The sequence below is a fragment of the Notamacropus eugenii genome, chromosome X (assembly GCF_028372415.1).
Source record: "Notamacropus eugenii isolate mMacEug1 chromosome X, mMacEug1.pri_v2, whole genome shotgun sequence".
Lineage (NCBI taxonomy): Eukaryota > Metazoa > Chordata > Mammalia > Diprotodontia > Macropodidae > Notamacropus > Notamacropus eugenii.
The window spans coordinates 97,023,888-97,165,822 of NC_092879.1; the positions used below are offsets into that span (position 1 = coordinate 97,023,888).

The 141,935-nt window shown below is 48.8% G+C and overlaps 2 protein-coding genes across 5 annotated transcripts in view; both read left to right on the plus strand.

The window, feature by feature from the left end:
• The first annotated feature begins 6,749 nt into the window (after positions 1 to 6,749).
• On the plus strand, positions 6,750 to 59,985 carry AMOT (angiomotin). Of its 3 annotated transcripts, none has more exons than XM_072626574.1 (13): positions 6,750 to 6,858; positions 15,581 to 15,757; positions 17,325 to 18,321; positions 24,462 to 24,906; positions 27,494 to 27,638; positions 29,365 to 29,457; positions 33,070 to 33,215; positions 47,077 to 47,226; positions 47,974 to 48,164; positions 53,953 to 54,075; positions 54,527 to 54,747; positions 57,263 to 57,757; positions 58,226 to 59,985. In XM_072626574.1, exons 3-13 carry the CDS (start codon positions 17,384 to 17,386, stop codon positions 58,324 to 58,326), a joined length of 3,048 nt encoding a protein of 1,015 aa, XP_072482675.1. In that variant the 5' UTR covers positions 6,750 to 6,858; positions 15,581 to 15,757; positions 17,325 to 17,383; the 3' UTR covers positions 58,327 to 59,985. The 3 variants fall into 3 exon arrangements, with proteins under 3 accessions (XP_072482675.1, XP_072482674.1, XP_072482673.1); XM_072626573.1 differs by having other exon boundaries at positions 6,843 to 6,858; positions 54,527 to 54,675; XM_072626572.1 differs by having other exon boundaries at positions 6,843 to 6,858; positions 17,325 to 18,288.
• A 52,468-nt stretch (positions 59,986 to 112,453) lies between these two features.
• The window catches only part of LHFPL1 (LHFPL tetraspan subfamily member 1), a 29,941-nt gene continuing 459 nt past the window's right edge, over positions 112,454 to 141,935 (plus strand). The window contains exons 1-4 of one of the 2 annotated variants that reach the window (XM_072626988.1): positions 112,455 to 112,671; positions 119,300 to 119,854; positions 126,538 to 126,636; positions 139,248 to 141,935. The exon at positions 139,248 to 141,935 is cut by the window's right edge and continues 459 nt beyond it. In XM_072626988.1, coding sequence (XP_072483089.1) covers positions 119,473 to 119,854; positions 126,538 to 126,636; positions 139,248 to 139,402 — 636 coding nt within the window. In that variant the 5' untranslated portion in view covers positions 112,455 to 112,671; positions 119,300 to 119,472 and the 3' untranslated portion in view covers positions 139,403 to 141,935. Of the gene's footprint in view, positions 112,672 to 119,299; positions 119,855 to 126,537; positions 126,637 to 139,247 lie in introns of both variants that reach the window. The other variant, XM_072626989.1, reaches the window with a different exon arrangement.

Below are 141,935 nucleotides of genomic sequence, written 5' to 3' on the forward strand. Positions count from 1 at the left end.
TGACTGATTTTGAGATTCCTTCATCTATGATCTTTGGAATCAACCTTGCACCTATTCCCCAAGAATGACCCTTTGCCTTTCTGTGCCTCAGTTTGCCCAATCCTTAGAATATAGCCAGGTTTCCTTTGCAAGGATGGGTTGGCCTCAATGGGTTCGAGGTTCTTGTTACACAGATTTAGGACTGGAAGAAATCATCTGCACCAACCATCCCTAAATACAGATGAGGAAACTGAGGCTAGACTGTTTGTCCTTCTCCGTGCACGCTTGAGCAGGGCACCAGAAGTCCAACTCTCTCGTTTTTCGCAGCTCCTCTATGGGATGCCCCCACCCGGTGCTGAGCGAAGGAGGGAAGAAGGGAGGGCGGGCGGCCAGGGAGTTGCCGCCTTGGTCAGGCCTTAAGGGAACTGCGGCCATGCTACTGTCACACCTCGACCGCCAGCCCCAGGAGCCCGGGCCAGGCTTCCCTCCTCGGGCGCCGAGCTCCGGGAGAAAGACAATAGCCTCTTGTTTGCCTTTATTAATTTGGAGGTAGGTTGGGGCGAGGGGGGGGGGGGGGAGGGGGATGATGGACGGCCCCGCGGGCCAATGGGCCGCGACGCCCGGGAGAAACCTTACCAACGGGCAGCGACAACGGGCGAGTAGGCGGGGTTTCCTCCCTCCCGCCCGCCCCCAGCCCCCGTCCCTGGTCCCCCGCGGCCCCCTCCCCCTCCCTGCCCCCTCGGATCATCGGCGGCTGCCCCGCCGGGTGGCTTACTGGCCCGGGCCGGGCCGGGCCGGGATCTGGCCCGCCTGGGAGGTGGGCACTGGGCGGCGCTCCGCCTTCACTGCCCTGCGGGGGCTGCCCGAGGAGGAGCGCGGCGGGGCCGGGGCCGCCGGCCGGAGCCCAGCGCCGCAGCACCGGCCGCGACAGCGCCGCGACCGGCCAAGGAGCACGCCGGGCGGGGGGCCCGGAGAGCGGCACGGCACGGCTGCCCGCTCCACTCCTTTCTTCCTCTCCCCCACCCCCTCTTCCTCCTCTTCCTCCGCCTCCCCTTCGGCCCCCGGGGCTGCTGCTGGCCTCCGTCCCGGGTGCCCACCCGGTGGATGGCACCGAGGCTCGCAGCACCTCAAGCTGCCACGTTTCTGGGTGCGTCGGGACCCCCCCCCCCCCCAGGCCTGCCGGCCCCCGCCCTCCTCCCTCCGCCCTCTCCCGGTCCCCGGGACCCCGCCGCTCAATTGTTTGAAACTTCCCCGCCCCTCGGCCCCTCCCCCTTCCCTCCTCTCCGCCCCCCCCCCCCCCCAGCGGCCGTTCGGGCCGGACTGGGTCCCTTTTCTCCCCTCCCCCTCCCTCCTCCTCCTCCTCCTGCCCCCTGCCGCCCCCTGCCCCACCCCCCGCCCGGGGGCGGGCCGAGCCGTTCCCCAGCACAATAATAGCCAGACCCGCAGTGGTCCGCGGCCGCTCCGTCCATCCGTCCGTGGCCAGGTCCGCTCCGTCGGTGCCTTTGCCCGCTGGCAGCAGGCACGCCCCTTCTCTCCTCCAGGGCATCTCCGGCCGCCACCGCTGCCCCCACCACCCGCGCCCAGCAGAGACCACAAGGGCGGCTCAGCGCTGCGGCGCCCAGCCCCCGGCTCGGACCACCTGAGCCCGAGGTAAGGCAGCCTGGCAGGCTGGCAGGCAGCCGGCCCGGGGAGCGGGGGGAGCGGGGGGGGGGGGGGGGGGGGGCACTTGGGACGGCGCGAGCGGCCGGGCGAGAGCACACGCGTGCCCCTGGTAGAAGGCAGCCCGTGAGGAGCCCCGCGGAGCTGCCTCTGGCCCCGTGGCCATCTGGGGCTGGAGCCCCTTGGCCCCCCGACCCCCCACCCCGCGTCGTGGTCCGTGGGTGCCCCAGCCGAGCAACGGTCTCGAACTCTCTCCCCTAACTGTCTGTGCAGAAGCCTGCTGTGCATGTGGCCCAGGCGCCCAGTTATGGACTCGACGACTGAATTTGTGAGGAGCCAGGGGTGCTGATTCCAGTGACAATCGGCATAGACTGGCAACAGATAATGAACTTAGAGCCAAGGGCAACCCGGGTCAAAAGAGACGGGGAAGAAAGGGACCCGGGCTGTTTGGCACTTTCTCCTCTTAGCAGACACTTTCAACTTTTAGATTTATCCAGTGCATTTGGAGTGAGGGTGGGGGGAAAAAAGGAGGAATAGAATGTTATAGTTGTTCCAGATGTTCATGGACTGATCGCCCTCCCCCCCCCCCCCCCACCTCCCATCCATAAATCAGTCATTCTTCAAGGCTGGGTGAGAGGTGCCCAGTGTGGTAGAGTGAAGGGCTCTGGGTGGAAGGGGCGTCTAGAGCCATGAGTTTGAATCCCACCAGGTACTTCCTTGCTGTGGGACATTGGACAAGTCATCCACCCACCTTATGCCTCAGTTTCCTCATCCTGTACCCTGGGAATGTTTCATACTTCTCACATTTGCCTTCAAGGAGTTGTGCTGGGAGGTTTAAACTAGCCAGTGCCCAAGCTGTGAGTGTCCAGCCCTGACTAACCAGGCAGCCTCCCTCATTCCAGAAGCTAGGACCACATCAGGTTAGGCTTGTGGCACCCATTTAGGGGACACACATTTGGAAGGCTCAGCTATGCTCTTGTCCAGTCTCCTCGAACAGCACCCTCATCAGGTTGCTATAAAGTAGTTTGAAATTGGATTTGGGGCAAAGGAGAGGTGGGGAGGGGCTCTTCACCTCTCTGTTATTTTTAGGACATCACTAAGACCATGACCATGGTTGTGGTCCCAGCCCAGCTCTGAGCCTCTGAGCCTGTTTCCCTCCCCCCACCCCCCCCTCCACCCCTCCACCCCCCGGCCCCAAGATATGTCCGATTGCCTTTTAGAGTTTTTCTTTGCTTGACTTGGGGGAGGGGAGGGGGAAGGGGAGGGCTGGCACACAAGCAGGCAGGGGAAAGGGGAGGTTATTGGGTGCCAATTTTAAAGGGTATAGCATTTCAGATCAGCTGGAAGAGAAGAGTTGGACTGACCAAATTGTGCATTTTCTAGGCAGCCTGGGACTCATTAATGGCCAGGTGCTTCTATGGAGTGGTTCCTTCCATTTCCAGCTGCTAACTCCTATTTTCAGCCCAAATCCAGAGCCTTGTATTCCATGCCTGTTGGGTGACCTCAACTACCATTTTCTGTACCTCTACTTTCCACAGACCTCTTTCTTTGGAGAAGTTACAGTATCAGTGGGAAGGTTCCTAGATTGGGGAGGGGGGGAGGGCATGGAAAGAATGCTAGGAGGGCATTTAATATGATTTCCTCATTTTACAGAGAAAAATACTGAGGCCCACAAACAGGGCAAGACTTAACCAAGGTCACACTTCAGTGAATGACGATTCTTGGTTACATGATCCAAATATGACATTCGAAGCCCCAGTGGAGAAAGTAACTGTTTTCTTTGAAGTGCATTCTCCGTATTGCTCAAACATGCTCTGGGCATGAGCCCATGAGAGCAGGGGTGTGAACACACACACACACGTGCACACACACATATATATACACACACACACACTTAAAAGAGCTCTGATTTAATACACAGGAAGGCACTGATTCCAACCCTTCATGCAGTTTTTTGTCTTTGTTTAAAAAAAACCAAAACCTGTCCTTTAGTGTAGAGACTAGTGTAGATACTCAGAGCATTGCCTGAGAGGTAGGAAAAAAAAGTGACCTGAGTGTGTCAGTGTGAGGACTAGAACCCAGGACTGAAGGACTCTAAGGAAATCTCTCCATCCATTAGGAAACACGGTCGTTTTTCCCACCTTCATTTCCTTAAATCTTTTGAAGACTTTCTACCTAACAGGTTGAAAATATCCCTTGTACCCTTTGAGTGTTGGGAGTATCTTGTGTTGCCCAGGTCTGTGGGATGACGCATGGAACTATTTCAACTTTTGACATCTTGTTTTTCTATTCTGCAGAGTTGAAGTTTTTTAAACAAAACCTAGTTGAAAATTTGGCGGGGAATGCTGTCTTTGAGGTTGGGGACTTTTTAAAGACTAAGATAGAAAATTCTTTTTTCTAGAATGGGATGAGCCCTCCCTGAGCCCAAAGGCAGGGGCATGGCCTAGCTGACCTCTTGATCCCGGACACATCAGCCTCTGTGCTTCCTTGCAGGGTCTGCTCATCCTTTAAAAGGGTGGCTTTATAATTCCTCAGCCCTTTCTTTCTGTCATTCCTCCACTTAGGAATGAGGCTTAGGGAAAAGTCCAGCTTTTGAAGGCATTCCCCCTGCCCCACCCCAATTTGGATGCAAGATGAGTTTCTCACATTTTTCCTTCCCCTTGGGTCTCTTCAGTTTCTCCCCAAGATCTGCAGTTCTGTGTCAAGGAGGGGGAGGCCGATCTTGAGGAGATGCAGAGAAATGCTTGCAGCCAGGTACCTTCCTCCATGGCGACTGAGCATTTGGAATGCACCCATCGAACCCAGTTGAAACCCATGGGAGTGATGGGGGGGGGGAGGTCTTTTAGAATGGTGACTGGGCAAATGTACCCAGGCTGCTGGGGCTGAGCATCTTCCCTCCCCCCCCTCATTCAGCTGCTGCCAAACAAGTGACTTGCTAAGTTACAAGGAGTTCCTGTCTGTTCTGAATGGAGGGTTCTCCCCCTTCTAACTGGTGTGTGTGTGTGTTTGTGTGTGTTTGTGTGTGTATGTGTGTGTGTGTGTGTGTGTGTGTGTGTTCCACCTTTGGCTCCGTTTCTTTTGCTTTCTGAATGTCTCTGAAATCAAGGGCTTCTTTCTCCACTCAGAGGTGCACGTTTCTCCCCCAAGGTCATCATGATGACCAAGTGAGAGGGTCTGGGTGAAAAGCGTTTGACAAACTTCTGAGTGCCTCTATATGTAGAGGGTTCTGTTATTGTTGGAAGAGTCAAATAACCAGGGTGGCCACAGGGTCAATGACCAGAGCAGCTGGATGTCCTAGGTTTGAATCCCACCTCAGGTGCTTAACTCAGTCTCAGTTTCCTCATCTGTAAAATGGAGATCTATCTCCCTGGGCTGTCCTAAGGGTCAGATGAGGCAATGTCAACTTTCTAGTCCTACTATTGAGGCCTCGAAGCAGTCCCCTCCCCCACCCATTCCTATTGATTCCTCTGTACCCTGAGAGAGGAGGAGAGCCATCTCCCTTGTCTGCTTCCCTCCCCCTTATGTTTTGGTGAAGATGAATACTGTAGACAGGCTAAAGTGAAGCCCATAGTACACTAGTGGGAGTGGGCCTTTGTGTGGAGGGGCCCTCGAGATGCCCCAACTCACCATTGAGGGGCCCCTGGCTTTGGGGAAGAATACACTGGGGCTTTGTCTAAAATAACCAGCTCCCTTTGAAAGAGCCTTGCTTTACACCAATTCAATTAAGCAGCAGCAGCAGCAGCCGCTGCCGCCACCGCCGCCAAAATGCTGCCTTTTCAGGGCCACATCTGGTATTGGGGGCCTACTTGGCAAAATTAGCAGCAGCCTAAAGGCTCTGGTCTAGGTGACCCAGCAAGATCCTGAGGCAAGCCTGCCACTCCCAAGTCAGGAACAAATGACCTTTGCTCCAGGGGTTCCCTGTGAGGGGAAACTGTGATGGCTCCCTGACCTTTTCTGGGAAGAAAAGAGACTCCATAGGTTGAGTGATTGAGAGCTGGGAGAAGCAGGGGAGGCTGTGAGGGAGGGGGGCACATGGCAGGGCTGCTGTGTTCCTTCTTCATAGAGGCCAGAGCATTGGGGTTCTAGCACTTCTGAGCCGACGTTCTTCCCCACGTTTTTACAGGGAGTGCAGGGTTTTGTGCCCACTGCAACAGAAGGACACCTCATTAGGCAATTACTGCCATGGATTCCCTATGTGACCTTGGACAAATCCCTTCCCCTTCCACAGCCTCAGTTTCTTCCTCTGTCAAAAGAAGGAGTTGGGATAGGCAACCTCGGAGCATCCCATTCTGAGCTCCTCCCTACCCTTCCCGTATGGGCCTCAAATTCCTGCTCTTGCAGTGTGAGGCTCGCTGGGAGTCTGGAAAAGAAGATGGGGTGGGGGAGGGGGGAAGAAGAGGGAGGGGGCAACGGAGGAAATGCTCCACCACCTCTCTCCTAGGCTGGCTGTCTCGGACAAGGATTAGGTTTGGTCTGTCTGACCCCAGAGGGAAAAACTGAGAGAGGAAGGGGAAGCTGGCTGTGAATCAGTGAGCATTTATTAAATGTTGCTTACTGTGTGCCTGGCACATTGGTACGTGCTGGAGAAACAGAAAAAGCACAGACTGGCCCCTGACCTCTGGGAGCTCATGCTGGACCGGAGGGGACATGTATACCTAGAGATCCAGGGATCCAGAGGGCATAGATGTAAGGTAACCTCAGAAGGGAAGGCTCCAGCAGCTGGGGCTGAGGAGTGGAGGGAGACGGAGACAGACAGTCAAATTTAGGCTTGCTGTCAGGAAAGTCTTCCTAATGCTGAGGGCTAGCCCAGAGTGGACGGGGCTGCCTACGAAGGAAATTCAGTTTCTCCTCTCTCCTCCATTTGTCTGGCCTATAGTGAAGGGACTGCTTCAGATCTGGCTTGGACTAGGTCGTTTCTGAGGCCCCTTGGGGTTCACACTCCGTGCCTCCATGGGGGTGGCCTTTTGCCAGCTGGTTTTCTGCTCGGGCCTCATGTGCTTTCCTGGGGTGGCCATTTAGGTGGAAAGGTAAAGCCTGGGGGAGATGGATGCTAATGATATTCCCTTTAATGCCTGTGCGTTCATTGCCTTTCAGTATCAGGTCTCTGAGGAGGCCTCCCTGTGCATGTGTGTGCCCGTGACGTGGGCCCAGTGCATCCTGTGTGGGATCTTGTGCGGCGGTGGTGTGTTCCGGGAGTGCTGACAGAGCGTTGGAGCTTTGGTGAGTTGGCCCCACTGCATTCTCTGCCTTTGAGGATGCTTATGTACCCGCCAGGCCATCGTTTTCTAGTTGCCCCACAGGGAAAGGCAAGGTTTGCGGTTTGCTCCTAAATCATCCGGCAGTGCTGCTTAGGGCAGGGTGTCATGACACCCTGTAAAGACAACCTCAGCCTGGGTGTGCCAGGAATGCTTCGGGAATGAGGGAGGCCCAGGAGGGAGGAGGGGGGGGGTGGGAAACACAAATCACTTTCTTTAATGACCTTGAGAATAATGGGACCTGTCGAAATGAGATTTAGCTACAGGAAAGAGACAAAGAACGGGAAAAGCACTTGGGCAAGCTTGGCAGGTACTAAGGGCCTCGAATCAGGGACCTCTGGGAGGGGAGGTTCAAGGCCGATTTGCCGTTGCCGCTCTTTGCTGCTTTTCAGGAATGAGCTTTTTTCTGGGATTCTGGCAGAGAGCCTGGGCTTGTGGTTGTGTGCTTGGGAGGTTGGGGCAGAGGGCAGCTGGCAGGGAGGCCTGCCTCCATGGATCAGGACATACCTGAGCTGCGAAAGGTAAAGTTGCTGTGACTGGGCTACCTGGGATTGGCTGAAGGGAGGAATGATGGGAGGAGCTTCCAGTGAGTGATGGAGTTTACCATCTTCAGCCTGGTGAGTGAGTGACCTGTCCCATCCAGGGCTAAGCCCTTGGCTTGGTTGGCTGGGTTGCCAGGCCTTCTGGGAACTCCTGACAGACTGGCACCCACTTCTAGCTATGGCTGAATAAAACCTCCATAGCAGTGAATTCTGGGATTGCCTTGCTGGAATGGGATGACCAGGACTCTGAGGTTTTGGGGAGAGTCTTGGACTCTGAAATATGAGGTCTTCAGTTCCAATCCCTGCTCTGTCAGTTGCCGCCTATATGACCTTTGGCAAGTGGCTTCATTACCCTGGGCCTCAGTTTCTTGCTCTGAAAAGGATCCCATTCTCTAAGGTCTTTTACATCTCTAACTCTAGGATCTCATGGTCATTAGAGTAGATAAGCTTACAGAGTGCAGACCTAGAGGCAGCTACATGTAGGCCAATGAGTCAAGCACTAGGTTTGGAGTCAAGACGACCTGAGTTCAAATCTTTCCCCAGATACTTATTATAACTGTGTGATCCTGGACAACTCACTCAACCTTTCTCAGTCTCAGTGTCTCCATCTGTAAAATGAGGACAATAATAGCCCCTACAACTGGGTCCCAGTTAGTGCAAATAATGATCATATGCTTTCAAATTCACACTATTCAAAGTTAAAATTTTTATAAAATATGGCATTTGGTTGTAGCCCAATAGAAAAGTGCAGTGGGAATTCAAGTGACCTGTTTGGGTGGAGGATTGAGAAAGACAGTAAATGGAATGTTTATAAATGGGAGCTATTATTTAAAAAAATATCTGCAAAGCCATTCCTTTGACATTGCTAGCTTTGAGATGGTGACTTGTCATCAACTCAGAAAGTGTTAATGTGGGGACTGGGCAGCATTTGAAGGTACATTCCCAAAGCCACCCTGATTTGCTATGTGGCCTGGGGTGACTCAAGTTCTCTGGGCCTGGCTTGCTCTTCTATGAAAAAAGAATGGGAAGGATTCATAGAGATTCTGAGGCTTCCAACAATCTGGGCCTCCATGTCCTCCTCTGGAAGAAGTACTTCTAAGATCTCCCTCTGAATCTATGATTCTTGATACACATCAGACTTAGTGATCTAGTGAAAAGGCTTTTAATAAAAAAAAATTGGATTGTAAATTTAGAGCCAGATCTCTGAGGTTTGTGAGCCCCACTCTCCCATTTTCCGGAGGAAAACACTGAGGCTGACAGAGGAATGTGAGTTACCCACAGTCACACTGGTGGCTGGAATTCTAACCCAGTCCCCCTGATCCCCCATTCAGCCTTACCACCTACTATCGTAGGGTGTCTTTTTAATGAAGTTGGCTTTTCTTCTGATCCTTCACCCCTTTCTTCTAGCTGATGTGCAATGCCCTGTGGCAGTCTGTAGCCAAAAGTGATGGTAGGTAGGATTGTCCAGCCCTGCTCTCTTGCCTAGCCCCTCCCCGCCCCCTCCCTCACAAGCAGGGGCTGTGAGGCCTCATCCCTTTAGGTGAATATCTTGCTTGATCCACAGGAGAGCTCCTTAAGAAACATCTTGCAGAGCAGTGAGGACTGGAATGTGCCCAATGAAGGTTTTAAAGCTTTTCAGCCTTGTCCAAAAGATTAAAGAAAGGGTGTGGGGGAAGGGAGATTCGCTAAGGGTGGCGGGGAGGGGCAAAAGTCAAGCTTTTAGAGGAAGATTTGCCTTATGTCACCTATTGATGGTAGCCAGGAACTGAGGCCTGCCTCACCACAACTGGCTTTTATCAGGGCTACCAGGAGCACACGCATTGCCATGCATGGCAAGCCGTCAAGGTGGACAAACCGAGAAGGAGGATTGGGTGTCTGTGCACCCCACTCTACCCACCCCACCCCCACCCCAGCATCTGGCCCACTCCCTGACTGCCATTCTTACACAACCCCCTGCCCCGAGAGCATGGAGCTTGACCCCCCCCCCCAACCCCAGTAAGGACAAATGATGCGCCAGAAGCAGTTTGCTCACTTTTCCTAAGGTCGCTAAGGCTGAGGCACGGAGAGGTGTTCCCCCAAAGCCCGTCTTCCCTGCACATGGTCCTCATTATCCCAGAGGCCTGGACTCCATCAGAGAAGGAGCCGAGAAACCCCAGGCCTTGGGGTGAGGGAGGAGAACATGTTTGGCATATTTGTGGGGAGGGGGTTGCTGACATCACAGAATGTAGTGGGATGAGTATTCCCAGGGACAGCGGTGAGACAGCCGAGGTTCTGGGGGTGCTCTGATTGTTTCCTTCCTTCTTTGCTTTCTTTAAAAAGACAGGAAAGAGACCATACAAATGTTGGCCAGGTCGGACACACTTTTCTGAAATTGTTTGGGGAGAGTCAAGTCTGAGACTGGCCCTTAGAAAACTCTGATGTGCCCTGCCCCCTTCCAATCCACTCAACTCCACTCATTTGGGCTATTTCCAAAGAGTAGAAATTTGTACTGAATTAGTGAGATTCCTTCTCCCCAAAGCCCAATCAAGATCTAAATCCCAGACTTGGGGGCCAGCATTGTGCCCTTGGTAGCAGAGATGAGCATGGATATATCTGTTTGGGAGAAATCTGATTTCCCTGTCATTCATTTGGCCTCTCTCTTCTGGCTTCCTTGCCCTCTCCTTCCTGGGACCTCACCGATGCCTGGTGGCTATGATGGACGGTGGCCCAGGCTGGTGGCTTGGCTGTCCAGAACACATCCAGTCAGCCACATAACATTTGAGGTTGACTCTATAAGACATTTGTGTTTCTGACCAGTCAGGTCATGGGGTGTTGGCAGCCCAATGGCAAGGTTCCTGGGCCATTGATATCCTTCTCTATATTATGGATTAGAGGGAAGGACAGTATACAGCTTGAGGTTTGTGGCCAAGGCCTGAGATGATAATTCTTGGTCTCCAGGTCCTTTTGGTGCTTTCCCGGATCAAGCAGGTGTTGGGATTCTTTGAGAGAGGAGAATGTTGGCTGAAAGATTTCCCTGTGCTTGAGGTGATTTCCGCCCAAGCTTCCCTGGGCAGGCCAAAGAGCCTGTGGAGTTGGATCAGGACAGGTAGTGGCAGGAAGGAAGGGAAGGGGTGGGAGGAACCAGTCTCCCTTTCCCTCCTCTTCTCTCCCTCCTCTCTTCTGCTCTGCCTCATCTCCTTGGGGAGTGACTCAGGCCCTTTGGTATGAACTTCTGGAACGCTGGCTTCCAGCCCTGCACCTGCTCCATGGCACACCTGTGCTCACCCAGTACCTGAGCCAAGGATTCAGCGTGGCAGAGTGAGTCCCTGAGTGTGTGCTGAGCCTTATTCCCCCCACCACCCTGGCCCTCACTCGGCCTCGAAGGCTGTGTGCTGACCTACTCTGCTCTCCTTGGAGGCCAGCCTCTTGGGAATCCTAGGGGAAGATTTGTCTGTTTATGAAGGACCCACAGACCAGAGCTGGGAGCCTTTGGAGTCCTGGTTCCCCACCTGTCCCACTTGGATAACTGAGGCAGACTCTGGTTTACAGGTAGAAATCCACCAGCCCCTTGGGTATACAGGGGACAAAACTAAGCCCAACGGGAAAGAGACTTTGCCCAAAGTTACACAAGGAACAGCATGGGGGCTTGAACCCAGCACCTCCAAACTAAGTTCTCCCTGGGTTTCAGTTGCCCTAGTTGTTAAGTAGGGAGAATGTGCCTGCCTTCTCTTCATGGGATGGATGTGAGGGAAAAATGAGCCCTGAGCCCTTCAGAAGAAAGTGGACCCTCTGAGAGTACAGTGAGCATGCATCTGGGCCTGGCCTAGCCTTGCCTCATCTAGGCTCTGTAACCTCTGGCTTCTGCCCCCTCCCCCTTCCCCCAGACTGCTGTGGCTGTGGCAAACATCTTGGGCCCAGTGCCTTTTCCCCATATGAAATGGCTGGCACCGGTACCTGGCTACATATACCACCCACACACATTGTACTGCTCAGCTCCCACTGGACCGCTTTGAGCTGGTCTGATCTAGTCTACAGATCTTCCTCTGGCTTGAAGCAAGTGCCACTGACCATTGAAGACAGGTTCCACTTAGCCCTTTGGCAAGTAAGGTGTGCCCACAGGTGTGACTGTGCTCACTATCCTCACTCTGCTCTGGATGCTCGCACACAGAATGTGCTTTGGAAACCCAGGGATTCTGACTTCTTTCCAGTGCTGACCTTCTATGAATTTCTACTGCAACCAGAATCCCTGGGTTCCTGGGTCACTAGAGTGCAGGGTCTTCAAGCTGCCCAACAGGGCCTTCCCAGGGCGAAATTGAGACCCAGTGGAGGGTGTGCAGTTAGGAACTTTTTCTCACCCACTTACTGTTTTTCCTAATTAGAGCCTTGGCTGTCTAGCAATTTAGGACAAGTACTTATGACTTCCCCATGGAGCCTGAATTCCACTGTGCCCTCTCCCCAGCCCCAGGGATGCCGCCCACCTCCCCTGGGCCTTGTTTCATTCCCAAGAGGCAGCAGAGCCTGCTAGGTGACAACCCTCTGGGTGGGTAATATAGGGGAACAGGGGGAGGGTGGGGCGGCTTCTTTGGAAAGGTGGACTGAGGTGCAAGCGATAGAGGATGTTCACAGAGGTCTCTTCTTTTTCTGAGAGCTGGCCAAGAGGTCATTTACTGTCTCACCTGAGATAAAGGTTGGAACAAGATGACCAGAAAGGAATAGGGGGAGGGTACCTCTTGGGGGTGTTCTGGTGACTAGGGCCTTCCCTGGGTCTAATGGACATGAGGCTTGTGCTGCTCTGCTTCTCAAGCCCACAGAGGGGCCTTCTACCACCCACTGTCCCTGTGCTTGTACTAACGAGACCTAAAAGTGCAAACAGAGACTTGGGACTAGCCTGGTGCCTTTATCTGAGTCATGGTGCTTAAGTCAAAGGAATTTTCTGGAAGATGCCAATAAGCCCTGGCCCAGTGATTCCCAACCTTGTGGACACCAAGGGCCTTGGTTTTCATGTCAGTCTGTAGACCCTTTCCATGATAACATTGAAGATTTGGAGCTGGAAAAGGCAGTGGTTAGGATTTAGGGGCCTCACTCAATCTTCTGGCCCAAGGCTTGCATTTTGCAAGATTTAGAAAGTCATTTAGTCTTACCCACTCATCTTACAAAGAAGGAAACTGAGACCCAGAGATGGGAAGTCACTTTCCCAGAGTCACACAGGTGGTTTGTATCCAGCTTCTCTGATTCCAGTCTTTCTGCTACAACATGCTTCTCCTCTCTTGGTCTTTGTTTCCCCTTCTGTAAGATAAGGAGGTTAGTTTCTGTGATCTCTAATGTCCTTTCTGGTTCTAAGTTCTCTGAGATGATTTTTATTCAGATTCTGGCCCAGGGGGAGAGAGTGATTAAACCAGGCCTGGCACCAAACCCCAGAATTGTCACTGAATCCTGGAGAAAGATAGTCAGGAGAAACCAAGACCCAGACTTGAGCTACGAGAAGGTCATTTGTCCTGTTCCCCAGAGTGAAATGAATCATGCTCATAGGCTTGTAGATTCAGAGCTAGAAGGTCCCTCTGAGGTCATCTAATCCATCTCCCTCATTTTACAGAGCAGGAAACTGGGGCCCAAAGAGGTGAATTTTCTTGACTTCTTCAGGAATATTATCTGTGGGGTAGCTTGGGTCAGAGTGTGCCCAAGACCAGTGGAAAGGGCAGAACAAGCACCGCAATACCACCTTGCCCCATGTGTCCTAGATGGGTGGCTGTGAGGCTGTGGGTGAGTGTGGGGAGGGAGGGGCTGGGTATGGTTTTTACTTAAATGCCTATCCATAACTTGACTGAACTGGCCTCCTGCAATTTAACTGGGAGTCCATCTGGATGGGACAAGCTAACCAGGATTTCACAGGCAAATGAGTTCTCTCTACCATCCCGGTGGGCAGTGGGGGCGAGACTCTCTGACTGGGTCATGTTCCCAGGATTTATTCTGAGGGTGGAAATATGATTCCTGCCTATGACCACCTTGGAAGGTGGTAGCTGTGGGTGTTGGCCTTTGCCAGGTATGCTGGGAGAGGTCAGGGGTTAGAACTTGGAGAGAAGCAGTCAGCATTTTGCTTGGCCTGGCTACCTTGTTGTTCTTACGGTGGAGTTCGGTCTGTACTCCCAGCTACTCTTCAAGTAGAGTAGAAGTTCTTCCTCTGTAAGGGAGAACCCCGGCTGGGCTGTCCCTCCCTCCCAGGCTTCAGTCATGGTGTGCTTGGAGCTGCCTTGCTGTTTGAAGGCTACAGAGCTCATTCTATTTTAGTTTCTGAACATGGCAGGACTCCTTTTCCTTTTCTTCCTCTGAAAAGCAAAATAAACAATATTTTCCCTCCTCAATCTATGCCTCTTGACATGGAGCTGACCCAGGAGTCTTTGAGAAAATTCGGTAAACTAGAAAGGGATATAGAAAGCTTTTCCTCAGATTTATTTCTCTTCCTCTTTTAAACAGCAGTTTAAAAAAGTAGGGGACTGGAGGGGGTGGCATCTGCCGTGTCCTCCTGGCTGAGTTGCTTGAGCGTAGAGAGCATTCTATGGCCATTGGCTGCTGAAGAGCCAAGGGGAGGCTGCTCAGGTAGGCCTAGGGTGGGCAGAGGAAACCAGCAACAGTTGGTGGTGGTCTGAAGTGATACTGCCCTGAGCCAGGCCTTGGTGGCCCTGGGCACTGCCTCGCCAGCCTGACCCAGCCCTGCCCTCCAGAAGCAGGGCTTTGGGTCAGGAGGCCAGACCCCTGGGGCAGAATTTGATGGTGGCCACATTCCCCTTAGGTCTTTGCTCAGTACAGAATGGAGCCTAATTCAAAGCTACCCCCAAGTTGGGGCCGATGCTCTGGAATATTTGCTCTGCCGTGGGCCGCCATTTTGCCTCAGGCTGTGGTCATGCTCAGGGCCAGGCTGAGACAGAGAGGCACCTCTGCACAGTTGCCAAGTTCTCTTCAATCTTTTCTTCTTTTTTGATCATTGGTAGCACTGCTGGGAAACTGTTTCATCAGTCATTGGCTTGGTGATTCGGTGCCCTGATTCTAGGCATGTTGCTGTTTAGGTTACACCTGGCATAGCTGCCAAACTCCTCTGCCCTCGGTTTCCACTTCCAGCTTTTATTGGGAGTGATGTGAGTCACCCACTGAAGCTGGGGCTGTGGGAATTGTCAGTCACATGCTTTGTGTGCATCTCACCAAATACGCAAGCTGTGTTTATGTGTGTATGTGTGTGTGTGTGCCCTTCCTTGTGTGCTCACACACACACACACACACACACACACACACACACACACACGGCTTCAATGCTCTCACCACTGGGTAGACTGATCAAACAGGACCAAGAAAAAGCCAGGCCAGATTGAGAAAGGGGAAGGGTTGGTCTTCAGGATGTGGCCCAGCCAGGTGGGAGTCGGAATGGCTGGGCAACATGCCTTGGAATAGGGGTGGGAATGGGGGGGACCATTAGTGGTGAAGACCAGTCACTATTCCTACAGGGTAGCATGACCTTTGTGGGGCCTAGGGATGTTTTCCACTCCTCTTGTCTTCTCTAACACCCAGCATTGAGTCCAGATCTAAGCTAAGCTATGCACTAGCTGAATAACCTTGGATACATACCTTCTCTTCCCTCCCTGGGTCTCAGTTTCCTCTTCTGTCAAATGACAGAGAAAAAGCTTTGACCTATTGACTTCGCAAGCTACCAATATCCAGGGAGACCCTCAAAGTGTAAGATGATGACACTGGGGGCCAGCTAAGTGCTCAATGGAGCCTCAGTGGGGCCAGGAGGGAAGATGCTGACCACCATCAGTTCTGCTGCCTGGAGGCCTCTATGAGCTGCTTATGGGGTGCCTCAGTTGTACCCCTCAGCATCATTGGAGGGGCCTACTGAACACACTGTTGCCAATGATACCTTCGGTCGCTGCCTGTCCCTGGCCACCTCTAAGAGGCCCAGGCTCCTTCAGTCCCACACCCTGGAGCAGACTCAAGTGCTCAGACATTGCTCTTGGACCCTGAGGTTCCTTTCTGCTCCAGTGGAGGCAATCCGTAACTCATTAAAAGTCTGGAGTGTGGGAGGAAGCGGGAGGCAGACACCCAAAGAGCTGCGTTGGGTGAGTGCTGGCCTGCTGCTGGTAGTAAAAGAGAACCCTCCCTCCCTTTTGAACATTTCAGAGTGGCCAGTGGTCAGACGGCCGGCGGCCTGCAGGATCAGCTTGGCCTCCGCCAGCAGCACTGGGCCTTTGGGGAAGACAGAGACACACCGAGTGGCAGACAGACCAGGCTGTTGGGCCAGGTTGGAGCAAAAACCCTCTTCCTTCTCCCAGGTTTCCCAAAGGAGAGCAGAAATAGGTAAGAACAGCTCACATTTGCTTGGGTGGGGGTGGGAGGGGTGGAGGATGACAGAGAGGGAAAAGCTGTGGCTAGGCCTCTGGATTCTGGGAGGAGGGGGAGGAGAAACAGGTACTTCCAGGTACTTCTCATTTGGGTTTTACTCAGAGGGGTCAGTCTGTATGTTAAAGTGGTCAGGAATTATGAAAAGTCCAACCCAGTCAGATGGGCCAGGATGGGATGAACATGGAGCTAAGTGGAGTGAGTGGGAACAGGGCCTGCCACCCTGGAGGAGGAGGTGGCAGTGGCAGAGGCCAGGAGTAGGAATGGCAAGGTAGGCTCAAGGGACAACACAGCGAGTGGTTTGTAGGTGACTGGGGGGGGGGAGGGGCAGGGCAGCCAGCCTTCAACCTTTGTCCTCCCCTTCCTCTTCTGCCTACATTTCCATGGTGACCCAAAGACGAGGGGCTCATGTTTGCCAAGTGGGGGTGGGGTGGGTTGAAAGGCAGTAGTTAGAGATAAGAGACTAGGGACCCAAATACCTGGATCCCCATCCCACTACCTGACCCCTGATGCCTTGATCTTTGACCCTTGTCCATGCAAGTGTGAAGGGTCTTGCACTATCTAAGGAGAGTTGATAAGGAGGAGAACTAGCAGAGTGAGCCACATCGGACCAGGCCTGTCCCCCTCTGGGGGGAACCTGCCAAACAGCCCTCTCTGATGGGGAGCAGGGATGGCCCTATGCTGCAGTAACTCAAGGGTAGATCCCCATGCCTCCTATCACTGCAGTGCCAGAGCTAGCTAAGGCTTGAGACCATTGCCTTTGCTTGTCACCATACGGGCTCAAGAAGCACTTCCTAGACACTGAATGTGTGTACAAGACACACATGCCTTGTGAGTGAGCCCTGGAATCATCTCTGCCTCCAGCCCCCAAATCAACTTAAGACCCAATCTACATCATGGCTATGATCAGATCATTGTGCAGTTGGCTGGCCTGAGAGCCCCTGCCATAAGAAGCCATTGGCCAATGCTGTGATGCAGAATTTATTAAAAACAACCCCTCCCCTCTCTCCTCTCCTCCCCATCCTTTCTCCTCCCCTCCCCTCCCCTCTTCCCCTCCTCCATTCTTTCTCCTCCCCTCTCTTCCTCTCTTCCCCTCCCCCATCCTTCTCCCCTCCCCCTCCTTTCTTCCCCTCCCCTATCTTTTCTTCTCCCCTCCCTTCTCCCCTCTTCCCCTCCCTTCTCCTTTTTTCTCCTCTCCCCTCCCCTCTTTTTCTCTCCTTTTCTACCTTCTCTCCTCTCTCTGGGTTTTTTAGCCTTGTTGTTGCTGCTTCCAAGAGTGAATTGCTTTGTGCCCCCTTATTCTTGGTAACTCATTCCCCAAGATCAGATTGGCATTATCATCTCTGTTAAGAGGCAGGGAATTCCTAGGTACCCAGGATTACCCAGCCAGGGCCTGGCAATGCCACCCTAATCTCTCCAGGGTTCTAGCTGACCAGCACTCTACTTGGCTCAAGTGGGTGAGCAAAGGCCAGCCTGCACTCTCCATCATCAAGCTGATTTCGACTTTGCCATTTCCCCTTTGCAGGTCAAGGGCAGCCCAAGCAGCCACTTTCACTCTCTGCCCACAAGGCCCCAGCTTTGGAGATGAGGAATTCCGAAGACCCCCCGGCCACCCCGACTGTGCTGCAGCGCCTGCTCCAGGAGCAGCTGCGGTATGGGAACCCCAATGATAATCGCAACCTCCTGGCCTTGCACCAACAAGCCACGGGGAATGTACCACCCTTCCCTGGTGGTGGGGGCGGGAGCCCTGGATCTCAGGGGGAGGGGCTGAACCCACAAGATCACCAGCACCCCCATCAGCACTCGCACCAGCACCCTCATGTGCACCAGCACCCACACGTGCACCCACACCCCCAGCAGCTTGGGGCCCACGCTGCCCGCCAAGAGCCCCAGGGCCAGGAGATCCAGGTGGACAACAATGTCATGGAGAAGCAGCTGCCCTCCCACAGGCAGAACAGTGAAGAGCTCCCCACCTATGAGGAAGCCAAGGTCCAGTCACAGTACTTCCGAGGCCAGCAGCATGCCAGTGTTGGGGCTGCCTTCTATGTCACTGGCGTCACTAACCAGAAGATGAGAACGGAGGGGCGGCCAGCAGTACAGCGGCTCAACCCTGGGAAGGTCCACCAGGATGAAGGCCTCAGAGATCTGAAGCAAGGCCACGTCCGCTCCCTGAGTGAGCGCCTGATGCAACTGTCACTGGCCACCAGTGGGGTCAAGGCTCATGCCCCTGTGACGAGCTCTCCACACTCTCCACCACAGCCTGGTGACCTCTACAAAAACACCGCTAGTTCCAGTGACTATTACAAGAACCCAGGACCAGCAGCAGCCCAGCCCAGCCTGAAGGTCATGGAGCATCGGGGCCCACCTCCCGACTATCCCTTCAAGGGCATGCCCACCCCATCTTTGGTCTGCAAGCCCCAGGAAACCACACACTTCTTTAGTGAACATCGTCTGAGCCAGCCTGGGAGAATGGAGGGGCCCATGATGAGGTACCAGCATCCCCCTGAGTATGGAGCAAGCAGGTGAGCAGTGTCTCTGCCCTGCACAGTTCTGCCTGTCCATACTGTCTCCTTGGGCTCTCCTTTAGCTTGGGGGCATTTTAATAGATGGGATGGGGAAACTCAGTGTGTGTGGGGAGTGGGGGGTGGGGCGGGGCTCAGTAAAGCACCTTTCTTCTTGTCCCATCCCCCAATTCTTGATCCTCTAGCTCAGCCACTCTTTATTAAATATGTCACTCCCAAGTGCCATTGTTGAACTCTGAATCTTTCTTAGTGGTAGACCCCAGTGAGGAATGTTCTCTTCCATCTTGTGGAATGCTGAGGATATACTCATGTTCCGTCCTGCTATTCACCCCTGTACAGCAGTACCTCTGCCTTTGGCTAGGGAAGGTAGCTGAAAATATTGGACAGAGTGGGTATTCCTGGCCTCCCTGAGCTCCATTGAGAGGAGAGAAGTCAACCAGCCTTGAAGTTGGGAAGACCTGGTGCACGTCTTGCTAATGGCACACATCGGTCTTTCGTTGCTTCCACTCCCTGCAATGCGAGAAAACACAGGTGGAGATCTGAAGGCTCAGGGACCCAAACAGCCTAGAACTATTGAGGTGTTACTCCCGGTAGTGCTGTAGAGAGGGCACTGGAGTCATCCGAGGAACCTGGGCTCTATTCCTGTTCATTAGCTCCACGACCTGACTCGCTCTGGAGTGGAGGTCCTTTGGCTCTAAAATCAAGGCAATGGCTTAGGGGTTGTCTAAGGACCCTTCCGGACCAAATCCCACATTTGTCCCAGGTTTCTTCTCTTACTGGATTGGCCAGCAAGCAAAGAGCCTTTTGTCCTGAAGTCCCCAAGGTGCCTCTGGAGAAGAGGCCTCTTTAGGGGAAGATTAGGGTGAAGGTAAAACACCAACCCTGGGATTTCCTTAACCCCCGTCTAGCCTCTTCTGCAAGATTTTCAAAAGTCAAGTCACTCTTGAGCCATTGTCTTGATAAGGGACTTGGAGCAGGAAATGGGTCATTGGACAGTCCCAATCTAGGTTAAACGAGGAGACTGACCCCAGGTCCTCCCTGCTGTGCCTGATGAAGCAGGAGGAGGCGGGGTGGTGGCTAGGCTGGCTTCATCAACGAGCAAGCCCCTCAGAGCAGGCTGGCGTCTGTGTAGCTCAGGGGATTCTGGGGGTGTGGTGCTAAGGAGTTTTCTGATGTTGGCTTAGGAGAGGAGAATCTCCATGTCTTGGGCCAGGGTGGGAGTGGGGGTGGGGCAGAATCTCAAGCCAGCATCTAAGTAGCCCACCCGCCTTTCAGGAAAGCTATTTTCAGAACTCATTCAGCAGTATTGTTTGTGATCTGACACGACTCCCACAGCATTTAAAGCTTGAATCTGGATGGGGGAAAAGCCCTTTGATCTGCCTAAATAAATAATAAAGAGCCCAGAGAGGGAAATTTCCAACCCCCCCCCCTTCCATTACTGATTAAACCACTAGGGAAATTTAGCTGCAGAAATTCCACGAGAATAACTTTTCATTCTCTTCCCCCCTCAGCTATCTGCTGATTTCTCCATCCCGGAAAAAGCCAATCCGGGAAAATCGGCCTCTTAGCAAGATTTCTGTCCATGGGTATGGCTCGTGTGGCCCTGTTTGCTGCTGGCTGAGGGCTCTGTTTCTGTCACTTGGGGCTGTGAAGGGATAAGGACTGGGCCCCCTTTGGGGTGGAGTATGGGTTGGCTTTGTTCTGAGTGGCCTCCACCTGAGTGGGAGCAGAAGTGCTTGTTTGCTGGGTCTCGGAGAGTAGGCCGGGCATGGTGGGTGACCAGGGGCTGCCAGGCGGGCTCCTGCCAAGCCCGACTGGAGGAGGCCAGGCTGAGCCACCTCTGCCTCTCAGGGACCTCTGTTTCCTGCAGCCCACTTAGCTTTGCAAGGAAGCCCAACAATTACAAGTGGAAATTTGGGCCTTAATCCGCAAATGACAGAGCTGGGCATAGAGAGGAACCCTTGAGCAAATTGCTGCTAAATCCTTCTTTGCTAGGGAGGCTCCCAGAACGTCTGGAGATTAGCTAGGGAGCTAGAGAGAAAAAAAGAATCCTTTTATTTCCCTCCTCCTCCCCTCCCCCTGTAAAAAAAAAGAAAGAGACAGAAAGAAAAGAAAGAGGAAGAATCGACTGGGGGAACTTTGAGTCCGAGCGGCGGTGGCCATTTAGACACAGCCCCGCCACCCAGAGGCCCCCTAGGAGACAGAAGGCCCAGAAAGAAAGGCTGCACGCGGGCGCCTGGCCCAGCCACATAGCCCTCCAGATGGGAGTCCGGGCTCCAAACCTTTGTCCGCCCTCCAAACCTTTGTCCGCCCTGATGGCTGAGCCCTTTCTGCACACTAGGGTTATACATTGATTGAATGCTTTGTTAAGCAAAGAAAAGAGGAAACCCTTTTTTCAAAAAAAAGATTATTTTTGTTTATAAAGAAAGCAGCCATCTCCTTTCAATTGTTGAACTCTTGCCCAGGTCTGAGGTTTCTTTCAATCATTGTTCAGTGGAATTTAAGAACGACCTTAGAATACTGCTTGTGCAAGAGAAGGCAGCCTTCAGGAATGCCCGGCCCTCTCTGATTCACTCCTGGAGAGGCTGGGAAGGAAAGGACCACAGTTGGGTTCCAGCCTGCTGGCTTCACCTGGGCCCAGACCCGTATGGATGAGAGTATGTGAGAGCAATTGAGAAGGCCCGGCAGGCTCCCGCCTGGGCACCCAGGGTACCTGAATGGATCGATCCAGTGTCTGACTGCTTGGGGACTGGGGGGGGGGGGGGGGAACCTCTGAGGTCAGGGCCTAGCCCCCACGATCATGTGATGCTATTGTCTGTGCCTGCTTGGTTTGCATGGTTAATGTTGCAATGGGGGGGGGGGGGCGCGGCTATTCAGCCCTGTTGGCTTCAATGAGGTGCCTAGAGAGTTTGCCCAGGTGGACTGCCTGATGGGGGAAGGGGAGAGGGAATTTCAGGTCTCCCTCTTGCCACAAAGCTGTGTTAATGCTGTCCAGCTTTTCTCATCCCGGTGGCTGCTGGGATCCAGATGGAATTTGGCAAGGAAGTCCGTTCCTTTTCACAATAGCCAGTAATGGAGATCTGTGTTATGGTACTCTTCTGTTTACCGCCTGGAGAAACTGAGGTGCAGCTGCTTCCTCTCAGTTTGTCCCTGGGGAGAGACCAGACTCCTCAGCTAAGTGCTGGATCCACAAGACTGTGTGGTCTGGCCATCAGGGCTGGGGGCTGAGGGAAGGGGGCTGAGAATAGGGGTAGGGAAGGGGGAGGGAAACAAAGGCCCAGAAACCCAGAAGAGGTTGTATAGTGAATGTTGCCTGACTGGGCCCAGGAGCGTCAGAGAGGAGCCTGGTTCAGCTCTTGGGCTACAGGCCTGAAAGAGAACACCCTTAGCATGAGCCCCCCAACTGCTGCATCTGGCCTTGACCCCAAGAGGACCTCAGCTGCCAAGGCCAGTAGGTTTTGTCCTTCAAAGCAGGCCTGCAGCATGAACCCCATGCAGAGTGGGGATGGCCCTTGAGTGGCTGAGCAGAGCTTGCCTCAGGCAAATGTGAGTGTTTGTTCCTTCCCCTTCCAGCTGCCAGTCAAGACTCTTCTCTAAGCTTCCTGAGGGTAGGGGTTATGTCTGACCTCTCCTCCCCACCCCCCACCTTGGCCCCTGTTGAATTTGTTCTGGGATCTTTGGTCTCCACACATAAACACACCCTTCTGGAATTGACCAAGCAGTTCATTTTCCATGATATTTCCTTTCATGGGCATTCTGTCCTGTGAGATAAGGGAAGGCAGCTAATGTCACCCTGAAGATGAGGGAGCTGAATACACGGAGGTTATGTGACCTGCCCAAGCCTCAGCCAGTTGGGAGAGGCAGGCTAGGGGGAGAACCCCCCTTGTATAAGGCTATTCTTCTGTTTACTTTCCATTTGTTGGGGCCTTTGGTTTGCTAAAAGTGGGTAGAGTGAGGTTTCACTGCTGGCATCCCAACAATAGAGAAATTCTGAAGCCCTGCTAGTGGAGGGAGGAGCCTGGGAAAAAAAGATGGTAGAATTCTGAAGAGGCTATTAGGCGAGCCATCCCCTGCTTAATTGGTGAAGGGGGTCAGTGCTTGGAGTTTGCAGAAAGGAAGGATACACACGGCCCTCCAAAGTAGGGCCCAGTAGAACTCCTGGGATTCTTTACCATTAGCATCCAGTAGAGTGCTGGGTGGGTTAGGCACTGACCACTGACTGGCCAAGCTGTTCTTAAGACAGCATGTCTGGAATTAGGGGGCTGCTGAGAGCTTTGGGTTCAGGGAGTATAGGACTATATTTGTTTGTTCTTGGACCATCTGGATGACGAGATGCCCTTAGAACAAATCTTTGTATTGAAGAAATGGGGCCAGAGTTTTTTGAGGAAGCATCTCTCTGGGCTCCCCTTCTCTGCCCTTGGCTACATTGGAGAGGTCCGTTTCTTGCTGCTCATTGGGTGTGTCCCAGGCTTGATCACTGGCCTCGCTTGGCAAGTTAGACCTGCTTCCCTTCTGCAGCACTTCTAGCCAGAAGGGCCAGCCTCTGGGGGGTTCCATTTCTGCTGTGAGTTTGTGCTCTGCTTCTTAGGAGTCAGGGGAGAGAATTGATGGGCTGTGCTACTAGACTACTCCTGAACTCTGGGTGTGGGGAGAAGGAAGATGAGCTATCATTAGGCCTGATGCCATGCCCAGGCCTCCAGACGCCCTCATTCGGGTCTCCTAGCGTACAGTGAATGACTATCCAAGGAAATAATACTTCTTGTACACTGGCATCAAGGACTAGGTTTCGTGCTAGGCATTGGACATACTGAAGGAAAATGCACAACGTCCTGTCCTCAAGGACTTTCTGTTCTTCTAGTCATGTGACCCCAAGACCAACATGAAAGAACTTTCTGTTCTTTCATTGAGACTTGCCCCGTGTGATAGCATAGCTCAGAATTCTCAGTAATACAGAAGGCCATCAGGTTGGCTGCCAGTGGTGATATGGGGCAAAGGGCCTTGGAATTGACAGTCATGCTAGTTCCAGCCCTGCCACCGACTCACCATGAAACCCTTGCCTGGAATCACTTCTCTCTGGACCTCAGTTTTCCCTTTTGTAAAGTAGGGTCTTGGTCTAGCTGATGTTGAAATGCCTTTCCTGCCCTACAGTTCCCCGACTATATCTGAAACATAGTACCATGTGCGTCCCACATTGGTGGTGGTCCCAATTGGTAGCTGGCATTTGGGCATGGGGCAGTAACCCGTTCAGTGCTCTTGGTGTGTTGGGCACCTCCTTTGGAGAGTAGCCTTCAGATTCTGGCCCCGGGGGACTACTGGGGATAGGTATAGGTTCTCTTCCCTAGGCACAGATCCTTAGGTTCAGGAGATCCTTAATAAATGTTTGGCAAGCCAGTGAGTGAATATGGATCACACCTTCTAATGTGATGCTCTCTGTGATTTGATGTCCATCTGCAGTGTTAGGCAAGGCTAAGGTTCAGATCCTTGGGTTGAATAAAGCGGTGAGAAGGGTGAGCAACATAGATGATTCTTTAGAGACCCAAGCAGATGGCAGTCTGAACCAAGGCTCAACCATAGGGCAGGCCGGAGCACAGCCTCTTTGATGAAAATTCATTCCTATTGCTCCTAGAAGAGAAAGCCAAACATGTGCCAGGACGTTAGCCTTTTCTAGACCTTGGGCTACTGGCAGAGAGTGGGCCTAAGCTTTGGGGAGAAGGGACCATGAGGGGAAATGGAGAGACACTGTGAAATAGTTAAAAGAGACCTGGACTTGGAACCTAGAAAGGCCATGTGTTCAAAATCTGCTTCTGCCACTATTAGCTCTCCCCGCTGAGCCCCTCTGAGCTCGGTTTCCTCATCTATAAAGTGTGGATACAGCTGCTGATACTTGGGCTTATGCTGGAGAAGGCTCTTTTATCTTCACTTCTACTTGGCCAGCGGGTTTGATACTAATTCCGGCTCTCATCCTAATCCCAAGTACCTTCCTCTATACCCGCAGCAGAGGATAGAGGACTTGATGTTCAAGGTGCATGTATTGTCTGGTTGGATTGGGACCCTTCCCTGCCCCCCTCATACTGCTTCCTGCTCCTCTCCCTGACCTCTTTGCTGCAGAACTTACCAGATGTGTTCTTCATGCCTTTCAGGCCAGCCCAGGATGCCTCACTGCAGCCAAGGACCCCTCACCATCATAGCCCTACATCTTCTGTGACATCACTGGGGTCCTTGAACCTGCTACAGTCTCCACCAACAACCAGACCATCACCTGCACAGCAGCACCCCCTGAGCCAAAACCAGGGAGAGCCCAACTCTCTCCTGGCTAGGCCTCAGCAGCTGTTCCTGCCTAGCCAGGGACACCAAGGGGATTCTTACCGCCAGGGCCAACCCAATCCAAGCCAGCAGCAGCCAGGAGAAGCCTATTCAGCCATAACTCGAGCTCAGCAGCTACCCTCACCTTACCAACCCATGCCATCAGACCCCTATGCCATCGTCTTCAGAGCCCAGCAGATGGTGGAGATTCTCTCTGAGGAAAACCGGTCCCTACGGCAGGAGCTAGACACATGCTATGAGAAAGTTACAAAGCTGCAGAAGGTAAAGAATTCCAATTGGGAAAAACATTCTAGGTATGAGGCATAGCTTAGGCAAAGCCTTGGAGATGGGAAGTGAAATATCATACCTTAGATGTTTTCTCAAGACCTTTTCCCTGCAGCTTCAGTTCCAATATCATTTTTTTTCAAAGCTAGTAGAGTCTATTTCCTGCTACCACCCTACCTCCCCAACTTAGGGATGTGTATGTGGTGTATGTGTGTTTGTCAGGAGGAGGGGGTGATTCTGGCAGGGACAGCAGCCTTGGTTTCTCCAAAGCTGTATGATTGGTGACAACTTGGGGCATCTGAGGCCCAGTGCTTGTATGCACTTCTACCAGTCAGAACCCCTGACTCTGACTTCTTGTGGAGGCTGGTAAATGGAACCATGCTTTTGCCAACTTGTATCCCTCTCCGTCCTGTGGCTCACTGTCCCTACCTCCCTACCTCTTTGCATGAGGAGGGTCTCGTGTGTGTGTGTGTGTGTGTGTGCATGTGTGTGTGTGCATGTGTGTTGGGGGTGGGGAGGCTCCAGGGTGATGTTCTCTGTCAATGTCCTTTGGAGATTCTGAAGGGGAGAAGTTGCAGGGGTTTGATTGTTGGATACCAGATCAGTGTCCTGAAGGCAGACCACCTGGGACTAGCCCTCACAGCCTTGAGCAGAGAGATAGTAGCAGCCTCTCTCATTAAAGCCACAGTGTCTAGTTCAGCCTCCTGAGTGGGCTGAGCTCGTTAATGGTTGACATCTTTCTTGAGGTGCCAAGATGCCTTGACTCCAGGAGGAGTTGGTAGAGACAAAATGTGCTAGGGAGTAGCTGCCTTACGTTTGGCAATGGGGGCCAGGGAGTTACCAAAGCAGGGGTCCATGTCCCCTCACCTGAGTCCTTCCATCCAGGAGCTGAGGAAGCCCAGAGAGGGGCCTGACTTGTTTAAGGCCACCTCAATAAAGAAGAGCAGCGTTAGATGCAGAGCCAGGTGCTGTAGCTTCAAGGGCTAAAGGAGGGAGAGATGCTTGTTGGATCACTGACCAGTAGGCTACATGGCCACCTTGCTGCCCCACTGGCTGCCCCACAAGGCTTCCAAGGCCTTGGGAGCATCTGGCTTCAGATCCCCAGTGAAGGTTGGGCCAAGGGACCATTCCCTAGCCCCAGTCCTTCTCTTTCATACACCCATGATAGTCCCATGTTTAGGGTGCAGACCCTCAGAGTCCCTGATTCTATTGGATCTTGAATCTTTTTAAGGAAAATGGTTCTGAACTGGGCCAGGTTCTATAAGGGGCAGAGACCCTGACTGGAGGAGGCTAGGTCAGGGCTGGATGTCTGCAGGTAAGACACAGATTTGTTTTCTAAGCTTCTGTCTCATTTTTTGAGAATTGAAAGAACATCCCAACCTAGTGGTTGGAGCTTAAGGCCAAGCTCTTTGGTTCCAACTCTGAGGTGCTGTGGAACCTTAGGCAGATCACTCAGTCTCTCTATGGTAAAATGGAGAAAATCATCTGTGCTCCCCTCCCCCCATGACAGGGTTCTTGTAAGCAGGGATGGCATGATGCACAGACCAGCTCTTAGTTCGTGCAAGTCACTGAGAGCTCACCACCTTCCTTAGGGTGAACCAATGGTTGGCACATAGTAGGCACTTTACAAAGGCCTGTTAACTTATTGACCAGACAGCCTTCAAGACCCCTTTCAACTCTGAGATTCTCTACGTAAGACAAATCAAGGCCATTTTTTCATCTGGGCAAAACCAGGATCATGGTGAACTCATCACTTGCTCTGAACCCTCTTCTGGTGGGTGCATTAACCCTTTCTTTTTTTTGAAAATAATATTTCCCCTCAATTACATGTAAAAACAATTTTTAGCATTCTTTAAAGTTTTGAGTTCCAAATTCTATATTTCCTTCCTTCCCCTCCCCGCTCCCTGAAAGAGTAAGCTATCTGACATAGGTTGTGCATATGCGATCATGTAAAACATCTTTCCATATTAGTCATTTTATGGAAAAGAACTCAAATAAGAAAAGGAAATCAAGCGAAAAAAAAAAAAAGCATGGTTTGCTCTGCATTCAGACTCCATAGCTCTTTCTCTGGATGTGGACAGCCTTTTTCATCATGAGTCCTTTGGGACTGCCTTGGATCCTTGTACTGCTGAGAAGAGCTAAGTCATTCACGGCCGATCGTCACCCAGTGTTGTCATTACCACGTACAGTGTTCTCCCAGTTCTGCTCACCTCATTCAGCATCAGTTCACACAAGTCTTTCCAGGTTTTTCTGAAAGAATCCTGCTCGTCCTTTCTCACAACACAGTAATATTCCATTAGCTTCATATACCATTCACCAGTCAGTGGGCATCCCTTCAGTTTCCAGCTCTTGGCCACCACAAGAAGAGCTGCTTGAAATATTTTTGTACATATGGGTCCTCTTTCCTTTTTTATGATCTCTTTGGGATATGGCCCTAGCAGCGGTATGGTTAGCACTTCTGCTTGCTCCTTTAATGTCTGTATTAGATCTTGAGGTTCCAAGCTGGAAGCTGACCCATTCTTCTCCCTCCCATGCCCCAAAACTTTATTGCTAAGTCTCTGTCTGATTTTGGTCCCCTTTTTAGTTGGAGACAGAAATTCAGCGTGTCTCAGAGGCCTACGAAAACCTGGTGAAGACCTCTTCCAAGAGGGAGACCCTGGAAAAGGCCATGAGAAACAAACTGGAGGGGGAGATTCGCAGACTTCATGACTTTAACCGGGACCTTCGAGGTGAGGGTCTGCAGATCAGACAGCATTTGATCATCAGGGCACTGGGGAACTTGGGGAAAGAGCTGAAGAATGCAACACAGACAGTGGAAATATGGGCCATCTGGTGCTGGTAGTTGATTCTAAGGCATGAAAGTCTGGGAGTGAGATCCAAGAAATTAGTTAGATTCATGCTTGATGAACAGAGGACTTCAAAATCATCATGTCCCCCCTCAATTTACAGAGGAAGAGGCCCAGTGAAGGACTGGGACCCCTGGTCCCTTCATCTTGTCTGCCCAGTGGAGTGTGTGCACATACATGTGGGTGCATGTGTGTGCACATGTGTGGAGGGTGTGTGTGTGTGTGTGTGTCAGAGACACATAGAGATACAGAGACGGGGAGAGATGAAGAGAAAGAGGGGAGGGAGGGACAGACAGACTGACTCTGTGGGGAGGGGGGCAGCCTGTGTTAGCTGCACAACCCTCCTGATGAGCACAGGCAGCTCTCCCCTTGGGCAACCCCTGGCTCCTCGTGGTCTTTTTATCTCTTCAGTAAAAGAATAGGGGATTTGCCATCTACCACAAAGTTGGGGAGGACTGGTACCCACCGTAGGAGTTGGAACACCTACAGACAGCCACTGTCCCTGGTCTGTCCCAATGGGTCCCTCAGTAGATCTAGTAGACCCTTTCTGCTTTCACCTCTAATTTAAAAACCAGAGTTCCTTAGAATCCTATCTTCTTGAAAACTAAGAACCTTCGGAGATTCACATGAGGGTAGATGGAGGACCCTTGGGATTATTTGAGCCTGAGAAGAAGAAATGTAGGGAAGCCACAGCAGCTGTCCTGAAGCATTGAAGGTCTTCCCCAGAGGTGGGGGGGGGGCCGCTTTCCTGTGAGCCTCCAAGGCCATGAGCTAGAAGGGACCAGCCAGGCCCTCCAGCCAAGCCCTCTCATTGAACCAAGGCCCAGGGGGCACACCTGCCATCACACAGCCACAATACCTTCCCACTCTGATCTCGAATGATCTCGGAGCCTTTTTCAGACTCTCAGAGGCCACCAAGGCCAACCTTCCTCATTTTACAGAGGAGGAAACTGAGGCTGGAAAAGGCAAAGTACTTCACCCAGGGTCACTCTTAATCAATCAGTCAATATTTATTAAGTGTCCACTATGTGCCAGTCACTGTGCTAAGCACCTTTATGGTGAGTGGCAAAGTTGGCATTGGAACCTGGGTCTTCTAGCTCCCTTCCCATGGCACTCATCTACTTTAATCACAGGGAGGCCCAACCCTGGCAGGGACCTTCAAAGGCATCTAGGCCCAATCACAGCTTCAGCCCCCTGACAGTGCCCCTAACCAGGGGCCCTCATAGGTGAACCCACTCACATCGCATCTGGTCGTTCTCCTTGTCAGCCTTCCATGAAGGCTGAGTTTGGCTCTCCACACCTTCCCCTGCTGTTGCTGGTTCTGCCCCCTGGGGCCAACATTCCAAAGGCTCCTCCTCTCAGATCATGAAAGCTGGTGCTTGGTTGTTTTCACAACAGGGAGGAGGTGGCGGCATCATGTGGCTTTCCCCCTCTCCCTCCCTGGTGGGCCAACTTCCTTTGGGGGTTCAGGTTTGGGGTCATATATTTCTAGTCCCCCATTCCTGAGTTTGGCAAGAAGGAACAAACTTATCTGGGGCAGGGTCTGTGTCTGAGGGGCAAGAAGCCTGTGTGCAGGTCCCTGCTGAGTGACAATCCCACAATCCCACAGAACGTATGGAAACAGCCAACAAGCAGCTTGCTGAGAAGGAGCACGAGGGCTCTGAGGACACCAGGAGGACCATCTCCCAGCTGTTTGCACAGAGTGAGTGTGGGCCTTTGGGTGGTCACCCATCAGAAGAGCCATGTGTGCTCTGGTGGGAAGCAGAAGGTGGGGTGAGGGCATGGCAGGGGGACATGCCTCCTGCCCCATCTCCCACACTGTCCTGGTGAAGTGAGAGTCCCTGAGCAAGCCTCTCTCACTCTTGAAGGTCCATGAGCTGTGTCTGGATGATGGAGGTTGGCCTGTGGTTGGGGAGGGAGGAGCTGGGCCTGCCTCCTAATAGCCTTTCATTGTCTCTGAAATGCCCTTTGGTTGGTAACAGGGAATTCACCCTCCTCTCGGTGAGTCCATAATGGGCTCCACCCAGTCATACAAGGCTTAATTCCTTCCAATTGCCTTAATCACATGGGGGAGTGGCCCTGGCTACTCCCCTCTCTGCAGATGCTCCTGAAGGTGCCCACTGGGGTGTGGGCCATGGAAACGCCTCAAAAGCCCCCCCTCCAAGCCTTGCCTTCTGGGGCTTGGATCTGGTTACCCCAGGTTTCTTCTTGCTCTACTGTTGTGCCTTGGTTTCCAAGCTGGGATCCCCCTCCCCCCCCATACCCACCTCTTCCTGGAGTTGCCTGTTCCTTTGTCGGTAATCTTACTGAAAGGAATGCCGTTTGTCTGGTGTCATCGAGCGGGAGGTTGCTCTCGTTCTCTCTTGGCTCAGTGTCCAGGCTGCCTCCCTGATGGAGACCAAAGTCTGTCCTCCGCCAGGGCTGAGGATGTTGCAGGTTTGTGAAGCTGGCTTTGCTGGCTGAATAAAAAGATTGGAGCAAAGGGCATGGGGGCAGTGCAGAGCCCTGCAATGTTTCTGCCTAGATACATCTCCAGATATGAAAGACGAATTTGTTGGCAAGGTGCAAGTTTGCCTCCTTTACAAGTGGGCTCCTCTGAGTTTGGGTCTCTCAAAGCCGATAGTTGGAGCATGGAAAACAAGGGGCCCTGCATCCAACAAGCCTGCCTGTGGGATCTTGGCTTGGCTCCGTCTGTTGGCAGGTGGGCGGGTGGGCGGTTGTACCCTGAGGTTCTGACCCACCTCTGGTTGGGGAGGTCTCATGTTGATGGAACTGTGATACAAGGAGAAGGGACTGTCAACCAAGGGGCATGAGGCCTCCAGGGATAGTAACTGGAGTCCTGTGCTTCCTCCGCAACTCACTACCTATGTTATGTGCCCTTAGACAAGTTACTTACTCTGTGGCCTCAGTTTCCTCATCTGCAAAATGAGAGACATTTAGTTCTGTGAGGTGAGCAGAGCAAGAATTACCTTTGTTTTGAGGTGAGGGCAACTGAGGCCCAGAGAGAGAGCAAGCCTAGCCACATCTATTCTGTTAGCCCAGCACAGCGAGTCAGAGCAGAACTGAAATGAGAGCCAAGGGCCCCTGACTCTTTGCCCAACGTCCTTTCTACCAGCCCTATCCTGCCCAAGAGCCAAACCCAAGTAAAACATGGGGCCGTCTTCTTGTAAGAAAGAGGAATTGGGGAAGGGACTTGGCTTGTGAAGGCTTATCATAGAATGTAGGAGAACTTGGGAGGCTTAGGGCGGTGGGAAGGTAGAGAGTCAGAGCATGAGCCAACCTAGTTGGGACTGAACTGGGTGCCAGGCAGATGGGGCCTAAGCATAAAGGTAGTATTTGTGGACACTGGGTACTCTCTGGCTTCTCTCCCTAGACAGGGATGTACAGAAGAAGAAGGGCACAGCCCTGCTCCCCCTTGTCCTGGCCCCTGTCTAGAGCAGCTGAGGAGAGACAGGCCACCTAGGTGGGCCACGCCTGGGTGGTCTTGCCTTTCAGCCCATACTGCCTTAAGCCAGTAGTTTGGGCCCTCCAGGAACACAGGACAAGGCTCTCACAGGGTGCTGAGCACCCAAGCAAAGATCCCTCCCTGCCAGTCTGAACTTGATAGGGGCCTGAATCCAAAGAGCTGAGCTCAGACCTCAAGTTAGACGACTGCCTGCTTCCCACCTGTTCACACCAGGTTTTTATTAACCTGCTTGGAAAAGGTCTTAGGGCTCTAATAGCTCGTGCCTCCAAAAGAATTTTCCACCCTGGACAGGGCGTGTGTGTGTGTGTGTGTGTGTGTGTGTGTGTGTGTGTGTGTGTGTGTGTGTGTGTGTGTGTGTGTGTGTCCACGTGTCCACTTGATCCACAAATGTGCTCACAAAACAGATTTGTAAATGATCCTGGAGCCACCTACCCAACATGGTCACTTCAAGATAGGGCCAAGGAGCTAAACTGGGAGATAAGCTGGCAAAGACTCAGCTTCTGTCATTGGCCCGTGGGCAGGCTGGGAGGGCGGAGAATTCGTGTTCAAAGGGTGGCAACGTATTGCCAAATAGGGAGTGGCATTGACTTGGGTTTTCATTCCAATTTCTAATCAGTTTAGTAGAAGTGATTTTGAACATCAATCCAATCATTACAATGTGGGTTGTGACTGTTTCCATGTAACTAAATGAAATGCAGACCCAATGATGCCCTCATGGCTCTGAAGTGCCATTGCTTTGCATAGCTCGATTTCCTCAGAGATTCTGTTGACTTCTCCTTTGGGCCCTTGGGCCGCACTGTGGGCACTTTCCCTTGCCTCTCTTTTGTTCTCATCCTCTCCCCTCCTAGTTTGGGGAGAATGTGGAAGAAGGAATTCACCTGACAGGTACTGGGGTGTAAAGGGAAGACTTGGCAGCCTGGCACCCTCTCCCCATCTCCTCCCTCCATCAACCATAAAAAACAAAAAGAGACATTGGGCACAAGCAGGAAATGCTTGTTTGTTTGTGTTTTCATCCCAGTCCTCCCTGGGAGAGCTCATGTTTCTCTAGCCTGTTCAGCCCAGTTGGGGGACAAGAGACAAGGACGGGGGAATCTGTAACACGTTTCTCTATCCCTGCCCTGGATGCCTCCTCCCTTCCCTCAGAAGGCAGGAGAGTACCTTCTAATTTTGCCACCAGGCCTTTGAAAGATGAACACATTCCCAGGGGAGAAACAGATGCAGAGATTGGGGGGCGGAGAGAAGGGGCGGGCAGTCAGGCCCAGCAACATCTGGTCTCCAGAGAAAACCTAATTTCAGCCTTGCTCACAGCTCAGAAATTATGTTCCAGTTGAAAGGGCGGGATTGGAGGTTCAAGTACATTTTATTGGGTATCATATTTACTGGTCTATTAGATGTAACAGCTCAAGGGGTGTGACCTCTTTTGGCTTACTGCCTCGTCTCCTTCGAGTTAAGGAAGTGAGATGCAGGAGCCGTCAGCCACTCCTCTACCTCTCAGTGCTCTGCCTCCAACCTCTCTGGCTGCCTTTAGTCTTTTATGGCCCAGGGCAGAGCTATTGACAGAGCAGTAGCCTATATTTCTATAGGCCTTTAAGGTTTGCAAAGTGTCTGATCTCATTGAGGCCTTGTGATCCGGTGAAGTTGACAGAGCTTTGCCCTAATGAGGAAACTCAAACCTGAAGAGGGCAGTGTCTGGGCCAGGACTTCACAGCTAGGCTCAGAGTCCTGTTCCAGCCAACTCTCTCCAATTTGGTGCCATGTGGTGTCACAAGAGCCAGTTGTGTGAGGTTGGTCAGGCAAGAAGTTGGGTCTGGTGGTGGTGGTGGTGGTGACTCTCTCTTGTCCTGCCAGATAAAGAGGCTCAGCGGGAGAAGGAGAAGTTGGAGATGGAGTTGACAGCTGTGCGCTCTACTAATGAGGACCAGCGGCGCCATATTGAAATTCGAGAACAAGCTCTGAACAATGCCCAGGCCAAGGTGGTGAAGCTGGAGGATGAGGTACAGTTTGGTTTGGGGGGCAGGAAGAGACAGGGAACTCCATCTCTCATGTCCTTGTCTCTTAGGGGCTGGCCACCTCCCAGGAAGATGGTTATCATTGGGTGTGCAGCTTCTAGGTTACATCAGAGTATACACAAACTTTGCCCTTTGTCTGGGGATACAAGATGGACATGCACAGAACATCTTGAACCAACAGTGTCCTTTGGCTCTATGTCAGTCATGGGTTAGATCAATAAAGCATCTATTTAGCTCTTATTCTAGGGATCCAAATACCCCAAAGCAAGATAGTCCCTGCCCTCAGGGACCTTCCATTCTAGCTGGGGAATATGACCCAGAAAGGAGAGCTGGTAAGGAGTTAGGATTCACACAAGGCAGCATGGTGTGGACCAAAACAGGAAGTAACGTGGAGATAAGGCAAAAAGCCACCTATCAGAGCCAGGGGATATAGAGGTAGAGTCCAGGTTGCCTGTGGGGAGGAGTAGAGACTATGGGCTGAGTAGAGAAAGTATGGTATTGAGGGAGTCTGGAAGTGTTGTAGAGGCCCGGACCCTGGCAAACTAACGCAAAAAGGTCAGAATAGTTCTTGTCTGCCCATCCCTTTGGTGGTTTGGTTTGACCCTGCAGGTTAGGGCAAACACGGAAAAAGTGGAGAATTCCTAGAGCCAGATGGCACCTGAGGGCTGATCCCTGCCAGTGGACCTATGCTCTGGGCCACATGGCTAGAATGTCTTGATGTGGAAGGAAGATGGTGCTTTCCCTTTTGAGTTAGGGAGGAAGGCAGGGTCTAGGGCTGACTGCTGCTCCAGCAGCCCTGAGTCCCATGCTGATGAAATGACTCGAACAGATGGGATTAGAGGTGGGGGTGATTGGTGGTAGGGGTTCAAGGGACTTGAGAGGAGAATTTGTTGGAGGAAAGGATGGGCAGTGTTGCTTTGTTGAGACAAACGTGGGTGGCTGAAATGTCTCAGGTTGTATGTGTTTGGAATTCCTGCCTGACCCAGGGTCCTGGCCAGGATTTGAACTTGACTGAGGCATCTATGTATATGATACCTGGGACCCAAACCCCCCCTGCCACAAGGTAGACTGTGGAAGACAAAATAGATGGGCCTGCAGGGAGACTTGGGTCTTTCATGTCCTTGCTCTCACTTTGGCTTCCGGGACCGCTCTTTTCCTTGGTCTCTTTTTTCCCCTCCCTTTTTCTTGTCCCAAAGGGAAAGGGAAGGAGGTTCAGCCTTAGGCATGGGGAGAGGCCCAAAGAGGACTGTGCTCACAGCCAAAGAACCGGGGGCTAGACGAGGTGAGCGTCTGTACACCCACTGGTTTGGCTTGGGTAAAAGAATCTTGTGCAAGCAACATTTCTTTGTTCCTGGCTTCAGCCTAGCCAGGGTTGTAGCATGCTTACAGTTTCTGAAGGCCTTCCCAGGAGATGGCTAAGTTCTCAGAGTAATCACTTACGTGAGGGGGCCTCAAGATGTCAAGGTGACGGACTTCCACTGTCTGAGCCAGGAGGGACCTTTGAGAGCTCTACAAAATGAGGACAAGATGGAGGCCCAGAGAGGGGAGGGAGGGGATCTTTCCAAGGTCCTACAGTGAGGCTTTGACCCAAAGTCTCCTGGCACCCTTCCCAGGACCCCTTCCACTAGTACTGGCTGAATGATGCTAGCCAGTGACTACCAGCTGCATAAATTGGCTTAGGATGGCTTTCCTCGGCTGGACCTCTGGTCTTTGTAATTGTCCAAAGTTCCAAGTTTCTGTTGTAAAAGAGGGTGGAGTTGACAAGGCTAGCTTTTGGCTGGGAGAGTCTGCCCAGGGCCTGAGGGGGTTATGACGTGTGTATGTGTGTATGTGTGTGTGTGTGTGTGTGTGTGTGTGTGTGTGTGTGTATATACACACACGTGTGCGCATGCGCATGCGTGCGCTCAAGTTTTACATCCTGTCTTTGCTTTACTTCCTACTCAGCAAAATCTCAGAGGCCCCATAATTTCTTCCAGATTCTCAGGCCTGATGACCGCTAGCATATGTACAGTTTAGTGAAATTCAGCTGGCCTCCCTCTCCCAGTGTACCCACCCCCCCAGCAACAGATGAGACCTGGGCCTGCCCCTGGCTGGTGGCTGCCTGGTCTCCTTTTTACAGTGTAAGGGATGCAGCCCCTGCCTCATGTGTATCCACGTGCCCTGTTGCCTACGTACCCTGGGGCTGTTATAGACTAAATCTAATTCCGAGTTTCTATTTGGGTCCAGTCCTTTGACCTGAGTGGATCCAGGAAATCCTCACTGCATTAACAAGCCCTGGCTTTCTAGGAGTGCTGGTTGCTGGCTTGCCATGGTACTACTACTCTGGCCTTTTCCTATTTGGGCAGAGGACCTTTGTAGGGGGAGCACTAGAGATGAGAAATAGGTAGAGAGACCCTTCCTCATCCCACAAGTCCTCCAAAGTCTGACCGTGAGCCAGCCTGGGGCTTTGGGGATGATGCAAAACACATAAAGGGGAGGATAGGAGAAACCAAGTTTGCAAGGCTAGCAGACTGTGGAAAGTTTTGAATGAATCCCAGGCCAAGGACTTTGCATTTTACCCTCCAGGCAATAGGGAGCCACTGAAGGCTGTAGATCAGGGACTTAACTGATCATATGAGAGTGTGTGTGTGTGGGGGGGGGGTGGTAAGACCTTTTGGGGAGGCTCTCACACACAGTGAGTATGAGGTGGAAGATGAACCAGTGAAGGAACATTCAGACAGACCAGAGAGTTGGAAGACAGCACTATCATAGCAGCCCAGTAGGGAGAGGATCCAGCAGTGGCCTGGGCTCTAGAAATTCCCAGGAGGAGGAGGAGGAGACGGACTGAGCTAAGAACATATGGCTTAGCCATGAAGACATCATTGGCAGTGCCACCTGGAGAGAACAGTGCCATGAGAATGGGGAATTCAACAGCCAGTCTTAAGGCTAGAGAGGAAAGAGAGGCAGCAGGTGGACACTTCCCTTTGAGGAGCTAGATGAACAGTGAAGGGAAGAAAAGCACTGGGAGGACAGCCTCCCAGAGCAGAGAGCAAGGTCAGCAAAGGGTTCTTGTTGCCTTGTGTCCAGGATGGTGAGCCCTGAACAGCTTGGTTGGAAAGCATGAGGGGCAGGACCCAGGAGAGAAGGGATGGAAGATGAGAAATGGTGAATGGTGGGCGGCACAGGCTCCCCAAAGGGGTGAGAGGAGGGCCCAAGGGAATGGGTCAGCTCTGCCAAGAGCAAAGGAACAATGGAGAGGAAAACAAGAGAGGGACAGACTGAGGTCCAGGGGAGCAAGCTCATGACCCACAGGTGACCTTAATTTTCTCAGTCCAGATCAAATGAAGGATTCGCTGCAGACCTGAACATACTATAGCAGTGCCTGTTGTTATCACTGCTATTAGAATAGGAGCAGGGGCATCCGAGATGGGGTGGGGGAGCCCTTGTGAGTTGAGTAAAAATGACAAGGTTTCAAACAGATGGTGGACAGATATTTGCCTTTGTACCTTAACATGGGGAAACTGAGGCAGCAAAAGATTAGCTTTCTTCAAGTCTTATTGCCTCAGCCTGCCTGAGCCCAAAGCCCCACATATTTGCAAGGAAACTCCATTTGATTCAGTTCAGTAAACATTTCTCAAGCACAGACACCAGAGGTTAAAAGACAAAAGCGAGGCCATCCCTGCCCCCAGAGAGCTTCCATTCATTTCTTTGGGCTGGGCTGGGTGTTCATTCCCTCCTCCTCCAATGCCTCTTCCAGACAATCGGAGACCATCTACCCAGTTGGATGTGTATGTGGGCGGGGCAGGGGGAGCACCCTTACTCATGAAATCACGGGTTCCTGCAGGATTGGGTTAAGAGCAAGACAAGGCTGCAGCTTGCTTGGACAGGAGTGAGGGACCTTGGGGTCCAGCCCAGTGATATCAACTTTAATTTCGGTCTTCCTTGCCTCTTTTGGGGAGTGAACCAGGAGGCACGGAGGACACTTTCTCACTTAAGAGCTCAGGCTGCCTTCTCTAAAGCCCCTTCCTTCTTCCTCATCCCACCAGGCTCCTTACTTTCTGCATTCCAGGCCAAAGACTGGCATGGAGCCCTAGAAGGGGATGGTACTAGGGGCTGACACAGCCCTTCCAGAATCGTTCTGTTGCCTCTCCCTGAGTCCAGTCCAGAGACTGTTGCCAGCCCTCCTCTGTGGATACTTGCCCAGGGAGGAGGTGGCATAGGACTGTGGCTAAGACACATGGGGCTTTTATCTGGGAATCCTTGTCAGCCAGGCCTTGCCACTAGTGAGCAGCTTGGACCATGGGTAGCTGGTGACTTCCGAGGCTCAGCTTTGTCTCTTGGGTCACGGCAGTACAAATGAAGAGGGCCCGGGGCTCACTGAGGCCCAGCTTCAAGGAGCTTTGTCTTTGGCAGCTGCCATGGAACTATCCTATCCAAAAAGCCCCCCAGCACCAGCCCCTCGAATCCCCTCCCAGCCCCCAGCTGACCTCGAAGCAGAGATTCAACAGATGCCTGGCATTTCTGCCCACAAGGCTCAGGCTGCCCAGGCTTCTGGCTGGCTGCTGTCAAGAGGATCCAGAGCCCAGCCAATGCTTGGGTAATTGTCGCCGGGATGGTGGGAAAAAAGGCCTTGGCAGGATCCAAGAGGGAGATGCTGCGGGTGGGCCTTTTGACTGTGTGTGGAGTTCAACAGGAAAGGACAGAGCTGACTGTGGGAGGGCTGGCAGAGAGTGCCAGCTATTCCCATTAGCCAGATTCAGGCTGGCATGATAGGCAGAGGGAGCTCCCTTAACCTTTTCTGAGCTGATGCCTTTTGGGCTCTTGGGGATGGGACAGGGGAATTGAGTTGAGTTGACTTGAATTGGAACTTGAATTTTCAGGAATTTGCAGGTTCCTTTCCTCACCGGCCCCACCCAAAGGGCCTCTCCCTACCTGCTGCACCACCCCCTGGCTGCTACTTGCTCTACCCTGTTTCCCTATCGCTTCTTTTGAGTCTAGTTTGGAGGATGCGTGATTTCCAGGAGGTGGGTGACTCCTAGCATGGCCAATTGCTTCCTTTCCCCAAAGAGGCCTTTCATAAGATGGAAAGAGGCCCAGCTTCTTAAGCCTTGGCTCTGATAGCCAGTAGCTCTATAATCTTGGGCAAATCCTTACCTCAGCCAGGGCCTCTGCTTTTCTCTCCAAGAAGGAGGGCTTGGATTGGTTGATCTCTGAGGTCTCCTACCAGCTCAGACATCATGTGATCCTGAGTCTGTTGCCCTATCTGGACGTCATTTTTGTCCTCTATAAAACGAAGAGAGGGGCTTAAGGTCAGATCAGAGAGAGAGAGAGAGAGAGAGAGAGAGAGAGAGAGAGAGAGAGAGAGAGATCATATAAAGGAATTGGGGTTGGTTAATCTGATGAAGAAAAGATTTAGGGAGAATGGAGTAGTTGTCTTCAGTCTTTGCAAGCTCTCACGGAAGAGGATCAGTCTTTCCCTGCTTGGCCCTTGAGAGCAGAACTAGGAGCACCAGGGGGAGGGGAGACAGCCTTTGGCTTGATGTTAACTCTTAATGGAAGTCAGTAAGTTTTTCCTCTTCCCAAATGCAGTGAACTGTCACAGGAAGCAGGAAGTTCTCCCTTGCTAGTTCTCCACAAGCTGGATGCCCATCCCTTCCAATATGGTGGAATTGGCATTCCTGGTCAGGGATGCACTGGGTTGCACTGGATGCCCCCTAAAGTCCCTCCTGGCTCTGATGGCCTGTGCTTTTGACTTGCTGTATTCTTTGGAGCCACCCATAAGGATTTATGAGAGATCTTGTAAGAGGTTCTAGATATAGACAACTCTTGGGCCTATGACCAACTGGAATGACTTCAAAGAACCCTCGAGCTTTGCGAGTTCAGATAAACAAAGTAGTCATTTTACAGGGATTGTGAGCTTGGCTTGAATATATAGGTATGGTTTGAACCCTTTCGTGAGCCAGAACATCCAACCAATTCCAGCTATAGCTAGTTGTCTCTGACCTTAGGATTTCTCATGTTTGCCCCTTTTGCTGGCCTTGGAAAACCTGTTTAAAATCCCTAGATTGAGGGCTACCCCTGGACTCTTCACTGCTCCCTGGAAACTCTTGGGTCCTTGGGTGGCCAGTTCCTCGAGGTGATTGCTCCTCCATTCTAGATTTCTTTCAGGCTACACCAGGACAGGAAAGGACGGGGCAGGACAGTGTCCTGGCAGTGGGCTCAGGCACTCTACTAATACCAGGATAGAGTTCCTGGGACTACTTAGGCAGAGCTCTTTTTTTGGAGCCAGGGGCTAAATCAAACCCAGCTGAGGTTGCAGAAGGCTCCTGAGAGACTGCATTCCCCAGGGAACTGAAGAGGGGCAGGGAGACAATTTGAGGGCTCCTTTGGGGACAGCTGAGAAATGGCTTTCATACATTGGGTTGGGGTAGCCATAAGGGAATAAGAGAAGGGGGGAAGACACAGCGTAGTGGCTAATGGCCCCAGAAGGACCACAGTGGAGGCTATGTTCCCAGACACAGCCTTAGAATATCCTTGCAACAATAGGGTGTGTTTGTTCCTCAGGGAATATACCTCCTCAGACTATGGCCTGAGTGTTTATCCAGGTATCGAGTTTATCTGGCATGAGCTCCTGTTGGGAAAAGCCTTTTCCTCCATGGCAGGTCATTTTATCATCATCATGACTTTGGGAAAGGGCTGGGCAGGTAGCCATAGCCCCCATTTGATAAACGTAGAAACCACAGTGTAGACGTGACTGAAACATGCAAGCATGGGCTGTGTGGCCCGAAAGAATTTTGCCCTGTTTTGTGGTCATTTCTGAATTATTCCCAGGCCATGAGAGAGGGAGAAGAGGCAACAAAACAGAGCAAACCTTTTCCAGGCTTCATCTCCTTTGGGTGAGAGAGTTACTCCTCTCTGACAGAGGAAGAAACTGGAGCTCAGGTTAAGGTGCTTGCCCAAGGACACACAGCTAGCAAGGGGCTTAGTGGGATTTGAACCGATGCTCTCTCTGCTTTACCAGCCTGGTAAGCAGGATCTTAGGGTACAGATCAGGAGTTCTACAAATTTGCTTTTTTTTTTTTAATTTGACAACCATATTCCAGCATAATTGATTTCCTTTGTATTTGATTGTATCTATTTAAAAACCTGATTCTGAGCAAGGGTCCCTAGGTTTCACCAGGTTGATTGCCAAAGGGATACATGGCACCAAGCTGGAAGGGACCTCGGAACTCCTTAGGACAGCCCCCCTCACTCTCCACAGAGCTTAACTGAGGGTACCGCCACAGGAAGGCCTTCCTCAAGGGCATGCATTAGCCAGGAGCAGAGCTGGGTAGCCAACGTGAAATCCCACAGCACTGGTTTCTGAGACCTGACGCTTAGCTCACAGGCAAGCAAACAGACCCAGATCGTCAACTAGGAAGTTTCTATATTCTGTCGGTGATAAAGAGACAAGTGGAATTTCAGCAGGGGATACGATTGAGTGCACTCTCTCCAAACAGTATATGCCTGCATAGACACACACACACACACACACACACACACACACACACACACACACACACACACACACACACACACACACACACACACACACACACACAGAGTTTGAAAGACACTCACAGTTGGTAAATGGAGAAGAGATGCCACCACGTATTCATTTGCAAGGATCAAGTTTTCCTGACTCAGAAGGGAGCCCAGAGGACTGCCAAATGTTTGGACCCCTGTTCTGCTGATTTCAGAGGAGCAGTGGAAAGATCTGATTGACTCGTCCGAGTGTGTGCCTAGCCACGTGCTCGGTCTCCTTTTGCCTTCTGCATTCATCCCCAACCCTAGCTCTGAAAGCGTTCTGCGCACCAGAGTGCCAGCTTCCCTAGGATCATAAATGGAGTGTGGGAATGGCCTTTGGAAGTCACACAGTTCAACCATTTCATCTTACAGTAAAGCCCAGAAAAGTTAAGTGAGTTGCCCAAGGCACAGCTCTGTACCTCAGTTTCCTCCTCTGTAAATATAGGGTTAATAATACCTATCTAATAGGGTTGTCACAAGACTCAAAGGACTATGGAGAAAGTTTTTTCAAAAATGCTATATAAGAATCAGTTCTTCTTTCTCATTTTTTCAGCAAGTTGGTATTCATGTGTTGACCTCTGAAGGGAGGCAGGATAATATGGTGGAAAGAGCACACTGATCCTGAGGACCTGGGTTCAGATTTTGCCTCTGATGTTTGCTTTGGGTGGGACCTTGGGCAAATGTCGCCCCATCGAGCATAAAATGAGGAGGTTGGTCCCCCTCTGAGGGCCCTGCCAACTTCAGACTGGGCATGAGGAGAGCTTCCGGTCTTGGGGCCCAACCCCTGAAGAGGTGTGGCATTCACAGTACAGGTGGGAGGCTCTGGTCAACAAATATTGACTTAACAGCATTGTCTGTCAAAGGGGTTGTGGGTGTGGAAACATGTAGGCCAGGCCCACTGGGGCAGATGGGGGATTGGTTTGGGGGGTGAGAATCATGTTGGGAATGTTGGCCACAGCCAGACCGTGGAGAGCCTTGGGTGGCCAGCTGAGGAGTTTGGACTTTATCCTGTGCACGACAGGAAGTCATTGAAGGTTGTTGATCGGAAGGAAGGGAGACTTTGGGGAGATTACCTTGGCCTCTTCTAGAGGGGAGGCTGGAAGCAGGGAGGCTAGCTGGAAGACTGTCACAACAGTCCAGGCATGAGGCCTGAATCATCGTGTTGGAGTAAAAAGAGAGGAACAGATAGAAGGTTGGCTGCAGAGAAAGAATGATTGGGGCTTGGAGTGACTGGATTGGAGGCAAGAGGCAGGGCTAGATCTAAGTCTGCCTGAAAGGAGAGTGTGGGCAGAAATCAGAGTTGGGAGCGGGCTTGGGGGCTCATGGGTAGTCCACAGCACAGTTGAAGTTCTGTTCAAGGGCTGTCTGCATTGGATACAGGAAGAGAAGCTGAAAGCTAGAGAGAGGTTTGGGAGGCACACTCTGGAATGCATCCTGTGGGAGTGGATGGAGAGAGAAGGGGGCCAAGGACAGAGGCCTGAGGTCCTGGGGACGGACTGGAGGCAGGAGGAAGACATGCCACTGGAGGAGGCAGAAGAGGTCAAGGGCAGGAGAAGGTCATGGGGTGCTAGCCAAAAAGAGGGACAGAGTTTCCAGGACAGCAGTGATCAACAGTGTCAAAGGGACCGAGTAGATTAAAGAGGGAGAAAATGCCTCTGGACTGATTGAGGAGACCATTACTGACTGTGGCCAGAGATCAGTTTCACTGGAGCAGGGGGGCAAGAGCCAGACAGCAGGTCACAGGGGGCTCAGGAGAGAGTTGGGAGGGGGCAGAACTGAGTGGTGGGGGGTTGGAGGTTGGTTTGAGTTTTTTTTTTTTTAAATATAGGAGAAGTTTTTGCATCTCTGAAGATAGAGGGGGAGGGAATATGGAGACAGACGCTGCCAGAGAGCACAGTTCTAAGGAGAGCAGCAAGATGGAGACAAGGGGACAGGGTGGAGGGGGTGGTTTGAGCTTGGTGTAAAGGAGGAAGATGGGGGGAAAGGCACCCCAGAGTGTCTCACACACACACACACACACACACACACACACACACACACAGAGGCACACACACGGATAGGGAGGAGACCTGTGATTGCCTCCATGACCTTGAAGAAACTCCGTCTCCCCAGGCTCAGCCTCTGCTACTTCTGCTCTTAGCATCAATCATCAGTGGCCACATATTGACTTAGAAAACCACAAATTAACAATATCTATGCTGCAGTATATGTTTATTTCGTTAAACATTTCCCATTTGACATTTGAAACTTACTCCCGCCTACTCAGAGCCTGAGTTTGACTTCATGGTGCCTTTGGTTTCGAGGACTAAAAGGTATAGTGACTTGTGCCAGGATGTTAGAGGCAAGGCTCAGCCTGGGCTTCCTGTCCACTACATCCTCATGGCAGAGTCCAGATGGGAATGATGGGAGGTGTTTGGGAGTTAGCATGTCAAGAACCAGGGCTCTAACAATTTTTCACAGGGCTCGGTCAAGGATGGGACTGGGGTACGATAGAGTTCTACATCTGGAAGGGGGCTTTGTACATCTAATGATGGAGGAACAAACTGAGCCCCAAAGAGGGGAATGGCCTTGGGATCATGGAAAGTCCCAGGCAGAAGGACTAAGCTCCAGCCTAGCTTTCCAGGCTGATTTCCCATCATCCTTCTCCCTCTCCATCCCCACTGTTATCTCCTACACAACGTTCTGGCTCTGTATTTTGTCCATCCTTGGAATGTTTGCTTCCTTGTCCACAGCCCTTGGAATCTCAGCTTCTTCAGAGCTCTGCTCAGGCATCCTCTCTTAAGTGAAGCCTTTCCTGATCTACCCCCAAATTCCTGTGCTTTATTTTGGCTATAGGTTACATTTATCTTGTAGCCCACGTACTTGTACAGAATCTAGTCCAGCCCCCCAATTTTAGAGCAGACTGGGGTCTGGCCTAGGCGCTCAACTAGAACCCAGGGCCCTTTGGACAGCAAGAGCAGACTCCTTCTGTGGGGCTCGTTGGGCACAAGCAGATAGAATGTGGGAGGCTCAGAAAACATGTGCGAGAACCGTTGAAGTTCTAGGCTAAACCCCCCCATCTCCTTCACTCCCTCAAAGAGGACACTCCCCGAGGTCAGGCTGCTTCTCTTTTCCTTGTATGCCCAGCACCTAGCACTGGACTTCATTCTCCAATGGCACTATGTTCAAGCCCTCCACCCAGAGTGTGGTGCAGACCTGGGCTCACTTTCAAATGGCCAGGGCCGGCCAGAGGAATAGCTGCTCTGCCCGGTTCCTCCTGCTCTGCCCCTCTTGACAAAGCCCGAGGCCTCATTAAGGAGCTTCTAGTCTGGTCAAGCCTTCCTTGAGTTCTCACTGCTCCTCCTTCGCAGAGAGTGGGAGCCAGCTGACTGCCCTTTCAGGGGCCGCTTTTGTCCGACAGACATCTGGTGCTTTCTCTGTTATTCATCTGAATTGCTGTCCTTTTTGCCCATGAACTCAAGACCTGGGTGCTGGCTGCATTTAATTGGTTCAGGTATAAACGTTTGGCTTCCTGTATAGAAGTCCCAGCTAAAATCCCATCTTCTACAGGAAGCCCTTCCCAGCCCTTTCCTTCTGGGCTTGATTTCTTTATCCCGTAGTTAGAGAGCGTGTTTGTAAATGTTTGTCTGCTTGTTATCCGACCCGTTAGACCCTGAGCTCTTGGAGGAAAGGGGCTCTTTTTGTATTTCCAGCCTTTAACCCAGGGCTCACAGGAGGTGCTTCATAAACGTTTAGTGACCGACTGGCTGCTTGCTATAAGTCTTTGGGAACAAGGGTTAGGACTCTCTGCATGGATGTGGTACCTCCTCCCTAGCAATGGGTCAGTCCCTGAGCATATCACAAGGACCAAGGAGGAAATGCAGACCTCCCCCTCCCAGGCTCCCATCACAGTCGCATACATGAACACCCCATTAGCAACAAATAAATGCATTGGTGTTCTCCAGATACCTTCAGGCCTTCAAATAGGTTTACACAATGTCCTTGGTCCCTGGTGTTGGGTGTGTTTTGACTTTGGGACCTTGGACAAAGCCTTTTCTCTCTCTGGCCCTCAGTATCCCCCTCTATAAAATGAGGAGGTTGGGCAGTATGACCTCTGAGGACCCTTCTAGTTGATCAAACAGAACCTCTGTTTATGGAAGGAGAGGGGAGGCATCACCTGGTGTGTGTTGTTATCAGAGAACCTCCTAGAAAGAATCCAAGTTGATGGTCTGGTAGATGGTTGGGTCTTGTTTACAAGCCTGGATTAAAGCAGGACCCCAGTGACAGGGACTTGTCCCAGCACTGAGGAGAGGCCTGAGTCTGGTACAGAAACCTCCTGAGCCTCCCCCCCCAGGTTCCCCTCCCCCCCCCCCCCCCCCCCAGTCAGGCCCTCTGCCTGGATTCCTTGTAGCTCCACACCTGCATAGGCCATCCCTGGCCTTGGCTTCTTGGCCAGCCCTTTCTTTTGAACCTTTTTTCTTCTTTTTAGACACATTTGCATCTAAACAGGATGGTGCTTGACTTCTTAGCATCCCCCAGGAGGCCTGAGGGCAAATTTTCCCAACTTGAAAGGGAAGGTGTACAGTAGAAAGGGGTTGGCAGGCTTTTTGGCGAGGACCTGAAGGGAGAGGCCCGTTGGTCTGTTTAAAAAAACTGGCTCATTTAAAATATAACTTCCCTTCACTGCATGCTCCCTCATAATAAAGAGATGCAGTTAGATCAGTCCATTGGCTGTGTATGAAAATGTCTGCCTTCTTCCATTCCTGTAGTCCACCACCTCCATTTACTCAAAAGAAGAGGGCATGCTTCATGTCAGGACTGAAACAAGTCACGTGGTAAGGAAGGGGCTCTCAGCCTTCTTGGCCTCCTTGTGCCACATTCATCTCCACCTGGGCCATTGGCTTCGTTGCTCCCAGGGGCTGCTCAGTTTCCCCCTCTAGAAAGAGGAAGAATCTAGTCTGATTCAGTCAGGCCCTAAATACAAGATTTTGTTTTGTACCTTCTGGGAACTTTTTGAAGGTCTCAGGACAGAGGATGGGAGATCACTATCCAGTGTTATCAGCTGTGCTCTGAAGGCTTGTTGCTTGACATGGTAGGTTAACTTGAGAGAAGCTGGAGCAGTATGCCAGGGAGTCCTGTTGGCTGCCTTAGCCAGCTTCCTGGGCCTGCAGCCTCAAGCTGGGCTGCCCACCTCCTTAGGGGGAAGCCAGAACGGCCCTGGGAGGAACTGAGCTCACTTTTCCCTCTGGTTTTGAGATCTTCCATGCAAGAACCCCCCCAACTGCTCAGCATTTCTTTTGTGTCAAATGGAGGAGGCCCTGTGGCTTGGGCATGTGAAGCAGGAGCATCCTCTTCCAGAATGCCCAGCCTGGGCAGGATACCAGTTAGGCCTGCACTTGGAAAAGCCTGGTATAGTCTGGGCTGAAGTGATTGGAGACCTGGATTTGATCCTGGCTCCGATGCTTTTTAACCTGTGTGCTCAAACCTTGAAAAGGAAAGACCAGAGAAATGAGGAGAGTGTGCATGTATGTGTGTGTGTGTGTGTGTGTGTGTGTGTGTGTGTGTGTGTGTGCATGTGTGCATGAGGGAGGGAAAGAGGAAGAAAGAGAAGGAAAGGGGTGTGTGTGTATATGTGTGAGGGAAGACAGGAGGGAGGGAGGGAGGGAGAAAGAGAGAGAGAGAGAGAGAGAGAGAGAGAGAGAGAGAGAAGGAGAGGTGAGTGTATGTGAGAGAGATGGAAAGTATGGGAGCTAGCAGAGTACAGATGTGAGAAAGAGGCCTAAATGGGAGTGAACAGGAGGCTGAAAAGCCCTGCTTTCTGGGAATGTGGTAAGGGAAGAGATACCCAGTGTAAAGGTCCTCAAACTCTTGACCCAAGAACTTGCTGGAAAGCTAAGGTGAACAAAGCAGCCTCTTGTTGTGGTATTTGCTGAATTCATAAGATCGTAGATTTGGGAGTTGCCAGGGCCCTTGGGAGCCGTTGCAGTCAGCCCTTCCTTTTACAGCATAGGAAATGAGATGGGACACAACTCTTTGGGAGCCTGGATTCTGGCCCCTTCTCTTCTTTGTTCTGAACAATGGGACGAGGAAGGCAGGTTGGGTTTGGTTGCTCCCCAGTGGCACAACTTGAGGGGGATGTAGATCTCTGGAATGTGAATGCAGGGATTGTGAGCAGACTAGAGAGAGGTGGGAGGTCCACACTTGGGAGCAATGACTATGGCCTCCCCACATCCGCATATCCTGGGAGAGGCAGAGTTGGCTTGGATTTGGTGGCCAGCCGAGCCTCTGCCCTCCTCTGCCCCTTCTCATTCCTCATGTGCAGCTTAAGAAGAAACAAGTGTATGTGGATAAGGTGGAGAAGATGCAGCAGGCTCTGGTTCAGCTGCAGGCCACCTGCGAGAAGCGAGAACAGCTGGAAAACCGCCTCCGGACCCGGCTGGAGAGAGAGCTGGAGTCTCTGCGCATGCAGCAGGTAAGAGTGAGTCAGAGCTGCTGCGGCTGCTCCGGATGAGGCCCAAGGCCCCTCCTGCTATCTGGCTTACTGGGCTGTGCTGCCTCACTCCTAGTGCATGCCAGTGGGAGGCTCCTCCAAAGGCAGAGAAGAGCCCAGCGTCTGCCATTCAGCTTTCCTACACCCAGGGCTGTCTCAGTAATGGATACCCAGGCACAAGAGTTACACCCACCCTGAGGCTGTAATGGTGTCAATGTCATACAGTCCCTAGAAACCTGGAAGGGACCTTTGAGGGATCTAGGCTTAAGCCCTTCATTTTGCAGAGAGGGAAACTGAGGCCCAGAGAGGTAAAGGGCTTTACCCAAGGTCATACAGTGAATTATGGCAGAGCTGGAGCTAGGCCCCAAATCTGCTGACACTCACCATCCCTCCCTCCCTCCAATCATTGTTTGCCCACTATCTCACCATAGTAGAGACATCAATGAATAGTGATGAGGGATGGTGGGAAAAGCTTTTATCCTGTCTCTGCCAAGTCCTGTCTCCCCTGTGTGACCTTAGGCAAGTCCCTTTCCTTCTCTAAGCCTCAGTTTCTCCTTTGAAAACAAAGGGATTGGACTAGATGGCTTCCAAGGTCTTGGTGCATGTGACAAAGGCTGGTTTTCTTCTGAGGGTCCATTTTGGGGGGAGTGGCCTTGGGAAGTCTTCAGTGCCTTCTGGGCAGGGGTACCTAACAAGGGCTGACCCTAATCTGGGGATTTGTGCCACCAGCGTCAAGGTACTTCACAGGCCACCAACCTCTCAGAGTATAGTGCCTCGGCTCTCATGGAGCTGCTTCGGGAGAAGGAGGAGCGCATCCTTGCTCTGGAGGCTGACATGACCAAGTGGGAGCAGAAGTACTTGGAGGAGACCGTGATGAGGCAGTTTGCACTAGAGACTGCTGCCATAGTGGCCACACAGAGGTAAGAAAGGAAGGAGCCCTGTGGGTCACTGTCTGCCATCGCAGCCCTCTCAAGGACCAGGATTGTACCCTATCCTCCTCTCCCCTTTCTGGCAGCCATCCATCCTGGGCCTCTTCTCTCTCTGTTCCCATCAAACAGACCTGCTGGCTATTCCAAGCGACTTGACATTCTGCTTCCTACCTCAGTGCCTTTATGTAGGCTGGGCCTCATGCCTGGAATGCCTTCTGTGCTCACTACCACCTCCCAGAAACCTTAGCATCCTTCCTTAGCAGAACTCTGGTGCCTCCTTCTACCGTAGGTTATTCTTAAGCCTCCAAGTTCTTAGTGTTTGCACCCTCTTGAAATTATTTTTCATTACTTTGTGTAATAGGGGGGAGGGATAAGTATTAATTAAACACCTATGGTATACCAGGCTTTATAAATATTCTCTCATTTAATCCCCACCACAACCCTGGGAGCTAGGTGCTATTGTTTCTCCCATTTTATAGTTAAAGAGACTGAGATAAATAGAAGTCACATGACTTGTCCGAGGTCATACAGCTAGTTGAGTGCATGAGACTGTGAACTCCTGACCCTAAACCTAGCACTCTGTCCACTGTGCTGCCCAACTCTCTGTTCACTGTGCCGCCTAGCTGCTTCTTGAGGTCAGGAATGCTCTCTTTTTCCCATCTGTTTCCCCAGTGCCTAAAACCCAAAAAGGCTGATAGATGATTCGTGACTTGAATCCAGTAGGTAGGAAATTCACAATCAGCTGGATTTTAGGCCAAAATAATCCATGCTCAGCTTTCAAAGAAAGGTCAGGGACTTCAGATAAGACATTTTCTGGCTCCCCTCTCTGGGCTACTCTGATCCTTCAGGCACATTGGGGGTAGGGAGGGGTCTTCTCAAAATGTCACTCAGAAGGGGTCACTCGATAGCTGACTAGTACCTGAGGCATGCTGTGGGGCTGCACCAAACAGGAGACCTTCTTGCCCTTTAGGAAATGATATTTGAAGGCCACATTCCTGGCCACAAGTAAGTGAACAGGCCTGATAGTCACATGCCCATCCCCCTCTCAGAGGGGGCAAGGGGAAGGGAAAAGTGGAAGAGAATTTTCTTTTTATTTTCCCTTGTTGGTTTTCCTTTGGCAGGTTATAGGTGAAAGGTAGAAGTCAGTCAACTCCTGGAAGATGAGGTGTCCCTCCTTAGCTATAGAGACATGTGAAAGAAGAACCAACACCCCACCCAGATGGTTAGTTAGTCTGTCTGTCTCTTGGGATGGGATAGGTGAATTCATTCAAATTCAGTAATTCAAGAAGCATTTACTAAACATCTCTTATGTGCAGAGATGAAAGCAAAACTATCCCTTATGGCACAATTTGCTGAACTCTCCTCTAATCACAGGGTGTTTGACTTCACTTTCTTTGCTACCATGAAAAGTGCTGCTATAAATAATCTGGGCTATATGGAACCTTTCCCTCTGTCTTTGACCTTTGCGGGGGGGTGGGGGGAAGTATGCACCTCATACTGGTGTTTCTGGGTCAAAGAGGATGGCCAAATTAGTGATTTTTTTGGTATAATCTCAAATTATTTGTCAGAATGGTTGGAGCGATGAACAGTTCTACCAAAAGTGCCATCTAGTGCCTGTTTTTCCCCAGCCCCTCCAACTATGACCTGCTTTAAGTTGTTCAATTTTTATAGTCTGAGGGAAGTGAAGGAAAAACTCAGGGTTGTTCAAAATTGCATTTCTCTTCTTATTAGTTATTTCATTCTTTCTTTCTTTTAGTGGTTGAGACCTCACCTATTTATTCTTTGACCTTACATCTAATTTTTAGTGTCAGCCCCCAGGAAATGTTTGAGTCTTGTTGGCATTGATAAACTCCCATAGGTCTAGAGTTTTGAGGGACCTGGTGGATTTTCTAGTCTGACTCCCTCATTTTACAGAGAAGAGAAATGAGGCAAAGAGATTTGCCCAAGGTTCCACAAGTAATAAGTGGAAGAGTTGGGATTTGAACTCAAGTTCCATGACTCCCACGGACAGCTGTCTGTCACATTAAGTGGTGACTCATCCAGACTTTGGCTCGAAACAGTAAGTCATCTCAGAATCTGAGCCACCAGTTCCTCTGCATGGCCCTTGTAGGTGAGGAGGTTATTCCAAGGAGTGGTTCTGCACAGCTGAAGTGCTGAGCTTCACCTCCAGGCCAATGAGGGGGTACTTAAGCCATTTTCATTCAAAGACTGATGGAAGGCAAGTGACCTCAAGTTCAGATGTTGACTGAGACCTTGGGACAGCCTTCCTTTTGGATAACTTTGTCCAGTTTGCTCCATCCAGTAGGCCAAGAAGGTGATGACTGTGGTCCCTAACTGGGTTTCCCTTATGCTCTGCTGCCATACCAAGCTTTTTCTTCTCATACACCTTCTTTCGCTCACTAGATCTCACAACAGTGGAGGCTCCACTCAGAAAGGTCTCCGCTAAGACTGATGGAATATTCTTCATAAAAGGTTTTGATGCAGTTTAGAGGTATAGGGGCCCCAAAATACCAAGGTACAGAGCAGAGCTGTCTGGAGAAAAATTCACATACTCAAGCAGTCTTCCAGTCAGGTGATAAAAAGTTTATTATGATGTTAATAAAGGCGTTATAAAGGGCAGAGCTCCTTTAGGGAACTCACAACCTAACAGGAGTGATGCTGAGGCTTCTATAGAAAAAGCCCAGTAATTAGGTGGTGAGGATACAGTTTCTGTCCCTTGGGCACAGGCATGTTCCGGGGCGGGGGCGGGAGGCTCTTAAAGGGGCCGCACGTCTCAACAGCTGCGACAAGCTAGCCTTGGGAGTTGACGTCTGTAACTTGACGTCTGGATTGTATACGGCAACCATGGCAATCAGGACATGATGGGTCTGCTGGTACAAGGTAGTCCTGGTCATACAAGGGAAATTCTCCAGAGGTCAGCTTGTTCTTGTAACAGGGAGATGTAGTTTGCCCCACTGGGTCCACTCATGAGGTGTTGCCAGAGATAGTTTCCTAGGGCTGGGGTCCCAGCACCCCATCAGTTTCTCTCTTGTGTCTGATGCTGCCCTTTCCTTTGATTAACCTCCATATTTCCCCTTTCCCATAATTATTCCATACTCTTCAAATATGTCTACAGTAGTTATATTGAAACATTACATTTTTAGAGAGAGGTAAGGGTTTGATCCAGCCCACACAAAAGAATAGAGCTTAGAGCCCAATGAGAATCTCAGAATGTTGGAGAGCTGGCTCATCAGGTCTCCTCACTTATGTTCATGTCACTGGTGTCAGCAGGAGATAAATTCAGTTGGAGAACAAAAATTTAGTACCTCTTATCCCAGGTAGTTTCTTCTAGGCTAACACTATCATTGAGTGGAATGTTTGTTTTCATCTGGTGGTGTCGCTTTCTTCCTCTTCCTCCTCCTCTTCCTTCTACCACAAGGTTCAGTCATTGTCCTTATGAACTCCTGGCACCAAATTCTGAAAGGTCTCCACAACTGTAGGAGTAGTCACAGGGCAGGTCTGGAGCATCTGGGCCTCCCTGCCACTTGGGTATCCACTCCCAGTAGAAAATAGATACTGCTTGAGGGTAGAAACAGTTGTTAATTTGGACCTAGTATACTTCCTGGCACATAGTAGGTACTTTATAAATGGCTTAAAGCAGCATGATATAGAGAAAGAGGACTGAATTGGAGGAGATGAAGGTCCCCAGTCTTACTACCACTTGTCACCTTGATCAAGTCTCTTCCCCTCCCTGGGCCTCTGTTTCCCCTCTAGAAAATGAAGACATTGGAATAGATGATCTAATTCTAAATCCAAGCTGCTAAGGGACCCCTCTCCTGTGCTGGGGCCTCTCTGGCTGTTTCCTCTGAAGAATTCTTTCAGTGGCCTCACATTTGCAGGCACCATGCCTGAGGTTCTCAGATTAGCCATCTCAATCAGCTGACAGGGCTCAGGGCCACTGAAGTAGGCTCTTACTCAATGCAAGCAGCAGCTGGCCCTGCCTTGTTCTGGCCCCAGCCCCCCTCCCTGTAAAATTAGCCTTTGCCCACTTAGCATAGGTCACAGAGCATAGACTTAGAGCTGGGAGAATCCTTAGAGGTCATTTGGTGCAGTCCTTTCATTTGCCACCTTGTTTGAGCCACAGAATCAGCTGATGGAAGCCGCTTTTGTAGCCTAGGTGCTACTGCCAGTGCCCTCTTCTTCCTCAGGGCCTCTGCTGTACGGCAGACACTCCCACAGGAGCCTGGGACATGAACTCTACTAGGGAACAGGAGATAAAGGTGCTGGGGCCCAATCCATGAAGGGCCCTGTAACTTCACTGGAGAAGGTCCTTCTCCAGCAGTGTCCACTGCTGCCCCTCGGGAGGTAGTCTGGAAGAGTGTGTCCAGCTGCTGAGCCTTTATTAACTTTGCAAGACTGGTCTGCAAGCAATGCGGTGCCATGCCAATACTCTGAACCTCTACAAGTAGGCATAGGTCTTTATAAGAGCTTGGGTTCCTCTGGTATGGCCTCCAAGAGCTCAGTGTCCCTTCATGGGCCCAGTGAGATACCTGGGAGGACTTTGAATGCAGGGTCCTGGAAATTGCTTTAGCCTGGAGAGGATGGGGCAAGACTCAGATCAGTTATATCCTTTCCTTCTCTGGCCAGTTAGCTGCATCCTGATGAGATCTTGGCCATAGAAATGATTTCAGTATGGCTTAGTGGACAAAGACCTGGCTTCAGAGTCAAGAAGACCTGGGTCCAAATCCCACCTTAAACACTTACCAGCTATGTCCCCATGAGCATGTCACTTTACATCTGTCAATTTCCTCATCTGTACAATGGGCATAACAAAATTCTTACTACCTGCTTGCTCTTGTTATGTGCAAAGGTATTTGGGCCCCTATGAGGAATGGAGAAGGAAACCAGGTAACAGAGGATGGGGAAAGTGGGGGAGAAAGAGAAATGAGGCTGGAGGAGCCCAGATTGGCTACCAGGAAGATATGCTAGAAAAATGCTCACTGGTAGTATTATTAAAGGTAGGACAGGAAGTCCCCAGGCGTGACTGCAGAAGTATGGGCATGCATTCCGGGGCTCAGGAGACCACAGAGACTATGTAACCTAAAGCCCACAATTTGCCCAGGCAATGGACCATTTCTTCTTTACCCGGATTCCTCTGTCTCACAGGTGGGGAAACTGATTCTGATCAAAGAGATTCCAGAACTTTCTTATAGTCATACACATTGTGCATCAGCATGACCCAGTGGATAGTGCTGTGGAGCTAGAGTTAGGAAACCCACCTCAGACACATATTAACATAATAGCATGACAGTCCTATGATGCAGTGTACATCCAAGAGGCTCAGCAAAGTGTTTCGCTTGACTTGTACCCAGCTAGCAGATTGACACTAGCTTGACTGCAGAATGGAAGGCCCTTTGTGGTGGGGAGAGGGGGAGGGGGAAAGGGAAGCCTCCTGCTTACCTTGGAGGCTGAGAAAGAAAGAGAAAGCTAGACCTCCACTGGGTACCTAGGCCTGAGCTGCAGATCTGAGGAGTTGGGATGGGGGACAGGGCCACCATCTGAAGGGATTGATCACAGGCACCTTGACCTGTTTCCTGAGGATAGATACCAGCTCTCTGTGATTTGATCGAAGATACTGTGCCTATAACCTTCTCATGACCTAAGATCTGAGAGCTTGGGTATAGAGCACCTGTAACAGGTGGGTCCCAATTCAGACCTTTCCAGAGGTTCCCCCAACAGGAAGAGAGTCCAGCTCAAATTGGTAGCCCTTCCAACATCCCTTTATCATTTCCTCATCTAGGGATACAACCAGCAGCAGCCACTCTCCTAACACCAGCTATGACAAGTCCCTGGAAGCACGTATCCAGAAGGAGGAGGAAGAGATCTTGCTGGCCAACAGAAGATGCCTTGATATGGAGGGCAGGTAACTGGGGGGAGGGGCAGCAGTCTGCATTCCAATGGGCCTAGGATCCAGGCTCACCAGATGGAGCCATAGTATTGCCCCCAACTGGGAAATCTGACAAAAGGGAGTCTTCTCTGTTCTACCCTCTATTCCACCAATGCTCCCTGAACCTCAAGATTTGAAAACAAGGGAAACTGACCAGGGCTGTTCCTTTCAATTTGCTCAATGGCTTTTTACCTGACCTCAACCAGCAGGAAATTCTCTTTTTTTCTCCTACTGCTCCCTAGTTATTTCAGCCAAAGGGCTAAGAAGTTGACCCAGTAAAGTGAGAGGCTCCTCTTCCCTAAGCCTGGAGCACATTCTTCTGAGCTAGCATCCCTCCCCAGGCACTGTCCACTTTCTGCTGTCTCTCCCTCTCCTGGGCTCATGGCCCCAAGTCCCCAAGGCTGTCTTCACATGCTTTCTCGAACAGGATTAAGACCCTCCATGCCCAGATCATTGAAAAGGATGCCATGATTAAAGTTCTCCAGCAGCGCTCCCGGAAGGAGCCCAGCAAGACTGAGCAGCTGCCGCCCATGCGTCCAGCAAAATCCCTGATGTCCATTTCTAACACCAGCTCAGGTTTGATCCCTCACTCCTTCACCCCAATCCTGGAAGAGAAGCAAGAGAGCAGGAGCTGGAAAGGGAGTTTAGGTAATGAATAGAGAAAGGGAGCACTTGTGTTCCTCAGTGAGCAAGGGGACGGGAGCTGTCCAGCAGCTAGTAGCAGGCTACACCCTCAGCAAACAATGGCCTTGAAGGAATGCCTCCTATGACTGAGGCACATGTTAGTATCTCTCAGTGGGTGGAGGCCATCTCTGTGGGCAGGATTCCGGGGCTTCTGGGAAAGGAGAAGGAGGAGAATGGGGCATGCCACTGCCCCTGCCATCCAGCCCTGGCCTCTTCGGTACAGTCTTCCCTGAACTGAGGGCTCTGCCACTTGCTCCCATGTGTGAGGAGGTCTTGCTGGTTCTTACAGATCCTCTTTGATACATGTGACAGGTAGGGCAGGTGCTATTTCTGAGATTAAGAGTAGAAGACTGAGAGGCTCTTCTGGCTCGCCTCCCATGGCCATAGATAGTCACCAGCCCAATGACTAGGAAAATGGCCATGATTCCATTGGACTCAGCAAACTCTGTGTGAAAGCCTGGGGATAGAAAGGCATCCCAGTAGACTGGGAACCTCTGAAGAACAAGGCCTGTTTTGTTACCTTGTCTTTTCGACCTTAGGGTCTTCTGCGTAGTCACGGTCACTTGATGTTTATTCGAACTGAATTGAATCTCAATTCTTAAAAGTTTCATGATTTTATTAAAATAGTATATTCAATATAAGTAGTGGGTTTCCATTGTTTCCCTTCCGGATGCACCTCACGGCACTGTGGTGATTTAAACTAGCCTTAGCAAGGATTATTTGGGAGCAGGAGAGTGGCACCTATCATTTTTATTGGCAGAGGGCAATTGGCGACTTATTTGGAATTTTGAGTCTTAGAGACTTGCTCAGGACATTGGGAGATGTAAGTGACTTGTGGGGAATCACACAGCAACTGCATCAGGGTAGATCTCTCCCAACTCTCTCCACTACTCCCAGAGTCAGTGAAAATACCTCTGATCCAAATGGCCACCTGAGACTAAGTCTTGGACACTGCCCAACTTAGATGACCTCTGCTTGTGCAGAGCTGGAGGGACAGGTCTGCTTTGTAGCGGCCAAAACTATGAGCTCAGCAAACAGGGTGACCTTCGTCCTCTTAGGTTGGTTTCTTTTCAACTGGCCTGAATTCAAAGGCATTGCTTCTCTTCTTTTAAATTAAAGAGAAGGATTTGCATGTGCCTGTGTGTGGGACAGATACAACTCAAGAAGACCTAGATTGTTTTTTCAAGGAAGCCTTAGGAAGCCATCTTCTGTGGTCTGTACAGCTCATTGACCCAAGGGCATTTTGTTCTTGTCTGATCCCAGGATCTCATTGGTGGGGAGAATCTCTGGGTGTGGAAGGTCCCTCCATCCATGCAGACGAACAACTCTTCTACACTAACCCAAGGCACAGAGAGGGTACACAACTAGTATGTGTCACAGGCAGGACTGGAACCCAGGTCTTGACTCACAGGTTTATCCTCAGACCCACTCAAGAACATAAGTGAACTCTCCCTCTCCCCTCTCTTCTTTCTCCTCGTTTCTCTGCCCTCTCTCTTATTTCTCTCTTTCTTTCCCTTCCTCCTATATATATATATATATACAGAAGGGACTTTTTTTTTACAGTTTCTGAGAGGAAAGTGTGTTTGGAACAATTTCATATTTGTCAGATGGAACCCTTGTCTACAACACATTAAAGCTGCTCCATATCTGTCTCTGTCTTTGTCTGTTGGTCTCCTCCTCCTTCTCTTCCTCCTCCCCCTTTTCCTCTCTCTCCTTCCTGCTCTCCCTTCATCCCTCTCTCCTTCCCTCTCTACCTCCCCCTCCTAGAGTTGGTGGAAAATGGAGAATGATTTGCCAGACTGGAGCAGAAGACTCACCCTGCCTGAATGATCTGATGCTTTGAGCCACAGACAATTCTCCAGCCAAGACAGCGCTTCTCCATTTTCTAGCTGGGCAGGCTTAGAACTTTCAATAGTATTGTAGCTGTTGCTTTGCGCTTTGAGAAAATGGGATTGTTTGAACTCTGAAGGGAGTTTTGGCTTCCCTTTCTTTTATCCATCCAGAGGGCTAGCAGGCCTTGGCCAACGGTGCCCTTCAGCTAGTTCCTAGTAGAATCATTACCTTTACTTTGCTTGGGAGAACACAAAGGGAAGAGGCAGTGTGCCTCAGTGGATGGTGCTGGCCTTGGAGCCAGGAAGATCTTAAAGAATACCCTTGTTAGCTGTGTGACCCTAGGCAAATCACTTTACCTCAGGCTGCCTCAGTTTCCTTATCTGTAAAATGGGGCTAATAATAGCACCTGCCTTCTAGAGTTATTGTGAGGCTCAAATGAGAGAATCTAATATAAGGAGAGATACCAACCTTAAAGGGCAAGAGGAATAATAACTCAGTTTTCCTTGTTCTTGGTCACCACTGGATACAGTGCCTTATTCAGGCCTCACTTCCATTTGGGCAGCTGGGGGCTCAGATCAGGGTCAGGACTCTCATATGTTTCCCATCCCATCTGCTGTGCCCTCATCTTCTCCTCTTCCCTTCACAGGTGTCCTCCTGGGCACAGAATGCCACTCTGAGTCATCCATCCCTTCTACCCCATCTTCCCCACCACTTTCAGCTCACTCCAAGACAGGCAGCCGTGACTGCAGCACTCAGACTGATCGGGGAGCAGATCCAGCTAAAACCGCTGCCACCACTGCCGTCACCAATGCCATTGCAACCACTGCCACTGGGCCTGGGCCCGAGGCAGCAGCCACAGTCACAGTTGCAGCTTCTGTCCCTCCTGCAGCTCCTGCTCTTGCCACTGCTGCCACCACCACTGCCACCGCCGCCACCAGCACCACTGTTGCTGCTCCTGCTGCTGCTGGGGCCAACGCTGTTGCTGCTCCTGCTGCTGCTGGGGCCGCCGCCGGGATTGCTGCTGGGGCTGCCGCTGGGGCCGCTGCTGGGGCTGCTGCTCCCTCTTCTCTCCATCCAGCCACCAGCACTGGACCAGCTCATTTCTCTACTCCAAACTTGGCCTGTAATTCAGACAAGGCAGGTAGGTTATTCGTTCCTTGCATCAGGTAACATGCCCCCTTGGGAGTTTCTGGACCTCATTGCCTTGCCCTTTGGTACCTGTTTGGTCTCTGGTGGGCCTACTGTGACTCAGGGTGGCCTAGGTGGACATTATTAGGGAGATTGCTGATAACAACGTGTGCATCCCTCATAGGATCTTCCAAGGGGAATGGATGGGGAGGAAAGTTTGCAAATATTACCTCTAGCATCAAGTGTGAAAAGATTCTAAGAAGGGACTGGACCCCCAGTAGAGCAATGGGTAGTAACAGCAGGGAAGGTCTGTCTCCATACAGTTACTACCATCCCACTAGTGGCTTAAAGGGTGCCCTGAGCTCGTCTTTCTGTCCCAACAAACTGATTTGAATTTGTGTGTATGTGTGTGTGTGTGTGTGTGTGTGTGTGTGTGTGTGTGTGTGTGTGTGTGTGTGTGGTCGTCTCTGCTTCCATTCAGATGGGCCGGTTGTCCGCTCTGGTGCCGTAGAAAGAAAAGTGAGTGTTCGTGCTCCTGGACAAGACCATCCAGATCTGGAAATCGTGGAATATCTCATCTAAATAGGCCAATAGAGGGATAGAAGTGGTCACTAAGACCATGCTTTGTCTTTTTTTTTTTTCAGAAAGTCATTTTGTTTGGAAACAGGACAGTCTTTGAGTTTTAAGGAATAATCACACACACACACCCCCCTCCCCCACTCTAGTGATAAGACCTTAAAAGGCAGAGTAATTAGAATGTGCTTTAAATTAGGTTCAGATTTATTTTTTGCTTGTTTGAATACTGGAACTGCTCATGTCTGGATAGAAACCACTGTCTTAAATGCACCAAGTTTGGTTGTTAGTTTCAGCCTTTTAAAACTGTCATTGATAAATGTGTTTGTAATATGGAGATGAGAGGCTTGAAAGCATGCTTGGTCCATTGACCATCTAGCCACGATGCAGAGCAAATGCTATTTGGTGGCTTGTGGAAAGGAGACTGGAGGATGGGACTCTGATCACCACTTGTCCCTCCTCCACCAGCCCCCTTCCCTCAGTTTTCCTGCACTAAAAAATGGAACCCACCTTGATTGTTGAGCATTTGGCCACTGGCTTTTTGCATGCAAGCCATCTGTCTTCTAGAACAGGTTAGAAATCAGAAAATTGCTCAGAGAGGGATTCCCAACTCCTTGTGTCTTCTGCATGTTGCCTCTAGTGGACTCTTTCCAAAGACCAAAGGATATGTCTAGTGACAGATAGTCTCCTTTGGAAAGCTAGTTATGGTCTGGAAACAAGCTGTTTCATCTCCCACCATCCTCAGATCTGTCTTAAGAGCCCTGTATGGCCATTACCCTAACAGGAAAGGCATTGAAAACTCACAGCCCTAAGGTGCATTGAGGTGGGGGGGGGGGAACAGTCTATCCCCACTCACCTCTTCTCATCACCAGTTAGACTCTGGGGTGGGGGGAAGCCTTAACAGAAAAATCCAAAAGCCTTTTAGAAAGTAACGGGGAGATGGATGTGAGAGTAGGAACCAAAGACATTCTAGGGAAACATCTTTAAGTAATTCCACAGATAGAAGCAGTATGGTAGGCTTGAAAGCGGGAGACCTGAGTTCAAATCCTACCTCCCACACTTACTATCTGTGTAACTATGAGCAAACTGCTTTTCCTCTCTGAGCCTCAGTTTTCTCATCTGTAAAAGGGAAAGAATAATTTTGTACGACCTACCTCACAGGGTTCTGGTGGGGCAGGTACTTGGTCAGTCTTAAAATGACATAGAAATGTGAATTGTAGTGAGAGGGTCATCCTGCTCCCTTCAGCAGACCCCTGCCCTGTGAATGAAGAGTCCTCAGGGGGCATCTCAGCCGGAGCAATGTCTTTCATGGCTGTTGTAGTGGGGAGGGGTGGGAGGTGGGCAGAGGGGCTTGGCATTAAAATCCAGACAGATAAAAGCGCAGGCATGCTCCTTAGACCATGATCATTATAACATTCATACATACATTCATACATATGATAGTCTTAGAGCCAGGAGGGACCTTAGACAGTAGTTCATCCCCTTCTTTTTTTTAATAGTGGAGAAGACTGAGGTTCAGAGAAGGGGCAGTGATATGCCCAAGGTCAAACAGAGAGCACACGACAGAGCACAAACATAGGCTAAAGCTCTTCCCACTAGACCACACTGCTCCATTGATTCTTGGGGATCTTCTGCAAGGATTCCCCTTTGAATGAGCCAAGGCTGGAAGGGGGAGAGGTGGGGAATGTGGCCAACTGCATGGGTTGGCTGGAATTGCCACGTCTCTCCCATTTGCTGTTTTGCAAGGCAGGCCCCTCTCCACCTGCACCCTGAGTCCCCCTCAGTCCAGGTTCCTCTCTGTGTCCAGGTGGGCCTTTCTAGGATCCTGGCTCTTCTCCAGTGGCAGAGTTCCCAGTGGAACTCTGTCCTTAGCTTTTCAGCAGCCTGGCAGGCTGACACAGATGCACAGCAGCCCATACTCGTGCTCTGATAACCTCCATAGTGGAGGCTCTTCTTCCTGTGGCTGCAGGTCAAGGAGAAGCTTCCCCAGTCAGTCAGCTTCCCTCACCCACTCAGCTCTTCACACAAAATTGTGGTCTTTTCTTTCCTGCATTTTCTCTGAAGGTCCTAGAATTGCAGAGGGATTCTGCTGGCTTAGACACTGGGCGATCAGAGAGGACATTTCTCAGAATTCCAGTGGAGCCTGTATGACTCCCCCCACCCCAGTTTGTCACCAGCAGCCATCTAAATGAACCCACATTCTGCTCTTTCAAAAGATCTTGCAATGGGTCTCATTGTCTTCTGATTTCAGGTGTATGGGAGAAACCTCCAGTTTCTTGTTAGGGGCCCTCTCTCTGGCCCCTACCTATCTATGCATTTCTCTGGCGCCTTCACTAGGAGGGAGGCCTTGTTTTACTTCCTGAGGGAGAAGCTTTGTGGGGGGGAGGGGGAGAGGAGGGAAGCATTAAGGCAATGCTAACCTATGGATCTCCCACCGTGATTGGTCCAAAGTAGCTCAGTACAAAATGCTTATCAGTAATGTTTCTATCAAGTTGATTTCTATCCAATTGATGTATTTTAGGTTTTTGGTTTTCTCTTCTTTCTTTGTCTTTTCTTTTTTTTAAACAAAGTGCATATTTTAAATTTGGTATCGTATTGATGAAGGCTTTACTTTTAATGCTGCTTTTTTGAGTTTTGAGGTAACGGGGTGGGAAGGGAGGGGGGCAAAAAGCCAAGGGATTGTGGGAAGCACCACTGGACACAACCCAAGGGTTGAGTCTTGTTGGGAGAGTTTAGGGTGGATGTGGTTGTTGGCTGCCCTTTGGGTGGGGGAGGGGAGAGAGGGAAAGGGAGGGGGAGGGCAAAGGGGGAGGGGAGTTCTTTTTGCTTTTGCTTTCTAAAGGGCCCTTAGAAACTCTGCAAATGAATGAGGCAGCTTTAATTCTGAAAGTGTGTAAATATGCACTAGTTTATAAATTATATCATCCTGTCTGGTAGCTCGAAAATCTCAAATTAAAAGAAATTGTGATTTTGCTTGTTTTGTTCAAGGTGTTTATTTCAAATGTCTGCCTTCTTACTGCCAGTGTTTTCTGAAAGAGGGAGCTGGGCAGTGGGCTGACCCTTAACACCTGTCCCTATCCTGAGCCATCCTTCACCATCTCTAATCCTAACTGCATCCTCTTCTGTCCTGATAACACTATCCAATAAAAGCTTTCTTTAGACATCGGCTGGTGGTCTGCTTTGTGTGACTCTGCTAACCGTTGAGTTCTCTTTTCAGTGGAGCAGCTGCCTCCACAGAGAAGACCTTGGCGGCCTGGGCCTTCTAAACTTCATTCAGACCAGCAGTGAACCAGCCCCTCACAGGCCTCAAGGTCAAGATACTTAGTCCCCAGAAGTTCTAAAGCCAAACCAGGATTCCAACATGAGAACAGCACAGGCCCCTCGAAAACTCCAGTTGGTCATTCTGACACAGGATGCGTCCAACTGGTTTTTGTCCCCAGGCTTGCGTGGTGAGCTGAGATGACCCTTGGAGGATACACCTTCAGGGGCCCTTCTGTGCCCTTGTTCTCATGCCAGCTTAGAATTTGGGGTTGAAGGAGCTCATTATCCAAAGCAAATCAGGCCCCCCACACACTCGCTGCAAGTTAGCTAAGTTCCCTCTCCACACTGGAAAAGTTGACTGATTCCTGTGAAGGTATGAAGATGACTGGGCAGCAGCTTCCCTAGGTCTTCCCCCCAGACCAATGAGGCATGAGCAAAGAACTCAACAGAATTCCCTGTGAATTACAATTCACATCACCAACATCCACAAAGCACTTCATGGACTTGCATGGATCGGAAGATCATCCTCATCTGCCCGTGGAGCTGGTGGGGAAAGGCTGGATTTGGAGCCTGAGGACCTGGGATCCTAGATCCCTTCCACCAGTGATGGCTGGTGATCCTAAATCACTCCGTCTCCCTTGACCTCAGTTTCTCTAAAGTCCCTCTCAATCCTCTAGCATCCCATAATTCTAACTCACATCCCCCTCCCTGGGCTTGCTTCCTCTTTCTCTGAGCCTCAGTTTCTCCCCTCTGTTATACAAAGGGGTTGAACTCAGTGGTTCCAAAGGTCCCATTCAGCCTGCGATCCAGAATAGCTTCCCATCTCTGGGCCTCAGTTTCCCCATCTTCATTGAGGATTTGGACTGGATGATCGCTAAAGTCCTAGACACTTTGTGACCTCATGAACTCACCACAAAAACATGCCCTGAAGGTCTAAAATGCTGGCCACAACTGGTGGTGAGGATGTGGGGATCTGCCCCCTGAGCTCATAAATAAGTTAATAGAGATTTTTGTCTGCATTCCTCTTGACTTATCAATTTGGTAATGGGAAGTGTTTGGCACTGCCCCCAGCCGTGCCCAGCCCATCCTGCCCCTGTGTGGAAGGGAGGAACTATCCACCTCTCTGGAGGTGTCGAGAAGGGAGGAAGGCCTGGGATGGAAGGCCTTGCTGGTTCTCAGAAAGGGGTCCATAGACCTCCCCAGCAGATCACCTAAGGGCCTCCTCCCCCATAAATGGCTGGGCTCTAAGGTGCCAGAGGAAGTGTGGGCTAGTGCCAAGCTGGAAGTGGCCTGAAGGGCATCTCCAGAGGAGTCAGACTCAACTCTCCAGAAGGATCCCTATGAGCCACAGATTGGTGAACATTATCACATGAACACATGAACATCGTCTATGTTTTTGTGCATGTTTATTTTCCCAATGACATTATAATCTGGTTCAGGCTATACTGGGGCTGCCTTGGGCCCAATGTTGGCCACCTCTGATCTAATTCAAGCCCTTTATTTTACAAAGTAGGAAATTGAGGCCCAGTGAGGGGTCAGTATTAGCCTAAGGTCATAGCATGAAACCATGCTGTAAGTGGCAGATCTGACATTTGAATTCTGGCAACTCTTCCAGACCTAATGTCCTTTCTTTCCCAGATATCGCACTGACTTTCCTTGAGAGCAAGGAGGCAGTGACCTCTGTCCCTGACCCAATGGCCAGGTGACCCCCTACCTGCCCATCGCAGCACACTTTGCCAGGTGCCAAAACAAAGGCCATTAGGGGAGTTGGAGTTTCTTTCCTGCCAACTGTCCTGGTTTATGGTCCTGGGTGGCACTGGGGCCTTTCTGTTGCCAGCTTCGGATCCTCTTCAATTCCGTGCCATCAACAGGCATCTATTTCATACCTGCTATGAGATCACCCCTTCTACAGAATACTATTATACAAAGACAGAAACAAAACACTCCCTTCTCTCAGAGAGCTTCCACTGGACTCTTGGGGCTCTGGCATTTATACAAGTCAGTTGGAAGATTGAGTCCCCCCCAAAAGCCCTCTCAGGGGTGTGGGCTGGGGGAGCATCCAAGGTGCAGGAATGGCAGGGATTTTTTCCCACTCCCTGTAAGTCCTGGGTATCCCCAGCAAATGGTAACCTTCTTGGGGTGGGGAGGAGAGGCACCAGCAGGCTGGCCCATGGAACCTTGTTGTTAGGTAGGTCCCAACCTAGGAACAGTCAGCAACCCTGCCATAGTTCACTTAGTTTGGCCTTGAAATGCCAGTAGTGGTTGGGGGCTGGTCTGGTGATCCTGAAGCCGAGGATAGTCACTAGGGTGGCTTTTTTAAGGGGTCTGAACATTTGCTGGTTCTTAGCAAGCAAACCAAGGATAGGCCAGGCTCTGGTATCTGTCTCCAGTCCTCCTACCCTTGACATACTGCCTCAGGAACTGAAGTTCAGCCAGTGGCAAGTTCCAGGGGCCCTTACAATAAAGGTCAGAGGACCATGAGAGAGAACAAGGGTGTCACCTGAAAGGGCATCTGGGAACAAGCTCCCCAAGGCTTTGCAGAGGCTTTTAGCCTCTTGCCTCTTGCATCTTCCTGCTTTCCCCTGGACAGGCCCAGCTGAGCCAGCAGCTTCTTGAGCTTCTTGAATACCTGGCATGAGAAGAAATCCTGCTATTTCACCTATGGCCCGCCCACCCATACAGGTGCCAGGCAGAAGCAGCTGGGAAAGCTCCCAGTGGGAGTTTGCCTTGAAATTCTGGAGGAATCCCCAGAACAGAAGGTAGGGCAGATATATGCCCATCTGTTCCAGAAGAATGCCATAGAAACTGGCCATGTTCCTCACAAGAGCAGCCCTGCGTCACCCGGTTCTCATCTGAACCCTGACTTTGAGAAAGGCTCTACACAGTCACTGACTCATTTAAAAAACATTTTAATTAATAGCTTTTATTTATCTAGTATCTACACTTCCCTGTTTCCTTCCCCTTTCTCCTTCCCAGAGAGCCATTTCTTATAACAAAGAATTTTTTTTAATTCAGTAAAAGCAGTCACTCCATCAAAAAAAACCCTGATGTTGTATGCAGTGTTCCACACTTGGGAACCCTCATCTCTGCAGAAGCAGAAATGGGAAGGAGGAAACAAAGGAGAATACTTAGGGCTTTCAGAGTAATCGTCTTTATGATGTTGTCAATGTGTAAATGGTTCTCTCCTGGTTCTGCATCAGTTCATCAGGTCTTCCCAGGTTTCTCTAAACTCATACCCTTCATCATTTCTTATACTACAATAGTACTCCATCACATTCATACACCATGACTTGTTCAGCCATTTGCCAATTGATGGGCATCCCCTCAGTTTTCAACTCTTCACCACCACAAATATTTATTTTGCACATGTATGTCCTTTTTGCCTTTACAAAACATATTTCCACATTACTCATATTGTAAAAGAAGAATCAGAACAAAAGGGAGAAACCACAAGAAATAAAAAATAAAAAAGAGAAAAATAGCCTGCTTCCATCTGCATTCAAACTTCATGATCCTTTCCTGAATGTGAATAACATTTTCCATCATGAGTCTTTTGGAATTGTCTTAGATCCTTGCATCGCTGAGAAGAGCTCAGTCTAACAAAGTCAGTCATCACACAATATAGCTGTTACAATGTTCTCCTGGTTCTGCTCACTTCCCTTAGCATCAGTTCATGCAAGTCTTTCCAAATTTTTCTGAAGTCTGCCTGCTCATCATTTCTTATGGAACAATAGTACTCTATTATATTCATGTACCATAACTCTTTCAGTCATTCCCCAATTGATAGGCATCCCTTCAATTTCCAAGTCTTTGCCACCACACAAAAAAGCTGCTATAAATATCTTTGTACATATGGGCCCTTTCTCCTTTTTATGATCTCTTTGGGATACAGACCTAATAGTGGTATTGTTGGATCAAAGGGTATACACAGTTTGATGGCTCTTTGGGTATAGTTCCAAATTGCTCTCCAGAATGGTGGGGTCAGTTCACAACTCCACCAATGAACCATTAGTGTTCCAATTTTCCCACATCTTCTCCAACATTTATCATTTTTCTGTTTTGCCATGTTAGCTAATCTGATAGGTGTGACGTGGTACCTCAGAGTTGTTTTAATTTGCATCTCTCTAATCAATAGTTACTTAGAGTATTTTTATATAACTATAGATAGCTTTAATTTCTTCTTCTGAAAGCTTCCTGTTCATATCCTTTGATCATTTATCAATTGGGAAATGACTTGTATTCTTATAGATTTGACTCAGTCCTCCACATATGTGAGAAATGAGGCCTTTATCACAAACATTGACTGTAAAAATTGTTTCCCAACTTTCTGCTTCCCTTCTAATCTTGGTTGCATTGGCTTTGTTTATGCAATAACTTTTCAATTTAATGTAATCAAAATCATCCATTTCACATTGTTCTTTATCTCTTCTTTGGTCAGACTTTTTGTCTTTCTTTGATCACTTTGGGGTATAGGTCTAGTAGTGGTATCACTGGCTTCAAGGGTATGCCCAGCTCAGTACCTTTGAGGACATGGTTCCGAACAGCTCTGGAGAATGGCCACACCTATACAGCTCCACCAACATTGTTGTTGTCCATCCTTCATTCTCAGAGAACCAATGACATCGAGAGGGTGATGTCTTAACTTTAGTGTGAATTGGATTTGAGTGAGGTAGAGCTTGGCAAAATCATCCACCTCGCTCTCTCCTCCAGAGTCATCTAAGTCCAGTGGTAAGACAAAGGTCAAGATAACCATCAATGGCCTGGGATGCAGCGGAAGGCCACTGGAGATTTCTTAGTAAAGGAGAAGTGATGGAAACAACACACTTAAAAGATTTATCATAGAATGGGAGATAAGTAGCAGACTTGTAGGAGAAAGAAACTGAAGGTGGGGGAGACCGGATCTGATGGCACAATTGAAATCATTCCTTTTCGTTCGGTATCAAACAAAAGCCACACTGGCACAATGCTTCTTTCTGAAATTGCTAGGTTAGGAAAAACAAACCAAAAGGTAATATGCAGTCACTTTGTAAATGCAAGACAAGTTATAAGGCAGAAACCAGAAGTGACCTGGTGAAGTTATAAACCAAGTGGATGACTATTTGCATGATTTCAGCAACTTCCAAAGTCTTCCTCCTCTCCCACTCTCACCAACCTTCTGTCCTCAATTCTTCAACTCCAGATTTCTGGAGTAGGAGATAAACTCGTTCATTCTAAGACCAAACTTAAGAATTACAATGCAAACGTAAATACAGTGGCCTGCATAAAATGAGGTAAGTTTGTGTTTCGGCAAAAAACAAGTAGCACAAAGCATGCACTACTGCAGCTCCATCTTCCCAGGTTAAGAAAAGGGGGCCTGGGTGACTATGTCTTGGATCTCCAATTTACAAGTGAACATTTTATCAAATGTCAAGTTCATATATCACTGGTTTGCCAATATAATTCGCTTAGCATCCTAGTTCCAACAATGATAAGATGACACTATGCTTTGTCCCAAAACATGCCTATATCAGAGGGATACTGAAAATGGTGAGTAGGTTATATATCATCTCACTTGACTCTCAAAACAACTGTGTAGGGTAGATAGGGCAGGTACCATCCACATGTTACAGATTAGGAAACTGAGGTTCAAAGAAATAGAATGCTTCACCCAAGGTGGCATTAAGTAAGCAGCTGATCCAGGATCTGAACCAACCTTTTGTGTACCTGGTTATTCACAGCTCCCACAGTGTTTGTCATTTCCCTTTTATGGCAACTTTGCCAATCTGATGGGACCTGGGACTCGCTTTCCTTAGTGTTTCTCTCATTATTAGTGATTTGGAGCATTTTTTCATATGACTATGGATAGCTTGAATTTCTTCCTCAGAAAATTGCCTGTTCATATCTGTTGAGTACCTATTGGAAAGTGACTCATATTCTTCTAAATTTGAAGCAATTCCTTTTATGTCTTAGAAATGAGATCTTCAGCAGAGAAACTTGCTGCAAAGATTTTTTTCCCATTTATCGTTTTCCTTTCTAATTTGAACTGCATTGGTTTTATTTGCACGATAATATTTTAATATTTAGTATTCAAAATATCTACTTTATCTTTTATAATCCTACCTATCTCAATTTGATCATAGATTCTCCCTTTATTAATAGATCTGGATGGTAATTTCTTCCTTGCTCCTATAATTTGCTTAGGAAGTCACACTTTAGGTGTAAGTCATACATTGTTTAGCACTTATCATAGTACACAGTGTGAGATGCTGGTCTATACCTAGTTTCTGCCAGATTATTTCCCAATTTTCCTAGCATTTTTTTGGGTCAAGTTGTGAGTTCTTACCCCACCAGTTGGAATTTTAAGGTTTATAAAACACTACAGTACTGCATTTGTTTTAGTATGTTGTCTATGTAATAAATCTAGGTTAAGATGTCTATGGTACATCCAATTTGGGATGTCTAATAGGCAGTGGAAGGTTTAAGTCTGGAGGTTAGTAGAGAGCTTAGGGTTGGATAAACAGATCTGAGAATCATCAGCACAAACATGCTCATTGAACCCATTAGAGAGGATGAGATCACCAAGTGAAGCAGTATAGAGGGGACTGGGACCCAGGCCAGAACCCTCGAGGACATTCCCAAAATCAGGCACCACCTAGATGAGGATCCAGCCAAGGAGATGAGGGAGTGCTCAGAGGGGTAGGAGGAGAACCAAGAGAGGGACCTGGAAAGGAGAGAGGGTGCTGGACAGTGGCAAAAGCTGCAAGCCATTAACTTTGTATTTCTTTTATTAGTCGTTGTTAACTCTTTGTAATTCTTCTTTTGAGACCTGTTTCTACCCTCCCACCATTCCTTAAATGGGGAACACCAGGCACAGATTTCTAAGCTCACCTGGCTTGAGTTTAACCCACAAACACACATATATTTGGAAACCTGGAGACAGCTGCAAAGTTGCTGTCATGGGAGAAGAGGAAGAAGAGTACGGAGGGTCAAAGTTAAGGGAATCTCTCTGCATTCATAGCCCTTTCCTCCAAAGCTCCTGGGCATATGTGGTCTGCAAATGTCCTCACCATGCTGGGAGAGCTGCTGATGGCAGCACCAGCTGTGGGCATTGGCGAAGCAGAGCAGCAAACGGAAAGCTAAGACTGGCTGAGAGGTCAGGTAAGTTAAGCCCCTGGGTGAATGAATGAAGCCTCTCAGGCCTCGCTCTGGACTCAAGTCCTCAGTCAGATACCTGCAAACACTTGATGCCTTGAACAAGGCATTTCTTAGCCCTGGGCCTCAGTGCCTATATCTAAAATGATGTCTAGTCCCTCCCTAGTGACTCCTCCATCCCTCCCACACAACCTTCCTTTATAACAAAGTACAGTTAAGGAAACAAGTCAACTCATTGGCCACATCTGACAAAGTATGCCTCATTCTGCATCTGTAGCCCACCACCTCTCTATCAGGAGGCAAGAGGTATGCTTCACTATCAGAGCTCGAAAGCTAGGACTGGTCATTACATTAATCAGAGTTCTGAAGTCATTCAATATTGTGTTCTCTGACATAGAGATAGAAAATTTCTGACACTATGTGACCTTAGACAAGTCACCGACCCTCTCTGTGCTTCAGTTTCCTGATCTGTTAAATGAGGAGGATAAAGCTACCTCACAGGTTTGCTGTGAGGAAAGCACTTTATAACCCTTAAACGTTATAAAGCCCTATAAAGGGCTATGACTTCTCGGACATGACAGCACTTCCCCGACCCCTGTTCCTCCTTCCAGCTCTTGCAGCCACCACCACATAAGCCACCATTTCTCCTCAGACCTTATGGAGATAACCCAAGAGCCTTGTGAATGGCAGTGGCCCCCAAAGCACCAGACCTGCTGCCAACTCAACCCCCACAGACATTATTGAGGGGAAGGGGCCCACCTTCTTCATCCTCATCTCCACAACTGCTGACCAATTGCCACTGACATGCCAGCAGACTGGGAGTGTCTCCATCTATCAGATCACTGGTCCTGCTTCCACTCTAGCCCTTACATCCATTGTCCTAGGGAGGTGACTCCTGTGGAAAAGGGGTGGGCGATCCTACCAACTGCTACCTGCAGGGCAGACAAGTCAGCCTGGCTGAAGCTGCAAGACACCCTGGGGGAGAAAGGAGAGGCAGCATGTGCATATCAGGAGGCCATCACCATCTTGGCCAAGGATGGTGATATGAAGCCAAGAGCCTTTGGAAGGACAATGATTCCATCCCAGTACCCATAGCCATCTTCCTGGGACACAGCTCCTGGGGACCCAGAAAGGAAGGACACCATTCCACAGGTGCTCAACAGAGATGAAGCCAAATGTGACATTATGGTATAGGAAGCCCCATGCAAGTAGATGTGACATTTTAGGCCCTGTCCTGAGCCCTTTCTCTTGGTGACCCCATCAGCTTCTCTAAGAAAAATGCTCACCTATATGCAGATGCCACCCAGGCTCATATAGCCATAGCCCCTGGCTCTCCTATGAGCTTCAGTCCCACATCACCATCTGCCCACTGGATATCCCCTAGGTAACCCAAGTGCAATACGTCCACCACAGAGATCCTCTTCCAGTCTTCTGTATTTTGCCCAAAAGCTTAGTCTCAAGATCATCAATCTGGCATAACCTCAGAATCAAAGATTTAATCTTAGAGGTCATTGTCTACGACTTCCTCACTCTACAGATGAGGAAACTGAAGCAGCAAGAGGTCAAGCAATTTGTCCAAGGTCACACAGCTAGCAAGTGTCTGAGGCAGGATTCAAATTGGGGCCTTCCTCACTCCAAGTCCTATATTGCCCACTGTGCCTCTTAGCTTTCTCTCTGATTCATCCTCCCTCTCCCCCACCTCACACAAGTGCTCAAATGCAAAGTATTACTCTTTCTGTCTCCACAATATCTCCCATCCAGACCCCCCAGCCCTCTCACACTACTCACACTACACAGCTACCAACTGGATTCTAGTCCTTTCCATTCCTTGCCCAGATCTTTCTAATGATATCATAGTTGACATCCTGGCCTTAAGTTTCTTCCTTAGTCCAGCCAGTCCTCATGCTGATGTTGAAGTGATTTTCTTTAATCAGAGATGTGATCCTGTGACTCCCCTACTCAATAAAGTCCTGTGGCTCCTTATTCCTTCTTGGATTAAATATACGCTCCTCTCTTTAATTTTTAAAGCCCCAACCAATCTTTCCAACATCACTGGACTTTCATCCCATCGTCGTGCCTTTGGTCCGGCTCTCCCCCCTGTTGGGCTGTAAATTCCACAAGGGCACTTTCTTAGTTGGGTCTGGAGAATCCTAGTCTTCCTTGAAGCCACCATCTTCTCCCAGAAGCTCTTCTGGATTTAGAGCTAGCGAGCTCCCCAACTACCTTGGGCCTCACTCCTGTGTGTGTCTACCCACTTTATTTACAGTGTATATATCTGCATGTATCCCTAACTTTAATCCTGATTCCAACCCTAACTCGAACCCCAACCCTACTCACTTGTCTTCCCTATTACAGTATGAGCATCTTGGGAGTAGAGATGGTTTTATTTTCTGTTCTTGTGTCCCCAGTGCTTAGAGCACATACAGTGCATAATGATTCATTCATCTGTGAGTTCAGAGGGGGAAGGTTGGTACCCACCTGGTGGGACAGTGGTGGAGGCAAGTCAACTATGCCCCCTCATCTTCTCTACCATGGCCACTGCCCTCATCATCCTCATCACCTCTTCACATCTGGAGTGTTGCCCTAGATGCTGGGGGCATTGCCTGCCTCAACACTTTCCTCATGCCAATCCATTCTCCACTCAGCTGTCAAAGTGGTTTTTCTAGATTGAAGTTCCAACCATGTCACTCCCCTGCTCGTGAAACTCTCATGGCTCCCTATTACCTCAAGGAACAGCCTTTCCTGCTCTCCTTCATTCGCCTTACACCTTACAACAGAAGGTCATTTTGACTTTCTTGTGGTTCCTCTTACAGCCCTAATTCCTTCCCATCTCTTTGCCTTTGCACTGGCCATTCCCCAGTGTCTGCTATATACTCTGGCCTTATCTCCAACTCTTGGAATCTTGCCACACATTACTTTGTATCCATTTGTTTCTGCCCGTGTGTGTGTGTGTGTGTGTGTGTGTGTATGTATGATATATACGTACACACATATCCATACACATGTATATTGTCTCCTTTGACAGAATATAAGCTCCTTGAGGGCAGGGATTATTAGCCTTTTATCTTAGCCTTGCCTGAGCCCTGCACAGTACCTGGCAAACACAGAGCAATTCAGCATCCACCCAGTAACTCTCTAGTCAAGACTAGTCTGGTGTGTCACTAAATATCGAGGAGACTGGAAAGGTCAGAGGAGGGGAAGGAGGGAAGTGGCCAGGCTGGGGAGCAAAGTGGGCACTGCCCTCCCAATGCCACGTGTATTGTCCACATGGTATATTATCTGGTTTCTGAGGATTACAAAGCACCCTATTTGCTAAAGTCTGTTGGGGACCTCTGTCTATCATTGGAAGGCTGCATGGTTAACTCACATTGATTTTTTTCCCCTGAAGGACTTAAAGTTACAAGGCTTTTTAAAGGTCATCTCTTCCAGTCCCAACAATTTTCAGATGAGAAAACTGAGAACCAAAGGTAGAGGACTTGGTCAAGGTCACCCAGGCAGAGTGAGGATTGGAACCCAGAACCTGTAATTCCAAACTGGCTCCCGTCCTGCTGTACCACACTGCCTCCTCCCTCTGCCCAGGATTACTCTCCCCACACCTCCCCCTCCAAAGCAGGAGACTTGTTTCTGGGACCCAGAGTAGGAATTCAGAATGCATTCTCCCATCGAGAGCCAGCCACAAAGAAGACTGAAATCTAGTATTTACGATTTCAGGCTTGTTACAGGTTCATTACTAGCCTGGTAACTTAACCCGCGTTTATGACCCTTTTTCTATGGGAAAATACCTTCTGACTTCTAATACATGGACTCAGAAAACCCGCCAAATCCACCCCCCAGCCCTGAGACCACAGCTGGCAAGCAAGCAAGTGGAAGGGGAGGCAAGCAGGTGGGCAGGAAGCGGGAGGCTTGCTTCCTGGGGTAGAGAACAGGTACTGATTGGTACCTTTTCATGTCTTGACTCTAACCTGGGCATTGGGCAGACTAGCTAGGCCCAGGGCTCCCAGGATTGCCTCACTCTGTAATACTCATAATGTGTTCCCCTTCCAACAGCCCAGGAGGCAAGCAGGTAAGCAGTGTACATGCTTGCCTCCCCATTTTGCAGCAGGGGAAGCTGAAGCCCAAGGAGCTTTTCTGAGTTGCCCAAGGTCACACAGGTGGTAAGTATCAGAGGTGGGCATGGAACTAAGCTCTTGCACCACACTATGTGAGGAGAATGATGGGGCAAGTGGGTATCCCCTCCACCTGGGGTGAAGGGCCTCTCTCAGAGTTTGTTGAATGAATGAGTAAATGAAATCATGGCAGATTTAAAGGAGGCTTTGCTTTCTGTAGGGGAGGAGGTCATGTGGATGCCTATTCAGACAGAACCAGTATCCTTCCTAAAAGGAGGAGGAGGGGCCAAGACTGCTGGGAGGGGGGTGGGGTGGAGGAGGAATCCAAGATTATGGGAAGCCTCAAAGACAAAACATCTGTAGGCTACCAGCCTGCCTCATGGCCCCTCTAGGCCAGGACAAGACAAACCCCCCCCCCCGCCCCCGGCCCCAGCTAGGCCTGACTGGAATGGGGGGGGGGGGGCCTCATGTAGATGCAGGGGATGGAGGAGGGGAAGGCAGCAGAGGGGAGAACAGGAACTAAGCCAATAAAATATTTCAAGTTAACTGAAAACAAGACTTTCCTGAGATTTTTCCCTGGGCTCCTTCCCAGAGCATCTGGTTTCAGTTCCCCTCCTTGAAAAACCCCACAGCTTGTATGTTTTCAATAGCAGCCCCTGCCCCACAGAGAGCCAGCTGGGAGCAGTGGTCCTAAGGCTGAGTTCTGCTCCTGCAGACCCAGCATCATGTCACCTCCAGGCCTGGGGAGGGGCCCCCAGCACTTCCTGGACAGAACCCTTGGGACTTCAGGCAGGTCCTTTCTGGAGGCTGTTTCCCCTCCTATTGGGGGATCTTTTAAGAAGGGAATGTGCAGTCTCAGAGTTGCATGCGGCAGGAATGAAGGCAGGGACAGACTGGGCAGTAGATGGGCAGGGATGCGGGCACCATTGGTCTGCAGGATGCACATTCTCAGCCATCTCTAGTTCCAGTTCCGGCAGAGTACTAGCACACACACAGGCCCTACTTAATTATCGAGGCTCGTCCCTGCAAAAGCTCCTAGGACTGGAGAGCTGAAAGACACTCTAGAGGCCACCAAATCCAACCCCCTTATTTTACAGAGAAGGAAACTGAGAGCCAGAGAAGGGGAGGGCACAGGCAACTCAGCAATGGCTGAGCCTGGTTCCCAGTGGAGACCCTATGACTGCAGCTCTCTCCAGTATATCGTGCTGCTTGCCAATGTAGCAGAAGTCTGATCTCTCCAGCTATGGAGAGTGGAGGCTGGCCCAGTCCTAGGAGCGCTGGGGGCCTCCAGAAACTCCCCCACTGGGTAGCATTTGTGACAGACAGAAATGTTACCTGAAGGAATCAGGGTCACTTGGGGGGCAGGTGGTGCTTTGAAGCTAGCCCACAAGGCACTCATGGGATATTCAATAAGGAAAGGGACTCCAGCAGCAGCAGCAGCAGCTCCCCAACTGGCTTCTCCAGAGCCTACCATGGGAAGACAGACACTGGGCTGTCCTTCAGAGTCCTATAGTCCATTGAGCAAGAGAAGATTCTGCTGCCTACACCTGGGTGCAGAGCACTCAGCTTATGGGCTGTGCCCTCAAGATGTTTGAAGTTCCTACACTGGGTGCACAAATCAATGCCAGGCAAAGGCAGGTGATAGAAGCTTTCAAGGAACCTTCAAGTGTCTGGGGTGGGAGTGGGGGAAGAAAATCACTCCCAGATTTGATGGAGGGGGTGGGGAACCAGGGAGATCTTCTTGGAGGAGGTGGGTCCTGAGCTGGGTCTGGGAGGATTTCCCTAGGTGGAGGAATGGGGAAGAGGGCATTCACAATGGCATGGCTGGTGAGGAAGAGGAGACAAGTGCACACAGTAGGAATCTGACGATGGTGAGTAGGCACAGAGTTGGGAGTGAAGGCTGGAGGCAGAGTATGGAGGGGTTGGAATGGGTAAAGGATGCGGGCTCTGTGGTGGAAGTGGGCAGGGAGGAGTGTGTGTGAGGGGAGTTTTGCCAGCCATCGGCTTCTCTTCCATTGCCTACCAAAGGAATTGGTCCCCAAGACCTGTTGGAGTCAGGTGTGGGGTCCCCTACCTGTTGCAGTCAGGTATGGGGAGTAAACCAAGAGCTGAGTGGGGCTCAGGAGTGAAGTTGTCTCCCCTTCCTCCCATGAACTCAATCAGACACCTTAAGCCAGTCTCCTCTTTCTATTTTCCCCATCTATACAACAGGGGGAACTTGGACAACCATTCATCATTCTTAGGACTCAGCAGCATGAGCTCCAAGCTGTTTGCAGACACTTGATATTGTGCCCAGTGGCTCAGACTCAGATCTGAGCAGAGCCAGACGGTAATAGTGCCCTGGGTGCCTCCTGCACACTCATTCCAATGGGAACTGTGAACCAGGCCATCAGAAATGGGGCCCACCTGGGCCCTTCCTGGAAACCTCCTCCTCTGTGTCTGCTGGTTACCTCCCCTTCTCCCAACAGGCACCTCCAGAAAGCTTTGGGGATTCGCCTAAAGAATTCCGGGGAGTCAGATGGGGGGGTCAGGATGAGAGATCCTGCAGGCCTCATGGGAGAAAGCATCTTGGCCCACATAGAGCTTCTAGGAGAGCTGGGGAGGGTCTTCACCCCTTCTAGGGATGGAGGAAGATATGGAGGTGGGGAAGAAGAAAAAAGTAAGGTGGACTTCAAACCAGATGATCTCCCCACCCAGCCATCTTTCCATCTATGATTCCAGGATCCTATCCGACATCCAATTAGAACATAAGCTTCCTGAGAGCAGACTTTGAATTTGTCTTTATAACTCTTGAGCCTAGAATTAGGTTCTTCAGAAATCATGGAACTGAACTGAATATACTCCTCCTCCACCAGCCTATCCAGTCAGGAAGTAAACTTTTCCTCCTCTGCGCACAAGCTCTTGAGCTGGTTAGGCCTGGGGGGCAGGGGGTGTCTCTTCCTGCTTTCTTGAATCTGGAGCACTGAAGTCAATATAAACTCACACACTGCTGGCTTGATGTCTCCAAGGCAGGATAACTGTTAGCTCCCACCGAAATGGTGCCTGGTTAATGGAAACCCAGATTTTCAGGCTTTTGTAGGCCTTTCCTTGGCACATAAGGGTGCATAAGACAAAGAAAACAGAATCAGTATGTTGGTGACACTCTGCCCATTCCACATGGCCCATGCTGCTCACAGTTGATGCACAGCAGCTCTCCTGAGTTGATGGGACATGTCTTGAATGCTAGAGTGGCTCGTGATGGACCACTGTGGCTGAAACATCCAAGCATCGCATTTCTTTCTTTATGGTTCCTAGACCCCCGTGTGTGCATGTGTGGGGAGGGGATGCCTTAGAAGGCCAACTCCATTGACTTGCTTGGAGGCAAATTCAGCTGCTTCCCCTAGACTTGGCCTCCATTCAGCAGGAGGACCTGACTAGCTGCTTTAATCCACTCCATCCTAGGAGAAGTCAAAGAAAAGAGGATGCCCTGCAGAAAGCTGCATAGGGCACTACGCCATATAGGGCATAGTTGGCCCATAGAGGAGTGAAAGAAACAGTTGGCACTGAGAGGCACTCATCTGAGTCAATGAAACTGGTGCCTCTGACTGACCCATTATTGAGGACTGTTTGGTGATCTCTGTTATGAGAGAAGTCTCCCTGGAATTGGGGGTTATATCTCGAATGGCTGTAATAGAAAAACGAAAGACATCAATCAAGTTTGAAAAAGTCAAATAAATGAATTTTTCCAATTAGAGGCCTTACGTCCATGGGAACCATGGGCAACAGAGGAATGGGAAGGTCACGGTGGAGGAGGAGTATATTCAGTTCAATTTCATCATTTATTAAGAGCCCAGTTCTAGGCTTAGAAGACCTAATGATACTTTACATTCCTACAGTGCTTTAAGTTTGCCAAAGCACTCCTCCTACCCCACAAAAGCTCTGTCAGTTGAGGAGTACAAACATTTTCCATCCCTAGTTGCCAGAAGAGGAAACTGAGCCTGCCAGAGGTAAATGTCCTTCCTAGGGTTTCAGAGCTAGTAAGGGTTAGAGCCAGGGCTTGAACCCCAGTCTCCCAAGGTCAAGCCCAGTGCTCTTTTCACTCCCTGGGAGCACCTAGGCTGCTAGGCTACTTTTAAGGTGGAGGAACCCTGCTTTCTTTGGGAGTCAGAGGGTTCAGCTGGAGCATGTGCTGTTGTATGATCTTGGACAAGTCTCTTCTCTCCTGGTTTCAGTTTCCTCATCAGTAAAGTGAAGGGATTGGGCCAGATGAGCTATGAGATCCTTCTGGTCCCAACTAAATGATCTGAAGTGTCTGTATAATTCTAATGCCTGACATTTACATTGTGCTTTGTGGTTTGCAAAATGACTCACATATGATCGAGTTGAGTCCTCATAGCTGCCCTGAGAAATCCAGTCAGTGCTATTCTCCCACTTCACAGATCAGGAAAGAAAGCAAACTTTGGCAGATCCTGGACAGCAAAGCTTGTGGTTGCTCCCAGATGAGAACTCAGGTCAAGAGAGGAGTAAACTCCTCTCCCATGCTTGTGCCACTTTGGAGGAACTGAGAACTTACAGGTCCCTAGAGTATACCCTCTACTTGACAAAGGACTCAAAAGTCAAGTAACTGGCTGGAAAAATACCCAAAAAGGGAAAAATAAGACTATAGAAGGTTACTTTCTTGATGAACAGGTATTTTCTTCCACCCTTTCAGATGAGGAAGAACAATGCATACTATCAGAGGAAGACACAAAAGTAAAGGTTTTTACATACAAAACCTCCAAAATAAATATGCAATGGTCTCAGGCCATGGAAGAGCTCAAAAAGGATTTTGAAAATCAAGTAAGGGAAGTGGAGGAAAAATTGGGAAGAGAAATGAGAGCAATGCAAAAAAATCATGAAAAGCAACTCAACAGCTTGCTAAAGGAGGCCCCAAAAATGCTGAAGAAAATAACGTCTTTAAAAATAGACTAACTCAAATGGCAAAAGAAGAGAAGAATGCTTTAAAAAGCAGGATTAGCCAAATAGAAAAGGAAGTTCAAAAGCTCACTGAAGAAAATAGTTCTTTAAAAATTAGAATGGAGCAGATGGAAACTAATGACTTTATGAGAAACCAAGAAATCACAAAACAAAACCAAAAGAATAAAAAATAGAAGACAATGTGAAATATCTCATTGGAAAAACAACTAACTTGGAAAATAGATCCAGGAGAGACAATTTTAAAATTATGAGACTCCCTGAAAGCCATGATCAAAAAAAGAGCCTAGACATCTTCTTTCATGAAATTATCAAGGAAAACTGCCCTGATATTCTAGAACCAGAGGGTAAAATAAATATCAAAAGTATCCACTGATCACCTCCTGAAAGACATCCCAAAAGGAAAACTAGGAATATTGTAGCCAAATTCCAGAGTTCACAAGTCAAGGAGAAAATATTGCAAGCAGCCAGAAAGAAATAATTCAAGTATTGTGGAAATACAGTCAGGATAACACAAGATCTAGCAGCTTCTACATTAAGGGATCAAAGGGCTTGGAATATGATATTTCAAAAGTCAAAGGAACTAGGATTAAAACCAAGAATCACCTACTCAGCAAAACTGAGTATAATATTGCAGGAGGAAAAATGGTCATTCAATGAAATAGAGGACTCTCAAGCATTCCTGATGAAAAGACCAGAGCTGAAAAGAAAATTTGACTTTCAAACACAAGAATCAAGACAAGCATGAAAAGGCAAACAGGAAAGAGAAATCATAATGGACTTACTAAAGTTGAACTGTTTACATTCCTACATGGAAAGATAATATTTGTAACTCTTGAAACTTTTCTCAGTATTTGGGTAGTTGGAGGGATTATACACATATATATATATATAGACAGAGGGCATAGGGTGAGTTGACTAGGAAGGGATGATATCTAAATAAATAAAATTAAGGGGTGAGAGAGGAATATATTGGGAGGAGAAAGGGAGAAATGGAATGTGGCAAATTATCTCTCATAAAAGAGGCAAGAAAGCTTTTTCAATGGAGGGAAAAGGGGGGGAAGGCAAGACAGAAAAAGTGAAGCTTACTCTCATCACATTTGGCTTAAGAAGGGAGCAATATGCACACTCAATTTGGTATGAAAATCTATCTTACACTACAGGAAAGTAGGGGAAAAGGGGATAAGTGGGGTGTGGTGGGAATGATAGAAGGGAGGGCACATGGGAAGAGGGAGTAATTAGAATTAAACACTTTAGGGGAGGGACAAGATCAAAAGAGACAATAGAATAAACAGGGGGCAAGATAGGATGGAGGAAAATATTATTAGTCTTTCACAACATTATTATGGAAGTCTTTTGCAAAACTCCACATATATAGCCTATGTGGAATTACTTGCCTTCTCAGTGGGGATGGGTGGGGAGGGAGGAAGTGAGAGAAGCTGGAATTCAAAATTTTAGGAACGAATGTTGAGAATTGTTTTTACATGCAACTGGGATACAGGTAATGTCGTACAGAAATCTATCTTACCCTACAAGAAAAGAGAGAAGATGGGGATAAGGGAAGAGAGGGGTGTGATAGAAGGAAGGGCAGATTAGGGGAAGGAGGAATCAGAATGCATAGTGTTTGGGGGTGGGGGAAGGGAGGGATGGGGAGAAAATTTAGAATTCAAAATCTTGTGGAAATGAATGTTGAAAACTAAAAATAAATTAATTAATTTTAAAAAAAGAAAGAAAGGTTCACAGACAGGGTTAAATGTCTACCAAGGGTCCCTAAGATGAGATGCCAGCCAAGGCAGGTCTCCTAGTCATCAGGGTGAGCACTCTGCATGCCACTTCCCACTGCTGTTTGCAATCTCTGAGTAATCCTGGCAAGAGACAGGGCTATACTCTCGGCTTTGCTTTTAAAAAATACATTTATATTGATATCTTCGGTTTATACATCACCTAAATTTTTCCGTATTTCTCTCTCCTGTTCCCTTCCAGGAGCATCTGCTACAGCAGAACATTTTTAAAGGGAAAAAAAGATGAAGAAGAGAAAAAAATCAGCAAAACCAACCAATACATGGAAAAAGTCTGAGAATATACGCAATATTTCATATCCGTGGACTCCTCCCCCAACACACACACACACACACACACACACTCACACACACACACACACACCACATACACCCACACCCACACACAGACACACTCACACACACACCCTTCACACACATACACACACAGAGACACACACATGCACACACACACATACTGACACATACACCCAACTCTCTGAAAGAGTAGGGTGTGTGTAAGGGGAGGGGTCTTCTAGTATCTCGTTTGGGGCCATGCCACCAGTATGGTGCAGGCCTCCATCACCTCACATATGGATTATTGCAATAGTCTGCCTGCCTCAAGTCTCTCCCCACTTCAGCCCATCTTCCATTCAATCATAAGATTGATCTTTCTAAAGCCCAGGTATGACCATGTCACCCCCTTACTCAATAAACTCTGGTGGCTCTCTTCTATCTCTAAGTTCAAATAGAAAATCTTCTCTGGTTTGGGGCCCTTCCTGCCTTCCTTGCCTGTACTCTGCACTCCTCCTCCCACACACTCTGATGCGGTGACACGCTGTCCTCACAGTTCCTGGAACGGGATACTCCATGTCCAATTCCAGGCATTTTCTCACTGACTGTCCGCCATACTTGGAATTCTCTCTCCTCATCTCTGCCTCCTTCCTTCAAATCCCAACAACAATCCCACCTTCTTGGAAAAGCCTTTCCTGCTAGTTCCTTCCCTCTGGTGATTATTTACAATTTGCCCTGTTTAGATATTGTTTGGACAGTTGTTTGCATGTTGACTTCTCCATTAGACTATAAGCACACATGGTCTTTTGTCTTTCCCACTATTCCCACTACTTAGCAAAGGACCTGGCACCTAGCAGGCACTTTAATGCTTGTTGACTTGAAAACTTGGAATTTTACAACATTCACTTCTGATTTTTTTTCTGCTGGTTATCTTTTCTATTTACGTTACTCTCGTCATTGCCTATATTGTTTTCTTAGCTTGGCATATTTTACTTTTTATCAGATCATGTAAATCTTTCCACACTTTCTCACATTCATCATATCCATTGTTTCTTACAGTACAATCCCTTACTGTCCCTAATTCCATTGCATTCATGTACTACAATCTGTTTGGGTGTTACCCAATTGATGGGCATCTACTTTATTTTCAGTTTTTGGCACTATAAGAAAAGTGCCGCTATGAATATTTTTGGTGTACATGGGAGACTTTCTTTTTATTAGTGGCCTCCTGGACTTTATGCCTAGTAGTGAAACATCTGGGTCAAACGCTATGGATATTTGAGTCACTGCATTTACACAATTCCAAGTTGCTTTCCAGAATTGCTGTACTAATTCACAGCTCCACCAAAAATGCACTGGTGTGCCTATCTGCAGCAGCTCCTCCACCATGATTTATTGCCAACTTTTGTCATCTTTTCCAATGTGTAGAATGGGAGTGAAACTTAAAAGTTGCTTTGATTTGCATTTCTTTTCTTCTTATTATTATAACATTCTTTTACATAGTTGTTGGTACTTTGCAATTCTTTTGAGAACTGTTCATATCCTTTGACCACTTGCCTATTGGGAAATGGTTATTGGCATATATACATTTATTTATATATTAATATATACATCTATGTATTTATATATAGATCAATATCCATTTATTGTTTGTATAACTTATGTACAAATCCTCATTGGAGAAATTTGATACAAAATTGTTGTGGGTTTTTTTCCTATTTAACCACATTCCCTTCTTATCCTAGATGTATAAACATCATCTGCATAGAAGCTTTTTCAGTTTTGCTTAATCAAAGTTCTCTATTTTACCTTTTGTAATTGCATCTATCCCTTATTTGGAGAAGAGTATGTCTCCTCATATCTAGGCATCTCTTTGATATTTTTTATGGTATTATCCTTAATATTAAGGCCACATACTCATAGGCTATATTGTGCCATATCATGTAATAATGTTGGTCTAAACCTAATTTTTGCCAAAAAGAAATTCTATCTTCTAGTTTCTGCTTTCCAGGTTTCCCAACAGTTTTTTTTAATCAAATAGAGAGTTCTTTCCTGAGTATGTGTTTTCTGGTTTATTGAACACTAAGTTACCGAGTTCCGTTGCTTGTCACTCTTCTTTGTTTAGTCTGTTCCATTGATCTACTTCTGTATTTTTTAACCTATACCAGATGGCTTCAATGACTATTGCTTCACAATGTAGTTTGAGGTCAGGAAGTACTATTCCCCATTTGTCCCTATTTCTTTTCAAAATTTCCCTTGTATTCTAGAGGTTTTATTTTTCCAAATAAATTTTGTTATTGTTTTATCAATTTCTGTAATTTGATTGGTATAGTATTAAAAATATCAATTAATTTTGATAGTATTATCATTTTTATTACATCAGCACAGCCAAACCATGACCACTGAGTATTCTTTCAGCTATTTAAGTTGTTCTTTATTTCATTAAGGAGAACTTTGAAAATTGGATTTTTACTAGTCTGTAGTGTACTTTGGTAAACTGATCCCCAGAAACTTTATGAATGTTGTACTAATTTGGAATGGGATTTCTCTATTATTGCCTCTTGGATTTTATTATTATATACAAATGCAGTTGATTTTTGAGGGTTTATATTATAGTCTGAAACCTTGATAAAGCTACTAGTCAATTAGTTTCTTTGCTTGGTTCACTAGGATTTTCAAAGTAAAGCATCGTATCATAGATAAATATGGATAGATTTTTTTCTCCTCTTTACCTATATTTACACCGGTAATTTCTTTTGTCTTTTTGCTACTACTACTATTTCCAGAACTATATCAAATAACAGGAGAAAGATGGGTATCCTTGCTTTACTCCAATATACTGGGGAAAAGGCTCTAACATTTCCCTATTGCATATGATGCAAACCACACGTGGCAACCTTTTGTTTATCTTTCTACTAGGCTCATCCAAAACTTGAAAAGGGACATTAAAACCTCTTGTTACTATTGTCTATGTCTATTGTTTACTATTAATATCTATGTCTTCTTTTAGCTCAGTTATTATTTCCCTTGTGAATTTATATGCTAAAGCATTTGGAGCATATAAATTTAAAATCGACATTGGTTTGCTGTCTGTGGTTCCTTTCAGCATAATTTATTTTTCTTGTTTACCACTTTTAAGTACTTGCTTTGCTTTTTCTGATAGCATGATTGCAACACCTGCTTTTTTGGATCTGTTTGATGTATACTAAATTTTTTCTAGATCAGCACTTTTATTCCATGTATTTTTTTAATTTTTTATAAATGTTTCTTATAAGTAACAGATTTGAGAGGTCTGTTTTCTTGCCCAACCTACCAGTCTTTTTCATTTTATTGAACTGTTTAATCCATTTTATTGTTGTTTGCTTTTCTTCTTCTAGATTGTCCTTCACTTCCATGTAATTGCATTCCCAATCAGTTATTCTCTTTTTGTTTGTTTGGTGAGATTTGCCACATCAAATTCAAGGGTTTTTTTTTTTTCTATTCTGCCTGTTATTTCTGCTTTGCAGGCCATAAATTTTGCTTTTCTTCTTGAATCATTCAGGAACATTCTGCTGTCACTCCATGCTCTCTTTGGGATCCGCAGGGTTCTCTGCCTCATCTGATGTTGATTCCTTTACTTGTGTCTTGTGATATTTATTCTAGATGCCTGGACTCTTTTCTCTAATTTTCAGGCCATATTTCTTTGTGCTATTTATATCCTCCCAGTTAGTTTATCTACTTATGCACAAGTTCTTTCATTGAATTTTCTTTTCCTGAGATCTTTAGTAATTCCAAACTTTTTCCTTTATGTTTCCCTGCTGATAGCTTTCTGACTCCCTTCCCTTCGATTGATTTTTCCCTGGAGGCTGGATCTCAGAGTCAGCTTCCTCCCATGTGGAGTAGTTCATAGTTCCCCTGTCTCTATGTCTGCCATAAGTGATTTCTGGAAGGACAGAAGTGGTCCCAGCTGGATGCTTTCCCTCACTTTCCCTCAGGCTTATTGGAGGGCCCCACAGTCTCACACACAGTGTCCTGTCCTAGTTTCTTCTGTTCCTCTGCTCTCTGACCAAGAGGCACAATGTGCTGTTTTTGTAACCTGGACAAATTTCTACATTTTAGAATTTGGATTTCTGGGCCCCTGGGAAGAGTCGGGGGCAGGGTGTCAGGGGAGAGAGCTGAGCTCTGCTCCAAACAGGGGTAACTTCCTTCTCCTATTCTCTCTGTTCCTCCACTCCCTGACCCTGCTCAGTTGGGGCCCAGGAGGCTCCCACTCCTCCAGTTATCTTCACTGCAGCTTGAGCAAACTGCTGCTCTTTGCCTCTCCTTAGCCCTGGGAGTGGGGAAGATGGAGGGAGAAACAGAGTTGACTTTCTTTTCCTTCTTTTGGATCAGCTTTGCCATCCTGATGCCAAGAATGTGCCAGGTGCTGGGTGAAGGGGTGATGATTAAGCCGTTAGAGGTTAAGGATTTTAACCTTCTCTGTTAGTAGGTCAATATTTTAACTAATTTGGCATTCTTGATGTTCTAAATTGTAGAGATAGCTGAAATTACTTTTATCTCTGGCACAAAATTCCTATTTTGGTAAGGTCATGAAGATCAGATAAAATGTCTAACCCTTCATCTTGTTTGCAAAGTTATTTTAATCTATTCATAAATCAGTGAAGATTTATTGTATACCTACCATAGACCAGACCCTCTGCTAGTCAGGACGGGGGCTGCGAAGACAAATACGAAATCATTCTTGCCTCCAAGGACCTTCTCATTTAGGAATTTAGGATTAGGAGCTTCTCTCAGAAATGAAGGCCTATCCCTTTCTAATGCCAATATTCCACTAATGATCTTTGTGTATAGGACAGGACAAACACAAAGTCCTTAAAAAAAGAGCATGGAATAGTGAATTAAGAGTTCCACTTGGAATCAGGAAGACCTGGGCTCAGATTCCCCATCTGATACTGACTAGCTTTGTGACTCTGGGCAAGTCCCTTTACCTTTCTGGGTCTTAGTTTCTTCATGTGAAAAAATGGGAGAATATTAGCACTTCCCTAACAGGATTGTTGTGAGGGTCAGATGAAATCATGGATTAAAATCACTTTGACAATCTTAAACTCTAGATCAATGTGAGCTATTACGATTGTTGTTAGGTTCTGGAATCAACTGCATCCATCTAAGATAAGGGCAAGGTGGCCAGAAAGCAGCATATATGAAAAACGTTCAAGGGTCTCAATGTGATCCAATAGGATGATGTAGCTACCAAAAGGGTAAAGGTAAACTTAGAATGAATTACCAAAGGTCTAGTGTCCCAAACCACGGAGGTCGCAGTTCCGTGTCCCCAGTAGCAGTATCATGTTCCGTTCTCAGTGCTACATTTGAAGATGGTGACTGTACTGGTCTCCGCAAAGCAGGCTACATCCTTGCCTCATTCGTTTTGTGTGAGCTTTGAGACTTGATGAGCTGCTAGGACCCTCAGCTGGGAACTTTACGGAAGCTTTGTTCTTCTGCCTACTTGGGTCTTTGACATGTAGCTCTGGGTCTAGGAGAGAGAGTCTGGGCGTATGTTCTAAAGCCTCCCTTCCTTCCAAGTCATCCTCCCTCTGATCACAAGAGGGAGCCATTGGCTAAAATAGAAATCCCTATGGTTTCACCTGAAGCTCACCCTCTTTCCCTTTTCTCCAATGAAACTTCCAACTAAATAATAATAATAGCACAGTAAACCTTCCCTTGCTGGTGGAAGGGGTTCATTGGAAAAAGGAGGATTGAATAGGCACTCAGGGGATCTGGCTTCCAATCCTACCTCAGCTGCTTACTATCTGTGATTTGGGGCAAACCACTCCCCTTCTCTGGGCCTCCCTTTCCTCTATAAGACAGGAGGGTTGGCCTCCATGATCTCTAAGGTCCCTTGCATGTCTAAGTTTATGGTCCTATGAATCAATGGTCAGAGAACATCAGATATGAAAGGACTCTCCAAAAGCATCTAGTTCAAGCCCCTCTTTCTACAGAAGAGAAGATGGAAGCCCAACAAGGGACGGCCCTTAGGTCACATAATATCAATGAACCAGCTCTAGAGAGCAGGAAGGAGTCACCAAGGACAAAGTAAGTCAAGAAAGTGTCTCGGCAGAGAACAAAAGAAAACTTAACAAGCAAAGGAAAGATGGACAGCTAGGAACACAATTTGCAGTATTTGTTATACAGGCTTTATGGAAATGGAAATTTATTGCTATTTTGAATCCTCTCTACTGTGCATGTAGCAATGTTTTTTCTTTTTTTATTTTATATTTAAGTTTATAATATGTTTCTTTTTCTTTTCTTATTGTGTATTTAAGTTTAAAATAAGTTAATTTTTTTAAAGTGTCCCAGAATACAAGGACCTATAGAAGCTAAACTGCCAGAAAAAAAGGAGGACAAGGGAGGACTTTGGGATCCCTAACTTGGGTCATCCTTACTAAACTATTCCTACTAGTTCTAATTAATCCTAGAAGGAAATCGGGCAATCAGGCAAAGAGGGACTCCAGAGGCATTGATTGGGGTGAGCCCCTCCGCCAAGGGGCCAAGCAGCAGACAAGTGCAGATTCTCCCAACAGGAAGAGGCTTCAGTCGCTAGACTTGGATCAGAACCCCAACCTAGCCTTGTCCCACCTATCTCCACAACCCCCACTGAACTTTGATTGATGAAAGACTTTGGAGAATTCATTTCTCTTACTGTGGAAGTTTCCTTTGTAAAAGTTGGCAAGAGACCCAAATAAGTCACCTCAGGGGTTGATCAGTGTTATAGATCTAATAATGTAGCCATGGATTTCACATTAGCAATCAGTCTTGAAGACCTTTAGGCTGACAACCAGCCCTGAATTCAAGTGTTAGATCTGCCACTAATTCATTCCAGGACTTTGGACAAACCCATTCTCCTCTCTGGAGCTCAGTTGACCATTTATAAAATGAGGAGGTTGAGCTAAGTCATATTTTAGGGTCCCTAGTGGCAGTTAGGTGGTGCAGTGGCTAGAGCACTAGTGCAGGAGTCAGGAAGACCTGAGTTCCAATCTCACCTCAGACACTTGACACTCACTAGCTGTGTGACCTTGGGCAAGTCACTTAACCCCAACTGCCTCATTCTGGGTCATCTCCAGTCATCCTGATGAACATCTGGTCACTGGATTCAGATGGCTCTGGAGGAGAAGTGAAGCTGGTGACCTGCAGAGCCCTCCCTCACTCAAAACAAAGTCAAGTGCAAGTCATGTCATCATTTCTCTGATGGCGTGGTCTTCTTTGGCAGTGAAGGATGAACACACATTTTAGGGACTCTCCAGCCCTGATATTCTATGTTCTGTGCTGCAAATTTCATATTCTAAGATATCGTTTGTCCTTGATGATCTATGGGCTAGATGTCTTTCTTCTTCAAACTTTTCTTTAAATTAACATTTCTTTTTGTTTTCAAATTTACTTTTCATTTTCCTTTGAGCAAGCATTTACTTTCTCTCCCTTCTATCTTTCCCTGCCCCATCCCTAGCATAGAAAAACAAAACCTTGTAACAAATGTGAAAAGCCAAGCGACACAAAATTCCCACATTCAGGTCTAAAAATGTGTGCCTCATTCTGCATCTTGAGTCTAATGCCTCTGTTTCTCAGGAGGTAAGTAATCTGTTTCATCATCTGCCCCCTGGAGTTATGGTTGGTCACTGCATTGATCATGGTTATCAAGGTTTGCAAAGCAGTTTGCCTTTAGAATGCTGTTGTTATTGCATAAATATGCTCCTGGTTTAACTCATTTTACTCTTTGACCATTGATCAAATAATGGTTCTTATTCTTATAAATTTAAATAAGTTATTTATAAATCTTGTATACGAGACCTTTTTCAGCAAAACTTAGTGCAGAGATTCTTTCCCCAGTTACTTACTTCTAATTTTAGCTGCATTGGTTTTGTTTGTGCAAGAACTTTAAAATTTTTATGTAATCAAAATTGTTCATTTATCTTCTGTGATCCTCTACATCCTTTGTTTAGTCATGAACTCTTCCCTTATCCATAGATCCAACAGGAAATTTCTTGCCTTCTCTTATATTTTGTTTATGATGCAATCCTTTATATCTGCATCATATATCCATTTTGAACTTATCATGACACATGGTGTGAGATGTTGGACTAATCCTAACTTTTGTCATATGACTTTCCAGTTTTCCCAGCCATTTTTGTCAGATAGTGACTCTTACCCTGGGAGCTAGAGTCTTAAAGTTTATTGAACACTAAGTGGCTGTTCATTTGCTTCTGTATGTTATATATCTGATCTAGTCCACTGATCGACCTCTATGCTTTTTAACCATACCGAGTCATTTTGATGACTGCTTTTGGTAGTGTAGTGTGAGACCTGGGACTGTTGGATCCCTTTCCTACCCATTCTTCTGACTCTCAGTTAATAGGTAATCATCTTTGGTGCAGTCTCTAAGTCACTAGGGACCAAGCAGGACTTCCCTGTCATTTCATCATTCTTTCTTCATCTCTGCCTTAAGCCCCCGTAACTAACCCTGATCTTTGTCATCATCATGACCTCCAATATTCCTCCACCCTCAGTTTTTTCCCAGATTATCCTCCAGTGCTGGCTACACTCTCCTCCCTTTTCTGTCTTCACAGCTTGGTGAATTGTTCATTTTTATTCTAGCAACTATGCTCAAATCCCTTGCCCCCTAGTTCCATCAACAACCCCACCTTGTCAAGTCCCAATCTTGGGTTACTTCCACCAGGCTCTTCCTTTGATCCTGTTCGCATGCTGCTCAGTAGAGCTAGAGGAAATCATGAAATTGTGCTGACTAGGTCCACTACAAACTTATGTTTCATAATACCAACGGGGCCCTCATTGTAGCAAGTCAATCCTTTAGCACTTCTCCCATCAATTCACTCTCCCACTCTCCACAGTGACTGTTCCGAACCTCATCTCTCCTCAAGACTCCCACTGCACCCTTTCAAACAAATATAAAGAAAGTTATTTGCTGAGATTTCCTTCTTCCCCCTCTTTATCTCACATCTCTTAGGTCCCATCCTTCACCATGTCTTCTTTTACCCCTTCATGGATTTGAATGCTAAGATACTTACAGTATATAAGTTTATTGCTGATATTTGTTTGTTGTCTGTTGATGCTTTCAGCATATATACCTTCCTTGTTTGTCCTTTTTTTATGTTTGAAATGTTTGCTTTTGCTTTTTCTGATAGCATAATGGCAACTCTGGATTTTTTGGATTCATTGGATGCATAGTAAATATTTTTCCGTCCCCTTAGTTCTAGTTTGTGTATGTCTTTGTTTTTCAAAAGTGTTTCTTGTAAGCAACAGATTGTAGGGTTTTGTTGTCTTAACCAATCTGTCACTCTTTTTCATTTTATTGAATTGTTTAATCCATTCACATTTAAAGTTTTAAGAGTTGGGTTTCTATTTTCCTCCATCTGTCTATAAAATTGTTTTTTAATTATTATTTCCCCCTCTTCTTCTATAAACATAGTATTTTGTTCCTTTAATTATTTTACTTTAATCTCCTTTTAAGGTAGCTCTGTTCCCACTGTCTTCCCCTCCGCTCTTCTAATCTCCTGTTCTCATTCATTACCTTTTTCTCTATAGAGTTTCATTGATTTTTTCCTCTCTCTTGCTTTTGTCTGGTTACACTTTCTTCCCCCCTCTTTCTTTTTCTCACTTAATCTCACTTAGATTCCCCATTTGTCTTCTCCCTTTTAGTCACTCCTGTGCACTACTTTCAATTTCATTTTGGTGCTCCTTTCCAAAAAGGATTTCATTATCCATCTTTTTCTATTTACTCAAGAACTTCATTCTCTGATTCATGACATTTATGATCATCTGGTCTCTCTCTTTTCTCTCCATTCTTTATACAATCAAGGCTTCCAAAGTATCCATCCTAAGCTCCTCAAGTAGTTTGCCCTTCATTTTTGTAGTATTTATTTGTAGGTGCTTGAACTTGTTTCCTAGCTCTGGAGGCCGTACTCCCTTCTGTTACTGTTTTTTTTGGTTGTTGTTGATTTATCTGTTTATGTTCAAGGTCTTTGAGATCTCTTCTTCTTTGAAATTATCTTTGATAATTTCAGTGTCTCCTCTTCCCCCCACCTTGTTTTTCCTTATTATTATTCACTTTCAGCCTCCCTCTCTCTATTTGTTTTTCCTTAGGGGCTGAATCTCAGCATCTCAGCTTCCTCTCATGCTTAGCACCAGCCTAAGTATCTGCCCAACTGACTTTTGGGTGACCAGAAAATGGCCCTAGCTGGATTCTGTGCTCTTTCCCTCAGGCTTAGTGGAGTGATGCAGAGCTACCCACATGCACGGCATTCTGTCTTCATGACATGCCCAACTCCCTTTGTTCCTTAGTTCTCTGGCCTGGGACCAACAGTTGAGAGCTTTGCAGTGCTAGTACTTCTGGGCTGCTCCCCCCAGCAGACTTTTGCTCTTGAAGGGCTGCAGCCAAGCTGGCTGGTGAAGCTCAAGCAAACTTCTGAAGCATGAAGCCCATGCTTCCATGGCACTGGAAAGTGGGAGACAAGAACAGTGTTCAGGGCTTAGTTTTGATGTAAGCCTTTATTATGCTCTTGGGTCTCCTAGTTTGACCTCACTGCCAATAGCATGGAAGGTAGTGAGAGAGATGCTGAGTGAACTCAGGGTCAGTGAGTGTCAGTTCCTGTGTATGGATTTTTAACCTTCCTTTTGATTGAGTTCTTAGATCATGGAAATAGCCAAACTTGCTTTCTCTTTGGTGCATAATTTCTGTTTGGAAGAAGTTTGGTAGGTCATGGCGGTCAGAGAAAATGTCAAGTCCACTCTCTTGTTGTGCATGTGACCCAAGAGTCCAAGCAAAATAATTTCTAATATTTTTCTTTATTTCTTATTAATTTGTGTGAATTTTCCTTTTTTAGTTTTTATTCTGAAATTTTCCTTTTCATCTTTCTTTTTGAATCAAATTAGGTAATGGGTTGCCTATTTAAAAAAATTCTTAGTTTGAGTTGTTCAATCAAGTTATTCTGCTTTTAGTTTTAAACATTTTCTTTGGTTTTCAGAATTGCTGTGGTATAATGATATATTTTAAAGTTGTTGGCCTTCCTTCAAATTGGGGTTCTGGGAGGGAATCCATCACTCAGAGGGAGGAATTACAGGATCAGAGATTACTTTCAATGTGTGAAGCCCAGGGGTAGAGGGACCTTTCAAGGTATAGAGGTTTCTGTGGCATGGTAGGGAAAGTCCAGAGAGTCAAAAGTACAGCCTGGTGTAGAAGGAAAGTGACTGTCAATGCCTACCAATTAAGAAATTGCCAAACCCAATGCCCTTTTCTCAGTCCTCCTCCTTCTTGCCCTATCTTTAGTTTTTACCCTGGCAGTCACCACCTCCTCCTGGGTGCTGTCTCTTCTCTAGGTTTTTGTGACACTCTCCTGGTCCTCCCCCTACCTATCTGATCATACTTTCTCAGTTTCCTTTTTCTGGTTCTTTATCTATGTAGTGCCTACTAACCATGAGTGTACCTCAAGGTTCTGTCCTGAGTCCTCTTTTCTCCAGTGCAAGAAAATGGCCTGGGAAAAAAACTGAGGGTCTTAAGGCAGAGATGAAAAAAGAATGATGAAAGGACAGGGTGTCCTGCTTAGTCACTTGTGACAAGGGCCTGCACCAGAGATGACTGCCTGTCGACTGAGAGTCAGAAGAATGGATCCTTGTCAGAAGCAACCATCCCCTGTTTGAATTATAAGAGTTGGAGAAATGATTCTACCCTTCTGTTTTGGGGAAACCAGAAAGTTATCCTGATCACTCCCTTGCTCTGCTCAAGAAGTCAAGTCCAGATGCATTTATTAAGCACTTACTACTCACCAGGCTCTGTGCTAAACCCTGGAATTACAAGAAAGGCACCTATTGTCCCTGCCCTCAAGGAGTTCATGATCTAACAAGAGAGACAGAGGGTAACCACTACAAGCATAGAAGATGTATGCAAAGTAAACTGGCTGTAATCTGGGAGGGCCTGTGGAAAGGCCCCAGTAAGAATCCATGGTGAATACTGGGAAATAGGGTGTGTTGCTTAGCAAGAAGCCAGAGGACATATCCAATTTCATGGGAGGTATCCCAGTCCATCAAAGCAGGGGTTCCCCTGATCACCTCTGCCACTTATTCTGTGAGCTGCAGGAGACTGATGGGACCAGAAAGTATCTGGAACTCCATTTTCCTTATAGTTCTCTACTCTGGAGAATCCTGACAGTACCACCAAAGTCCCAGCTGTGAATTGAAGCTGGCACAAAATTATCTATCTCCTAAGAATACAAATTCTTTATTAATGGGCCTTAAAAAGGATTGGATCATAAGCTTTAGTGCTGTAAGGGACCACTGAGATAGTTTAATCCAAATTAGAGATGAAGAAAGTGAGATCCAAAAAGAGGAAAGTGTTTTCCCAGGATCCTAGTTCATCAATGTCAGATCAGGGACTGGAATCCTGTCTTCTGACCCCAGCTGGCCTTGAGAATGCCTTCTCTGTCTTGTCTGGGCTCTAGATTCCTGGGTCCCAATGTCTGACTGTGACCTTGGGTGTCAATGAATCCAGCTTCTCCATTTTACAGGTGAGGGTGCTGATGCCTAGTGTGAGGCCAAATGACCTGCCAGGAAGCCTTATGGTGATGGAGGGTAGCTACAGAAAGTGTAGTTAAGGATGAACAGCATCTCTCTTGGAAGGGGCGCTCTCCCTCTCGTTTCCTCTCAGCACCCTCTGATTTGTGTACAAGAAGTGAAAAGCATTACCAAACCCAGGGGAGTCACGGTTGGTGCAGTCACCAGCCCTGCTGCGCAGAGACCAGAGGCAAGTATGCTATTTACTCCACACCTGGATTCAGGGCATGGGGCCCCCGCTGGGTGTTGCCTCCTCAGCGTCTCCTATTTCCAGGCCCTCCAAGGTGCCACATAGGCTCAGCTGGCATACTGAGTCATTGCCTTGGGAGTTGGGGTACAAAGGAGCTGCCTAGAATTGGCCCCCTAGTCTGACATTTTAATGCCTCAGCCAGAGTAGATGACCTTCATTCAGTACAGTGGGTCCATCAATCAACAGCACCTCACTATTGCATGGAGATATTGGTTTAGCTCTCTACTTTCACACAATCCTCTGCTCTATTCTTAGCCTTTTGCTTATGTCAAAAGCCACAAGGCACGCGTCCAGCCCCGGACGTTGTCAGGGGAAGTCAGCAACCCACCAGCTTGAGGGATAGGACAATAGGGCGGGGGGGGGGGGGGGGGAGGGGGAGGGATGTCATTGGGAGACCTGCCTCTGACCTGGTGCTGTGAAGATGAGATCCAGTTAGGGCGAGGAGTTCAAGAAATGGAATGGTTTCCATGAACAAAATGTAAGTAAGTTGTTTTTCTCTGTTTTATAATCATCATATATAGGTTAAAGAGACAAGGCCTTGGACTAGGTGTTCTGAAAGGATCCTTCCAAGTTTTAAATTCAGTGATGCTCCTCCATCTTGGCTTGAGATGATGCCATGTGTGGATGGGTTGAAAGAACATTGATGTTTAGCCTAAAGGACAGAAGACTCAGTGTTGGGGATGTGATAACTGTGCTCAGATATTTGAAGAATTGTCACGTGGAGGGGACCGGGTATTAGATTGTTCCATTTGTCTCCAGAGGGCAGACCTAGGAACAGCAATGAGGCCAGGGATAGGGGGTTAGAGGGAGACAGGGTCAGGATCTATGGAAAGAAGAATCACCTTAGGAAAGAGTGGGCTGCCCCTCGTTGGAGGTCTGCAAGCATGAGTCTGGACTCTCACCCCCTTGTCCATAGGAGAATTCCCACTCAGGTGCAGTTAGGCTGGTAGGCCGGTGCTCCTTCAGAGCGTCTAGTCATCCTAGATGCTGAGTGGACAGTACCAGCTTCTTCAGAAACTTATTTGAGACTTTGCTCCAATCCCACTTTCTGCTGGAGGTCTTTCCTGGGCCCCTTCAGGACTAGGGCTGTCCCCTCTTGGGTTACCTTCCATCTAGTCTCTACATAGCTTGTACTGACTTATTTACATGTCTGGCCACCACCCTATTAAAAGGTACACTCTCCCAGGGCAGGGACTGAGTTTTTGCTTTTCTTTGTGTCCTTAGCCTCTACCACATAGCAAGCATTTAATAAATGCTCGTTGGTTGGTTGATTGATAGCAAACCCAAGGATAGGCCTTGGCTCCACTGCCATGTTATGGGGCACTCTTCTTCCTGAGATTGCCAGTGGATTCCACCTAGCCTCTTCTTTCCTTTGCAGTTCGTTACTTTACCGCCCTGCATGGCCCAAGGCTGTTTTTACTTCCTCAGGCCAGCACTTTATTCCAGCCAAGTCTCCCCTTGGTAGTAACCCTTGAAATTCCTCCAAGCTTCTAATGGTGTTGTGAGCTCAGCCTGGCCATGAGAAGCCTCTGAAAGATGACTCCAATTCTCCTGGTCAGCTGTGGCCTTCTCTGCTATTGGGGAACCCAAACTTGGCCTTTTCTTTGGAGAGCCATCACAGTGGTGCTTAGGCTACACTTGAACACTCGATCAAAATATGGCAGAAGTCTAAGTCTAAGTCAAATAAATACCCAGGGCCTTGTGTCTTTGGCTCCCAGGACACTCTTTTGGAAGGACAGGAGAGCTTTGACTGGATACCATGGAGGGCCTTTCTGAGTCTGACTTTCTGGAATCTAATGGGATCAATACAAGGAACTGAGAATGTTTCAACTGAAGAAGGAAAATAATTGGGGAGGAGGAGATGACCACCCCCAATGTGTGAAGAGCTGTCCTGTGAAAGTGGATCGGACTCATTCTGCTTGGTCACAGAGAACAGAACATGGGTGGCCTTCATTTCTCCTATCATATGCAGTTGATGCTTAATAAACATTTGTGAGATTGAGTTGAAGTTGCAAGGAGGCATTCTGGGGCTTCATAGAGGAGATGGTTAAGCAGTAGAGCAATCTACAAAGTAAGGGATCTGCCTTTGAGATAATAACATCCCTCTCGCTGAAGGCAGGTACACAGAGGCTAGGTAGATAACCCATCTAGCAGGGCTGTACTGGGTGGGAGGTCATCCGGAAGGGCCTTTAGTGTCCTCAGACACCATGATTATTCACCATCGTCATTGCCCAAAGTGTGGCATCATAGAAAGAACACTAGGTTTAAAGTGAAGAGATCTTGGTTCAGATTCCACCTGTGACATTTAGCTGTGTGATCTTGGTTCCCCAGTGACTGAGGTTAGATTTAATGATCTCCCATGTGCCTTCCAGCTCTCAGTTCTATAGTCCTGTGATCATGGACTTGGTGGCAGGAACTTGAGCTTTGGATTCAGGCTCCCTACTTCCTAGCTATGTGTGCCCCAAGGCAAGTTGTCTCCCTTCCCAAAGCTTCAAGTTGCCCACCTCCAAGTAAGGAGCATAATCCTTTCTAGTTTTATTCTCCAAGAGTTGTTCAATTCATTTCCACAAGTACAGCTGGCATTGAGTCAGGCACTAGGAATTTGAAGCCTCTGCCTTCACTGGGCTTACATGCTGTTAGTAGCAACTGGCTCCTTCCTTCCTTCCTTCCTTCCTTTCTTCCCTCCCATCCCTCCTTTCTCTCTGTGCAAAGGAATATAAATTTTGATGACTGAAACCTAGCGAGATATCTTGGGATTTTTAGGCTAGATTTCTTTTTTATAGACCATGCCTTAAACCCAAGTCACTCTAGCTCTCACTGACTGGCCAACAATAGGTCCCAGTCCAAGCCTCACTTAGTCATTGTTTGGGCCCTGATGGCTCAGAGTGTAAATAGCAATTGTTTGTTTTGACCAGAAAACCTAAGGGTCTTCTACACCCCTCCCAGATTGATTTTTTTTTTGACTGGGTGAAAAAAGGCCATTCTTTGCCTCATTTCTTACCTAGCCTTACTTACTGAAAGGGTGTTGCCCCTGACAAAGTGAGACCTGGGAAAGACCTTAGCTTAAAAAGATCAAGGTGTCCCATTGCATCCAGGGCAGAGGAGAAAGTGAGGCTGGTGACTTTGCACAGCCCTCCCTCACTTAAATCCAATTCACTTGCATGTCATGACATCACCTTCCTAATGTCATGGTCCTCTTCAAGAGTGGAGGATGAAGAACAACAACAAACATCTAAGGAAATATAAAATATCTTCTTAGAGCAAAGAAATATCAGGGAAGGAAGGACATCTGAGAAAGGCCAACAAACAAGTCTGGATTTGATCCCACAGGTACTTTGTGGAGGATGGAAGAAATGGCCAACTATGGGCCTAGCCATACAGAACCAACGCTAGCCCTCTGCAAAGAGAAGGATAAGTAGTCTGGGAGTGGAAGGGATCTCAGAGGCCATGGAATCTGACTGTCTCACTTTACAAAAAAGTAAACTGAGTCCAGAGGTCCTTATCTAAGGTCATTGGAGTAAGTGGCAGCAGTGGAATTCCCACTTGAGTTGTCTTTATCCCGAGCTGGTCCTCTTTTCACTGTGACACACTGTCTTTACATGCTTTTCTTGACTGAACATCCTGGTGCCCAGTGGTATCAGCTGTAGGTATGACAACATTAACAAGGTCTCTCTTTTCTTCTGAGCGCTCTATAATGCATTTGTTTGTCTGGCTCCTCCAGCTTGGCCCCTCTGAAGAAAGCTGGATAAAGATGATTATTTCCATTTTCATTTCAACTGGACTTTATTAAGTATGTGTGCTCTAGGCCAAATGTTTTACTACAGGGTTTGGGGTGATCAAAACATGGCAGGCCTCTTAGATCCTGTTCAAGGAATATAAAAAGTACACAGCCATAGGAAAAAAAATACAGAGAGTAAACACAAAGCCATTTCAGAAGGGCAGGGCAGCATTAACAATCTGGGAGTTCAAGGAAGGCCTGTTGAAGGTGCAGGAAGTATAGCTGAGCCTGTGAATGAAGAGGTGGGAGGGTAGGCATTCCAGGTATGGGCAACAACTTGTACAAAGGCCCAGAAGCTGGAGACAGAATCATGTGTACAGGGATCAATAAGCAGACTATAGTATATGAAGGGAAACGTACAATGCATCTGAACAGAGAGATCAGACTGCGAAGGAGAAGTTTATATTTGTCCCTAGAGATAATAGGGAGCCGCTGGAGTTTCTTGAGCATGGGAGTGATGTGGTTAGACCTGTGCTTTAGGCCTGTGACTTCAGCAGCTGTTTGGAGGATAGATTGAACAGGAGAGAACCTTCAGGCAGAGAGGCCAGTTAGGAGGTTATTGAGATAGTCTGGGTGAGAGCTTATGATGGAATGGTCTATGGTAACGGTCTTAAGCAAACTTGTTAGGAAACTAAAGTTTGTCTCAGTTCAAATCCTTACCCTACAGCTCACTCCCTATATCACCTTGTATAAGTCACTTTTCCTCAGTTCCCTTTTCTGTAAAATAAAGGGGATGAGCCAGATTGTATTCCTGTGACGCTGAATTCACTATTCTCCCAGGGCAGCACCAGAGCAGGCCTGACAGGCCCTAGTGCTTCCCTCATTGGAACTGACCATTATCCTCCGGGTCCTGAGGTTTAGTTGGCCTGTCCCATCTAAATATGAAGCCTACCTGCTATTTCTGGACTAGCAATCAGGGCAGGGGTAGGGGAAAGGGCCAGAGGAATGGATGACAGATACCCTGGCACTGGGGTCATGGAGAGGACCTGTAGGAAGGAAGAATGAAAAGAAGGAAGGGAGGGAGGGGAGGAAGGAAGGGAGGAAGGAAAGCAGGCAGGCTTCTAGTTGTTAAGAGATTCTCTTTGGAGGATTTCTGGGAGGAGTGAGACAAGAGTTATATAGTAGGAGTACAAAGGCCTTTTCTCCGCACTAGAATGGAAGCTTCTTGGGGGCAGGGATTGGTTTGGTTTTTGTCTGGTTATTCCACTCCCAGGGAAGGCTCCTTGGAAGTAGGAAAAACTTAGCTCAAGTCCTGTCTCAAATGCACCCTGGGTGACCCTGAATAAGTCACTTGACTTCTTGGTGCTCTAGACTGCTCTCTAAAACTAAGTTGCAGAGAATGTTGTGTCTTGTATTAAACAAAAGGAAGCTTCCTTCCTGTTACCCAGGCCAGAGCTCTAGCTACTGAGCCACCTGGCAACCTCTCAGCTGGCCTTAAACCACACCCAAGTGGAGGTATTGTGACCTGAGCCTATCTACACCAATAGTGCATCCCTCACCTCCAGGGCCCAACATTTAGAGCGCCTCACCCACTGGCATCTGTCCCCCTTTTCAGGCCTACTTGCTGCCCTTCTGGAGGATGCAGTAGCTCTCACCTCTGCCAATCCCTCCTCAACTCAGGCCTCTCAGAATCCCTGGTTTCCTTCAAGACTCAGCTGAGGGCCCCTTCTCCCTGAAGTGTTTTCTGGTTCCCCACCAACTACCTTGTGTAAACTTTGTATGCATTCTATACCTATGTGGCCTCCTCCACTGACCAGGAGCTCCCTGAGGGCAGGGGCTATTTTTGTCTTTGCCTTGTATCCCCAGTGCTTAGCACAGTGCCTGACACATAGTAGATGATTAATCAATACTTATTGGTTGACTGATCGGCTTGGCTCTCCCTCCTCCCCCAACACGTCAGGATGGCCAGACACTCAGATCCTGAGTAGGCCGTGGGAGGATGGAGCTTCCCAGGACTGGCCACATGAAGTGCCTGAAGGGGAAGCCAGAGCTGAGTGGCCAATCACCAGGGTCCTTCCAGAGTCTTAGTGCCAGGGGAGCCCTAGAGAAAGTACAGATTAAACAAGATGTAGGCCAGCAGCAAGACACATGAGTGTCCGGGGACTGGTCACAGAATTACTGAGTCTCAGAGATGAAAACAATGTTACAGGAACTGTGATTCAAGCTGGACCTTAACGACAATCCTCTTTGCTATGTGTCTGGCCATGGTCTTCCAGGCTTTGTTGAAGACTCCTAGTCAGGGGAAGTGCACTGTGAGTCTTGGGTCCCATAATCCCAGCCCCCCATGCAGCCCATTCTACTTTGAGGCAGCTCTGAGTGCTAAGAAGTGTTACTTAAAATCTGGCCGAAATCTGCCACTCTTTCCCTCTCTTCCTTTCTCCTCCCCCCACATGCTGGGCCCAAGCAGAACAATCTAATCCCTCTTGTCTGCCCTTCAGACACTTAAAGAAGAGCTCTCATGGCCCCACTCCATGTTCTTATCATTCCAACAAGCCTGATCTGGAGGCCCTTCACCATCCTAATGGCCATCCTCAAAGCTTGCCCACTTACCCATGACCCTTCGAATATCCTCAGCATCACTGCAATGACTCTCTTGGCTGCTGTTGATTCAGGGGCAGCCTGTTTTCTGCCCAATCATCCCTTTCCTCCATCTTGTTTGGGGGAAGTTGGCTGTTTTGAACACAAATGGAAGATTTTTCTCTTACAGAGTAGGCAATCAGGAGATGTTAACAGATAAAATTGCATTTCCTCTGATTAGATCTGACCCGGTGTTCTCACTTTGGAAAATGTTTGGGGATCCTGCAATTGATCAGTGACACAGAGATCCCTTAGGACAGAGGTCACCAAATTTTTTGATTCCCATTGGAAAATATTTTTGAACACATACACCTAATGTACATCTTACTTATAAGTCATATACATATTCTATTTTAATAATTATAAACTCTATAGAAGTTAAACAAAAATAGAAGCTAACAATAATGAAATAAAAATGAAATGCGATTTGATCTCAAAGTCACTGAGAGCCACAGGAACTCATTGAGTAAGTCAGATCTGGGCTTTAGGAGGATAGTGAGAGCCTGGAAGCAAGGGGGTCAAGTTAGAAGGTGATTATAATGGTCACGGCAAAAAACAGTAAGTGCTCAGACTGAAGCAAGAGGTAGTAATCAGCTAAGAGGGGCTGGAGTGAAGGAGGAGCCGGGAAGGACATTGAAGTTGAGAGCCTGGGAGTCTGGAGGGCCAGAAATAGAGAAGAGGGAAGCACCTGGGGGAAAGAGAACCCAATGAGAGCTCCAACGTGGACCATACCATGCACCCATGCTGGCTCATCCTGTCTGACTTGCCCTCCCCTGATGAAGGAATGAAAGATATGGGAGCTCATTTGGACATGGCCAGGAGCAGAGATCCAGGGGGGCTGCCTTAGCTTTGAGAAGATTTGGGGGTCGGCCAGAGACTGGACCAGTCAGTCACTCGATAAACCTTCCTTAAGGTCTTGCTAAGTGCTAGACATTGTGCTGCCAGGTGGGGACACAAAGAAAGACAAAACTAGGTTGTCTACCCTCAGAAATGGTTCCTACTAAACAACATGCAAGTAAAGATATACATACAAGATCTAGACAGTCTATATGGAAGGTGATTCTGGAGAGAAAGAGATGGGAAGAGGAAGAGGGACCTGGAAAGGTCTCCAAGGAAAGGGAGGATTTGAGCTACTGAGAACGTCTGAGTTGGAGTCAGGTTATAATTGCTCTCCAGGGTCAACACCATAAGAAGCCAGTGCTGAAAGAGCATGATAGGACACTAATGTGTGATAGCTGGTTTAAGTTCTATTGGAGACAAGTTCATAATTGGGCTTTCAAGGAAGAATATATTCCATCCCCCAATTGGTTGGTCCCTTGGGGTCATGGCATGCCCCTCCATGGGTACAAGGGTCACTACCTTAGAGACCACTGTCCTGAGGTGCTCCACTGGAGCCTTCCCTTCAAGTCGGCATCTAACCATCAATAGTTACCCATTTGTGGTAGTTGTCCTTTCCTTGTGTCCGACTTCCTACGACCCCATTTGGGGTTTTCTTGGCAGAGATACTGGGGTGGTTTGCCATTTCCTTCTCCAGCTTATTTGACAGATGAGGAAACTAAGGAAAACAGAATGAAGTTATTTATTTAGGGTCACACAGCTAATAAGTATCCGAGGCTGAATTTGAATTCAGGTCTTCTTGACTCCAGGTCTGGCACTCTATCTACTGTGCCTCCTACCTGCCCCAGCTACTCTGTGGGTCTGTCCGTTTAACCAATTCAGAATCTAGCCAAGCTCATCTTTCCTGTAACAAAAGCAATTGCTGTAGAAATTTTGTCAGTCAGTCTACAAGCACTTATTAAGCACCTACTATGTGCCAGGCACCATGCTAAGAGCTAAGGATACAAAGAAAGGTAAAAGACAGCCCTTATCTTCAGGGAGTTCAGTCTAATGAAGGAGGACATCTCCAAACAACTAGTTACATCCAAGTTATAGACAGAGTAGCTGGCAGGTTAGCTCTGAGGGAAGGCCCTAGCAGTGGAGAGGTGGAGGGGGACTGGGCAAAGCCTCTAGAAGAAGGTGGGATTGGAGCTGAGTCTTGAAGGAAGCCAGAGAAATGAAAAGGTAGAAGTGAGAGGCTCTAGGGCCAGCCAGCCTGGAGTCAGGAAATGGATTGTGATGTGCAAAGAACTTTCTCAATTATTTTGCTCCAAATCCAAGTAAATGATCTTGCTTATCCTCCAAGGCTCCAGGGCTGGCCTGGGGGAGGCCAGGCTGGCTCTGCCCTTTCTCAGGGGTCACTAATTGCTGTCCTTTGAACAATTTGGCCTAGAATTTTTCCAGAAATAATACCAACAGCTCATATTCCTAGAGCATTTGGAGGGTCCCAATGCACTTTATGGACATTGCGTCATTGGGGGCTTCAGTTTTCCTAGGCTCACTGGCCTAGAGTTCGGAGGCCTGGCTCTTTGCCTGTTTTCAGAATCAGAGAGTTTCTCTTCTGCAGGAGTAGCATGCTGTGAGGTGCCATGCCCCCCACCCTGGCTCCCCTTGGGCTCCTGCAGAGATCAAAGCCAGTGACTCAATCACTCTGAGTACCAGTTCTTTGGATGACCTCAAAAGGAATTTGGCCCTGAGGAGTGGGGCCCATCAAAGACAGCTGGGTACTCGCTTGTCCCTCCTTATCTTGGGCATCAGCGGCCCATTAGTCGTGACTCGTTCTGTACTTTCCAGTACAAAGATTCTTCTCCTTGGCAGAGAAAGCCAAAGCAATCCGAAAGTTGAGTATCTTCATCAGCTGTCTCTTTATCACAGTCCCATCTACCCCAAGCAATGGTGCTGGCCTTTCTTTGATCTTCTCCTTGATATAGCATTTCTAAAAAAAAACCAACCTGTTTGGTTTTCATTTGTTCCTAAAGAAAGGTCTCCCTCAGAGCAGCTGACCCTCCCCTCCCCTAACCTCCATGAACCCAGAGAACAGCTGAGGGGTTCAGATGACCACCTTTGGGCTCTCCCATGGCCCCTGGTCTTCCTTTAGGCCCTGCTTTCCCTGCTGTTACCACTGCTGGTTGGGCTGGGACTATCAGAGCACCTGAAGCTGGAAGAGGCCTTCCAGTGCATTGGGTACAATCCCTTACTTTCCAGAAGAGGATATCAAGGTCTGTGGTTCTGGGAACAAGCCCTATAAGAGGGAAGAACAGGGCCAACATGACCTATCTGTGAGATCCCTCCTCCCTCCTAGAAGAGTGGGAAAGATCCAGAGATACCAAAGGTACAACAGGGCAAAGTGACCCACCTGAGTCTGCAAGAAGGGACGCAACTGAGACAAAAGGAATTCAGCTCCTTATCACAAAGCTTAGACAAAGGTTCCACAGAAGAGAACCACCCTTCTCCAGCTCTGATCCTAGCCCACTGTTTCCCATGGGTTTTTTTTGAAAATCTGATAGCCTGGATAGATAGGACTGTGGGAAAAGGGTCATGGAGATAGGCTCAGCTCCACAGCACCATGAGGTACTATGAAGAAGACCTTAATGGAGGAAATGGATTTCACATTCTGGCTCTGCCACTCACTACTTGTACCACCAGAGGCAAAACACTTGATATCTCGGGGCCTCAGTTTTCTCATCTTTAGTATGAAGGGTCCCATCATAGCCTGACATCTATAATCTCTGACCCTAATCCACCTATCTTCCTCTTTCCCCAGGATATTAGAAAATCCAATGAGATGATAGGCAGAAAAGTGCTTTGAAGCATTGGAGGTATTGTGGGAAGGATCATTGCAACAAGTAACTATCAAGTGTCAGCTAGGTTCTAGGGATATGTAGACAGAACAAAACAGGCCTTGCCTTCAAGGAACTTCTATTCTACTGGGAAGATGTAACATGTAAAGAGAAGTATGAGGCTTAGGGACTAGATCTGTGATTTCTTTGATATCAGGAGCTCCCAGATAAGAAAAGTCCTTCTCCCAGTGCAAGCTGATCACTCCTCTGCAATTTATAGTTTTAGAGCACTGAGGGGTTAAGGGATTTGCCCAAGATTACTTTGCCAGTATGAATAAGAGTTGACTCTTGAACTCAGGTCTTCCTGACTCCAAAGCCAGCTCCCCCTACCCCCCTGTCTTTGTCTGTCTGTCTGTCTCTGTCTCTGTGTCTGTCTGTCTGTCTCTCTTTCTTTCTCTCTTTCTCTCTGTCTTTGGATCTATCTATGTCTTTGTGTGTCTGTCTGTCTCTCGCTCTCTGTATCTTTCTCTCTCTTTTCTCTCTCACATACTCTGCAGTGTCTCATATAAATAGATGTTTGTACATGATAATTGGATGATAGAGAGAGAGAGCACAGCCTAAGGAATCAGGAAAGGCTTCTTGTATGAGGTAATGGATGAATTGAGCCTAAAAGAAGCTAGATCTGAAGATATCAAGATGAAATGAGTAAGTATTCCAGATAGAAAGGACAATATATGAAGAGTTTCAGAAGTAGGAGACAGAATGATATGTGCAAGGAGTAGACTAGAATGTAGAGTGCATGAGGAGAAGTACCAGAAAGTAAAATAAGTTGAGAGAAGTGTATGGGTTCCACCCATCAAATTGACAAAAAAATGGTTAATGCTGGATGGACTGAGGAAAGACCGGCACACAGGTATTCTGCAGGTGGAATGGGGAGTTGGTTTAACTGTTCTAGGAAACAATTGGGAGTTGTACTAGGAAAGTCACAAAAATCGTACATGGCCCTTCACCAAGTGATGTCACTGCTGGGCATATATCCCCAAGGAGGTCAAAGACAGAGGGAAATGTTCCATGTATACCAAAATATTTATAGCATAGGTAGGAACAAACTGAAAACAAAAAAGGTGTCCATAAATTGGGGAATGGTTCATGAATGTGATGGAATATTATTGCAACAGAATTCAGAGAAACTTTGGAAGAACTGTATGAACTGATACAAAGTGATATAAGCAGAACCAGGAGTACAATTTGAATAATGATCACAATAATAGAAAGGAAAACAACCTCAAAACACTTCTGGATCGATGCAATGATCAACTGTGATTTCAGAGGAATGACAGTGCACCACACGTGCCTCCTACCTCCTTGAGAGAGGTGGTGGGCTAGAGGTGTGCAATGACATAGCTGATGTGTTAGTGTGTTTTGCTTAATCGTATTTCTTTGTCAGAGGGTCCTATCTATTGGGGAGGGGATAGGTGGAAGGGAGGAGTCACTGGGAAATAATCCCTCCAAAAGAGTATCAATATCAACTTTTAAAAGAGAAAAGGAAATTATGCTGAAGTCAGATTTTGAAGGTCCTTAAATGCCAAGCAGAGGAGTTTGTATGGAATCACAGAAACCATAGAGAGCCGCAAAGCTTCTTGAGCAGGTGAGTGGTCTGATCAGAGCTATGCTTTAGAAAAGTTTTAGTAGCTGTGTGGAGGTTGAATTTGAAAGAACAGAGCCTAGAGGCAGGGAGACCATAGAGGAGGCTAAGATAGTTGCCTAGACAAGAGGTAAGGAGGGCCTGACTGAGGTTAGAGAGATTATGTGAATGGAGAGAAGCAGAAAGGAAGAGAATAAGCATTTGCTGAGCACCTACTATGTGCCAAGGGGTGTAGGGTATGTTCAAGGAGATCCAGTACCTTTGGTGTGATGTCCACCTGTTCCACGTAACTCCAAGAAGCTGCAGCATGTGCAACGACCACACTTGGTAAATCATTTCGGCAAATGGGCCAGACCAGGTTGAGGGTTCTCAAATCCATTGGTGAGTTAGGCGGGGTGTCTACCCCAAGCATGTGAAGGCATCCTCTGTTAGAATGGGTGGATGAGAACAATTTGTTCCAGTGACCATGAAGGCAGATGAAGCAGGTGATGTGGAGCGCTTAGAATCTGGTTAGACACGAAAGACATGAAGGTCATCCACTGTATCCTGAGCCATTGCCAGCCATCTTGACTCTGTCCTGCCACTGGACTATAATGACTCTGGAGGAGAGAGTGAGGCTGACAACTTCGAGCAACTCTGCCTCACTTAAATCCAATTTACACACAAATCAAAAGACATCACCCATACCATTTCACTATTATGCCTCAAAGTCCTCCAATGACAGGAAATTGATGAATCAGCAGGTGCAGATACACTGGGAGCTGTAGTCATGACCCTGCACACAGGCAGCCCAGGCCATAGGGTCGTTTCTCACTGGAAGCAGCAGTGGGACTCGGCAGCCCCCGGGTGTCTGAGCAGCCTTATACAGATTGCACTGCTCACCTCCTGGTGTGAGGAAGGGGGCTAGAAAAGGTGCCCTAAACATTGTCTGCTTACCTTGGCCTGATTACTGCATCAGGCGGGGAATCCCACTATGTGGTGGAAACACAAAAAAATGTTCAAAATGTACGAAAATATCTGCAAAGATGATTCCACTCACCATCGGCACATGGAATGTGTGCACACTAATAGACAACACAAAATCCAGTAGACCTGAAAGAAGAACTGCTCTTGTTGCAAGAGAACTCAACAGGTATCGTGTCCAAATAGCAACCCTGAATGAAACAAGGTTGGCAAATGAAGGCCAATTTACTGAAGTTGGAGCTGGATACATCTTTTTCTGGAGTGGGTGCAGTGAAGGGGAATGCTATGAAGCTGGCATGGGTTTTGCAATCAAAACTAATCAGCAAGCTGGTATGCCTGCCAAAAGGAGTGAATGACAGGTTCATGACAATGTGATTGCCACTCGCAGGAAAATGCCATGCCATCATCATCAGTGCCTATTCTCCCACCATGACAAACCCTGATGAAATCAAAGAAAAATTTTATGAAGACCTAGAGACCCTTATCGTCAATGTGCCAAAAGAAGACAAGCTTATAATTCTGGGCGATTTTAATGCTAGAGGAGGCTCAGACTACCAGACTTGGCAGGGAGTCCTAGGGAGGAATGGAGTTGGAAGCATCAACAGCAATGTTCATTTACTGCTGAAGACTTGTGCATCACATGACCTCATCACCAACACTGTCTTACATTTACATAAAAGCAAAAAAAACTTCATGGATGTACCCTTGCAGCCAACATTGGCATCTAATAGACTATGTGATTGCAAGGAGAAGAGACAGACAAGATATGAAAGTGACAAAAGCAATGTGTGGTGCAGAGTACTGGACTAATCATAGACTTATCCTTTCCAAGCTAAATATTCGCATTCATCAAAAGTGCCGCCCCCAAGGCAAAATGACTACCAGAAGAATTAATGTCAACAAATCAGAGCTCTTCTCTGAGCTAGAACAGCTTGTTGTTGACCTGGAGGAAAAGTTGAGCCAACACACAGTTGGCAACAGTGGAGCAGAAAAGGAGTGGGCAGCTTTCAGAGATTTGGTGTGCAGCACTGCATTTGTTCATCTGGGTCAGAACACTTGCAAACACCAAGACTGGTTTGATGAAAAGGATAGGGAAATTCAGAAGCTACTAAATGAAAAATGCAAACTCCACAGGATTTACCAGCAGGATAGTTCATCCACCTCTAAGAAGGGAACATTTAATTCCATCCAAAGCAAAGTACAAGCAAAGCTTAGAGAGATGCAGGATCCCTGGCTCAGTAAGAAGGCAGATGAAATTCAGTTTTATGCTGATAGTAACAATCCAAAGCACTTTTATGATTCCCTGAAAGCTATTTATGCACCAAAAATCTATGGTGCATCACAACTACTCAGTGCTGATGGAGCCACATTGATTAGTGATAAGGACATGATCCTACAGAGATGGGCTGAATGATTCCATAGTGTTCTCAACAGACCATCATCAGTCATTGCTGAGGTCATTGACTCAGGTTGAAGTTAGTCCCTCCTTAGCTGAATTTCCAACTGAAGAAGAGGTTTTGAGAGCCATTAGGCTCTTTTCATGTGGCAAAGAACCTGCTGCTGACTCTATTCCAGCTGAGATTTACAAGGTAGGGGGACCATTGCTCCTACAAAAGCTGACTGAAATTTTCCAGGTTATATGGCAAGAGGAGGTTATCCCTCAAGAGTTCAAGGATACCTCCATTGTCCATCTCTATAAGAGTAAAGGGAATAGATTGTCCTGCAACAATCACAGGGGGATCTCTCTCTTAGTCATTGCTAGCAAAGTTCTTTCTAGAGTCCTCCTTAACAAGCTGATCCTTCACCTGGAAGATGGTCATATACTTGAAAGCCAGTATGGCTTCAGAAGGGGCCAAGGAACAGTCAATATTGTGTTTGCTGCCCGACAACTCCAGGAGAAATGCCAGGAGCAGAGCAGAAGTCTATACACAACGTTTGTAGATCTGACCAAGGCCTTTGACACTGTTAGTTGTGAGAGCTTACAGAAAATTATGACAAAATTTGGTTGCCAGGAGAAGTTCATCAGTATTGTACGTCAATTTCATGATAGAGTGTCTGCCTGGGTTCTGGATAATGGACAAAGCTCTCGTGCCTTTCCAGTCACCAATGGAGTAAAACAGGGCTGTGTGCTTGCTCCCATGCTTTTTAGCATGATGTTTTCAGTCACATTGACAAATGCTTTCAATGAGGATGAACGTGGTATCAAGATCAACTACTGCTACAAGTCATTCACCAATTGATAAATGGTCAAAGGATATGAACAAACAGTTTTCAGAGGAAGAAGTTAAAGATTTCCATAGTCATATGAAAAAATGCTCTAAATTACTACTGATTAGAGAGATGCAAATCAAAACAACTCTGAGGTACCACATCACACCTATCAAATTGGCTAACATGACAAAACAGGAAGATGATAAATGTTGGAGAAGATGTGGGAGAGTTGGAATACTAATTCATTGTTGGTGGAGCTGTGAGCTGATCCAACAATTCTGGAGAGCAATTTGGAATTATGCCCAAAGGGCTACAAAAATACGTGTACCCTTTAACCCAGCAATAGAGCTTCTAGGACTGTATACCCAAGAGATCATAAAAATGGGAAAGGGTCCCACATGTACAAAAATATTTATAGCAGCACTTTTTGTGGTGGCCAAAAACTGGAAATCAAGGGGATGCCCATCAATTGGGGAGTGGCTGAATAAATTATGGGATATGAATATAATGGAATACTATTGTGCTATGAGAAATGATGAACAGGAAGACTTCAGAGAGGCCTGGAAAGACTTATATGAACTGATGCTGAGTGAAAGGAGCAGAACCAGGAGAACTTTGTATACAACAATGACCACAGTGTGCAAGAGTTTCTTCTGGTAGATTTGGAACTTCATTGCAATGCAAGGACTTAAAAAAAATTTCCAATGGTCTTTTAAAGCAAAATGCCTTCCACATCCAGAGAAAGAGCTATGGAATTAAATTGCAGGATGTAGCAGATCATTTTTTGTGTGTGTGTTACATTTTGGTTTGTTATATGATTTCTCCCATTCATTTTAATTCTTCTACACAGCATGACTATAGTGAAAGTGTATTTAATAGGAATGTATTGTAGAACCTATATAAAATTGTATGCCATCTTGGGGAGGGAGGGAGGGGGGAGGGAAGGAAAAAATCTAAGTTATATGGTAGTGATTGTAGAGCACTGAAAATAAATAAAATTAATTTAAAAAAAAAGATCAACTACTGTACTGATGGCAAGTTCTTCAGTTTGAAAAAGTTACAAGCCAAGACCAAAGAGGAGGGAGTGTTGGTGCATGATTTTCTGTTTGCAGATGATTGTGCACTCAATGCAGCCTCTGAAGCTGAGATGCAACAAAGTATGGATCAATTCTCTGCTGCCTGTGCTCATTTTGGCCTAATAATTAACACCAAGAAAACACAGGTCCTCCATCAGCCACCACCACACCATCCATAGGTGGAACCATTGGTTATAACAAATGGAGAAGTTTTGAATGCTGTGGATAAGTTCATTTACCTTGGTAGTGTACTTTGTAGGGATTTACACATTGACAATGAGGTTGATGCACGCATTGCCAGAGCTAACTCAGTGTTTGGGAGGCTCCAAAGAAAAGTTTGGGAGAGAAGAGGTATTAGACTGACTACCAAACTGAAGGTCTACAGAGCTGTTGTGCTGACCTCATTGTTATATGCTTGTGAAACATGGACAGTCTACCAGTGCCATGCCAGGAAACTGAATCGTTTCCATTTGAACTGTCTTAGGAAGATTCTGAGGATCACCTGGCAGGATAAGCTACCAGACACTGAAGTCCTTGCTAGAGCTGAACTGCCAAGTATTCAAACTATGCTTCAGAGAGTGCAACTCGGATGGGCTGGCCACATTGTTTGAACGCAAAATGTACTTTTGCCAAAAAGACTATTTTATGGAGAACTTGCATGGGGCAGGAGATCACATGGTGGCCAGAAGAAACGATACAAGGACACTCTCAAGGTCTCTCTCAAGAACTTTGGATTTGACTGTGCAAAATGGGAGACACTGGCGCGGGAACGCTCAGCATGGTGTACCCACATCAGAAAAGGTGCTGTGCTCTTTGAGTAAAGCAGAATTGAGACAGCACAAAGTAAACACAGGTTGCACAAATTTGGGATATCCACCCCAAATATTCACACAGACTATCTGTGCCCAACCTGTGGTAGAGCATTCCGAGCTCGTATTGGTCTGATCAGCCACAGTTGGACACACTGAAATTTCACTTTATCGTGGTGATGTCATTTTGGTCCTCCTCAAGGATGAAGTACAACAACCACTATGTGCCAGGCACTGTGCTAAATACTTTACAAATATGTTCTCATTTGATCTTCTTTGAAGGCAGGAACTGTCTTTTCCCTCCAGAGCTTAGAGCAGCATCTGACACATAATGAGTACTTAATAAATGTTTGTTGAATGACTGAACAACAACCCTGGGAGATACATGCTGTTATTTTTCCCATCTTACAGTTGAGGAAATTGAGACAGAGGTTCAGTGACTTGCCCAGAGTTACCAGTCAGGAAGTGTCTGAGACTGGATTTGAACTCAGGTCTTCCTGACTCCCAGCCCAGAACTCTATCCAATGGGCTATCTAGCTGCCCTGAGAGAAAATTTGGGGAAGTAGAATCAACAACTTTCCAACTGAGTAAATTAGGGTGGTAAGGGAAGAAGTAGAGTCTGGGAAGGTTCTCAGTTTATAAAATGGTGTGGCTAAGGGGGTGGTGGTACCCTCACTAGAAGTGGGGGAGTTTGGAGGAGGGAAGCTAATGGAGGGGAAGGCTGAGTCATTATTATCAGCCCCTGGCAAACAGAGAGATCTGAACCTTTGGTCTTTCAAATTCCAAAGAAACAGGCTATTTGTCCAGCCTAATCTTGTGCCCTCTGGGATGGCAGCTCATTTTTCTGGGCCAATTATATGCCCTCTGGGATGGTGGCTGAGTCATATATGGCCGAAGAAAGTTTCTAAACCATTATGCCAAAGATGACCTCCAGTTATGGGGGTAAGGCTCTCTGAGCTCATTGATCCAGGGTGAGGGGGACTCCAATCTAAATCAGAAGATGTGTCTCATGAAGACATCAGGTGCCTCTTTCTGGACAGCAATCACAAGTCCATGTGAAACTAGGGGCCCAGGAAGCTACAGAAACAGTGGGCAGCCCAGGGACTTGCATCCTGGACCAGGGCAGGCTGGCTCACAGGAAGCACTGGGGAAATAAAATGGAGAGTCCTGAGACTGTCCCCTACCATCTCAGGTTCACTAGGCTTCAGAAGCTTGACCTGACTTCAGGCAGGAAGGCCTGGGTTCAAACCCTAAGCACTTCAATACCCCTGTGACTTTGGGCAAGTCATGCCAACTCTGAAAAATGAGGATAATAAGACCTCCCAAAGGTCTTACTAACGTTGAAGCTCTATCTGTGTATAATTTAGGACTCAGCAGGAGGCTGGATCACAGGCGTTGTTCTTGTCAACCCTGGATTCCCACACATGGCACAAAGAGAGTTAAGTGAAACTGTGTGGGACCATCCTTCATCCATGCAGCAGTCATGGGCATCAGTCATACAGAGCTGGGAGGACCCTTAAAGGTCTGTAGATAAGGAGACTGAGGCCCAAAGAGGGAAGAGAGGAGACTGGGAAGAGCAATGGGGTTGGATTCCCAGGACTTGGATTCAGATCCTGCCTCTAGATTTCCCTGCCTTGGGCAAAGCACTTCATCTCTCTAGTGATGTCCTCCCCTGCAGCCCTGGAGGTCTCCGAAGGCTCAGATCCTCTGCTCTGATGATCCTAGGACCTCCAGGTAGAGCAGGCAGGCACCTCTGGCTTCCACACTGTACCAAACTGCCTTATGTTGGCACTCAATCCAGCTCTTTGCACCATAGCTTTGCACAAGGCTGACTTTCTGGGATGCTCTGTTCAGTCTTGTGCTCTAGCACTAGTGTCCGACTTCAGTTAGACTGAACAGAGGTGCCAGGAGTCAGGGTGGGACTTCACCATACGCAGTGGAGAAAGCCCTGGACCTGGGAATGGCCAAGAGATTGGCATTTCAGTGTAGCCTCTGCCCCATACTTAAATCCTGGCCCAGCCCAATATCTACAGGCCTAAGTAACATCTGAGCCCTCTCTGGACTCAGAATGGCTGAAGTTGAGTTTGCTCCCCTCTGCCCATACTCACTTGGGAAACCAATCATTTCCTGTTTGAATGGTTTTCTGTACCCAGCTTTGGTAAGGCATATAGATTTAGGGTTTCAGTTCAAACTCAGCCACTTACTAGCTGTGTGATCCTCTCTGAGCCTTAGTTTCCTCCTTTGTAAAATGGGGATAATAAGACTTGTACTTCCCAAGACGTAAGCCTGTGGAGTCATGTAGCACAGTGGAAAGAATACTGGATTGGGGAATCAGGAAGGCTTGGGTTCAAATCCCTGCCTCTACCATTTAGGATCAGAGATTTAGTGCCAGCAGGCACTAGAGGTCCTCTGATACAAATAAAGAGACTAAGGCTCAGAGAGGTTAAGAAAATTTCCCAAGGTCACACAAAGAAGTAGCAGCATTTGAACCCGGAGCCCTTTGGAATTCTTAGAATCGGATCCCTTCATTTATTACACCTGGTATTATCTCAGTGCTTCTTAAAGTGATGACCTTCACTTTCCTGGGCCTCAGTTATTTCCTCTGTAAAATGAAAAACATGATCATGTCTGAGATCCTTTCCATCTCTGGAGCCATAGACTTAAAGAACATATGATTGTCTCTACCAACATGGCCAGAGTTGTATCAGGTGATCTTTGAGGGCTTTCCCAACTCTCCATCTCTGATCCCATGAAACCTGGGTTCAAATCCTGCCTGTTATCTATTCTCTGTATGATCTTGGGCAAGGCATTTCCCTTCTCTTGGCCTCAGTTTCCTCTTCTGTCAAATGGGTGTGATGATCCCTTCTGACTCCACATCGAAAGACTTTCTTCGACATTATTGTCGAGACAGCGGCTTGGGCTTCAGACCGCAGAGGGCCTGGAGTTGAGGGGGAGGGGAGAGAAGGGGGGGCGCGGCAGGGGGCCCCCGGCCGGCGGACGTGGTAGGAGGCGGGAGGAGCCTGCGTCAATGACCCTCAGGAGGTGGGCGGACTCTTCCCTCTTAGCTGAAGGAGCAGCCTGCCCCCCCACCCTCCCGTGGTCAGTGGCGGAGCGCAGCCCAGCTCGGCCCGGAGAACTTGGCCTCCGAGCTCCCAGAGCCCAGACGGACCCCAGACGGACCCCCAGGCAGGCCGACCCCAGGCGGCAGTCCGAGGCTGGCAAGTGCCTTCGCTTTGAAGGCGTCCCTCCAATCGCGGAGCCTGTCTGCCTTCAGGGTAAGAGGGAACTAAGCTGTCTGAGGCTAAGGAGCTGAAAGCGTCCCAGGACAGCCGTCCCCCCCCCCCCCCCCCCCCCCCGCCCAGGGGCCAAGGTCAAGGGCTCCTCTCCTCTCCTCCTACCCCCTCTCCTGCACCCGAAGCATGCCCTCCATGCCTCCCACCTGGAGGCTCATCGGGCTCCCTGCTGGCCCCTGCCCAGACCCTGCCCTGGCCCGGGCTCAGGCTCCTTTTCCCTTCCACTCTCTCCTTGCCCTGTGACTCCGTTGGAAAAAGAAGTCCGAGGGTAAACTCTTTGCCGGGTCTCTCGTGCAAAAGAGGGAAGGGAGAGAGATGGGAGGGAGGGGGCGTGGTGAGGGGATGAGGGACAAGGAGATTCTAAGATGAGAGACAGAGAGCTGGAAGGGACCTTAGACGCTTTCTAGCTCAAACTTCTCATTTGGCAGACAACGAAACTGAGACCCAGAAAGGGAGTCCTCGCTCCCTTTGACTCCAAATCCAGCCCTGAAAATCTGAAGGGTGAAGGCACCTATTTAGTGGCGATCTGCTTTGGTTTTTCAGGACGCTATGTGGGGGCTCCACTCAGGTGGTGCTGCCAGGCCCCCGGAAAGAGGGGGGGCAGCCCACTCCACTTCTGAACAGCTCTAGAGGTGGGAAAATTTGCCCCACCCTAACCCTGCCTACCACCCATCTGCTTTTGATGTTCTCTCATTGGCTCCAGCGTCTGGTCCCAATCTTCCTTCTACCAGAGAGGGCAGGGGCAGGGGCAAGAACTGTCTGACTTTTACCTTTTCCACATCTTCCCACCTCAAACCACTCCCCCCCAACCCAGCTCCTAGAAGAGAGCAAGATAATTCAATTGAGCCAGGGAAGCATTTGGAAGGAGGGGGGAACTCGAATGGGAAGGAGACTTGGAAACTGGGTGCAGGGAGGGAGTTGCACCCCTCTGGGTCTGTAGGGAAGTGGCCTTGTCATTGGTACAGATGAAATGCAAATAGACTAGGCATTTGGTGGTGGTGGGATTGGTGTGTCCAGGAGGCCCCAGGTGTGTGGTGCCCAGGGGCAGAGGGCTGAGGTACCAGGGAAGGAGCTTGGGTAGTTGGTGTGCAGGCCCCTTTTGACCACCCGGGTTGTTGTGAGACTCAAGAAGAAAATCATTTTATCAGAGCCGGGGGGGGGGGGGGGGGGGAGGGGGGGGCACTGAGTCCAAGTCCTAGTTCCAGTTTTCATTCGCTGCATGGCCCGGGCTGATCTCTTTCCTTCTCTGAGCCTCAGCTGGTAAAATGGCGGAGACTGGGCTACCATAGAAAAATAGCTGGCATCTCTGTAGAGGGTGTTTTCTATATATTTTGTCATTTGAGCCTCACCACAACTCTATGAGATTGGTGCTAATATTATCCCCATTTTCCAGATGGAAAACTGAGTCTCAGAGAGGTGAGATGACTTGCCTGGGGTCACTGTGGGAGCAAGTATTAGAGGTGAGATTTGAATCTCCCTACTTCCAGGTCCACAGGCAATGCTGTACAAAGCCTCTCTAGTTCCATAGCAAAGACTGCTTCTTCTCAGATGAACACACCACTTTGGCATGGTATTAATCCCTTTCAAACCTGGGCCATTTCTTGGGCCAAGAAGAACTTTCTTTAGCTCTATCTAAACTCCCAGATTCATGTTTCACTACGTGTACCCATGCAAGAGTCAGGAGCTTAGACTTGGGTGAGGTACCTCCCCAACCTTGGAAGATTGGAGGACTCAGGCTTTCACATGAGGGCAATCTTCCTGTGTGGGCTCAGCCTTCTCAATCTCAAGGTCACTTCCATGGTGTGGGATGAGGCTTCGCAGGGAGCCAGCCTACTCCGAGATAATATCTTCCTTCCCCCAGGAGTCTTTTAATATGGGACAGTCCGCACTGGGCATCAGTAAAAGTACATGACTTCAGGCTGCTCACAAAGTTGCCACATTCAAGTCTGGGAAGGTGGGATGGTGAAATGGAGACAACTCAGTACGAGGAGTTAGGAGACATGGATTCTAACAATAGCTAACATTTAGATGGGACCTACTATGCGCCAGGCTCTCTGCTGAGCACTTTATGAATGTTATCTCATCTGGTCCTCCCAAGAACAAGGGGAGGTGGCACCAGAAAGGAAGAGCCAGCCTTGACCCGATTGTAGGCTGTTATTCCTCTCCTTGTCTTATCCTAGGAAGTGACCGAGAAGTAAGTTTCCTTTCTCAGATGGGTACACTGAGGCCTGGCTTAGCCAATTTGCACTGTCAGGAGTAGAGGCCTCTTCTCCCTTCTCGTCCTCCAGCTATGTGCTGTTCTGGATGTAGACAGCCATGCCTGTCTTCTCTGCAAAGCTGTCTGGGAGGGATTTCCAAGGCACTACTCTTTCCTGTTTTTCTCCAGAGGACTTCCTAGCTCTGCCCACCAAATATCCAAGATGCCACTGGCATATGCCCTTTAGAAGCAGATAACTTTCATGGAGATCTCTCCCCTTGAGAGCTCTCTCCAGCCAATCAATCTCCTCCTGCCTCTTCATCACATTGTGGAGACTTGGACATCACCTGGAAACTAGGTGGCACAACATGCTATTGAGGAAAGAACCCTGAGTTCAATTTCCAGTTATGCCACCTGCTAATTGTGTGACCTTGAAGCAGTCATTTCATTTCTTTGAGTCTCAGTTTCCTTCCCTATAAAACGAGGGGGTTGGTCCCTTTCAGCTCTTGATCTAAGATCCTATAACCAATGTGGCAAAGTTATGACTCCTTGGCTCCCACCCAGACCTTCCCCTTCATCTCACATCCCCATTTCTATGGTGTAACTACAAATCATCTCCACTGTAGCCTCCTCTTCCCTCTTCCACCCCTCTTGCTCCTCCTTGGATCACTGCCCCTGCAGTCCAGAGTTATGGAATCTCTTGAGGGCTTCCCTGCCTGAGCCCAGGTTCCCAGCCCTAAGCCTGGTGTCCCCTACCACAGCTGGCTCTCTCCCTTTTGTCTGTCTCCCCTGTTCCAGCAATGGTGAAAGGTCACCAATGGTGGATAGTATCTTTGATGGGACTGTGGTTGGCATGGAAAAAGGGCAGCCCAGTGACCATCCACTCAGGACTGGTGGAACAAATGAAGCTGCCTACAGAATTGGGGGATGTGGCCCCAGCCGGGGATTTGCAGAGGGTCAGAACTGGGCAGGCACTCCCTCATTTAACAAAAAGGAAAACTGAGACCAGGAGAGAGAAAGTGACTTAGCCAGATTCCCACAGCTAGTACATGACAGGACCACACAGCAGCAGACATTATGAAGTACTTACTCTGTGCAAGGCCCTGGAGAAACCAAAGCTAAAAAAGGCCCTGCCTCTTCTCAAACAGTTTATATTCTACTGGAGGCTCCAATACTCTTTGTTGTACTGGACAAAAAATGCAAAGTAGTCCCAAGTTATTACAAGAAGGAGGGGGTACTAATTGGGGTGGGGGAGGCCTTGTGTACAAGCTAGAAGAAGCAATGTAAGATGGTGGTTTTTCTGAAAAGGATCTGGGGCTTTGAATGGACTACAAGCTCTGTGAGACAACAGTGAGATTGGGAAGCCTCCATTCCCTGACTTCTTAAATCATTTGATCTTGGACTGTATTAAAGAGTGTCCAGGAATAAGGAGGTGATGTCTCATTCTGTCTTCCACCCTGGTCAGTCCACTCTTCAACATGGTGATCAATTCTGGGCACCACAGTTTAGGAAGGACATAAAGAGTGCACTGAAGGGGGCAAACAGGATGGGGAAAGGTTCTGAGTCTATGCTCTGTGATTGGTTGAAGGATTGGGCAGGTCACGTGAGTTGTGGGAGTAGAGGAAAGGAGGGTTGTGCCAGAGACAGACTTTGGCTGGATAGCAGGACAGCTTCCTAACAGTGTGTGCTGTCCCAAGTGGTCTGGGCTGCATCAGAAGGTATGGACAGAGTCCTCTGGTCAGACAGCAGACAATCTCTAGCAGAGGATATTGTGGACAGGACTGTTGTTTCAGTGTGGTGGATCAACCTAGATGGCAGCTGATTTCTACCCCTGAGATTCTGGAATTTCAGCATAGAGCATGCAAGAGCCTGTGTTAGGGTCCGGCAACACAAAAGCCAAAAAAGAAAAAAACACAAAGCGTGTGCCCTCCCTGAACACAGTGCCTATAAGGTGACCAGGGAAGGGAGGAAACATTCATACATGGGGGAATCAGGAAGGTTTCACAGAGGAGGTAGCATGGTGAGCTAGGTCTTGAAGGAAGCTAAGAATTCTGCTAGGCTGAAGAGAGGAGGGAGGGCATCCTCCTGTGCAGAGACAGAGCCAGGAGCCAGAATGCTGGGCTCAGCTAACAGCAGAGATGCTAGTTTAGGTACAAACTGCAGAGCCCAGATTGGGGAGTCCTTCAGTGCCAACCTCAGGCATTTGGACATAAAGGTAACTGGGAGCCATGGAGGCATTTTCTGCAGGGTTAGATCTGTGTCTTAGAAAAAGGTTGTTGGCAGCTGTGATGGAGAATGCCTTGGAGAAGGAAGTCTGGAGGCAGAGACCATTTCCAATAATCCAGGCCAGAGGGGGCAGAGGCCCGCGCAAGGATGGGGTCTGAGGGAGTGGAGAGAACAGGACTGACCATAAGGTGAGGCATGGAAAGGCAAAAGTCACAGGCCCTGGCACCTGATTGGTGATGGCGTTTGAGGAAGAGGGAAGGAGAAATGAGTTGATGCCCCCCTCAGCAGAAACCAGCAGGGAAATGGGGGTGGCAGGGGCAGATGATGGATGTTGGGGGATATGTGGAGTTTGATCTACTTACGAGCTATGGGGTGTCTGATGTGGGACTGGAGACTCTAGAAACACACAGAGACCAGCTGTTGGTCCTTTCTGATAAGCACCCAAAGAGAAGGGATGAGCATTAGTTGTAGTGAGAGAGGCCATGGACAGAGACTGTTATTAACAGCAGCACAGGTGGTTCAAGGCCCTTTAAAGATTGGTGCCTGCTTCGGGGGCAGAAGCAGGAGAACAGAGTTGATGACCTGCCAAGGTCCCTTCCAGGCCCATGACTGAGTGACGCCCATCTCTGTAGACAGAGAAGATGCTGGGCCTTGGCACCCCCCACCCCAACTCTCAATGTCTCTGTTGTCTCTGCCCCCCTCCCCCCACTCCTTCCCTCTAGCCCCAGAAGGACAGAACCTGGCTATTATTTTTATGATTCCCTCCCCCAGTACTTCCTTCTTGGCTAAGGAGCCACCCACACACAAGTCAGCCCCTTGCCCTCTGCTCTGTCATCCCCTTGGTGTTAACCTCACAAGGCCCCAGATTCACATCTTACCTCAAGTTTACTAGCTGTATGGTCACGAACAAGTCACTTTCCTTCTCTGAGCCTCAGTTTCCTCATTTGTAAAATGGGAATAATGATCCCCACATTATTTACCTCATGAGGTTGTTGGGAGGCCCAAGTGAGGTAGAAATGACAATTCTTAGTATTACTTTTAGAGAGGCAACCCTCAGCCTCAGTTTCCTTACCTATGAAATGGTAGGACCTCTATGCCAGGGTAGTCATGAACATCAAATAAGATAATATTTGTAAAATGCTTAGCACAGTGCCTGCCTGGCACATAGTAGGTGCTTAATAAATGCTTCTTCTGTCCCTTCGACACACGAGGGGCCTGAGGACAGAACCTGCTGGGGAGGTAGGTGCTCCCCCCACCAGTAGTGACCATCAGCACCCTCCTTCCGGGCCTTGCCAGTCCCATCCTCTCAAGCCCTGAGGAGTCTGGCAGGAAGCAGCCACATGACCCTCCTCTCCATTCAGTTCAGTTCAAGCATCTATTAAGCACTGGATGTATGCCAGGCACTGTGTGTCAAGGAAAACAGAAACTGACCAAAGTGAGACATTTCCCTGCCTTCGGAGGTGCCATGCCAGGGGGCACGGAGAAGCAAATACTGGCTGTCCCAGGAGTCTAAGTGCAGGTGCAAGCTGGTAGAGCCATTTATTTCAGTGATTAAAGATATAGATATGGATACAGAAAATACATATATAAAATATGTTAAAGACATATATTCATAAATACAGGAATATGTATGCATATATGTGCATATATAGAGCCATTTATATGTGTATGCATGCACATATATACCCAGAGATGGGCATCATTAGAAGAACTTCACTGAATCATGAGCTTGGAAGGGAGCTTCCAAGGTCATCTGCTCTATACATACACACACACACACACACACACACACACACACACACGTACACACACATATATTAGTATAGAGAATAAATGCAAGTAATGTTGATGGGGTGGGGGGCAGGGAGAGAGGCCTTGTAGGGGAGGGGGTGGCTGAGTCAAGTTTTGAAGAACCAAGGGATTGGAGGAGCCAGAGGTAATAATCATAGGCATGTGGGACAGCCACAGAGGGGGCAGATCAGGTGTCTGGCTGGAACAGAGAGTGAGTGGGCCAAGGGTGGGGGGTGGAATGTGCCACCAGCCTGGAAAGGGGGCTTGCAGCTGGACTATGGGAGGCTTTAGGATGGACTGAGCCAATGAAAAGTCTGCCTGGCCCCACGCATACCCTGGATTTGAGCTGGCGGACGAGGCAGCTATTAATGTAGTTCTGTACCTCTCCCATCGCAGCACCAGTAAGAAATAGACCAGCCACAGCAGCCACAGGAGAGGAAGCCCCAAAAAGCCTCCAGCCTGAGACCATCAGAATTCTACTCCAGCAGAGGAGGCCAAGTGGATCCTGGTTTGCCATCAGCACCAGCCTCCCCCTCAGGCTTCAGCAGGCAGGCGGGGTTCGTGAAAGAATGAAGGGCAGTCTGACCCCAGTTGGCATCCTCTGGGCTGTGCTGTCGCTACTCACCGCTGTGGCCAGCACCACCAGCTACTTCCTGCCCTACTGGCTCTTTGGCTTCCAGCTTGGGAAGCCAGTGTCCTTCAGCATGTTCCGGCGCTGTAACTACCCCGTCCGGGGCGAAGGGCGCAGTCTGGTGATGGTGGAAGAGTGTGGCCGCTATGCCAACTTCTATGCCATCCCCAGCCTGGCCTGGCAGATGTGCACTGTGGTGATGGGCACAGGCTGTGCCCTGCTGCTCCTGGTGGCACTGGGGGCCATCCTAGGCTGCTGCATGGATGAGCTGATCTCCAGGATCATGGGCCGATGCATGGGAGCGGCTCAGTTCGTGGGAGGTAAGGCTGGGTGCCCAGGAGTGGGTGGGCTGGCGATGGGCTGCCAACATCAAGGTTCATATCTCACCTGTGGCTCAGCAGGATGAGGAAGATGGCCCGGGTTAATGGAGGCATTGTTACCGCTGCTCCCTCGGGCTCCTCTCCTCCTCTATCTGCTGCTTCCCTGAAGATACTTAGTTGTAGGTACTCACTTGCAGGCCTGTGCTCAGGTAGGCCCCTGTCCCTCCCAGAATCCCTGCAACCCAACATATGACTCTGCAATGGTAGAACTGTAGGCATCATGTCAACCTAGCAGGGGAGAAATGAGGGGGACAGGGAGGGGCCTTCCAGTCTGCTCCAGCCATCCGAGGCCTCTTGAGAGAGAGAAAGACTGCTAGAGAGATTAGTGCTGAACTTGTTCAGGAAGCTGCCATGGGCCGGAGTCCAACCTCCAGTCTCCAGGCTGGAGTCTGCGCCTCCCCTTCCTCATTGGTCAAGTGAGGAAGACAGTAATCTTGTACCTGCCTGACAGGCTCACTAGGAGACTGTGAGAGAGAGACAAAAGTTCACGGGCTCTGCAAACTTACTTACGTAAATGTCTGTTAGCGATGCCATTGCTGCACTTCCTTGGACGACTCATCCCGTTCTGGGGCCACTACTGGGCCTGCACAGGTTTTCTGGGGCCTTCCCTAGGGCCTGGGTCTCAGTTTCCCCCTCTGTAAAATAAGGGCCTTGGCTTAGCTCCTTCGGGTTTATGAACTTGGGAATCCTGTCATCTCCTGCTTCACTTGGGTTCCTCATCTACTCCAGGGGCTCTGGCCACATGCCCCTGGCTATGTGGCCCTGGCCATAGCCAAAGGCAAGAGGGTGGAAAAGAACAGAAAGGAGAGGTGTGCAGTCACAGGCTTCAGAGGAACCTCCTCCCATCCAGCTGTACTAGTCTGAGAATAGAGGCCCAGGAAGCCCCATGTGAATCATATGAAACCTGGGGGACTCTTTCCCATGCTTTGCATACTTGGCTGTGGCCCTGGGAACGACCTTGGCTGGAGAAGGGCCAGGGCTACCCAAAGGAAGAGTTGGGGAGAGGGCTGCCCTGGGAGCCTGGACAAGTCTTTTCACCTCAGTTCTCTTGTTCTGGGGATAATAATAGGACCCACTTTCCTAAAGCTAAAGTGTTACCACATCGCTCCCCTGCTTAAACTCCAGTGGCTCCCTATTACTTCAAGGAACAACTCTGTTTGGCTTTGAATGACCTTTACAAGCCCAGACCTAGCTTTTCAGCATCATCACTATGACCATCCTCATCCTCATCGGCCAAACTGACCAATGAGAGATCTTCATCCTGGGCCCTCCCTCTCCCATCCACCGCTCCCTTTGCACAGGCTGCCCTCCATGCCCAGAATGCATTGGTCTTCACTTCTGCCTCATCTCTGAGGATGCCTAGTCTCCTCCAGGGCTCAGCTCTAGAGCTGAGGGTGGCAGAAGGGGGAAGGGATAAGTACAGGCAATAGTCATAATACAATAGCTACCATTTAGCACTTGAAGGTTTATAAAATACTTTCCAATCATCTCATGTGATCCTCATAACAACCCTGGTGCTACGTTCTATATTTATCCCCATTTTACAGATGAGAAAACTGAGACTGAGAGCAGTGAAGTGACTTAGCCAGAATCACACAGTTCTTCTAGATTCCAGTCCCCCCCCCCCCACCCCCAGCTTTCCCACATCCTAATGAGCCACATTGCTGGGGCACTTTCTTCCCAGTTCCTGGGAAAGAGGTAATGCAAATATAAGGAAACTGAGGCTGAGAAAGGTGGTCTGCCTTGCTGTGAGAAAGGGGGAAGTATTGACCCAAATTTACACAGGTAGGTGAATAAAGCCTTGATCATTCAGAAGGGCTCCCAATGCTAGCCATGGGAACTTGTACTTTATCCCAGCTGGAAGCTAGCAGAGTGAGAGAGTGACATGGCCAGATCATATTTTGGCAGTGATGTGAAGGATGGAGTGGACAAGGGAGACCATGGAGGTCATGGCTCTTTCTGGTTCTCCATGTTTCTTAGAACCAAGACTTGGGGGTCTGGTCCTACATCTTGGGTGCCTCCTTGGAAGAGGTACTTGCTTTCTCTTCTCTGTGCCTTAACTTCCCCATTTATAAAATCCCCCTTTTCTAGGCATGCACCTAGGCACGACAAGGTTCACTGAGATGTGGGGGTGGCACTGCCCTGGGGGACAGAACTCCCTGGGACAGCAGTGCACCAGGGTGTCACTTGGGAAAGACTATATGGGTACCAGACACAGGCTGGCCACCCAAACCCCAGAGGCCAGCTTGCTCCTGGAGGGAAAGGCATGTCAATTGGGTGCCAAGGAAGAAAGACACTAGAGACACAGAAGGTGGGCTTCCCCAGCCCCCAGGTCAGCTGAGGGAGATTGATTTTGTCCTGGATCCTGCACTTTCTCGGCAGCTTATGCATTAACCAAAATACATCAGCCAAGGAGCCAATTACGTCCAAGGAAGATTCATTTCTACGGGTCCCCAAACCACGGAGAGAAAGCTAGAGAGAACATCCATTAAGGACCCTGTCTCCACTCTCTCTGCCAAGCCCTTGACCGCGGAGATGAGGTGTGGGAGCCAAACACAGGAAGGAGTCATGAGCTGCTCCTGACCAGAGTCAGACCAGACAAGGTGACCCCACCCCCACGGCTCCCTCCTGCTGCTCCAGCAGGGGCTCGTGGGATGGAGCAGCACCTTAGGGAGCTGCTCCAGGCTGTGACGAGGGAGGGGAGGAGAGAAACAAATACACTTCGGATCAATGGCCGCCATCCACTCCTCCCATAAGGAAGAGGGGAGCAGCTGGTCAGGGCCTCAGCTGAGGGCTGCTACCCCAGCAGCTGTTACAAAGTCAAGACAAATCCCAGGGAACAGACATGGGAACATTCCGCAGGGAAGTCTTGCTGTTTTTTTCTGGAGCACAGATTTAAGCTGGTTTCTCAAGGTCCTTCCAGGCCCCAGTCCCTGCAATGGATTGCTAAACTGGTCAGGAAATGCAGCTCAACTACATTCTGTGAAAGTGCCTGGCTGGCCTGAGGCTCTCTGCCTCCGAATGGGCCACAGGCCTGGGTGATGTAAAGGACTGTCCCTCTCCTACCACAAGTAAAAGGGCTTAAGAAGCATCCTGAATGTGGCTCTAGTCTGAGGGGTGGCTTGCCAGGCCTCTACTCTGGCCATGCTGGGGGCCCCTGTTTGGATCCATGAAGCCAGCCATGAGCCTCTGGTCTACTGACAAGCCTTGCTCTCTGGGCTCTTGGCTCCATGTGTGGCTATAGTAAGCCTCCCCAGGGCCCAGATCATTCCAAACATCCCTATTTTTGTCTCTGTCAAGGACACCAATCTTTTGTGCTTTCTCCCTTGGCAATCTAACAGTTCCCAAGGTTTTAACAGTCATCTTCGCACGCAGACTGCCAGCTCTGGTCTGTTTCCTAAGGCCCAGGCAGGTATCACTGCCTCTTGGACACCTCCAGCTGGAAGTCCCATAAACAGCTCAAACAACAAGCCTTAAACAGAACTCATTATCTTGCTCCCAAGCCTCCCTACCTCACTTCCTTGTTTCTGTGGGATGGGGCCCACCATCTCTCTGGCCTCCCAAGCTCGCAGCCTTAGAGTCAATCTTGATTCTGCCTCCTCCTTCCAAAATCCATGGCTCCTAAATCCAAAAAGTTGTCAAATAGGGTCATTCTACTCCTCCACTATCTCTCACATGCATGCCTTCCTCTCCACTCACACAGCTACCACTCAAATTCACTACCCCAGCCCCACTTACTAGGACTATCACACTTGTCTCTTGATTGGTCTCCTTTCCTCCACTCAGCTAACAAGATGGTGTTCCTCAAGTACAGTTCTGAACGTGTCACCTGCTTCTTGACAAGCTCCAATGGGTCCTGCCCCTCCATAGAAAACTTTCCTGACCTATTTCCCATTACCCACCTTCACAAACATTAAGTTCCAGCTAACCTACACTCCTGTTTCCTGCATATGCCATTCATCTCTTTTCTCTGTGCCTTTATCCATGCTGTTTCCCATGCCTGACATGCCCTCCTCCTCCCCACCTCTCCTCACTTCTGCCCCATACAATCCCTGGCTTCCTTCAAGGCTTGGTTCAGGTATCATCTATGTGCATGAGTCCTTTTCTGAATCTCTCAGTTGGTAGGGCTCTCCTCCCCAAAGAGCTTGGTATATACTTTGTCTAGATTTACGTGTGCATGGTATCTCCTGTGATAAAATGTAAGATCCTGAAAGGTGAAGACCTTTTGATTTTTGGCATTTTGACCTTTGCTCACTCCCCCAGTAGTTAGAGCTGTGCCTGGCACATAGTAAGAGCTTAATAAATGTTTGCTGAATTACATTGAATGAAATCTCAGACATTGGGAACTATGTGCCTGGACTCCTCAGAACAGAGTGAAGTCTTGCTAGCAATGCATCTCCTCATCTTCTCTGAAAACCTCCATGGTCCCAACAGGCATTACTACTTCCTTTATCCTTACTACACTCATGGTAAAGGAGAAAGAACCCTAGATTTTGAAGCAGAGGCTCTGGGTTCGAATCCCGCCCTGTGCATTTGACATTGGGCAAGTCGCATAATCGCTCTCAGTTTCCTCCTCTGTATAATGAGTCGGTTTCCAAGGTCCCTTCAACACTAGCACCTGGGATCCTACAGTCTGGCTAGTTTTATGTGTAAGCTTTGCTTTGAAACGAAAGCCCAGGAAACATAGAATCCTTTGGCCAAGATTGCCCAAAGGGAGTGGGCCAGAGTGAGGAATCAGCCCGACTCCCTGGCCACCCTGTTCTTTCCCCTTCATGTCCTTCTGCCCACAGTGGCAGTGGCCTGGCACAGATGTGGCCTGTGGCTTCCTGATGCCAGTTCTCCAGCCTCTCCAAGAAGTGTGTGGGATGCTATGAATTCCCAACACACTTGCACGCAATTGACCACGAACTTCATTTGATTTTTTAAATGTGCATGGAAGCCGTGGTCTCTCCCTTTGAGAAAACATAATGGGCTTAGTTGTAAGTTACATGGCAGATGGCTGGGTGGAAATGCATGTTTATTCTAGCCTTCTCCCACCCGATGGCTTCCTTCCCCTGAACGGAGACAAGGGACATGATGCCTCCCTCCCACCAAACTACCTTTGTTTCAAGCTGGGCACCTCCAATGCGTCCGTTTAAGGTGCCTCATCTAGGGCACAGAGGGAAAGAGAAGCTAGGGAGAGGGGCACAGGGTAGAACCAACCTCAGTGTTACTGTTTTCTCTTAAGATTTTGGCCACTGAACCCTGCCCTGGAAGGGACCTGGGGCTCTACCACTCATGTACTGGGGGACCTTGAACAAGTCCTTGGCCAGGCTTCTGTGGTCTCTTCTAGCCTTCAACTCAGCGTCTGTGTTCCCTGAGAAGCTGGGCATGGGGCCTGGGCCAGAAGGCAGCTTTTATTTTCTGTGGCTTCTGGTCCATTTGAGTGGCTCTTTGGGATGACAGTAGGCATGGGCGCTGGGCGCTGGGCAGAGGAGCCTGGCCCGGAGCCTCCGATGCTCACAGTGGGTGAACCACAACCCCCTTCTTGAAAGAGAAGGTAGCATAATGGAGTCAGAAATGCTTTAGCCTCAGGAGTCAGGAGAGCCGAGTTTGGATCCTGCCTCTGACACTTGGTAGCTCTGTGACCACAAGCAAGTGACTGCTCCACTCTGAGCCTCAGTTTTCTCATCTGTCAAGTGGGCATACTAATGCTTGTACTGCCTACCTCACAGAGTTATCGGGATCTTGTTCTCACCAGACAGAAGCAGAAGTGTTACTCTCTGAGCTACCACCAATCCTCCAGGCAATATAACAAGGAAGTGATTGTCCACAGGAGAGGATCTCATTTATTTTTAAAGCTGTCCCATGAAGGAGACGCCACCATTTCCCTTGTTCACTAACTGTTGCATTCCCATCAGGGAGTCCTCCCTGATGCCGGATGCTTAGTCCTACTGAAGCTTCTACCTGGTTTCCGTGCCCTTATTCGGTACTCAGCTGCCAACTCACATACATGCCAGTACAGTTTGGAAGGTGCTTTGAGATCCTCTCATGGAAGGGGCAGTCTAAATAGAGAGTAGGCTTTTCCATGCAGAAATGATTGCGGAGCTTCCTCAAGAAAGAGAGGGGACCTGAAGAGGCCTGGGCCTCCCTTTCTTGAGGCTTCACCAGGTTGTCTAAGCAGCAGAGAGCTCCCTGGGCCAGGCAAGCATGTGCCTTACTCCCCAGAAGAGCCCTGAGAAGCCAAGCTTGCCGCTAAGTCCCAGCAGTCCTTGGCGATGATGGAAGACGGGAGACCAGTGTTCTCAGTGAGAACACTGGCCTGAGTGGATGCCTCCCGGGGCTCCCCCGGTCTCCTTGCCATCTGAACCAGGGGCCACCTTCAGGTGACAAAGCTGGTCTCCTATGGAGGTAGAGGTCTGGCAGTTCTTGCTAACTAGCTGCTCCCTTTTTCAGTGGCCTACGTTACTCCTTGGGCTCTATTTAGATCACCACCTTGGCTATTTTCATGGTACACATGACAGAGACTATGGAAGTTCCAAAAAAGGAAAAGACACTGTGGCTGGAAATAATCAGGGGGAGGTGGGCTGGGGCTGGGGCTGGGGCTTCTTAACCCATAATCCACTATGTATGTTTTTGTCTAGGTCTGCTGATTGGTGCTGGCTGCGCTTTATACCCCCTAGGCTGGAACAGCCCTGAGGTCATGCAGACCTGTGGAAATGTCTCCAGACAGTTTCACTTAGGTAAGGTAGTCAGTTCCAGAAGCCTCAGTGTGGAAGAAGAAGGGGATAGGAGAGGGGAAGGAGAGCTAGGGGGGATTCCCAGGACCTCAGACCTGCTGGGGTAGGGGAGGATTGCCAAACCATCAGCCCTGAAGAGTCCTCCAGTTGGCAAGAATTTCTGAGGCCACATCTGATCATATCACAGACCACTCAGATCCTCCTTGAGGCTCCCAGAGAAGGGGCACCCCAGGGGGCACCCCAGGCTGTCTGCTCTACCTTGGCATAGCTCTCATTGATAGAAAATTTCTCCTGAAATCAAGCTTTAGTCATTCAACAAGCATTTGTGGGAGATTTCATGGGTACTGTGCTAAGTGCTGAGGAGGTACCGAAAGGGAAAAACAATCTGTGCCTTTGAGGAGTTCTCAGTCTAACTTGGGAAACAACAAAACGAGATATAGAGTCAAGAAGGGGATTCCAGAAAAGGCCTCCTGAACAAGGCAGGACTTGAGATGAGTCTTGAAGGAAGCCAAGGAAAATGAGAGGCAGAGGGGAGAAGGAAGAGCATTCCAGGCCTGGGACACAGCCAGTGCAAAGGCATGGAGATGGAAGATGGGATGTCATGTTCAAGGCACTGCAGAAGGCCAGTGTGGTTAGCTTATAGAGTCAGTCCATGGAAGAGAGTAAAATATAACACTCCAAAGGGAGGAGGAAGGGACAGACTCATAGAACTTTAAATGCCAAATGGAGGACTTTATTTGATCCTGGAGGTGATCCTGGAGGAGCCACCCGAGTGAACCAAGTCGGGGGTGACATGGTCATAGCTAGTGTGGGAGAGACTTATGGCAGCATGTTTAACCAGCAGGTGCTGAGGGCCTGCACCAGGGGGCGGCAGTGTCAGAGGAAAGAAGGCAGTGTATCTGAGAGTTGGGATGAAGGTAAAGTCACCAGGCCTTCGCAGCAGATCGGCTGGGGCGAGGGGTAGAGTGGGGACTCAAGAATGATAGTGCAGTGGTGAGCTCAGGGGCCTCTTGATGGTAAGAAGGATGTTAGGAAGGAGGGAGGATTTGGGGAAAGGCCAAAAGTTGTGTGGAATCTGAGGTGCTGTAGGACATCTAAGCTGAAATGTCCAAAAGGCAGTGAGTGGGTGATGTAAGACTGGAATTCAAGAGAGAGATTAGGACAGATGTATATAAATCTAGGAATCACCTGCCTGGAAATGACCGTTGAACCCTCTGGGAGTTGATGAGATCAAAAGAGATAATAAGAAATAATTAACAGAGGAAGACCAGATAATTAAGAGGGGTTGGGGAAGGCTTCCTATAGAAGGTGAGTATTTAGGGAGAGATTGTAGATCAGAGAGCCAAGGTGAGAAAAGGGGGCAGTGTGCTGGAGGGGAGGGGGGGCAGGGACTTGAGGATCCATGGGGAGGATTTGGCTTTGGCCTTGGCTTTGGCAGCAGCATGGGGTGCTCTTTCTTCCAGGATAGGAGTGGAGGAGGAAGCAATACAAGAAGATACCTGAGTGATGGGAGAGGAGGAGGAGAAGGGTTCTCAGTTTGAGAGTGAGGGGAGGAAGGGTCGTGAGAGGCTCTAAGGAGCTTTGGAAGTGCTGCTTCGAAGACCAGATGATTCGGGACAAGATGCCTTAAGGGGCTGAGATCAGGTGACATCTTTGTAGAGGGTCCAGTCAGCAGTTTGGTGATTCTTCCGCTCCACTCATGATGAGGACCAAACATGGTAGATGGAGCTTGGCAAGGCATGGTCAGCAATAAGCCGAGGGGGCAAGAGATTCCAGAGGAGAGGACAGTCAAGCTGAGTTGCTTCACCAAGAAGTCTAGCTGGGGAAGAGAGGAGAGTGTAGCCAGAGGATGGCTGTCATCCTGAGAAGTCGAGAATGGAGTTCATGGTGAGGGAAAAGAACGGTGCCAGGTCTTGGGAAGTGAGGCCATTGAGGCCCTGAGAGTTTGGGTATCTGGGAGCGAGTCCATAGGTGCGCAAGGTCCTAATCTGTGCCTCTGCCACTTGGCCCATTGCTTCTGACCCCTGGTGCCGAGGGATCCCTTCTCTTCCTCCACTCTCCAAGGTCCCTCGGCTCCAGCTCTGGGGCTCAGGTTCTGACCTGCAGACAGAGCAGGCCCCTAGCCTGCCTGCCCAGAGGGAGGGACAGTGCCAGCATTTACAGCTTCCCTTGGCAATGGCCAGAACAGCCACTTCCTAGATGCCTGTAGGCTGCATGTCCTTGCATCTTCTCATCGTTCTCTAGCCCACTGGCTGACTTGAGGCCTTGTGTGGCCCTTGGTTGGGTCTTGGCCTTTCTGGGGGCTCAGTCTATGGGCCTTTCTTTGACTGTTTCCCTCTTGTGATGCCCAGTGCATTCTTTGTGCTCTTGCAGGTGCTGAGAAACTGTAAGCAAGACCCACATCCCCAGAGTGGCAGCCCCCAGCAGGCCCTGGAGGACACCTGGAGGGAGGGGGAGGCAGGAGCCATGGCTCTTTGGGAACCCTCAGCCAGGTCCCTTCTCCAATGGGGTTGGGGCCTTATGGGCTCTCAGGACTGCCAGCTCTGGGCAGCAGAGCCATGGAGGCCACCAGGAGAGCTGCTCCAGGGACAGCTTGTCTCTCAGTCAGCAGCCACATGGTGGCAACAAAGACAGCCAATTTCACTGCAACCTCCCTTCCCCAAGCCTGACTCACCATTCTGTCTGTTGCATCACCTTCCCTTTTCTTCCTCCTGCCCCCACTTCCACTCTGCCCCTGCGGGGGGGAGGGGGGCTCTTCTCCTCCTGCCTCTCCTACTTTGGTTGGCCAGCAAAAGAGCCCAGAATGCCTTGGCAAATGGACTGGACTACCAATCTGGGACCCAGAGCCTTGAGTCCCAGGCCTCGGGCTTGGCCTATGGCCTATCACTAGCCATGCGATGTCTGGTGAGTTGCTTTCTTTCTCAGAGCCTCCGTTTCTCCATGTGTTAAAAAAGAAAAAGAGGCATTGCACTCGGGGCTGCGAGGGATAGTAATAACTGCTGCCTTCCCAGACGGCTTAAATGGAGGGACAAAGGCCAGGCAGGTGAGGCAGCTGAGGAGAACTGCTGAGCCCAGAGGAGACTGCCAGGCAGTTCCCTCCTCTTCCTTGTTCGAGTCTTGGAGCTCATTCAGTCACTGAAGCACCAACAGGGTTACACCTGTACTCATGATGGATACAGACTCACCACTGACTCGGCACAGAGATATGGGCCTCTGGCCAAAGTCTCTTTCACCCTCTAAGGACTGTTTGTGGAATGGGTAGTGCAAGTGTTCATTAGTAGCCCAGTTTGACAAACAAAGAAACTGAGGCTCCCAGTCACACAGCTAAGATACCCAAACCTAGGTCTCGCCTGCCTCCAAATCTGGTGCCACATTAGCTTTTGAGGGCTGTTTTGCTCAACATTGGCATCTGACCCTGCCCTCAGCAGGCTACCACAGAGAAGGGCCCAGAAGGGTGGCCAGCAGTTTGGGGGCTTTGAGAGGAGGCTGCCAGTTTTCTATGCTAAAGCCCTAAGTTGCTGCTTCTTCTTCTTTAATTGTTTTAATCATGTCAGATTCTTCATGGCTTCATTTGATGATTTCTTGGCAGAGATCCCTGAGGGATTTGCCATTTTCTTCCCCAGCTCATATTACATATGAGGAAACTGAGGCAAACAGGGTTAAATGACTTGCCCAGGGTCACACAGCCAGTAAATGTCTGTGGCTGGATTTGAACTCAAGAAGATGTCTTCCTGACTCCAGGCCCTGCACTCTGTGCACCATGGCTCCACCTAGCTGCCCTTAGCTAGGTGCAGTATGCCCCAAACCCCAGTATACTGCCCAAGCTGCTGAAGTATACCCCAAACCCAGAGTACAGGGAAGTGGCCCTTGAGAACCAGCCCTGCCTACCCTGAGGGCCACACACAAAAAACATTTCCCAGACACAAGGCATACTAGCTCTAGGCCTAGAAGGGACCTTTGAGGCCCCCTGTCCAACCAACTTATTTAACAGAAGAGGAAGCCAAGGCCAGAGAAGGACCACTCCCAATTCAGCAGCAGGGTCTGGGCTCTTGTTCCTGGGGTTCAGGCTACTTTCCTGTTGTGGCCTGGGGGCCCTTGGCCATGACTCTTGACTTTCTTGACATATTCCTTCAGAGATGCCTGTCTTGGGGGGACTGTGAGACCTTCCCTGGTTGTGCCCATTCCTGGTCCCAGTAGACCTCCCTTTCAGCAAGACTTTTCCTAGAGGATGGGCCTGCCAGCTTCTGAGCAGCCCCCAAGAAAGGGACTCTGCAAGCTCAGCTGAGGGTGGGCAGGGGAAGGGGCCAGGTGGCGGTTGGAGGAAGAAGCAGGGAAGGGGCCTAATCCCACCTCGCACCCCCATGGCCAGCCCCCACAAGCATTCTGCCGGCTCTTCCTCCTTCTCTGGGCCCTCTTGCCTCCTCTCCCCCTCCCTTTCTTTCTTTTGTCCTTGTTCCTTCCCGTGCTTCATGGAAAGCTTGGTGCCCTGAGCTGCTAGCTCCTCCCCAAGCCTGCTTGATGCCCATCAATCCAGAAGGAATTGTGCTCCCTGTGAGGCATAAAAGGGACCCTGGCTGTTTGGGACTCTCTTTCTAGGGCTACCACCCAGGGGACTAAGGAGATTTCTCCTGGAGAGCCCAGAGCAGGGGTGGGGAACCCACACCCTCAAAGCCACGTATGGCCGTCTAGGTCCTCAAGTGCAGCCCTTTCACTGAATCCAAACTTCCCAGAATAGATCCCCTTCATGAAAGGGTTTGTTCTATAAAACTTGCACTCAGTCAAAAGGTTGCAACCAAGGGCCCAGAAGGCCATGTGTGGCCTCAAGGATGTGAGTGTAGGCCTCTACACTCGTGGGAGCGTACTTTACTCACCTTTTCCTGTGGCTGCCAATGTGACCCTCCTCCCCACAGTGTCTACAGTTGAAGGGCCCAGCTTTGGGCCATTTCAAGCTCCAGCTTCTAGATAAACAGCTTGTCTGTCTCTGAGATTCCTTAGGCCCCGTGGGCTGAAAGCGTGGCCCAATCTCTTTAAAGTCCTTCCCTATTATTTCCAGACGGGTGAGCCGTCTCTGTCTATAACACCAACCAAGTGAGCCTGTAGCTCACGTTTTCTTGCCTTCCCTCAGTCACTGGTGAAACAGCAGCCTTTTCTCTTAGGGTTCCACCCCCACCTCAAGGCCCATGCCCAAAGTGTTCTTCTTGTAAGCACCCAAGTCCCAACTTGGTGATAGCTTGGAACTCTCACATCCCCAGTGATATTACCGAGAACTCAAAATGTCCGGATACACAGCCTTCTGGTTGGCTCTGCCCTGCGACGTCTTCACTCCCTTCTTCCCAAGCTACTTCCAAACCATTCAGGGCTTCTCTTCACACATCCTGGTTTCCAAACCTCCCCTCTCAGAGAGTAACCTCTCTCACAGGCTTCTGGCATACTCTTCTTCTCTCTGTCTCTCCCCTCCTCCCCCTTCTCTGTCTCTCTCCCACTCTTCTCTCTCTGTTTCTCTGTCTCTGCCTCTCTCGCTCTCTGTCTTTCTCTTTCTCTCTCTGTCTCTGTCTCTCTCTGTGTCTCTCATGTCAGCAATGACTCTGGTCCCCAGGCAGAATGGGGGTTCTTGGTCTAAACGTATCTTCACCGCCTGTGCCCTTGAGTATCTTTGCAACTATCCCTAAGAGCCATTGTTTCTCCTTCTCCATCCTTCCCTCTGCCTCTTAGAACCCTTGACTTCCTTTAAGACTCAGCTCAAATGTTTTCTTCTGTAGGAGGCGGCCAGGCCCTTGCCCTCTCAGGTTATCATCTTCCATGCACCTAGCTATATATGCATGGTGTCTCTTCCATTGGAATGTAGCCTCAGTGCTGCACACAGTGCCTGGCACACAGTAGGCACTTTTAATAAATGCAGTATCATTTATGGATAAAGAGCTAGATGGCACATGAAGGGATGGAGTCAAGTTTTTCCCGGCAGGCTCATCACAAAGGAGCAGACCTTTCACCATCTCCACATGCCCCTGTCTCACGCCCTAATTCTGCTCAAACTCAGCCGGTCGTCTACAGCCAGCCCCAGGGACTGGAAGCATGGTCTTGAGCCCAGAGCCAGTACCATGTGAGGTCCCTGTGGTGAGTGGAAGCCCAGCAGGGAGATCCCAAATCAAACACTGCCTCTGTGGTGTAATTGAATGCCAGATCTAAGGAAACAGAGTCAGACTCCAAACCAATTTGATTTGCAACTTGGAATAAAAGCAAAGTGTCTGATTTAAATGTCAGCCCCATTGCTGAGTGATGATTTAATAACTTTTATGAGGGATCTTGTCACAGCAAATTCCACACTGGAATAGAATGACTCACAGATAGGGCGTTAGAGATGACACAGCACAGAGCAGAGAGGGATGGGATTGGCCTTGGCCTCAGTGAGGCATCGCAGCTGCGTTAGCTGAGGCTCATGACCCCAAAGACCCTCCTCTGCTCCCTTCTCTTCCATGAGCTGGAGGGTCACGTGTGCCAGGAATGTGGCTCTCGAGAGAGTCTGGAGTGGGCACCAAGGGTCAGAAATGATGCAGACGCTGAGGTCATGCTGTTCTGCCCAAGAGCCTCCCCCCAACCTGAGGCTGAACAGCAGCTAAAGGCTGTCCATGTATTTCTAAGATGCCTTAGCTCTTTCTGGCTAGCAGAGGCCACAAGAGACCATTGAGCTCTGCTTCCTTCTTCTTCTTATCCCCATTTTACAGGAAAGGTAATGAGGCCCAGAAATGTTAAATGATTTGCCCAAGGCAAGCCAGGTAGCGGAGGGATGGGGGACTGCAAGCAAGTTATCCTGGTTCCTAGAGTCATGCTTTTCCTTTCAGGGTTTCTCTGTCTCTGTCTCTCCACCTCTCCCCTCCTCCGCACTCTCCTCTTTCCCTATCCCTCCCTTTCTCTCTGTCTCTATCTGTCTATTTCTGTCTCTCTGTCTCTGTCTCTCTGTCTCTGTCACTCTCTCTCTCTTTTTCTCTCTCAGTCTCCCCTCTCCTTTCCTCTTTTCTCCCTCCCCCGTAGAAGAGACAGTGTGGTGCAATGGAAAGAGGGTTGGATTTGCAGGCAGAGGCCAGGGCTCTGCCCTTCCCTAGCTGTGTGACCTGAGCAAAGTACCTGATTCTCAGTTCCCCTGTGTGTAGGATGAAGGTTAGGATCAGATGACTGTCCAAGGTGCCATCCATCTCTAACTCTATGATTCTATGATTGGGAGTCAGAGGGGTGGGTTCGAGTCGTGGCCCTGCTCCTTATTCCCAGGGTGATTTGGGGCAAGTCCCTTTACATTGATGCAAGGCCTTCTTTGGGCCAGGCACTATGCACTAGGGACACAAGGACAAAGGGGAGATGACTCCTACAAGCTATCTTCCAAACTCCTTGTACACTCTTCCCCTTCCCACACTCTGTGATCTAGCCAAACTGGCCTTTTCTCCATTCCATACATATGTCACTTAATCTCCCATCATTGTGCCTTTGCATTGACTGTTCCCTATGCCTGGAATTCACTCCCTCCTTACCTCTCTGCCTTATAGAATCTCTCTCTTCTTTTAAGCACTACTCTCTATGTAGGGCAGCCAGGTGGTGCAGTGGATAGAGCACTAGTGCAGGAGTCAGGAGAACCTGAGTTCAAATCTCACCTCAGACACTTGACACTCACTAGCTGTGTGACCTTGGGCAAATCACTTAACCCCAATTGCCTCATCCTGGGTCATCTCCAGTTATCCTGATGACTATCTGGTCACTGGATTCAGATGGTTCTGGAGAAGAAGTGAGGCTGATGACCTGCATAGCCCTCCCTCACTCAAAACAAAGTCATGTGCAAGTCATGTCATTATTTCTCTGCTGGCATGGTCTTCTTTGGCAACGAAGGATGAACACAGACTCTATGTGAAGTCTTTCTTGACCCCTTCACCCCACTACTAGTGCCCTGCCTCCTTCTCCCTCTCTCTTTCATTACCTTATATTTATTTGTATCTATTCCACATATACTTATACTAGCACTTGATGTCTCCTCCATAGAATATAACCTTCTTGAGGGCAAGAACTGTTTCATTCCTTGAGTTTGTGTCTCTGGGGCTTAGCACAGTGTCTGGCTAAGAAGGCAGTTGTCAAAGACCTATTGATGGACTTGACAAATAGATACAAAGTAATTTTAAGAGGAAGCTTGTATTAAAACCAAAAGGTTGTCAGAAAAGGCCTCTTGGAAGAAATAGCACCTAAGCTACCAGGGAAGCTAGGGAATTCTGGGAGAAAGAGCGATGGAGGCAGTCCATTCCATGGGGACTTGTAGCGCCAATGCAATACCCGCAGCAGCCACCATGGATATGCAGGTGGATTTCCGGGGTAAATTCACAAAATATAAATTCTCTTCCTCAAAGATGAAACTAAGATATTTATTTGGATACCAGAAAGCCAGTTGTACCAGGGCAATAAAGGGAGCACGGCCATCCCCAAGCCTTCCCTCAGTCAGGCGTCCCCACAAACAAGCTCCCTTAGGCAAAACGCCCTATCTCACTCAGGCTAGCTACTCTGCTCTGCTCTGTCGGGTGCCTCTCTCTCAGCTCCATCTCTCTCTTCCTGCTGTACCCTTCCTGTTCCACCCATTCAGAAAGCTCCTCCCACCATGGGCTTCATGTAACTCAAGCTGTGGGCTGGGCCAAAGCTCAAAGCAGGTCACATTGGGCCTATTAAGGTACAAAGAAGATCTTCAGATTCCCTTAACATTACAGGACTTCCTGTACAAAGGTACAAAGGTGGAAGATGAAAAATCAGATGGATTCAAAACTGGTTGAAAGGCATTAAGTCAAAAGATGGTTGCCACTGGTCCCACATCAGTATGGCGGGAGGTCTCCTAGGGAATGTCTCGAGGACCTGTGCCTGGCCCTGTGACATTTCCCATTTCCATCAGTGACTTGGATGAAGGCATGGATGGCCTGCTCACCCAATTTGCAGATGGCAGATAGGTGGGAGCTAACTGGGTGACAGTCTGAATCCCAAAGATCTTGCTAGGGTTGAGCTCTGGGCTAAATCTAGTAAGATGGAATTAAGTAGGGATAAGCAGAAAGTCTTTTCTTTCGTGTATGAATTCGGAAACAAAGTGGGGATAGCAGTTCTGAAAAGTATCTGGGAGCTTTCAGTGGACACGGCAGCTAAAGGAACTAGCACTTTCTTGGGGTAGCAATTCCCAGATTAGGGAGCTGACAATCCCCCTGCCCTCAACCTTTGTCAGACCCCACTCTGGGAACCATGATTGAAGAAGGCCATTGAGAAGGTGGAGAGTATTCAGAGGAAAATGACCAGTACACAAAGGACCTGGAGTCCAGATGATCCTTGAGGATCACTTGGAGGAACTGGGCAGGTTTAGTGTAGAGAAGAGGAGATTCAGAAAGGATGGGAGAGCCGGCTTGGGGGCATGAAGGGCAGTCATGGGAAGGAGGGAGCAGATGTGTTGTTTGTCTCCAGAGGGTAGAACCAGGAGAAGCACTGGGGGGAAATGACCAAGGGGCCCACTGAGGCTTGATGTCAGGAAGAATTTCCTCACTATTCAAGTTGTCCCAAAATGATGTGGGCCGCCTGGGAAGGTACTTGGACTCCCCTTCCCTGGAGGTCCCCAAGAAGAGTCTAGACAGTCATTTGGTGGGCATGTTCTAGGATGGACTCCTTTATCCAGTGGGTTGGCTTGGAACAATGAACACTGAGGTGAGGTCCCTTCCAACTCTCTGAGCCTGGGATTTAGTGAACCTGGGGTTCTATCAATGGATGGCTTGGTTTGCTCAGATGCAGAGTGCATGAGGAGGAAGGAAGGGAGGGTTTTAGCTGCTGGGCTATTTGGTATTTTATTTGAGTGGCAATAGGGAACCATTGACAATTTTTCCGTAAGTCAGATCTGTCTTCCCAGATCCTATAAGCTGTGTCTTTGAAAGGGCTTCAGACTTGGGGGTTCAGAAAGAGCTGAATTTGAAACCTACCCCAGATACTGACTAGCTGCAGGACTTTGGGCAATCATATCCTCTCTCTTGGCCTCAGTTTGCTCTTCTGTAAAATGGGGATAATAACAGCGCCTACCTCCAGGGCTGCTTCATGGATTCCATGAGATAATATCTCTAAAGCATTTTCCAAATCTTAGAATGCTTCCAAAATGCCAGGTGCTGTTTTCATCATTGTCATCCCTCTCTCCATCATGAGAGCTGGGGGAGAACTCCCAGGCTATCTAGTCCAGAGGAGGAAAATGAGGTCCAAGGAGGTAGGATCTGAACCCCGGCCTGCTAGAATATCCATTTGCCAGTAGTGAAAGGACAGATTGGGGTCAGACATTGGTAATGAGGGAGGCTATTACAAGAGATCCAGAGGGACTGAACTGGGTAGAGACTGTGGGACCTTAGAAAGAACAAGAAGTAGCAAGTGACTGGACATGCATGGATTGGAGTGGTGAGGGAGAGGGAGGAGTCACCTCACTGGGCCTCAGTTTCCCTTTCTCAGTAATAAGGGGCTCGAACTAGATGATCTCTAAGTTCTCTTCTCCTCTCAACCCCTCAGTTTTCCATGCAGTAAAATGGGCACTTAGATTTAAAGGGCTTTTAAGGTGGTTTCTACCTCTTGATCCTCTGATCTGAGGATTCTGAATACCTTTTGTGAACTCTGATCTCTGAATACTGCCTGTGCTGAATCCACCCCACCCACTGCAGTCTATTTCCCTTCTGAGCTCCCGTTTGCCTCATGGTTCCTCAAGCAGGGGTTCAGGCAGTCCCTGAGCAGATCATGAGCCTTCCAGCCCACAATTGGAGCCTGAGAGATGGCTGGGTGGGCGCCTTGGGGGAAAGGAAGTCTAGTGTACCCTTGGGGTGGGAACCAGGAACCAGCTCAGGCCCTAGGGACGCCATAGTGGGGCTTCCTGGCCAGTTCACTGCTCTGAGCACTGTCTCCCACTGTCAGCAGCTTTCTTTGTGCTGAGGGCTTTGGGGTAATGGCACTTTCTGCATATTTAGAAAAACAAGTCATTCCCTGGTCCCAAGGTCCACTTCTATAATAGAGACATCCTGTCTGCTCTAACAAGGCACTGACCCGACAGACAGTAGCAGCAGGGAGTCTAGCTGGCTGGGCTCCTTGAGGCCTTTGTGGGGGGAGCAGGATGCTGAGCTGCTGGACCCTCTGCATGCAAAGATGAGCCCACACTGCCCACTGCCTGGGCAGTGGGAAGGGTGGGCTATAGGCTAAGGGGCCGGCCCAAGTCAGAGAAGTATATATCTACACATATACATACACAGACACATACACATGTACATGCATGTACATAAATGTAGACATACACACACAGAGAGAATACGGCACAGGCGATCTCCATTTCTGTTGAACCTTGGTGCCTCCCAGAGTAAAGAGGTACACCAAGGTGCAGGAGGAAAGAGGGGCATGGGCTCATTTTCCGCAAACACATGACATTGTCCATCTCTCAAGGACTTTACAGTCTTGTGGGGGGTCTATTACGGGGTGGACTGTGATTGGAGGTGTGGGATGCAAAGGATAAAGCCAGACAAAAGGCTCTGGGAAGATCTTCGAGAGGGGGCCACCAGATTATTGGATCATAGACTTGGGGACCCTAAAAGATCATCTAGACCAATCCCCTCATTTTCATAGGTGAAGAAAGTGAGGGCTAAACAGATGAAAGGGCCTTGCCCAAGGTCACACAGGGAGTATGGGGGAAAGAATGCAGTGCTCCCTGCCCAGACCACTATGAGTCAGGAAGTGTGGGTTCAAATTCTAGCTCTGCCATTGACTGGCTATGAGAATTGGGTCCTATCAATTCACCTCGCCTGGTTTCAGCTTCCTCATCTATAAAAGGGGAAGGAGGTTGGCCTACATGTACTTTAGAGCTCTATCTTCAGTGCTCTGTCTCTTATTCTGTGAACTCTGAGCTTGGAGGATGGGCAGAGGGTTAGCAGGGCCCCTTGGAGGTTGTGGAAAGGGCAAACCAAGATGGGGGCAACCTTGCCTGGAATGGAGAGTAAGTGAAGGGGAACAAGGGAAGGAGATTGGGCCCCACTTGTGGGAAAGGGCCTTCCTTGGTGAGGAGCTGGGGGTTTTGTCCCAGAGGCAAAAGGGAACTGTTAAAGATTTGGGGAAAGGGAGGGACCAAGTTCACCCTGTGTCTTAGGAAGATGATTTTGGGAACTGTGGAGGAGAATGGATGGGAGATGGGTGAGCCTGGAGGTAGGGAGGCCAAGCAAGAGGCCATGTGGGTGCAGAAGGGAAGTACCTAGAGAGACCCTGAGCTGTGGGGATGGGGATGGAGAATATAAGCAGCACTGGAAAGGGACAAGGGGGAGGACTTGAGAGTGGCTTGGCTGGGGCTGTAAGTGTTGGTTTCTTCTTTGATTTCTTGTCCAGCTTTTAAGGTGACTGACCAGGGCCTGGGAGTTCTTTGTGAACAGTCTCTGATCAGCCAAGAGGCCCCTCAGCATTCCACTGTATGCCACACAGGGGCCTGAGCCCAGGGCTAGACCAGCAGCAGCTGGATTGGCCCAAAGGAGCCAGGCTTGTGCAGGCCAGGCCAGTGAGAGGAGGCTAGCCTCCAACTTTGTGCCCCTCCTGCCCATTTCTATTTCTTCTTCCCCCAGGTACCTGCCAGCTTGGTTGGGCATACTACTGCGCTGGGGGCGGAGCTGCAGTGGCCATGCTGTTTTGCACCTGGCTCTCCTGCTTTGCCGGAAAGCTGCCCAAGCCCATCGTGAATTCCTACAACATGGAGCTAGAGCACTGCTTCCACCCCTAAGCCAGCTGACAACTCCTAGTCTCCTGGGGTGCTGGGGGGGGGGAGGGCATGGCAGGGAAAGAAGTTCACAGCTTTCTCCCTACCAGCCCCTCAACCCCCAAGTCTTAGCCATAGCATACCTCTTTCTTCTTCACTTGCCCAAAGCCAGGGGGCTAGTTTGGATTGACTAGATTGGTACAGGATATTAGCTTTATAGCTTTCACCCTTTTCTTCTTTCCCCCCTTCTCCCTGGAGTCTCCAGGACCTCGAGGGTTTCCTTTCCCTCAAATACCACAAAACTCCTCCCCAAAAACCCATCAGTAAACCCCTGAGCACTAAGTAACCATTATTCCTACGTGGTTGGCACAAACATTATTTCCTTTTGGATCATATACCTAGAGCTGTAAGAGATCCTGGAATTCTTACTTGGATATATGAGGAAACTGAGGCTCAGAGATCATGAGGCCCCTGGAGCTCCTCCACAACTCTGCCCCAGAGTCCTGCCATGGAACAGCTTCCCCCTCCCCTCCCAAATCAGGCCTCTTCCATGCTTCTTGCCCCCATAGGCCAATTGTTAGCGATGTCTCTGCCCACTCAGGAATCACTCCAGACAGACACCAGATAGAGTGGGCTGATTCCAAGGGAGGTCAGTGCATTGGCTTCCTGAATTCCTCCATCAGACAGTGGAAGTGTAAGACCAGGGCCAGCAGGGCCTGAGAAGGAAGATGGAGTATGTGGCGGGGAGGCCTGCATTTCAGTCCCAGTCCTGTCACTCACTCGCTGTGGTCCCCTCCCTGTGCCTCAGTTTCCTTGTGGGGAAAATGAGAGTAGATTGAACTAGATGATTTCAGAGGGTCCTGATTCCAGTCCTCCCATTTTACAATTCTCCCCAATCCCTTGGAGATCCCGAAAAAGGCCCTGAAGTCTCCATTTGAATTGGAAATGGGTCTGGGGAGTTGCTTTAAGAGGATTTCTTTCTGAGCTCTTGAAGGGATTTCATGCTTTAGCAGCTTTCTCCTGAGGTGCCTAGAGATGCATTTTCCGGCTAGGGTTTCCCTTTCATGTGCTTCCAAGAGAAATCTGCCAGCATTGACTCCCCTCCTGACCCCAGTCCTGTCCACCATCCTTTCTTCCAGGGCCACACAAACAGTCCAAAAGGGATTGAGGAGTCTGTCAGGCAGCACCGTAGCGTGCAAAGCTCCCAGGACTTAGAGTCTCAGAGTTCTGGCTTTCAGTCCCACCCCTGATACATACTAGCCATGGGACCTTTGGCAAGTTACACTACTTAAAATGCCTCCATTCCCTGTGCCTCAGTTTCCTTGTCAGCACACTGTGATAGCAATACTTCTGTTCCCTTCCTCTTTCTCAGGGTTGTTGGGAGGAAAGCATTCTCCATACCTTAAAGAGCTTGAAAAATGAGTCTATTACTCAGAAGATAGCTTGCTACTCAGCAGTCCTGGGCCAAAGCATCATGAGGAGGGAGGGGGTGGCTGACTGCTCACTGTGACAAATCCAAGTGCAAGAGGCAAGGCGCCTGCTCTGGAAACCTATCAGCTACCACTCTGGGACCACCAGAGTCCCCCTGGACAGCCTTCTGTCCTCATCTAGGGAGCAGGTGCAGGGCAAAGAGGCCTCACTCATTCCACCAACATTTAGACCAACGAATATCTCTTTGCAGAACCAGTCTTTCAGAGACATTGGATTTGGGGCCCCTTCTGAAAATGCCAATGCCTGGCATTCGTGGCCATCTTATCGAACCCTCTGGAACAGGCTTTAGGATTCTGGGCGAAACGAGAGCCAAGGTCCCTTTGTCGGACTCAGGCTGCCATGGGGCTGCTGCTGCAGAGAGTAACATTGCCCAGGAGTTAGAATCTGGGCTATTCTCTCTCCCTCCCTCCAGCACATGGTAGGGTCTCCAAGGCACCCACGAGTTTCACAGCATCGTGCTGTGGTCTTAAATAAGCCAGTCTGGGCTCCCTCCAGGATGGGAGGGGGAGGGGGAATGATATCAAGGCTAAAAATAAACCAGCAGGCACTTGGTGCCCTGGTTCCTGGGCTTCTGAGGAGTGAGGTGCTGAAGTTACACTTTGGACATTGTCATGAGAATGGGGCCTGTTGGGGGTCATAATTGGCAGGACAGATACTTTCCAAAACATGAGTTCCCTCCTTTGCAGCTCTTTTACCAGGGGTCTGCTACCCTTCTTCCACCCTACCAGGCTTCCCCTCCCTCTTCCTATTTCCCTTCCATCCCCAGATTCCTCTCCTCCCTCCCCCTCCCCACAGTGCTGCTGCTCACTTTGGTGGTTAATAGAGAGAGCAAGTGATGCAGGAACATCACCTCCACCTTACAGTCAATGGGCTACCCAGGGTTTTTATTAGGGCATCTTCCCCTCTGGAGTAGGAGAAAACAGAACAGTCCAGCAAAAACAAATGACAAGACCTATGCTGGGATATTTGAAGAAGGTTGAAAAAGAGGGTTCAGAGAAGGCAGAGGCCCTGCCTCTTAGCAATGAGGCTAGAAGGCCTGAGCACTGTGGCCTCTGTACTTCCCTCT

Excerpts from the sequence above, each read along its gene's own strand:
- AMOT (XM_072626574.1), top strand. The coding sequence starts at position 17,384 with ATGAGGAATTCCGAAGACCCCCCGGCCACCCCGACTGTGCTGCAGCGC. Across the intron at positions 27,639-29,364 it reads CTTTAACCGGGACCTTCGAG|AACGTATGGAAACAGCCAAC; the intron begins GTGAGGGTCTGC and ends ACAATCCCACAG. Across the intron at positions 54,076-54,526 it reads TGCCTTGATATGGAGGGCAG|GATTAAGACCCTCCATGCCC; the intron begins GTAACTGGGGGG and ends TTTCTCGAACAG.